This window comes from Plecotus auritus, assembly GCF_963455305.1.
Source record: "Plecotus auritus genome assembly, chromosome: 5".
In the NCBI taxonomy this organism is placed as follows: domain Eukaryota; kingdom Metazoa; phylum Chordata; class Mammalia; order Chiroptera; family Vespertilionidae; genus Plecotus; species Plecotus auritus.
This window is the reverse complement of record NC_137776.1, coordinates 111124125-111268303: the sequence shown is the minus strand read 5'-3', so window position 1 is coordinate 111268303 and position 144179 is coordinate 111124125. Positions and strand designations below refer to the sequence as shown.

Here is a 144179-nt window from a genome sequence, read left to right as displayed (position 1 = left end):
TTGGCTCAGTGCGTGCGAGAGCCCCTGAGGAGTAGGAAGCGAAGGAGAAGCTCTCCCAGTTTCTGCTCTGCCCTCGGCTCGCTGGGCGCACAGCTGGCTCTCGATGGGCAACTTGCTTTCTAGGTTTCGTCCTTTAATCCGCCGCCGCCGCTGGGCCTTGCCTGGTGCCCGCTGCCCCGTGGCTTTCCCGGTGCGCAGGGACGATGCCCCGCTTGGCCGCGCCCACCCCGCGGCTTCTGCACCTGCCCTGGGCCCTGAGCACCGGCTCCTCCCCCGGGGCCCTGCACCTGCAGCATCTGGCTGTCACACAGCCGGGAGAAGGCCGTGTCCTCTCCCCCAGACCAGGCGCTCCCCTCTGGGGTTCCTCTCCCTGGTGAGGTGGAAGGACCCCCCAAGGAAGCCCAGGCTGTGTTTCCGTAACCCCAGGACAGTCTACATCCCTCCTCCAAGGGGCAGACTTGCTCTCCCCGGGCAGGAAGTCAAGGCTGTGAAGCCGAGACCAGCGAGCACCATCCCACTTCCTTGCCCAAAGGACATGGAGGTAAAGGTCCAAGAAGAGTCCCCAAAAGGGAGGGCACAGAACCAAGACCATCAGGTACAGAGGAAGGGACAGGGTGACCAGGACAGCCCCTACAGCGCTGGGGACCCCCCACTCACATCTAGGACCCTGGAGATCACGGGTGTCCTCCCTTCCGGCAAGAGCAATCCTGGGCCTCTGGACCTCAGTGCCCAGCACCCACAAGGCAGCTTGAGCGAGAGCGCCCCGCTGTCTCCCAGGCACTGCTCCTGCGAAGGCCAGGTGGTCGCCAGCTCAGGCAGCCCTGCGGGAGATGCCCCGCCTGCTCTGCAGCCAACCCCAAGCCCAGGCTGCTTCCTGCAGCCACAGAGACCCGCAGAGGGAGTGCTGCGGGGAGACCACCCGCCCAGTGACCCCACGACACTACCTTTGTGCGAGGAGATGGAGGTTCAAAAGCCATCAAGGAGCAATCCTCCCCCGACCTCTGCCGCCAGGAAGTCCTGCAAGAGGACCAGGTCCCTGCCTCTCCAGCTCCCGCTGCCCCCCCTGCGGTGGGATCGAGGGGAGCTGCCCCCGCCTCCCAAGTTGCCCTGCCTTGCAGCAGACAGAATCCTGGGCGCTGACACAGAGGCCAGGGCTGCCTGCAGTGCCACTGAGTCTGCCCCTGCTTCCTCCCCTCCTGGCTCAGCGATGGCAGACCCCCTGCCCCTGGCCACTCACACTGGGCAGGTCGCTGCTCCCATCACAGCCGGGGGCAATGAAGGTTTCACCTCTCAGCCGACCTCGGATGATGAGGACATTGAAATGGACACCACTCCCCCTTGCTATGCTTGCACAATCACAACTTACCCTGACTCCAGCCTGAGATTCCTGCCATCTTACCAAATCCAATACAGTGTGGAGCGCAGGGACCCTGCAGTCCCCCCACCGGCCCACCTGCACTGAAGGACTGCTGCCCTCCTCAGGCCATCCCACTGGCCCCAACCACCGCTCAGCCCACCTGAGGGACTCCTCCTGGTCCCAGAAGGGACCCTCTCTCCCCAGCGCTCCTGTTAGCACTGAACCACACACTATGGCGTTGCCACGGAGATGCTAGACACTGGGAGCAGCAGTTCAGTTTGCGGTACACCGGCAGGCCCACCTGTGGTTATGGGTCCTGCGGCTCCATGGATTGTGGGAGCCCTGGGGTCAGTATGCCCACCCCAGGCCCCACTCATCCCCAGCATCCAGAGCATCCACGTTAGAGATGGACTGAGGAAGGCACACAGCACTGCTTCTACATCTCCCTTTGGCCATAGACCAGGGACCCATCTGGCCGCAGCCTGGCTGCTGACGAGGAGGAGCAGGCATCACCCAGTGCGTGCATACACTGCTGGTTCCACCTGAAATCCGATCCCTGGAGCCCACCTGTGATTACACAGGCGGTGTGGAGATGGGGAGGGTACCCCAGTCCCAGATGGAGGCGCTAGTGTTGACACTAACCATCAGTGCACCTGCGGCCTGTCTGGACATGGAAAACCTCCTGCACTTGCAGCAGCCACCACCGTGGAGAATGAAGGTATGTTCCGAGACACGTCTGTCTCCACCTTTCCTCAGACCACGGGGGCTTTCCTGGCTGCACGGCCTCCATTCTCCATGCAGGTCCCACTTGTAGCTGCACTTTCTTTCCAAGCCCCGGGAACCACCTGTGCAGAATGTAGGTGATGCTATGGGAGGGTCCAACATCCCTCCCCTGATGGGAGGACCTGCTATTCCCACTTGCCATCAGTACAACTGGGGCCCGCCTGGCCCGCACACAGGTGGTGCCCTCACGGGGAAATGTCTCACCTGTGACGAGAGGCCACCGTGTCACCACATGCCATCAGATCACTTGCAGCCCAGCTATCCAGTGAAGGGGACAGCACACACTGCAATGACTGGATAGGCTTAGGGGCCCCCCTTCACACTGAGTCCTTGGGCACCCCCGGACCCAAACAGCAGTGCTCTGGGGGAGAGCACCAGACACTTTTACAGAGAAATGTCTGCTCTCAGTCAAACAGCTGCCTCCATCCCCCAAGGTAGGGGGCCCCCTCTCACTTTGGAGGAGCCAGGACTGTGTGTGGAGGCGCCTGCTCAGAGCAATGGTGCCTGTGCTCAGGCAGAGCAAACGCCAGCTTTGCAGTTGGGGCATCTGCCCAGGGATTCGTAAGAGCCACCAACCAATTCTATCTCAAATCTCAGCAAATTAGGACACCTTCCTCCGCAATCTGTGTAACCATGGACTTTGCTCCGCTGGGAAGAGGCTTAGCCCCTTCAGGTGAAACTTAACCTGCTGGTGCTACATCAAGTCAGAGGGCCACACTTCAGGGGTCTGTGTGTTTGGGGCAGGCGGTGTTTGAGGGTGAGGGACAAATGAGCCCAGTTGAGAACTACCTGCAACTTAAATCCCTTCAATAGCCTACCAGAAGTTCAAACCCCTTGTTCTGGCATGTGAATCCTCAAAATCTGCTCGCCCTACCCCCTCCTCTCCCCTCCCTGCCTTGCATTTTCTGTATCAGCACATAGAACTTCCTGCTGTGTCCCCAAACAGCCATTCTGTGCTCATGCTCTTCTCTCCTTCTAGATCCCTCTGGCCCTGACTTCCTTCCCCACCTTCAATATGATATTCCATGCCCATCATTTAAGACTTTTCTCAGATAGCTTGTCATTCAAAAGTCTTCGTTGTCTCTTGTCCCATCTGGATTAGGTAAAACTCTTTTATGTCCTTGGAATACCCCGTGCACATCTCTGCCATCATACTTATCAGATTGTATTATAATTCCCAGTGGATACGTCTTGGGTTCTCACTAGAACATGAGGTCGTTGATGATGGATGCTGTTTTATTCATCTTTGAATCTTTTGCAACAGATTTATCTTCTATCTCACACTAGGCACTTCATTAAATAGTTGATGAATGTATGAACAAATGAATAAATGAAAGCTGCATTCATTGGAATCAAGTTTTTATGGAATCCAGAGATAATACAAAATATAAACTTCCCAGTTGAATCAATGGATTTATGGTATCTTCCCACAGCTTTTTCTTTTTTTTTAAATATATTTTTATTGATTTCAGAGAGGAAGGGAGAGGGAGAGAGAGATAGAAACATCAATAATGAGAGAGAATCATTGATCAGCTGCCTCCTGCTCGCCCCCCACCTGGAATCGAGCCTGCAACTCAAACATGTGCCCTGACAGGGAATTGAAACATGACCTTCTGGTCCACGCCATCCCAACTTTTCTTAGTCCTTGCATGTGAGCAGTAGCACGCACGGACGAGATCTGATTTAAGAAACAATCCCGTAATAAGTGCATACGGAAAGGAGGAACTGGTGGTTCCATATGGGGATTAAACCAGAATCTTTGGTCTTATGGGCAGCATGCTCTTTAACCAAAGCAATAAAACAATACTGTAGGAAATTTTATCACAAGTCCTATCACAGATAGAAAGATATAAGGTGATATCTGTGTCTCAGACTTCAACTCTGAATGTCTGGTCCTTTTATCAAAAGTAGGAAACAGAGCCAAGAGTCAGCCCCATATCAATAATAAGTGTGTGGACAGGAAACCTTGGGGACATACGCGATGGTGGTGTGACTGTCAGAAAACCCGCATTACCTCTTGTGCCATTGCTTCCTTCCTGTGAGAGCCTGGCTCCTCAGTTATTGGAGAAGGGGGACGTTGAGAGCACAGGGGAGTTCACAGGGACTCTGTGGCACGCTCAGAGCCATTCTACAACAGGGTCCTTTCCTCAAACCACGGAGTCACTTCCAGGGCTTTTTCGGTTCTGTATTTGCTATATCATCGGTGACAGCCCGCCTGCAGCAACAAAGTAAAGAATCTCACTCTGCTTCCCTCTCATGGTTCCACAGGTAGTTTCCTGCCTTTCCGTGAGGTTACTTAACAGCAAACACTACAGAAACGTCCTGCAGTTCATCCACCTGCATTGCCTTCAGTCTGAACCCTGACTCTTCAATCACAGCGGACTCATTTGAATCACACAAATTTAAAGGTCATGACATTAATCACAGAGTTACCTAATCTCTGAGCCTTTTCCTCCTTTTTAGAAGGGGTGGCCTGTCATGGGGTGGACTTTCAGATGTGGTTTTCCGATTTGATTAGTAAATATTTGATACCAAGCTACAGCACAAATGCTAGTTTAGCCAGAGAAAAGTTTAAGACTTGGTCTTGCAACATTTTATATATTTTAATGACCTTTAAATAAAGCATAGCTATTCTTAGCACTGCTTGGGTGCTGGCTACAGAAGATCCAGTGACATAAGGTTATGAGAGATGGTTCGTGGTTTCAGGTCGGGTGCAGCACAGAGCAGTGTTGGTTTAGAGGATTATTAATTCTGTGGAACAGGTGAGCGGGCATTCACTTCACTGTAAGCCAAATCTTTATATATTTTTTCTTAATGTTAAACAATAAAATCTGGTAGGTTTTGTGACCGTAAAAAATGGGATGAGGAGGGGATGAAAGAGATAGTTCAAGGATGTGCTGGTGATTATGTTTTTATGAATAAGACTCTGAGCAGATGGAAATGAAACCACATCATTTAATGACAGAGAGGAGAGAAGGTCTGAAGGGGGCAACCCACATGGAGAGTGCTAGGGAAGTCTGCACTATCATCTGCACACCTTTCAATCTGGAGCCCTGGGGGGCTAAGACTCAGTGCCTTATAATACAGTGAGGCTTTCTGTTGATTTGGAAAAGTATGATGGCTAAAGAAAGCTGTATTGATCTCTACACTTGAAGTGGTTGTTCTGTTACGGTAGACAGTCAGGGAGCATGGGGAAGTCTCCCCCATCGGCCAATGTGACAGGGGGAGATTCTTACACTGTGCATTGCAAAAGCTAGAAAGATGAATGAGAGAGGGCCCCAGGGCACCAAAAGCTCGAAAGATAATTGGATAGAAAAAAGCCCTCCCATTCCTAACCCTATGAGACCCACAGGATTGAGCAGGAACGGGGAATGGTCTTTGAGACAGAAGTCCACCCTTCTCACAGCACATGGCACCTGAATAAACCTCTTTCCTTTTGCACCAACATCTGTCTCAGGAGTTTGGCTTTCCTTGGGGCAGGCAGCTGAACTTGCATTTTGGTTTTAGTTCGATAGGCCTCTTTTTATAGTGTCTCATATTAAAACCCAGAATCTAAATCTAGGCATAGTTGTTCTATGAATTGGTTCAAAGATGTGTTCATTTTTCCTACAATTGTACATATTTTAATGTAATGGAGTGACTCTAATATAACATTAAGCTTTTGCATGGTAATTTATGAAACTAACTCCTTACCCTTTCCTTTTTTTGGGAGCATTAAATCAAGAAAATTGGAGAAATAAATAGCCAACATGTTATAGCCTCAAACAATCACCTATCAACATGGATGAAGATCTTGCACAAGTAAATGTGAATCAGAAGAAACTTAAATTTCAGAGTTGGGATAAAACACCTTTGGAAAAACACATTCATTCATAACACTGGTTGGAAAACAGGTAAAATATCTGCATTTTGTTTGGAACTTTAATAGGTTTATTGGACCTAGAGTATGTCTAGATTACTTTCATATGTTTTTCCTTTGAATAATGTACTACAAACTAGATAGAAACTTGATGCAAAAGAAACCAAATAGAACATAGAAAATTGGAAGTTTAGACATTTTGAAAATGTGTACAAAAAATAAAATGACTAAAGTTGTAACATCGTGTTCTCCAATAATATAACAATAATGATGCCTCCACTAGAAGATGTGATAAATATAATGTAATATATAGTTAATGTAATCTAATGATTCCATCACTAGTTAATCACTTATTCAATCAGGATTTTCTTTTCTTGGGCATTATACTTTGATCTTGTCTGCCCAACCTCATATTATATTCAGTAATTGGATATGAAAAAAGCAATAGACTATAGTTAAATTTTAAGAAAAGAGAGTACTAGCTCTTGAATATAAAAGTTGAAAATTACTGTATATACATGATCCTTAGGAAGCACTCTCCAAGTGTTTTGCCTTGAGACTATCTTTAAAAAAAAACATGCAAAATATAACACTATAAAAAATCTAATAAGTGATAAATAAAATAGTTTTTAAAAATGAACAGCTTTGCCTTTCTAATATGTTTTAAACAAAATTGTATGTATATCAGTAAGTTAGGTAAAAACAAATATACCCATGGGGAAAAGATTGGAAAACATATTAAAAATTATAGTAGTAGCTATGTTGAGGTGGTTTATTATTAATGAATATTTCTCTATTTTCCATATTGGGTAATACAATTATTTGAATGTGGCAATTTAGATTTAAATCCCATTAGGGTAGGAATTTTTCTACATCACTGCCTGATACATATTTAATACCCAATAAATATGTGTTGAATGAAAAATTAAGACATTTATTACATTATAATATATTCATTACATTCATTAAAGTATATTGTCCCAATCTTGACATTTCCAGTCCCGGCTTTGGAGGCTGTACCAGGCAGCAAGGCGTGTCCTCTGTGCAGTTCTCAGTGGAGGGAGGTCAGCACTTGGCCTGCAGAGGTTCACCTCTGAGCTCACTGCTGCCTTATGCAGTGCAGTGAGGCCTCGAGCAGGTTACTTTCTGTGACTCAATCTCCTCATCCAAACAATAGGTATAATGATGCCTCCTTCCTAGGACTGTGTGAGGATCAAATGTTTCATACATGAAATCTCTTAGTGTAATGCATGCCATATTGTGATAAATAAGTGTTGACCATTACTACCGGTAGTATTGTTAGTGTGTTGTTGTTGTTGTTGTTGTTGTTATTTTTATTATTAGTGGAAGTTTATATCTCTAGTTGTCTGGCCAGTATGTTGTTTTCAGCCTCTAATGCCCATAGTGGTTTCTGCCTCATGCAACAAAAACCATTTAAATCTGATTGAGAGAGATTAAAATCTTGCATTAGGCTCTCAAGAGAATCACTAATCTCGAGATGACTCTTGAAATACAGATAATATCTGCCTTGGAACTCAAATTAGGAGAATTTAAGAATCTGAAAGTTGTCTCTCAGGGTTCAAACATGAGAGGGCTAAAACCCCTTCAAAATGGGTTTCCACCTGCCTTGCCACAGCCTGGGGCAGAGGTTCTGAGCTCTACGAAGCCTGGGGTGACGTGTGGAGGGGTAAGGGGGTGGGGGGCGGGAGCAGCAGCCTGATAAGGAGTAGAAATGAGCTGAAAGTAAGAGGGTGGGGGGCACTCCCACGAGAAGACTTTTCTTCTCTCCACTCTGGTCCTTCTCCCTCACTCTGTCCCCTCACTGTCATCTCAGGCCTTTGGGAAGCAGAGCTCTGGGGAACCAAACGACAGGGCAGGGGCGCTGGCTGTCTTCTGCTATGATGGCCCCACAGCATCTAAGGTCCTTGGGTCACTTTACATTTGTGGCAGGAAGGTACATTAAGTATGCTAGTATTGTGCGGTCACAATTTCAGCTACCAAATTGGCAACTTATTTTTAAAAATTATCAAATAAATGATTTTCTTAATGTACCTTTAAGAAAAGAAAATTTAGCCCTAACCAGTTTGGCTCAGTGGATAGAGTGTCAGCCTGCTGACTGAAGGGTCCCAGGTTCAATTCCAGTCAAGGGCATGTACCTTGGTTGTGAGCACATCCCCAGTAGGGGGTGTGCAGGAGGCAGCTGATCAATGTTTCTTTCTCATTGATATTTCTAACTCTATCCTTCTCCCTTCCTCTCTGTAAAAAATCAATAAAATATTTTTTAAAATAGAAAATTTAGTTGAAATCTATAATTCTGATTTTTAGAAATTTAGATGCAATTTTATTGCCTGAGTGTGTTTTCAGTGGAAATTAATTTCACTGACTACGGTCTCAGTGCAGGAGTTTCAGAAATGGTGTTCAAAGCAAACAAGAAAACCTTTCACTGGAGAAAATGAACTTCATCATCTGATGAACCAGAACATTGTTTAGAAGGACAAAACTCCACTTGAGATAAGTCACAAGTTCCACTGGTTACTACTTCATTTTATAAATCACTGAGCTTTTATTTAGCATATAATTTTATCAATTTGTTATCAAATGTTATAATTTATACACTTATTTTTGTTTACTTTATTAATATCTGCCTTTCTCATTTACTAAGCTTAGTAGCACCCAAATTTAAATGTTCACTTACTGGTAACCGAGAATGCTACACTACAGATGATCAATAAATGTTGATGAAAAAAATGAATGAATGAAATTTTTTCCGTATCCCAGTAGGAAAAAAGGGGGGCAGGATTTTTATCAATATACTAGAGAATGAAAGAAATAAAAAATATGAGAAAAATTCTCAGCTTGAAATTTTTCAAAATAAATATCTATATAATAAAAGCCTAAGCGACCCTTAAGGCAGAATGACCGGTCGCTATGATGCACACTGATCACCAGGGGCTCATGGCTGGCAAGCACAGCAACAGTGACGGGAGCCTCTCCCACCTCCGCTGTAGCGCTAAGGAGCAGCGAGCCAAGCGGTAAGGAGCAGTGAGCAGGCAGGCGGTAAGGAGCGAGGGTCCCAGACTGCAATAGGGCGCAGGCCGGGCTGAGGGACCTCCCCCACCTAGTGCACAAATGTCATGCACCAGGCCTCTAATAATAAATAATGAGAGTGGGGTGAAATAAACACTTTCAAACATTTCTGGAGAGAGTATAAGATGATAGACTTTCGGGGAAGCAGTTTGCTTATTTTTATCAAGAATTTTAAATATTTCATTCTCAGTACCCACCATTTTAATTTGTAACAATTTAGTCCAAAACATAATTAAAGACATGCTGAAAAATGTGGAAAGATTTATTTACATTAATATTAAGTTGAAACAAAAGGAAATGACTAGATATAGTATGGACTATTATATATCTTATAAAATTAATGTTTTTGAATGATTTACATAAAATGGTTCAACATTAGTCATTAATGCTTCTTAATTTTTTAAAGATATGAATGGTTTAAAAAATATGAAATAGTATACATGATATTATAATTTCAACTTTATAAAACTAATTAGAGACTGAGAGTACAGAGTTGAGTCAAATGGACCAGGTTTGAATAGTGACTCTGCCATTTAGTTGTGAGTTAAAGACATGACATTGGCCCTGGCTGGTTTGGCTCAGTGGACATCAACCTGCAGACTGAAGGGTCCTGGATTCGATTCTGGTCAAGGGCACATGCCCAGGTTGTGGACTCGATCCCCAGAGGGGGGCATGCAGGAGGCAGTATGATTCTCTCTCATCGTTGATGTTTCTATCTCTCTCGCTCTCTCCCCCTTCCTTTCTGAAATCAATAAAAACATATATATTTTAAAAAGACATGATATTGTACAAATTATTTAATTTACTTAAGTTTCCATTTTTCTTATGTAAAATTGACATAATATTAGTAGCACCTGCTTATGAAGTTATTATGAGGATTAAATGAGAGAATAAGTTATTACTAAGATAAAAATATTGAGGGAAATCAAGAAAACATTAACAATGATGTTTCTCTTTGTGTTGGCATACAGTTGACTTTCTCCTTTAAAATTCTCATATTTTCTAAATCACCTATATTGAAACTATTCTTTTATAATCCAAAATAGATATTGATAATAAAAAAAATGTCCCCTTAAAAGACTAAATTTTTTAATGTGGGTGAGCACATTCATACTTATAGCTTATACTTTATTTTTTAATATATTAAGTATCCTTAAAGAAAACACATGTATCACATTTTGTTTGTCAAGGAAATAAAAGTCAGTTCATTAAGCACATAACATTCTCACTTCTGAGAGTTTAGCTCTCTCACAATATCACTAATGTAGAACAAAGATGAAAATCAAGAAAAACCCTGACAACCACATAAGCCCTGAACCAGCAAAATAAATGGCAGAGAATCTGCACTAAACCTCGTACATTTTCTTATTTAAAAGGCCCTCAGTCTTCTCTCAGTGCCTTTGTCTGTCTGTCGTTTGTCTGTGTAAACTCTCTCCGTGTCATTCTGCCAGCAGGGGCCTGAGGGGCACCCTCCACTTGCTCCTTTTTTCTGGTCTTCGCATTCTGCAGTCAGGTTTCCCCAGGCTGTCCCCAGATGATGTGGGAGGTCAGAGGGAAATTCAAACCACCTTTGTCTCTTACTTGGCTTACGGAATGTTTCTGAACTGGTCTCCTCCTCTCTAGTCTTCATGTCTTCCACGTCCCCCCTCGTCCTTCCTCCCCTCTCCATACCTGTCAGCTGAAATGCATCAAGACTTGCCATTGCTCCGGAGACCAAACTGCAGGCAGGGACTGCCTCCCAGACCTTCCTGGTGTGGTCCCGCCTGCTTCTCCAGCTTCATCTCTGCTCGCTGTCACACACGCTCAGCTGAAATCACAGCACACACTCCTTCCCGTTGTCTACGTTTCTCACATTTGCTTGCTCATTGGCCTTTCCCAAGATGAACCTCTGACTTGAACACACACTCATCTCTGCCTTCTCACCTGTGAGCTTTTTTTTTTTTTAATAAATCTTTATTGTTCAGATTATTACAGGTGTTCCTCTTTTTTTCCCCCCATAGCTCCCCTCCACCTGATTCCCTACCCCACCCCATGCCCTTACCCCCCACCACTGTCTTCATCCATAGGTATAAGATTTTTGTCCAATCTCTTCCCCCACCCCTCACACCCCCTTCCCCCTGAGAATTGTCAGTCCACTCCCTTTCTATGTCCCTGATTCTATTATATTCCCCAGTCCATTCTGTTCTTCAGATTTTTTTATTCACTTGATTTTTAGATTCACTTGTTGGTAGGTATGTATTTGATATCATTTTGTTGTTCATAATTTTTATTGTTACCTTTTTCTTCTTCTTCCTCTTCTTAAAGAATACCCTTTAGCATTTCATGTAATCCTGGTTTGGTGGTGATGAATTCCTTTAGCTTTTTCTTGTCTGTGAAGCTCTTTATCTGACCTTCAACTCTGAATGATAGCTTTGCTGGGTAGAGTAATCTTGGTTGTAGGTTCTTGCTCTTCATCACTTTGAATATTTCTTGCCACTCCCTTCTGGCCTGCATAGTTTCTGCCAAGAAATCAGCTGACAGTCGTATGGGTGCTTCCTTGTAGGTAACTAACCATTTTTCTCTTGCTGCTTTCAAGATTCTCTCTTTGTCTTTTGCCCTTGGCATTTGAATTATGATGTGTCTTGGTGTGGTCCTCTTTGGATTCCTCTTGTATGGGGTTCTGTGCGCTTCCTGAACGTGTAAGTCTATTTCTTTCACCAGGTAGGGAAAGTTTTCTGTCATTATTTCTTCTAATAGGTTTTCAATATTTTGCTCTCTCTATTCTTCTGGCACCCCCATAATTCTGATGTTGGTACGCTTAAAGTTGTCCCAGAGGCTCCTTACACTATCTTCATATTTTTGGATTCTTTTTTCTTTTTGTTTTTCTGGTTGGGTGTTTTTGTTTCCTCATATTTCAGATCTTTGGTTTGATTCTTGGGGTACGTTGATCTACAGTTGAGTTTCTGTATATTCTTTATTTTAGACAGTGTATGCTTAATTTCTGACTGGTCCTTTTCCATTTTTTTGGCATTCTCATTAAGATCCTTAAAGGTCTCACTAAGTTCCTCAAAGGTTTTTAGAAGATTCTTGAGTAACCTTATAAATGTGGTTCTGAACTCTATGTCATCCAGTAGTTTGCTTTCCTCCATTTCTTTCATTCGTGACATGTTTCTTTGTCTCCGCATTTTGGCTGCTTCCCTGTGTTGATGGAGTGGCTTTGTGTGGTAGGTGACCTATAGGGGCCAGTAGCTCAGCCTCCCCAATCACCTGAGGTGGATGCTCTTGGTACACCCTTTTGTGGGCTGAGTGCTAAGTCTTGGTGTAGTTAAGCCTTGATTGCTGTTGGTACACTGGGAGGAATTGACCTCCAGGCCAATTGGCTGTGAGGACCCGCTGTGTCTATAATGGAAGAACTGCTGCACTGGAGACACGCTTTTGGTGCAGAACTTGTTTCAGTGGGGCTTTGGTGCTCACTGAGTCTGCCTCTTGATGTGTCACTTATGGATGTGAGGAGTTGAAATCTGGTGTCTCACACTGACCACTAGGTACACTGGCTTCTGGATCTCCAATGGGGTGCAGGTCAGCTACTGTCTGAGGCCACCCAACAGTCGCTACAGCAAGAACTACAGTTTTCTCCTCTTTGCTTGGGGTTTGGAGGTTTTGGAGCTGTCTGACCTGGGCTGCAATTTGCTAGGTTAAGCTGCATTAGGGCAGGCCATTCATATGCTAAAGCTGCTGCTTGGAGCTTGGGTGAGTTTGTAGGTAGTGCGGTGCGGGGTCTCAGGGGGTCACTAGGCTAAGGCATGGCAAACAGCGATGGCTGCTCTGCGTCTCTGACCGCTTCCCCGTGTCCCGCACCCCAGCGCAGTAAACAATTATTCCTGCATGCAGCTCTGCAAGCAAGCCACCCTCACTTTCCGACCCGATGGCAGACAGTCCAGCTTCTCCCCGTAGGAGTTTGGGTCCCCCGCAGCTCCCCAGAAACTGGATTTCAGAGTAATCGGGGGCTTGTCTCCCTTCGGGTTGAAAAAAGCAACGCCTGCCACCAGCCCAGATCGTGCACCTCCGTACCTCAGCTTTTCAGCACTTGTGCACGTCTCAATGCTCTTTTCTCTTTCCTTCTAGTTGTAGAACTTCCACTCAGCCAGCTTTCCCATGGTTCTGAGTGATAGACGTTTTGTCTTTTAGTTGTCGTTTTGAAATTGTTGTACGAGGCAGCAATTTAGGTGTTTACCTATGCCGCCATTTTGGATCCTCCCTCACCTGTGAGCTTTTAAGCTGCTCATCCTTTGGGGCTCAGCTTAAACATCTTCTTTGAGAGGCTTTGCTGATCACCCAAGGCAGGAGCCACTGACTGCCATCCACTGCTTCACACCTGCTCTTCCTCGGATCACAGCCCTGGCTGCACATTAGTCTCTCAGAGGCTGTCTGCTCTCCCCTTAATTATACTCCTAAACTAGCTGAGCTACTTCATTTCCAAGCACAATGTGAGGAGCACCAATTATAGGTGAGAGTAAAAGCCGTTATTGACAGATATACAGACTAAAGTAGAAATGAACAAGCTTGAGAAGAGACAACATAAGGAACTGAAAAGTCTTGGTATGTTTTAGATAGAAGCAAAGTCCTTAAACGTTTCACTATTGATAGAGTGCAGTACAATGTCCAAAAACAGTAACTCAGAGAGAGGCAAAAAGAGTCAAGTCAAAAAGAACTATATTTGAAATACCAACAAAATAGTTGAAATAACATTTGATCGATTATTACATTTGATAATTGCTCTAGGAAATTATAATTACTTCAGTGTCACCTGGTAATCTCAAAGTGGTCATTTCTGCTCTAGGTGTGTGTCACGTGTTTCCTTCTTCATTGCAGGATGGTACATGATAGTAAATGCAGTTGCGTATACATGTAATTGATAAAATATTTTTAAAATATGCAGTATATAGAATTAAACAGTTTGATGAATTCTTCAGATAGAATTGATTGAACTGGTAAATTACTTTACTGTCTTTGCCGACTTTTGTGCAGCCTTTGTGTGTAATAAAGCTAACGTTGTTACATTGATAGATGCAAATCTACTGCTTTGATGTGGACCAATGTTCAAGGTTTAAGGAAGCAGTTAAAGGAAAAGGGAAGATAAGAGCTTACCCGTTCCATTTGAGGTAATCATTACAAATAGATTAAACACCAACTTCATTCTTTTTTTAAACACATGAAGTATTGATGTGAAATATCGAAACAAGCTTTGGAACAAATAGAAGAGCTCACAAGTAGAATGGTAACTGGTGGTCGTTTCCGAAGGGAACAAACCCTTGGCTGGGAAGCAGAAAGGGACTCTTGCATTTGTTTGCTGGGCACCTCACTTCCAGCTGGAGCAAACCCTTCTGAGTGCACCCATTTGCCCATTGTATCTGCCAAGCGTCACAATGACATGGCAGTGACTGTGAATTAGGACATTTCAAACGTACTTGTCTTGGTGCAAAATTTTAAAAATTTAATAAGTGATCATTTGGAGGGCATTACTTTTGAATGATTAAAGTGGAAATCACTAATCTTTACATTTCATTGAACAGTTAATTGAATATATTACCCCATTTTTAAAATGTCATTCTTCTTTAACAGGTTGGAATAGAAGAAAATTTGGATTACAAAGCAATCAATGATGGAGTCGGGAATGTTAGTCACTTTGGTAAGCAAGCTATTTGTAGAAATGTCCTTCCAGGTTTGGATGCATATGAATTATTACAATATTACAAAAATCAGTTGTTCCAAAAGAAGAAAGGAGCGACCTCTCAATTTTCACACTTGATGATTGATACATTGCACACAAAAGAACAACTTATCCATTATTTTTGTCTATAATTCCATATACTAGCAATACATGTCCCAACTCCTATTAGGCAAGATATAAAGGCTGTTCTTCATAGGTTCCTCCTGAAAGGCAAAAGTCAGAGATATTAAGAACATTTTTTGCTGAATACACCCAAATATTTTCATCTCTTCTGGATTGAATTAACAGTGGTCAAGAGCCCAATGAGAGTGAATGCTGCCTTTGAAAGACGACCTCGAGGTGCACCTTGGGTCCAGTCACCCATTCTTCCCCTCTGGGCCCTCTTCCCTCTGGTGTGATGGAGCTTCACCCCTGCCAGCTTCTGAGCAGTTGGAGTGGTGAGATGCACGTCTCAGGGCCCTGTCCATTTTTCCTCCAGATGGCCCATCGTCCTTGCTCTGCTCATGTCCGTCTAACTGCCTATCACACGCCCCCTCACTGGGGGCGGTGCTTCCTCAGAGCTACTGGTGCCACGTAATGCCCTCCCTGAGGACATGGATTCCCTGGGAGTGTTGTTCTGTCTGGATCCTGGCTTCTCCCTAGGAAGCAGTGCTAACAATCTCTTTCACTGGCTGGGGACACATCCTAGTCTGCCCTCCGTTCCCCACCTGTCTTCTGTCTCCCTGCCCTGCTTCTTCTGCACCAACTTCCTCCCTCCTCTTTTACCCAAAATAAAGTCCTCCGTGCCCAGCAGCTCACTCACTAGATACCTCATGTTTCAATGTGCTCAGCAAGGACACCTAAGGCTGCACAGGTGTCAAGTGGTAGGACCAGAATGTAGAGCCTAGTCTGTCCACCAAGTTTGTTCCCCTGTACTGGAGATTCCTATTAGTTATATGTTTCAGAACACACATGATGAACATGTCTTACTTTTATTTGAAAGATTGTTAAATATGATCTGTTTGAACTAAATTTGTTAAGTTCTCCTAACGTTAATCGTTTTTCTATTTTGGGAGTTCTTGGATTCCATCTATTTCAGAGTCTAGAAAAAAACAACAACAACACCTAATGCCCAATAGACTGAAGGCTTCCCCATGTGGGCCCCAGACAGTGCTGCTGGGAACCCGGAGGGTTGAAGACATGGTTGTCCTTCGACAGTGACTCTGGAACTGCAGTCCAACTGCTAAATCCTGCCCCATATTCTCCATAGAATGTGAATCACCCAAAACAGCACTTCTCAACCCTCAGCCAGATTATAAATCTGTCTCACTATCATGTGGGCTGATTGCGCATTTTCTATGTTTCTCTCCAGGAGACAAACCCATTTCTCTTTCCTTCCCTCACCCCTACTTTCCTTCTCTTCCTTCTTCCATCCCTACTCTGCGCGGGCATTGTCCTGTCCATGGTGTGGTGAGAGGGAGGGAATGTGGCAGCCATGCAAAGGTGGTGCATTAATATTCCCCAAGCAGAGCCCGTAAAATAGGGAACTGTGATTGAACTTTCTCAAATTGGGAGGAAGAGCCACACCTTGTTATAGAGTGGGAATTTTTGAGCATGCTTTCTACTACCATTCCAGAGAGGCCATGGACTATACCCCAGATAGAGTTGTCAGTGCTGACATCAGGCCAGGCATTGAGATACAGTCTCATGGCCCCTTCCCAGCACGTAGGCCTTCTTTCATAGAACACTGTCAGCTTTCTGAAGAACAGTATGACTCTGTGAATAACATGGTCGTCAATGGCATGACTCTGACATTGCTTGGGAAAAACTGTTTTGTCTTAAATTGCCTGCTCTGCAAAAACAGGATGTGGTTAATGTGCTTAAAAGTGGTCCTGCACAAAGGGTCGGGGCTGCTCTCTGGACTCCCTGTGTGGAGAAAGGCAGAGCAGTCACCAGCCAGCTGGCCGGCTGGCCAGCCGGCTAATAAAGGCTCCCTAAATTTTAATTTGGTCTGGACTCCAGTGGTCGTTCACTCACGTTCGCTCCACAACAACCTCAGATAGCATCATCGGTGACTCTGAAATGGGAATTCTCATTAGCATGACTTGTGGTGCTTTCTCACTCACAAATGCAGCCAGGAATGTCTATATTGAAAAGTCCTCACAGGCGGTGTTAATGTAGCTCCGTCTTAAGTCTCGTTGTCCTGAGTAATAAGAGTTGATTTTAAGTATTTAGTTTTAAGTATTCTTCACTAGGTTGGCCCTGGTGTGGCCTTTATCTCTCGTCCTCTCAACCTCCTGTTCTTTCCTCCTCCTATACCAACCTCCTATGGGAGGGGGATCTGATTGATTGGTTAACCACCAATATATATGTTCAAATGAATAGCGATTGAATGAATGAATGATTGTTCACAAATAGAGCAACTTTGGCTCAGATGTGATTCTCTCTTGTATTAACAATAGTGACCTGATTCAGATGAAACATATTTTTGCAAACCCAAAAGAACTGCAGCTTAATCCAATTTTCTCTTGTGACAGTGGTGTAATTGAGAAGCACTATTGCAACTGAAAAGTCTTGTGATATGCAAGACAGAAACTTAGGACATGCATGTAAATAAAAAACCAAGACAAGGTACGAAATAGTTAACACCTTCATAAGAGAGACTAGATGAGTGCTACTGAGGCTCAGGGACAGGAAGAATAGATTGCATATTGGGGTGAGGGAAGGAGAAATAAAAAACTATCTTCTGATTCTTTCTTTTCTTATTTCCCCTTTAATTTTTCCCCAATTTCAAAGAAATTCTCTATTATAGCATCCCTATTCAGATCTCCCTTCTGCTTCTTTCTTTTTCCTTTTCCCCCTGGCCTCTAGCTTCTCTGGTGCCATTTCCTCTCCACCTCATTTAGCATCGGATCAATTCTGGCTCCTTCCTCAGTTATCACTCTCCACATCCACATTTCCACAGAACACTTGTAGATACAATTTGTCTTCAAAGAAAAAGGAAACATTATAGCAATTGATTATTAAGAAGATTATTTCATCACACATTTTTCAGCTGTGAAAAACATAAATCTGAAAATAGAAAATATTTGCATATTAAAATAAATATTTTTCTCAGTTTCAGAGAGCTTGAATTTGTGTCTGAATTTTGGCACGCTCATCTTGACCTTGGAGGAAAGAAAGACATACTTCTAGAAGTTACTAATTAATCCATGAAACCAAATAGCAGTAGAATTTTTTAATGGATTAAAACTAGATTTAGGTTGTACATATGCAACACTATCAATTTGACCACATAGATTTTTATTTCTAACATCCAGTGTTAAATTCAGCCTGGAAGCAGTTATTGATTTATTAATAATTTATTAACAACACCTTTTCTTCCTTCAAAACTTTCTGTATTGCAGAACAATTAATATTCAATAATTTAACTCTTAAATGGAAATTTTCTTTTTAACCTTTCTAGACATGTTCATTCTTCATAGAATTTAGAGCTGTGGTAGACTATTAAGATCATCTATGTTAGGGTTTTTGGCCTGTGACATGGGCTGTGAAAGAAGTGACAACTGAGAGAAGAGATAGATGCAGAGAGAGAGTTTATTTTTACTTTCCCAAAGGGAAAGGGCTGGTGCATTGCTAACCAATCCAAGGACAAGCAGTAAACAGCTGCTCCCCCTCTTAAAGCCTGAGCAGCTGTGGCAGGTGACCAGGAAGAGAGGGGGATTTCAGGGCTGAAATTCAGCAGACATCAGGGGGTTGTCTTTGAAAAGTTTGCTTTTTTTAGGCGACAGTCCAGGCAGATGTCCTAAGGAGGTGTCTTATCAGTATTTTTCCAAAGCCTGAAAAACATGCATAGAGTCACAGTTATGAAGAATTCAAAAAAGTCTTGTTTAAAGAGAAGTGGGGAAGGGAACTTTCTATTAACTGTTCCTGAGTTGTAAAAATAGCAGGGGGTGGAGGATGCAAGAATGTAGCCTTGAGAGTAACTTGTCTTGGGGTTTGAACAGAGGGGCTGTTTGAATCAGAGGTGCTAACAATCTTGGGGTTTAATTACAGGTGCTTCTCATAATTGTGGAAGGTCACAGCAAAGAAAAAGAAAGGCCCTTCTCTCCTAATAATCTATTTCCGTCATTTCATTTCATAATGAGTAAAGTGGAGTTCAAAAGGACTGAAATCTTGCAAAGGCTTCAACCAACTTGGGGCTTTCAACCCTGGCTGCATGTTGGAATCAGCTGGGGCACTTTTCAAAAATGCAGATGCTCCAGTCCCCACTAGAGATTTGAATTTAAATGGTGAGTGTGGGGCCTGTGACATTGGTATATATTTCAAAGCTCCCCAGATGATGCGAATAAGGGGTGAGTTAGATGCTCTACATTGTGCCACCTCACCTACACTAGATTAAATAGACTTCGGGGACTATTTCTTAATGACCTAAATCACTCACTGGAGCAGAAGACATGAGCAGGGCTGGGTAATTAGGAGGGTAGGGGACAGAGTTATACACAGATCTTGCTGGGAAACAGATTGCTGCCCACAGGAGTAAAGGCTGGCATACAAATAGCTAAATGACCAAGGCAGTGCTACTGGGAAGATGCAAAAACAAAAATGGGACTATTCAAGGAGACAGGGAAGTCAGATTGTTTCAGGATCCTAAGGTCAGATAAAGCACTTAGGAAACCTCGTGCAATAGGCGTTCCTTCCCCTGGCTGCCGGCACTGGTTTTCCTCCAGCACTCGGGACCCAGGCCCCAGCGGAGCCAAGTCTGGAGCCTTCAGCCTGCAGCCTTCAGCAGAGCCAAGCCTTCAGTCTTCAGTCTTTGCTCTGTGCCTGCATATGCAAATTAACCCACCATCTTTGTTGGGTTAATTTGCATACTCACTCCTGATTAGCTGGTGGGCATAGTGAAGGTATGGTCAATTTACATGTTTGTCTATTATTTGGTAAGATCATCCAGAATATATTTTTCACTCCTTGTCTTGCCTTTTTATTCTCTTAACTAGTAGCCCTGTGCACGAATCCTCCAAGTGCCAGTAGCTCGCCAGTAGCTCGCTGCTGCCCTCCAGTAGCTCTCTGCCTGCTGCCCCGCCCTCCTATAGCTCCACCCCCCAACCCCCCTCATAACTTACTGCCCTGCCCCCTCCTTAGCTTTCTGCTGCCCGCTTGTAGCTTGCTGCCCCACCCTCCTGCTGATCCATGATCCAGTTGTTATGTAGTCAGTCATTACGCTTCACAGTGTAACAACCATTTGCATACTACATCTTTATTATATAGCATAGTGACTATTGATGAATATATCTTGATTGTCACATATTAAAATTTATCATATATCCTTTATGAACAATACTATTTGTGTGCCATTTTAGAAATCTTAACCTACCATAAAGTTATAACAATAATTTTCTGTTTTCCTCTAAAAGTTTTTTTAAAGAAACAAAGATGGCGGCATAGGTAAGCACCTAAACTGCTGCCTCGCACAACAATTTCAAAACTACAACTAAAAGACAGAACGGACACCATCCAGAATCACAGGAAAGCTGGCTGAGTGAAAATTCTACAACTAGAAGGAAAGAGAAAAGCTCACAGAGAATTGGAGGTACAGCAAAGGGTCTTTGTGCGCGCAGAGGGAAGGGCGGCTGAGAGCCTGGCTGACTTTCTCTGGCGGAAGGGGGAAGGAAGCCCCCGACCGCACTGAACCCCAGTTCTGACCGCACTGAACCCCAGTCCCGGGCGAGACCCCATGGACCCAGGCTCATACAGGGGGCGTCTGGACTGTCAGGTGGAGAGAAAGGCACCCGGAAACTTGGAGACCCGGGGGAGACCTGGGGAGCCCCGGCGGGCAGGGGTCTGGAGACACGCGCGCCAGTGTGCACAAAGGCTGCGGAGGTTGCCACAGGCTTTCCCTAGCAGAAGGAAGTCGGAAGCACCTGACTGCACTGAACCCCAGTTCTGACTGCACTGAACCCCAGTTCCAGGCGAGCCCCTGGGGACCCACGCTCTTGTGGGGGGAGTCTGGACTCTCGGGCGGAGACTCGGGAGCCGGGGAAGGCAGAGGTCTGGAGGCGCGCACACGCAAGGGCAAGGCTGACGGGAAGCCAAGACTGTCTGCTCTGCCCTGAGACTCCACCCCATCCAAGCTGAGCACAGAGGCTTTTGCAATTTGGCAAGTCTAATCCTGTAAGGCTGTCTCCAGCACCGAACTTCTCCCAGCATAGACACAGCTGATCCTCACAGCCAACTGGCCTAGAGGTCAATTCCTCCCAGTGATACCAACAACAATCAAGACTTAACTACAGGAGGAGAAACCAAGATGGCGGCATAGGTAAGCACCTAAACTGCTGCCTCGCACAACAATTTCAAAACTACAACTAAAAGACAGAACGGACACCATCCAGAACCACAGGAAAGCTGGCTGAGTGAAAATTCTACAACTAGAAGGAAATAGAAAAGCTCACAGAGAATTGGAGGTACAGCAAAGGGTCTTTGTGCGCGCAGAGAGGAAGGGCGGCTGAGAGCCTGGCTGACTTTCTCTGGCGGAAGGGGGAAGGAAGCCCCCGACCGCACTGAACCTCAGTTCTGACTGCACTGAACCCCAGTTCTGGGCGAGCCTCTGGGGACCCACGCTCTTACGGGGGGAGTCTGGACTCTTGGGCGGAGACCCAGGAGCCGGGGAAGGCAGAGGTCTGAAGACACGCGCGTGCCAGTGCGCACAAAGGAAGCGGAGGTTGTCACAGGCTTTCCCTAGTGAAAGGGAGTCAGAGGCTCCTGACTGCACTGAGCCCCAGTTCTGACTGCACTGAACCCCAGTTCCAGGCGAGCCCCTGGGGACCCACGCTCTTGTGGGGGGAGTCTGGACTCTCGGGCGGAGACTCGGGAGCTGGGGAAGGCAGAGGTCTACGAGTGGGCGCAAAGGCAAGGCTGACGGGAAGCCAAGACTGTCTGCTCCGCCCTGAGACTCCACCCCATCCAAGCTGAGCACAGAGGCTATTGCAATTTGGCAAGTCTAATCCTATAAGGCTGTCTCCAGCATAGACACAGCTGATCCTTACAGCCAACTGGCCTGGAGGTCAATTCCTCCCAGTGATACCAACAACAATCAAGACTTCATTACAACAAGGCTGTACACACAGTCCACAAAGGGGTGCACCAAGAGTGTCCACCTCAGGTTAACTGGGGAGGCCAACCCACTGGGCCATATAGGAAACTAGCACACAAATTTACCCTACCAACTCAGGGAAGCAGTGAAAATGCGGCGTCAAAGAAACAGATCACAAACGAAAGAAATGGAGGAAAACAAACGACTGGATATAGAATTCAAAACCACGGTTATAAGGCTTTTCAAGAATATCCTAGAAAAGGCCGATAAATATAACGAGACCCTCAAAGATATGAAAAAGGACCAACTAGAAATTAAACATACACTGACTGAAATAAAAATATTATACAGAGACCCAAAAACAGACTAGAGGACCACAAGAATCAAGTCAAAGAATTGAAATACAAAGAAGCAAAAAACACTCAACTGAAAAAGCAAAAAGCAAAAAAAAAAATCCAAAAAGTTGAAGATAGTGAAAGAAGACTCTGGGACAACTTCAAGCGTACCAACATCAGAATTATGGAGGTGCCAGAAGAAGAGAGAGAGCAAGATACTGAAAACCTATTTGAAGAAATAATGACCTAAAACTTCCCCCACCTGGTGAAAGAAATAGACTTACAAGTCCAGGAAGCGCACAGAACCCCAAACAAAAGGAATCCAAAGAGGACCACACCAAGACACATCATAATTAAAATGCCAAGAGCAAAAGACAAAGAGAGAATCTTAAAAGCAGCAAGAGGAAAACAGTTAATTACCTACAAGGGAGCACCCATACGATTGTCAGCTGATTTCTCAACAGAAACTATGCAGGCCAGATGGGAGTGGCAAGAAATTTTCCAAGTGATGAATAGCAAGAACGTACAACCAAGATTACTCTACCCAGCAAAGCTATCATTCAGAATTGAAGGGCGATAAAGAGCTTCACAGATAAGAAAAAGCTAAAGGAGTTCATCACCACCAAACCAGTATTATATGAAATGTTGAAAGGTATTCTTAAAGAAGAGGAAGAAGAAAAAAGTAAAGATAAAAATTATGAACAACAAATACATATCTATCAACAAGTGAACCTAAAAATCAAGTGAATTAAAAACTGAGGAACAGAATAATCTGGTGAATATAATAGAATCAGGGGCATAGAAAGGGAGTGGACTGATAATTCTCAGGGGGAAAGGGGTATGGAGGGGTTCAGGAAGAGACTGGACAAAAATCATATACCTATGGATGAGGACAGTGCGGGGGAGGTAAGGGCATAAGGTGGGGTGGGAACCGGGTGGAGGGGAGCTATAGGGGGAAAAAGGAGAAACAATTGTAATAATCTGAATAAAGATTTACTTAAAAAAATGAACCCTAAAAACAAAAACAAAAATAAAATAAAATGCTTCTACAGAAAAAAAAGAGAACTAGATGAAGCAGTGTGGCAAAACTGAGAGTTGTTGAATCCAGGTGAAGGATATTTTTTATACTATCTTTTCTAAAGGTAATTTAGAAAAGATAATAATTTCACTTATTTAAAAATTTTCATAATAAAAAAGGTAGTGAAGACAAAAAAAAAGTTTTTTTTAATTCTATTCACACTTAGAGCTATAATCTATTTAGAAGTTGTCCATGCAATGTATTTAGAACTGATTTGATGTGAAGAAGGGAATCAAGATGTACTTTTTTCCCATAAAGACATTCAATCAAGGCAGCACTGTTTATTGAAAATGTTGTTCATTCCATCCACAGAGTAATTTTTTATGTCATAAATCAAGTGACCATGTATATAGGTCTAGATTCTCTGTTCTCTCCAATGTTCCATTTGTTTTCTTTTCCATAAAGACCTCACTACCATGCCCTGGCCAGTGCTGCTCAGTGTTTGAGCATCATCCCAGGCACTGAGCGGTCTCTAGGTTAATCCCAGGTTGCCTGGGTTGTGAGCTTGATCCCCAGTAGGGTGCGTGCAGGAGGCAGCCAATAAACATTTTTCTCTCTCCCTCTCTCTCTAAAAATCAATAAAATCATATAAAAATATCTCACTATTATGATTTCTATAACTTTATATAATAGGTTTTCCTATCTAGTACTGAAAGTTTACCAGCTTTGTATTGTTCAAGGGTATCTTAACTTTTCTCTGTGGAGTTTTTTCAATTACAGTTGACATTAAAATATTAGTTTCAGCTGTATACCATGGTGGTTACACATTTATATAACTTAAGAAGTGATCCCCTTGATAAGTCTAGTTCATACCCAACTGGCACCATACATATTACTGACTATATTCACTATTCTGTACTTTATATCTCCATGACTATCCTGTAACTGCCAATGTATACTTCTTAATCCCTTCACCTAAATTGTTTTGTGTTTCCTATTAAATTTTAAAATCAGCACGTTAGTTCAGTTCACACACAAGTATACATACATACATACACACACACACACACCTGAGACATCAATTAAGATTTAGTGACTCCATAAATTAATTTGGAGAAAATCAACACCTTCATAATATTAAACCTTCCTACTCATGAACATGTTATTCCTCATTATTTGAAAGTTTTATCGAATTCTCTCAAGAAAGTTTTGTAATTTTAAATATAGATGTTGTACACATTGTTAGATTTACTTGTTCGATTTTTTGTTGCTATTATAAGTTATATTGCCTTAAAATTACTTTCTATTGTGTGATACTGTTATATGAAAACAGAATAAATTTTTGTATGTAGGTCACGTGTGCAGTGACTTTACTGAATACACTTATTAATTCTAATAATCTATAATTTTTTCTTGTTTTTTTTAAACAGAACATGATTATATTTAATATATAACTTCAGTATACCATAAAGCACCACTGTAAAATAATAATAAACATGGTATTTAATTTGCAAGGCATGAGAAATGATTAACATCTTTAGTCATAAACAAGTTCTTAGAAACCAGTAACAGAGACACAATAATGCAAAGAAACTGGAAAAAATAAAATGAAATATTGCAAATGATGATAAGCATCAAGCATATATGATGATTGCACTGAGCAGTGACGAAGAATAATTTCACTGCAATATCACACGCCTTAGCCCAAGCAATTCCAATTAATTGACATTTTTTCAACAAATTAGTTGAGCAAATTCAAAAGGAGTGATATAAAAGCACGCTTAATGCAGAGAAAATATGTAGCCAGTATAAGCACCCTAAAACACCACTTGCCTTTCAATTTATCAGCACAACCCCAAAGGGTGTGCACAGAATCTATTGGTAGTAGATGATAGCGTAGGGAGTACAGTCACTAAGACTGTGGTAAGTACATATGGGGCCTGGTGAGTACCTGAAATTGAGGGAACACTTTGCAGCACACCTGAAACTAACACAAAACAATATTGAATGTAAACTAATCGAAAAGTAAAAAGAGACATAACACTGGGAGATGGGGATTAAAATTAAAAGGAAAGCAAAGGTACATAAAGTAACATGGCTATGTTGTCTAAAAGCTAAGAAAGATTATTTTTAATGAATACATTTTAAATCTACCCTACGATAAGTAAAATCAGAAATATGTGGGAGCCCTGGAGGAAGGCCTCACAATGGCACGTCCCAGGCTTCTCGGTGTTACCGTCGCCAGCACCCCGTCTCCTGGGATGCAGTCCAGCAGCAGCAATGGAGACAGTCAGCATGCTGCTCACGGTCCTCTCCATGCCACCCTTTAGGTCGCCTTGGAACATGAGCTTCCTCACTCCTGTGTTCCACATCGGCAGGGCGTCTCCGTGGCAACACACAAAGGAGGCCTCTCCACGCCTTCCTGAAGACGGGCCTTGGGTAAGATGGTGGCAGGAGCGGTGGCAGGTGTTCCTGTTCAGTCATCACAATCACATCGCCAAGAGGTTGTCATTTTTTCAATATTTTACAGGCACAATCATATTATTTGCAAATTGTGATGTTATCATTTATTCCTATCGAGTCTTTTTTTCTTTATCTGACTTTATTGCATTGGTACTGTCTTCCAGTTCAATGTTAGAAGCAGTGTTAGCAGGACATCCTTGGTTCACTCTTGACCTCTACGGGAAAATTCAAGAACTCATTCTTAAATATGATGTTGACTATGGGCTTTTAGAGGTGATCACCAGAATAAGATTTTAGGGGTTTTTCCCACTAACTGGTACTGACTGTTATCAAATCAGTTTTTTGTATTTGGTCATGTGTTTGCTGAGTATTTTTCATCTGCAAATACTCTCTCTAGCATCTTGCTGTTGTAAAGATGAAACATCTAACACTATGTAATGATATCTGTAAAAAGTTAGGAGTATGCCAGTTTTATTGCCCTTTTTAAAATATATCTAAAACATTCTTAACATGTCAATTCTGCTGAAATACATGACAAAGCAGAGGTCTCTGTTTATGGAAGTTTTGAGCAGCTGAGTTCCAGAGCTGGCCTTCCAGCTGACACGCATGTTACTACTTTTAGGGAAACAGGCTGAACCTCCTGCCAAACTCCACTGACAAGTGTGACACTTACGATGGCTCATTGACCTCGCCTCCCTGCATGGCCACGGCCACCTGGATTGTTCTTCAAGCTACAGTTATCCTCTCTGAAAGCCAGGTCATCTCGGAAATGCCAACAAATGAAGTAACTTGAAGGAATCTAAAAAGAATGATTTTCTAAGCTTTACTACAGAATATGCTTTAAAGTATTTACTGATGCCCTTGAAGCAGGAATGTTAAATTATCTTTCTTTTAGTTGGCTGTTTCTGCGAAGTTATTACAATGCAACTGTGGGGAGCCTAATCAAGGCCAATTTGAGTGTGAGGGCCCTGTTCAGAGGACCCAGATGCTCAAGGCAAATTTGCAATATGCAGGTGCAAAAGCAAGGACACAGAGATTGTACTGTATGCACTGCACAGGCGTGCCTTTCTATAACCCAAATATTGATGTCACTATTTGGTAAGAAGCCTCTTTTGTCTAAGTTGGTATAAAGATGTGTTGTTGACCATCTGGTGTGTGTCTTCTTGGTGTGGCGCCTGTGTTTGTACTGTATCAGCAAGGCGGCTACCTTGTAAGGCTACTTTGAAGAACTGCTTTGTCTGATGTCTCCTTGTTAGCAATGACCACTGGCTCCTACAATAAAGACTCTCTTATATGCCTGCAACTGCCTATATCTTCTCTGTCTAATATCCGGCGTCCACGGGGGGACAGCCCCTCACTGAGAAGGACCTGTGTTCCCATAGCAACAGTCTGTTTACATCATGCTGATGGACTACTTACAAAATAATTTTTGAGAACAGGAGAACCAGTTTTCTAGGCAGGTGATTTCCTCTTATACTGGAAAGGAAGAGACTCATGAAGCAGGTATGTATTGAAATACCATTTTTCTACAACTCACAGCTTCAATGTTGTAGGAGATAAGTATGGTACAGTGGGAAACATAAAGACAAACATGTTTAGAAATATTTTTATTATTAGCTTTGTAGCTGTACACAAACTATTTAACGTCTCTAACTCTCAGTTACCACAGTCATAAAATAGCCATTTAAAAATTTTGTTCTTCCCACATGAACAACTCTATTTTGTGGATGAGAAACACTGAAATTCAGTAGGGAAGCGAGTTCTCTGAAACACAGTAATAGATGGCAAAGCCACATACACACCTCCAAGTTCATGCTATGGAACTCGCCTGTGCTCAGAGCTGTAAGAGAGAAATGAATAAGCGACCGAGGTGTACGGAGCTTGGAGAGATCACGTCTGGTTGGGGTGATCAGGGAGCTTCAACGAGAGAACCACATTTGAGCTGAGCCCTGACATGTGATTTGGGTTATAAATTATTTGTCTGTGTACACTGCAAACACAGATAATTTGCAAATTGAAGGAAATTCTTAAGTGTCCCCCCATTGAGATTGGAAAGAGAGGTGCAGTGGCATCATATCCTAGGACCGTCCTATTGCTGGAGCCCATCCCCTGAGTGTGCTCCTGTCTGCGCATGTCTGTGCATTTAATTCACCACGGGATTCCCATGAGGTTAGAGTCATTTCAAATTCCCAGTCAATCCTGGGTAAGCAAACTGTGTGCCTTAGTGCTCATCTTGTTGTACAAAAACGTGGGAAGAATCTTTTAAATCTGTGTTTATACTGTTGGAAACATTCCCCCTCCTGTGTGGAAGGGAAGACCTCAGCAATTGTCAGGGGAAGGGTCTTATTCCCTCCCCTGACTGGGTGACACTTCTCTTTCTCCCCTAGTCCTCTCCTCCTCCTCCTCCTCCTCCTCCTCCTCCTCCTCCCCATCTTCCTCCTCCTCCTCTTCTTCCTCCCCCTTTTCCTCCTCCCCCTCGTCCTCTTCCTCCCCTCCTCCCCCTCTTCCTCCTCCCCCTCTTCCTCCTCCTCTTCCTCCTCCTCATCCCCCTCCTCCCCCCTCCTCCTCATTCCCCTCCCCCTCCTCCCCTTCCTCCTCCTCCTCTTCCTCCTTCTCCTTCTCCTTCCTCCTGTTCCTCTTCCTCCTCCCCCTCTCCCCTCCTCCTCCTTCCCCTCCCCCTCCTCCTCCTTCCCCTCCCCCTCCTCCTCTTCCTCCTCCTCCTCCTCTTCCTCCTTCTCCTCCTCCTTCCCCCTGTTCCTCTTCCTCCTCCTTATCCCCCTCCTCCCCCTCCCCCCTCCTCCTCCTTCCCCTCCCCCTCCTTGCCTTCCTCCTCCTCCTCCTCTTCCTCCTTCTCCTCCTCCTTCCCCCTCTTCCTCCTCCTGTTCCTCCTCCCCCTCTTCCTCCTCTTCCTCTTCCTCTCCCTCCTCCTCCTCCTCCCTCTCCCCAGTTCCATCTTTTTCTTCTCTTCTCCTCCTCTTGCTTTTCCACGTCTTTGATCATTCGAGTGGCGGTTATCAGCTCCTGGCACTGCCAAGTGGCCTGGCAGAGCCAGCGGTAAGCCAGGGGTCTTCCTGTTTGTGTCACTGAGGACACTGTCTGAAATATACATCACCCGATTTCCTGACATTCATGGAAAACCCCACAAAATCCTGGGCAGGGAAACGCAGAGCAGCCCACGTGGGCATGTCCATGACATACCAGACCCCTGCAGGGCCCTACCTGAAAGCAGTTAAAAACCCTCCCGCTGATGACCTAAGAATAAATGAATGGTGGCCCAGGAACTTCTAGGCTGAGACCAAGTTTCAGGTCCAAGCAATTGCTAGTACAGTGGTACCTGCTATAATGAAATCTTTTTTTCTAAGCACCCAGAAATCTAGAATTTACCTTGGCAGGGACGCAGGGAGGATGTTTGGTGGCACCTGGGAAAGGGGTGGATAGAGGCAGCATTCGGGGGAGAACTGACCATGTACCATAGCTGCTCAAGTCGGTGCCACATGGATCTGTGTGTGAAACACGCTGGCAGCAGTAACCACCTGGGTCAGATCCACACGGGGTGGACCTGCAGGCTCAGCAAAGAAGGGAAAATCCCGAGTGTTAAATAGTCACCAAGGAATCCTGCTTCCACTTAAAGACAACATATCTATTCAGACTCCAGTTCAATTTTATTCCCAGTTTGACCTGTAAAAAGGGAATAAAAATAGTATCTGCTTATATGAGATTTTTGCAAGGAAAAAAATGACATCGCATCTTTAAGGTGCTCAGCATTCGTACTTGGCACATTACGTTAAATCAATGGTGACTATTTGTTACATTTGATTAGAAACACAGCCATGGGGCTAGGACTTGAGAATTCCCTACAAAAGTGAAAGTGAACGCAGCTTCCCGAATGAATTCCGAGGGTCACATCCTGCTGCCTTCTGTTCCTAGTCCCCATGGAGATCTGCCCTTGCCAGTGTCTATGTGCCTATTACATGTGTGCATGCGTGTGTGTGTGTGTGTGTGTGTGTGTGTTTCCTCCCACACCTCGCCCCCATCCCAGACAGAGGAGGTAGGAGGAAGGGAGGGAGGATCACTGTGGGAGGGGGGCTGTGGTTATGATTCGAGTTGGGTGGAGGGAGGGGCTGTATTATCTGAACCCGTTCCCTCATATTATTAGCACCAAGAACTGCTACAAAGAACAGAGGATGTGGTGTCTCTCCACTACCTATGGAATATGAAGTACAGCTCCTGCTGGGAGGGTGGGGCCATTTCTGGGCTTAGCTGTGTGTTCAAGAGAATCACATGTCTTTGGAATTTTTGTTTATTTATTTATTTTTAGAACACAGGGAGGGATTCAAGTTCTATGGGATGCTAGGTTTTTTCTTTGGCTTTGGAAAGGATAAGTATTATGGGCTTTGGCCTACTGTTGTCTCCTTTTAAACAAAAACTATGGAAATAACCAATAATCAGAAAGAGCTCACACCATCTTTACTAAAATGTGGATCATCGCTGTTGGCCCTCACCATCGGCACAGTCCTTTGCTGTGCGCAGCCCTTTCTCTCCCTGCCCCTCCTCCCTAAAGCCTTCTTAGGTGGACTCCTTGATGTTTGTTCTTTGGTCTGCTGTGTTGTGAGTTGCACTATAAATTTCCACCTTGGGTAGCAAGTATTTGTGTGCTCCCAGGTTTGGACAAACCTTCCCCTTCTATATGGTAGGTCTGATTTAGAGGTTGCAGTCTGATATAACCACAACGTATTCCACGCTAATTTCGCTAAAAGCTAGCAGTAGTTGGTAGAACATTTCTGGAAGGTGTGAAATCAATATTTGTTAATCCTCACTGGAGGATATTTTCCATTGATTTTTTAGAGAGAGTGAAAGAGAGAGGGGGGAGGAAGAAGAGAAGGAGAGAGAGAGGAAGGAAGGGAAAGAGAGAAAGATTGATGTGAGAGAGACACATGGATTCGTTGTCTTCCCCCACCGGCCCCCACCGCAGTCCAGGATTCAACCTGCAACCCAGGTACGTTCCCTTGACCAGGAATTGAACCCAGTCCTGGGGCCGAGCTCTAACCATGAAACTACACCTTCCAGGGCAGTCCCTATATTTTGGTGCCATCCTTAAACATAAAAACTAAGGTTTGGCATTCAACTGATCCAGAAAATTATCATCTGAGAGAAATGACATTTGACTAGCAAATATACATAGCCATATGAAGAGGGACTGAGTACTGTACTGATGGGGAAAATGAGACATTTTTGGGGGGCTAGCAATCTGAATCTGTACCAGTAACCTACTGTACATTCTTATTAGCCTGTAGTCTAGCCACTGCCCCTTTAATTGTCTGGTCCTGCAAGACCTTGTTACTCCCATTTTAGAAAGGCCATAAGCCATCCCCAGACGGAGTTATCAGTGCTGGTGCCAGGCCAGGCCTTTAGTTGTGGTCTCAAGGTCCCAGCACAGTGGTCAGCAAACTGCAGCTCATGAGCCGCATGTGGCTCGTGAGCCGCGGTTTGCCTCTCTGTTGACTAATGAGTTTGCCGACCACTAGGATAGGGGCTTAATCACAAGGAACAACAACAGCCTGTAATTATTGGAATCGAGAGTCTAGGTCAGTGGTCGGCAAACTCATTAGTCAACAGAGCGGCAAACCGCAGCCTCGCGAGCCACAGTTTGCCGACCACTGTCCCAGCACATGGGGCTCTTTAAGTACTTGCAAAGGGGACTGGAAACCCCTTATTTGGGAGACAAAGGGCTAGAAAGATATAAAAAGGGAAGGCTTCCTTCATGTTTTTGCTCAGGATTTGGAGAGAAACAGTCTCCCCTGAGTCCTGTGCCAGTACATGTGAAATGTCTGGAAATAAATGGGTTTTTCCTGTGCCTCCGGTACTCCTGCATATTTTTCAGTCGCCTGGTAAATTCTGTAACAGTATGATATTTATGCTTTAAAAATCTATATAAAATTTATAGTGAGACCCTTGTAAACATTTCATGATTGAAAAAAAATGAGTGGAATTTTGCAATCTGGAAAAGCAGAAAGCTGGTTGAGACAGGTCCAGGTTTAATATAATAGGACAGTGATTTTCAACCTTTTCCACATCATGGCACACATAAACTAATTACTAAAATTCTATGGCACAAAAAGAAACATATTTTTTGCCGATCAGACCAAAAAAAAAAAATAGGTAGTTTGATTCATTCACACCGGATGGCGACTGTTGTGTTGGCTGCTGTCATTTTATCTATTTGACAATCTAAAGGAAAAGAGGTCAGTGCCCTGACTAAACAGTCAGGTGTTGGTTGTTTTGGAAATTCTTGCGGCACCACCAGGGTGCCTGCTGTGGACACTGGTTGACAACCTCTGTAATCAAAGGGTGTGCTATGGGAGAAACCCTGGGAAAGGGACAGCATGCTTGGAGCAACAAAATGGTCAGAGGGGGTGAGGCTGGGGTCCCAGGTGGGTCAGGGGGTGGTTTATGGCTGTGATTTTTAAGCCTCTGACACCTGTGGTGAAGGAACATGTTTTGTTTTGTTTTCTTCAATTTCCAATCTGCTGAGACCAATACTTTTATAAAATCCAACAACAATGTATTACTAGAAAAATAGTCGTGTTATATAAAGGTCTGTAAATGCTAACTTTCGATTTCTTTTTTTTTTTATTAATTGAATTTATTGGGATGACATTGGTTTGCAAAACCATACAGCATTCAAGTGTACAATTCAATGAAACATCACCTGCTCACTGTATCGTGAGCCATCGCCCCAAGCAACCTCTATTTCCATCCACCAGACTCCTGCAGCCACTGTGGAAAACAGTACAGAGTTTCCTCAAAAAGTTAAAAAGCAGGGAACTGCTTTTTGACCCAGCGATCCCACTTCTGGGCATAGATCCTAAGAATCCTGAAACACTAATTCAAAAGAATGTGTGCACCCCTATGTTCATTGCAGCATTATTTACAATAGCCAAGATCAGGAAGCAGCCCAAGTGCCCATCAGCAGATGAGTGGGTAAAGACGCTGTGGTACATGGGACACTACATGGCCATACGTTTTGTGCAGCACAGATGGACCTGAACAGTATTATGCTAAGTGGAAGAAGCCAGTCAGAGAAAGACAAATAACGTTCCATTTCTGTACATATCTCATCTCGCACCAGGGAAAAGCAGTTCCCTGACGGACAACAGGCTGCCCAGCACTCCGAGGAGCACTTGTTAGGGAATGGCAGAGCTGGCCCTCGAAAGAGGTTGGAGCTAGACTGCCAGGAATCTTGTGCATGATTAAAGAATTCCAAACTTTATGCTCTCAAAACTGCCATAAATTATCTTCCTGAATTTACTTGCACTGCAGGTTAACTCACTTAAGACTTCTGTGCTGCCCTGACCGGTTTGGCTCAGTGGATAGAGCATCGGCCTGCGGACTGAAAGGTCCCAGGTTCGATTCCGGTCAAGGGCATGTACCTTGGTTGCGGGCACATCCCCAGTAGGAGGTGTGCAGAAGGCAGCTGATCGATGTTTCTCTCTCATCGATGTTTCTAACTCTCTATCCCTCTCCCTTCCTCTCTGTAAAAAATCAATAAAATATATTTTTTAAAAAAAAGACTTCTGTGCTGAACAGTTGTTTGATAAAACATATATCTAACAACCTATTTGGGCTTTGCAGATATGGATTAGTTTCCCATCAGTTGCCTGGAATTTTTTTTCTTTTAAATACATAACCTGGTTTGTGGAAATTTGGGTTTGTTTGGATAAGGGAACACTTTATATCATCCCGGTTTCCCCTCCTTGTTTCTCTGTCTTGTATCTGCTATCATCTGAGTAGGTTGGGTTTTACATCAGATTTCTTAGGGACCAGAACTGACCTGTGAGCCCCTGCCTTTTGTTGTCCTGAGCTCTTATGACCTCCTTCCAAGCACCAGGTTTCAAGATGCTGCACGTATGGGGGACCAGATTGGGCCTGCTGGGGCTTCCCCTCTGCAGAGCTTCACCCCAAACCTGTGATGGCCCTGAGGCGGGAGGATGTGAATGCCTGGGTGCCTGGGCGAGGAGGGCACCTTGGGCTCAGGCACATCAAAGGGATCCCACCCTGGGATACAGCCTTCCAACTGGAGGGCATTCACCATAAGTTAAACATTTCCAATTTTTAAAATATGTGGGAATAAAATGACCCTGTGAGTGAAAATTAAGGAGCATCTGAGTGAGAATAAAATGTCTGTGAGAGTCATTTAAATACCACAGGGCAATATTCCTTTACTTTGGTTATAATGAGACTAGAGGCCTGGTGCACGAAATTTGTCCACTTGTGGAGGGGGGACTCTCTCAGCCCGGCCTGCGCCCTCTTGCAGTCTGGGAGTCCCGCGATCAATCGCCCCACAGAAGGAAGCCCTGCCCACCCACCGCAGTGCCACTGGCCAGGTAGCCTGGGTCTCCCTCTGCAAGGCAATCAATTGTGGGACTCCGAAATTGATCGCCCAAAGAGGTAGGCCCCGCCCACCCAGCCAAGGGTCCGCCATCGATCAGCCCGCAGAGGCCTGCTGGTTGGTGGCCTGGGCCTCCCTTTTTGGGGTGATTGTGGGGGCCCCCTGACCAATCACATCGCACCCACCTTGGCTGGCCTGGCGCCAGTGCATATCATAGTGTGGTCGTCCAGATGGTTGTTCTGCTGTTTGGCCGTTGGGTTGACTTGCATGTTACGCTTTTATTATTATAGATTGCTAGTTGGAATCCTTACCTGAGTCCAGAATTCAACCAGTAAGTATTCTTTTCATCCCATTCCATGCTGTCTCTGACCAAGGGGTGCAGGGGCTGCTTTTAGAAGGAGATGACATCCCTCAGTCATTCTCTCCTGTCCTTCATAGTGGCCTTCGTTAAGGGCCTGAGGAGACCCGGCCACTAAGGACACCCTGTCTTTGTCTCCTGGGACCTGCCTCTGGAAGTGCTGCACTGAGTAGGGTGTGCTCGTGAGAGTTTGCCTTGCCAGCCCCGTGTGAAGCCTTTGCATTCATCACTCCCTCTACCTTCACAATAATCTTACGATGTAGGCTTGACTCCTATCTTCATCTGAAAGGTACATGTTTCCTTTCCCTGAACCATTTGGAAATATGTGGCAGACATCATGACACTTTACTCCTCAATGCTCAGTATGCATTTCAGTATCATTTTCCTGAATAACCATCATATCATTTTCACACTGAGAAATTAATAATTCTATCATATCATCTCACATAGTCCATTTCAAATTCCCCATTGTCCCAAATCACTTTTATAGCCTTTTATTTTAACTGAAGCTTAAGCTGGAAATCAATAATAGAAAAATATCAAGAAATTAGTAAACATTTGAAAATTCAAATAACCCATAGGTCAAAGAGACATTAAAAATATTTTGAACTGAAATGAAAGGGAAAATAAAACGTATCAAAATGTTTGTACATTAATTATTATTTCAATACTAGAGGCCCAGCACATGAAAATCGTGCATGGGTACGGTCCCTAGGCCTGGCCTGTGATCCTCAGCTGCCGGCAGCTGGCCCTGCCCCCTGCTGCCACCCACCCCTGGTTCCCTGCTTGCCATTGGGCGATGGAAGCCTGATGGCCGGGGAAGGGACCAAAAGAAGTGAGACAAGGTGGGACTTCTGTCAGCTCACTGGAAAGTCAGAGAAAGGGGGGGCCTTGGGAGGGTCAGTGTGCCTCATAGTGACTGGTGGAGTGGTTGTTCTGGTTGTTCCGTCATTAGGGTCAATTTACATATTACCCTTTTATTATATAGATCTCTATTCCCAGCCTTTAAAACCCCCAAGACCAAGAACCCAGCAGGTGCTCTCCCTTTCCCTCCCCCAAGGGTATGTATCTCCTAAACGCTAAGGGTCCCCATGAGACTTGCCACCAGGGAAGTAATGAGCAGCAGTAGCTCATTCAGAGCTCACCCTGTGAACCTGTCCCAAGGCCCCCCCTTTCTCTGACTCTCCAGTGAGCTGACAGAAGTCCCACCTTGTCTCACTTCTTTTTTTTTTTTTAAATAGATTTTTATTAATTTCAGAGAGGAAGGGAGAGGGAGAGAGAAACATCAATGATGAGAGAGAATTATTGATTGGCTGCCTCCTGCATGCCCCCTACTGGAGATCAAGCCTGCAACCCTGGCATGTGCCCTTGACCAGAATCAAACCCAGGACCTTTCAGTCTACAGGCCAATGCTCTATCCACCAAGCCAAACCAGCTAGGGTTGCTCACTTCTTTGTCATAACATTTCCTGGGAGCCAAAGAAGCTCCCCTAGGGCAGTGGTCGGCAAACTCATTAGTCAACAGAGCCAAATATCAACAGTACAACGATTGAAATTTCTTTTGAGAGCCAAATTTTTTTTTAATTTAAACTTCTTCTAACGCCACTTCTTCAAAATAGACTCACACAGGCTGTGGTATTTTGTGGAAGAGCCACACTCAAGGGGCCAAAGAGCCGCATGTGGCTCGCGAGCCGCAGTTTGCCGACCATGGCCCTAGGGTCTCCCCTATTGCTCCTTCTATCCTAGGCCCTTCCTTGTTTCACTGTTCCCAGCTTTAATACATGTCCTCTCAAAATCACCTGGACTTGAGGTTGTGAAATCTTTCCTGCACGAAATCAACAGCCAGCCCAAGGCAGACCAGTCCAGACCTGGTCCCCTTTCCGGTAACAATAACTTTTATGCTTAGCTTGGTCTTAGCTTGAGTAGGCACTCATATGCCAACCTGCAATTAAGAAAACTAAGCTCTAAGAGAAGAACATTGCCTAGGCCCTACATCTAGAAAGTGTGGGGGCTGGGACTAAACCCTGCCACAGTCCTACCTGAGGCTCTTCCCCCTACCCCTCAGGTTTACTCCGATCATCTGCCTAGCGGACAGCTCAAGAGCCTGGGAGGGGAGGGAGGCAGCTGGCCAGGGAGTTGCTAGTCTGAGTGATACCAGGGGTGCAGAACCTTGGTAAGCCTGCCTTCTAGAGGCATATTCCAAAGCGTTTCCTACTAAATACCAATTCCCTAAAGACCTTTCTCCTGGTGAGGACAAATTTCCTGCAGAGAATATAAAAAATAAAAGGAAAGAGAGAAAGCAAGAGACAGCACCTTCAGTTCTTGTGCCTCTGCAGGAAGCTTGGGAATGCCAAGGTCTCACTTTAGAGAAAGAACATCCCATAATGGGGGAAGAGGGAGAGAAGGAGACATATGCAATACTTTAAACAATGAAGAATTTTTTAAAAAGTAGAACACCTGAGCACCTTAGTGCAGGCGTATGGTACGTGGTTGGTGAAGTGTCTTCTCTCTAGTCCCCACCACGATCTGGTACATATAAGGGCCAATCAATACTTGTGAATCCATTCCAGTGTGGATTGCACACGTCGAAAGGTGTTTTAGAGGCAGAAAGACCTAGTCAGAGGAGAAACCTCGCCCTTGAGGTCAGCTTTCAGCCTTCACTCTGCTACACCTGACCCAGACGGCAGCTGGCCCCTCCACACAGCCCCGCCCACCTCCCTTCTAGCGCCGGAAAGTCCAGAACATCCTCTCAGGAACAGAAACACCAGTTACCCCCACTCAGTTGAGACTGTCATCAGGGGAAGGAAAAAAGGGGTGGGGTGCCCTGAGATTGTAGGTTAGAACATTGTGTACAGATCAACACCCAAGTGGTTTGGATCAAGACCTGTGGTGCTACTGTAGACCCAATTTTAGACTCTTGGGGCTGAGGCAGGGGCCAGGGAGCCTCCCCAGGCCTCACCTGACAAAGGAGGACAGGCAAATAGATGTGGTTGCACCCGGAGGCGGCTGCATCGTCACACAGCAGTCCTGACAGCTGGTGGATGCACAGCCTTTCTTCACAGTGGCAGGTAGCAAAGAAGGTGAAATGTGATTGACAGATCATTTCTGCCAATAGCCAGTGCTCAGCTCCTGTTTTTTCTTAAATGAGACTGTGCATGGGGAACATAAGCTTCCCCATGTTTGTCTCTGACTTACACCAGATCCTTGTGCATAAATCGGGTAAAGCTCACTCTGCTTCTCTGTAACCTCAGAAAATATGGTCTCTCAAGTGAATGGAAGAGGAATCACCATCAGGCCTCCTGCCAAGCAGACAGCTTCGGAGCTGGCATGCTCCCCACCCTCTCCCATCTGCCCCCTTCTCTAGGTGTTGGACAGCTCCCCTTCCCCCACAGACTGGCCCTGCAGAGAGTAAATGCGTTTCATTCATTGTCTACATCTCTCCTCAGACCTGTTCATTTCCAGCCAGGGTTTGTATCAGGCCCTGCAGGGGGCATGGGGAGAAGAGGCTTGGTTTTCAGGGAAACTGCCCAGCAGCAGGCAGCTCAGCATTCAGAGAGAAGCCACAGGTGGCCGGACACAGGGAGAGGTGGAAGACCTGGTCACGGAGCACTGCGAAGGCAGGGCGAGAGCAGTGGCCACCGCACACAGAGGGAGGACCATTGGAGATGCACAGAATGTCACGTTTTATTAATGGCCCGATACAGTTTCACACAGCCACCCTCCCCCCTGGACCCCCACCCCTTCCTCCAAGGGTTTACAGAGCATTATAAGTGGTCCATATTTACAAGTCAATAAAAGGCAGGACAGACAGATTTTTAAAACACCTTTTCTCCCATCTAAGAAAAGCCCTTAGGTCTTCTGCCCTGAGAGATGCCTGTGAGAGCGTTCCATACCAGTCCACAAGTCTCCTTCCCCCATACAGTCCACAAGTCCCCCCCATACAGTCCACAAGTCTCCCCCCCCATACAGTCAAGTTCCCCCCCATACAGTCCACAAGTTCCCCCCATACAGTCAAGTCCCCCCCATACAGTCCACAAGTTCCCCCCATACAGTCCACAAGTTCCCCCCATACAGTCCACAAGTCCCCCCGATACAGTCCACAAGTCCCCCCGATACAGTCCACAAGTTCCCCCCATACAGTCCACAAGTCTCCCCCTCCATACAGTCCACAAGTCTCCCCCTCCATACAGTCCACAAGTCTCCCCCCTCCATACAGTCCACAAGTCTCCCCCCTCCCGCTGTTCAGTATTAAATGCGCAGAGCAGAGGAACCACAGCTGATTTCCTGTCTCTGGTAACCTCACTAGGCCCATTTCCACTGATTGCTGCCGTGGCAGCTTCAAGTGCTCCTCCTCCAGCTGCAGAGGGTGGGGGCAGGGTGCCCCAGGGCCTCCCACTAAGGTCCTGACTCCAAGGGAGGGATGGAAACTACTCCACATGCCCAGCAGGCACCTCCTCTGCCTTGATATGAAGACGGAGAGGACTTGAATTAGCAAGATCCAGCTAGTGTTCCTGGGCTGGAGCGGGTGGGGGCAGGGGTGACTGCTCCAGGGCCCTAGGGTGCTGGGACAGTGGCTCCAGAGCAGGCAGAAGCTGCCAGTCCCCCAATGGCTGCCACTCAGAGGGAGAAGGCTGCCCCCACTCGTGTAGGGCCCAGCCCCCTTGTGCCATGAGTGGCCTGAGGTCCCCCAGATGAATCCCTATGCCACCAGCCTCCACCTGTGAGAAGGGCTGTTGGAGGGGAGCAGGAAGTAGATCCAGGGCTGCAAGGCTGAAGCCCGAGGACAGAGAGTGATGGAAGCTTCCGGGCTTCCCCAGTGCCCTAGCTGGAGTCTCCAGGTCACAAGAGGCCACATTCATGCTCAGGACACCAGCATGCTCTGAGATTGCTTGGCTAGTAAAACCCCCCACCCCCCAGGAGAATTGGCCGGCATAGCTCTGGAGAGTTCTGTTGGAGTTACATCTGAGGAGAAGGCCCTGGAGGCCAGAGCAGTGGTGAGGGGCGTAGAATCCACCCTGATGGGGTCCTGGGGCCGCAGCAGCTGCCTTCCCACGGGGCCTCCTCTGGAAGTTCTTTCGTTTCCGAGCTCTCCGATTCTGAAACCAGACCTGGGGGTGGGGGTGGGGTGGAGAGAGGGAGAGAAAGAGAGAAGATATTTTCTAAGCCCAGTACCAAAATTATCACCAAGTAGCCTGTGATCTGAGATTAAACAGTTGTCAAATAAAAGTTCCACTAGAGCTTAAAAGTAAAATCCTTGGCTAATTCAAACCCTTCTCAGTGTGGCCTAACCTACCTTCCAGACACATCTCCCCAAGAGTGCTCACCTTGCACCCAGGTGTTGAGTGATCACACTTGTACATCTGCACAAACACATGGGTACATGCCAGCACTGGCCCCCACTCCCTGCCCTCGAAATAGCCTCCTTCCAACTCTGGACTAGCTGCTAAGTATGCTCCCCAAACCAATACACAGGTTACCTTCTAGCCGGTAACATCAGTGTCCCCAGCACTCCAGAGCCCCACAGCCTCCCTGCGGATCTGGGGCTTCCATCCCGACCTGCTGGGCCCAGCAGCCAGCAGGGTACTGGATGCTAGTTTATCACCAGAGTCAATCCTGCTTTCCTCCCTCAGCACCTTTGCAAACCTGCTTTTCCAGCAGCAAACTTTGCCAGTCCCTCTGGGCCTAATAGCTCCTGCCTCCCAGGTGCCTCCCAGCTGAGCCAGTCAACTTCAGCGTTTCTTATCCTGGTTCAAGGAGCTGTGAGTCGGGCCCACACACCATTACTGAACTTGCAAGGCCAGCTCTTTTGCCTGGTCTTGAAGTCGTAACTACCTCTCAGGTTGTGATGAAGTCCTGACAGGCTGCCTGCCCCTCCCTGGGTCCGGTTCCCTGGCCACCTGGTAAGAGCCCACTGCAGGCTTTCGAGTCTCTAACTCAAATATCACAGGCTGTGGATTATCTCTGGTGTCCCAGTTCACTTTGGAAAGTTTGGAGTTGGGGGAAGGCACTGTCGGAAAAATATGGACACTCATTTGTAAAAATTTAGTTCAGGTTACCGCTGCTTCCAAAAATAGGAAGCCCCAAGGCCTGCACCGTCCAAGTTTATCTTTCTGCATGTACTGGGTGCTGCTGGTAACCCTTTCCCTCTCTGGACTGCTTAATTATTTCTGGGGTTGCATAAAGTTTTTTAAAAGTAAAATTCTTAACAGAGCACCTGACACTCAGCAAACCCTCCATAAATGCTCATTCCTTCTCATCAGGTACCTCGAAAGGGGCTGCGTAGGAAATGGTGGGATGGGGTCCTGGGGATCAGGTGCGCTGCGACACAGGAGAAACACCTGCCGGGATTTTAGAACCACCTGGCCCAGGTGGAACGCCAGGTGTTAATACTGTAAAGCTCTCCAGGTAAGAACAACACTCGGTCCAGGTCAGTGGTCGGCAAACTCATTAGTCAACAGAGCCAAATATCAACAGTACAACGATTGAAATTTCTTTTGAGAGCCAAATTTTTTTTTAATTTAAACTTCTTCTAACGCCACTTCTTCAAAATAGACTCACACAGGCTGTGGTATTTTGTGGAAGAGCCACACTCAAGGGACCAAAGAGCCGCATGTGGCTCTCGAGCCGCGGTTTGCTGACCACTTGTCCAGGCCAAGGGTGGGTATAGGGCAGGGGGCCAGCATGCTGCAGTCATCTGAGGTTTAAAAACTTCTACAGGCCCACTCCCAGAGATTCTAAATCTAAGTAAAGTATTGGGGTGGGGCCCTGATAGTTCCAGTTTGGAAAGCACTCGGGACAGCGATTTCAATCCTGGTTACACATTAGTCACCTGGGGCTTCCCAGACAACCTACGGATATTCTGGGCTCCACATTTCATTTCAGGCAGGGCTTCTCAAACTCATCCTGTCTGGTTCCTGGAGGCCGAACCCAGTCCACTCTTTCACCCATTGCCCCCAGGATTACAGTGGTGGGCAGGGGTTGAGACCCAGAGGACCAAATGATCCAGAACCCCTGGGATCCCTGACTGCCTTTTGGGGACCCCGGTGAGGTTAAAACCAGTTTCTTGACAAAACCACACTCAGATGTGATCAGCCTTTGCCCTTTGCACTCCCAGAGGCCGACACCTAGAGCAGCTGACACTCCAGTCTCCACTGCCATTCCTCTCACTACATACATTTTCTGGCTGTGAAAATATGGTTACTTTTCTTAAACAGGTTAACATGTCATGTTTTATTATGGTTATTTAAAAAGTAGTATAGATCCAGAGACATTGAAGCATGCAACAGGCTGGCGAAATTCAGGGGTGTGGGATTAACTAAAGAATTTATATGCATATGCAACTCCCATGGACACAGACAAGAGGGTGGGGAAGGCCTGGGAAGGGGGCAGGAGTGGGGTCAATGGGGGGAAAAGGGTGATAAACTATAAAACTTACAACAATAAAGATAAATTTTTAAAAATTAGTGAATAGCTTTAAATTTCTCAGTTTCAATTTCTAACATGGTAAATGTGACAGATATAACCCAGTTAGATTTTACCCCTAGCCAGAGCTGTGATCTAAGCTACTAACCTCTCTGATCTTTATTTTGCCACCCCCGTGACTGAGATTAATGCCTACCTCAGAAGGGCATTGAAAGGATTAATTCGGGTGTTTGTTTAAAGCTTGCGTTTTAAACAGGCTCTCCCTCCCTTCACGGAGCACAAATTGACACTTTACCTGGATTCTTGGCTCAGGAATCTGGATTCGCTTGGCTAGTTCTTCTCTCACAGTGACATCCAGGTATGGCTCCTTTTCAAAGGCCTCGATAAGAACCTTGAGTTGGTTTTTGTTGTATTTGGTCCTCTTGGGCCTCGGGCCTCCTTGGGGCCCTGGGACAGACACACACACAGCAGAAGAGACATCAGTCTCTGGCCTCACATTTAGATCTACTAAGACTTGCTCCCTGTCTAGGGCAGCCTGGAGCAGCAGCTTACCACACCAGGCAGAGGTCTCTGGGCCCTCCTGAGATTCTGCCTCGGGAGCCCTGTACTCTACAGAACCTGCTCCCAAGTCGGCCTCAGTGCCCAACAATCGTGGTGGGGGCGGGCAGGGGAGGGGGGAGGCGTGCCATATAAACTATGATCACAACTGATGTGCACCTCCGGCATAGCTGGTCTGCCAAACCTCCACTTGTACTAGGAACCAAAGTCCACCAAAAACCAGATCCCCAAAACCAGAACATGAGGAATTTCCATGTGGGAAAAAAACTAATAGGGGGATTTCTATACACTAACATTTGTACTTTCTCTTGTGACCTGGGCAAGCTCCCCAGACCTCAATGTTAGCTTTGGGCCCCTTGAGTCCATCAGAGCTGGGCTCACCATGACTTGTTGATTCAGTTCAAAATGGAATTTCTCAATGGAGAAAAGTGGGCAACATAGGAGGCCCAGGCAAGCCAGGTTTCCCCTCCCCCAGCCCTCCGCTGAGCTCCCAGAGGCTGCAGAGTGGAAGTTTCCACACCTTGACAAATCACCGCAGCCCCTACCTGGGCGCCTACTGCCACCCTGCGCACCTTCTCTCGGGCAGCCTTTTAGGGTGCTTAGCCTCCCCCTTTCCAAGTGTCAATGCCAAATGTCACAGTGAACTTCAAACCACTCCTCGTCGGACCCGCCCTTCTGAACCCACAAGGCGTCGCCCAGAGAGACCACCCGGCTCCCCACCACCCCCAGCCCCGCAGCCTCCTCAAAAACTTACCTCTGGAGAACATGTCGGGGCTGGGCTCAGCTCACCCACCAGCCAGGACCCAGGTGAGAACTGCCTTCCTCCCAGGAGGACTCTGGTAGGAAGTACAGCACCCGCCCAGTTAAGCCCCTTTAAAGCGCTCTGTAAGACCGCCCCCCCCCCCCCCCACCCCTAATAATAAATAGGGGCAGGATGCTCAGCGCGCAGGCTTATGCTCTCTCTGCTCTGGCCTCGCCCAGCTGCGGAGAGGTGAACGCACCTGGGTGGGTGGGGCTCAGCTGCAGGACCCATTGTGAAGGTGTAGATCACACACCGTCACCCACGAGGAAGGCCAGACCTGAATTACTGACCCAGTTACTGTCCAGGGCAGCAAATTCCTCAACAGCAGAGGTGGGCTGAAACTCAACTTTCTTACTGAGCGACTGTGGGACCCCCTGCTATTTCCTCGTGGTACCCTCCACAAAATGAATTTATAGGAAGCAGCTGCATATAGAAGATGGTGAGTCAAGATTTAGGATTAGGTTTATGCGGTATATCAGAGCCTCCTCCTAACTCTGGATAGTCTGATCAAGCCTCAGGGTTTTTAGTAGCGAGTAAACCCACGTAAGTAAAAAGAACACTGGATTGAGAATTGCCCGGGGGTTCCGGAGAGGAAGGAGTAATAACCACAGGGTGGGAAGCTGCTATCAATTTTCTCACTTTGGAGATTATCAGGGCAGGACATTATTTACAATCACATTTTTTAAAAATTTAAATATGGTTGGTAGACAATGTATTAGTTTCAGGTATACAATACAGTGACTCAACATTTATATGCCCTACGATGTGACCACATCGTGAGGTATATAAGTCAAGTACCCGTCTGTCACCTTGTAAATTTACCACATTATTACTGACTATAATCCCCTTAGCCTTTTTTCACCCATCCTCCCCACCAGAAGGGTCTGGCAACCATCAGTCTGAGCTCTGTTTCTATTGAGTTTTTGTTTTGTTTTGTTTGTTACTTTGTTGTGTGTGTGTGTGTGTGTGTGTGTGTGTGTGTGTGTGTGTGTTTTGTTTTGTTTTAGATTCCACATATAAGTGAAACCATTGGTATTTGTTTTTCTCTGACTTAGTTTACTGAGCGTAATACCCTCTAGGTCCATCCATGTTGTCATAAATGGCAGGATTTCATTCTTTTTTATTGCTGAGTAATAGTTCATTGTATATATCTACCACATCTTTTTTATCCAGTCACTTATTGATGGATACCTAATTGGCTTTCATATCTTGGCTATCTATCTATAATAATAAAAGCATAATATGCAAATCGACCAAACAGCCAAACAGCGAATGACCATCTAGACGACTACGCTGTGACACCCACTGGCACCAAACCAGCCAATGCGATTGGTCGTGGGGCCCTGCCATTGCCCCATGATTACCCCACAGAGGGAGGCCCAGGCGACCCTCTGCAGGGCAATCAATCAGGGGGCTCCGCGATTGCCCCAAAGAGGGAGGCCCAGGCCACTGACCAGCAGGCTGCAGCTGGTGGGCAGGGCCTCCCTCTGCGGGGCGATCAATTGCAGGGCTCCCAGACTGCGAGAGGGTGCAGGCCGGGCTGAGGGACCTCTCCCCTCCATTGTGCAAATTTCATGCACGGGGCCTCTAGTATATATGTAAAAGGCTAAGCTACTGGCCAACCAGCTAGTAGGTATGACACGCACTGACCACCAGGGGGCAGATGCTCAACACAGGAGCTTCTGAGCAACAGCAACTTTGTAGAGTGCCCTCTTGCACTCCGGGACCCCTCAGGGGATGTCAGACTGCCGGTTTAGACCCGATCCCTGCAGGCAAGGCCAAGGGACCCCACCTGCCAGAGGGACCCCACTCAGACACCCTTCCAGCCCCGGCACTGCCCCAGGTGCGGCCGGCCAGGGAGGGACCATGGGAGGTTGGATGCAGGGCATGTGCAGCCCATCTCACCCAGTCCTGCCCTGCCGGCCACCTTCTAATTAATTTCCTTTCAATGTGCACTAATCCATGCCCCGGGCCTCTAGTTGCAAATAATGCTGCAATGAACAAAGGGATGTAGATATCTTTTCAAATTAGTGTTTTCATTTATTTTGTACTAGTGGCCTGGTGCACGAAATTTGTGCACATTAAAAGGGAATTAATTAGAGGAAATAATTTAATATTGCTATTTGCCCTTGAAGTGTCAGAGATGAAAGAAAATTAGTAAAATGTATATGAAAACCTTCCTCCTGTCAGAGTCTGGGGCACACCATGGGACCCAGAGTCAAGTCCCCGCCTACCCACATGCACCTCAAAACCACATGATACCCAGACCCAGCCGGCCCCCACCCCCATTGGGCTAGATCCAGACCTGGCCAGTCCCACCCTTGCCAAGCCCTGCTGGGCAGGGGATGTAGCCTCAGGTCCCTGGCCTGGCTCCAGGATGGGGGACATGGCCTGAGGTCCCCCAGCCCAGACCGGGGCGGGGGGGCGTGCCTTGAGGTCCCCCATCAAGGCCTGCGGGGGGGGGGGGTGGTGTGCAGCCTCAGATCCCCTGTCAAGCCCTGCTGGGAAGGGGGCGTGGCCTGAGTTCCCCCGACCTAGCACTGGGGATGCACCTTGAGGTCCCCCATCAATCCTCGCTGGGTGGGGAGCACAGCCTGAGGTCCCCTGTCAAGCCCCGTCAGGCAGGGGGGTGGTGCAGCCTCAGGTCCCCTGACCTGGTGCTGGGGGAGGGGGTGCGGCCTAAGGTCCCCTGGCCTGGTGCCAGGGTCGGGGGCATGGCCTGAGTTCCCCCGACCCAGCACTGGGGGTGCACCTTGAGGTCCTCTGTCAAGCCCCGCTGGGTGGGGGGCACGGCCTGAGGTCCCCCGTCAAGCCCTGCTGGGCGGGGGGTGGGGTCTGAGGTCCCCCGGCCTGGTGCCAGGGTGAGGGGCACGGCCTGAAGTCCCCTGTCAAGCCCCACCTGGTGGGGGGCATGGCCTGAGGTCCCCCAGCCTGGTGCTGGGGCAGGGGGAGCAGCTTGAGATCCCCTAGCCCAGCATCAGGATGGGAAGCGCACCTTGAGGTCCCCCTTCAAGCCCCACCGGGCAGGGGGCATGGCTTCAGGTCCCCTGGCCTGGCGCCAGGGCGGGGAGCATGGCCTGAGGTTCCCCAGACTGACGCCAGGGCAGGGGGTGTGGCCTGAGGTCCCCTGTCAAGCCCTGCCGGGTGGGGGGTGCAGCCTGAGGTCCCCTGTGAAGCCCTAAGGGGGTGGGATAGGGCATAGCCTCAGGTCCCTGCTGATTGCTCGTTAAGGCTCCTTATGGGAACTTGGCTTCAGCTGTGGGTGCAGCCATCTTTGTGACGGAGTGATGGTCAATTAGCATATTCCCTCTTTATTAGATAGGATAAATGCCCAGAAGTAGAATTTCTGGGTCATAATGTAGATCTATTTCAGCAATATTTTTTGGAGAATTTCCATATTTTTTATTTTATTTTTAATATATTTTTATAGATTTCAGAGAAGGGAGAGGAAGAGCTAGAAACATCAATGATGAGAGAGAATTGTCAATTGGCTGCCTCCTGCATGCCCCCACTGGGGATTGAGCCTGAAACCCAGTCATATGCCCTGACTGGGAATTGAACTGTGACCTTCTGGTTCATAGGTCAATGCTCAACCATTGAGCCATACCAGCCTGGCTCTCATGTGGTTTTGACTTGCATTTTCTTATTTTCTTGATGATTGGTGATGTTGAGCATCTTTTTGAGGCAGGATAGTAAGAAGCTGGGAAAATTACTTGGCAAGTGAAATGGGGAAACTGAGACAGGTGGCTGATTCAAACTGGCCCATCCAGCACCCTGACTCACCTGCCTCCTTTTCCCTTGCATGACCACTCCCTAAGTATTAGACCTCAGAACAATGAGGTTCTGGTGAGCATCAAATAATCTTAGGAACAAAGTCTCAGGTCTGTTGACCACAGAGACAGAGTTTTAGTCAAACTAGAGATAACAGCCTGGCATGTGTTCTCAGTGGTTAGAGCATTGGCCTGGGCATTGAAGGGTCTTGGGGGTGATTCCCAGTCAGGGGCAGGTACCTATCTGGGTTGCAGGTTTGATCCCTCACCCTCTTTAGGGCACATAGGGAGGCAACCAATAGATGTCTCTCTCTCATCTCTCCTTCTCTCTCTCTATCTCTATCTCTCCTCCCTCCATCCCTTCCATTCCCTCTCTACAAAATAAATAAATAAATAAATAAATGGGAAAAATATCCTCTGTGAGGATTAACAACAACAAAAACAACAATAACAAACTAGATGTAACATCTAGGTTTCAATGTTTTGGCACCAGATCCAGAAAAGCAGCAAAACCAGATGAAGCAATGAGATGACTCACATCAGAACCAGATACAACGATCAATGACCCCCCTATCCTAGTTCCAACCAGTCAGCAGAAATCACAACCCTAACCCTATATGATCATTTTGATGAATCTGCATATTCAAAGGCACCCTGAAAAACTGATGAATATTCTACTGAGATCCTCCCCAGAGACTTCCCCTAAAATTCCCACCTTTAGAAAATAGATAAAAACCCTTAAGGCAAAGGACCCAGTGTTCACTCTCTTTCTAGAGCATGCCTGAGCCTTTCCCCCCTTCTTTCCTAAGGCACATATCTTTGCTTTCTTTCTCCAAAGGACCTTCTTTTGCCTTGGTAACTTGTTTCCTGAGTCCACATAGCCCAGTTGGCTCACTTCTCCCTCTGTGACTTGCTTTCTAAAAGGCTAAATAAACTTCTTCTGATAGAGTTCTTGTCTGTGAATTCTTTCTTTGCCAAACTCAAGAACCGAGGTCTAACACCACAGCTAACATTTTCAAGTGTCTATTGGCCATCTGTATGTTGCCTTTGGAGAAATGTCTCTTCATGTCATCTATCCATTTTTTTTAAAAAAATCAGATTGTTTACTTTTTTGTTACTGAGTTGTATGAGTTCCTTATATATTTTGGACATCAACCCTTTATTGGATATACATTTGCAAATATATTCTCCCATTCAGTAGATTGTCTTTCTTGGGCTTCATTAAACTAAAAAGCTTCTGTACAGCAAAGGAAACCATTAACAACCTCATTTTAGTGACATCAAATGATCCCTTTAAAGATAGAGTTCTGTTTTCTTTTGGCTGTATAAATTTGTAAATTAAATGTTACCTCATGAAAACAAAGAAAGAAAAAGAAATTATTTCCATCAAAGTATGTGCTGAACTGAAAGATTTAAATATCAAAAGCCTTGACAAGATAAAGGGGTTGAAGAGTAGAGTGGGAACTATTCATGAAAGCTGCTGAGAAGACAAACTTAAAATGCCAATATTATGCCTTCCTGATAGTCTCAAGTTATGCCATTTTGGCACAAAAGCCCATGATACAAAAACTAGATTTAATTCTTTTAAAAAAATATATATTTTATTGATTTTTTTACCGAGAGGAGGGGAGAGGGATAGAGAGTTAGAAACATTGATGAGAGAGAAACATCAATCAGCTGCCTCCTGCACACCTCCTACTGGAGATGTGCCTGCAACCAAGGTACATGCCCTTGACTGGAATCAAACCTGAGACCTTTCAGTCTGAAGGCCGAGGCTCTATCCACTGAGCCAAACCAGTTAGGGCTAGATTTAATTCTTGTCTTAATTGCCTTTTCAACCTCTCTCAGAAACATAATCTTAATCAACCTGTCTGGAATGTTCTAGTCAACACCAAGGAGATAATCTGTCACATGGTCCCTCTACATCCCCATTTTAATTTTGTTTTATTGCTTTCATTATGAAAATTGCAGAGGAAAATATACAATACAAATGAAGTCAAAAGCCAACAATAATCCCACACAGGTTTAAAAAATGATATAAAATTAGAATAAAACATCACTCCCTTTCCCACAGTCCCCAATACCTGTTCCTTCAATTGTAAACCCAGGGGTAACCATTTATATTTTTCTTCCAAAATTTATATTATCTGTTACAGAGTTTATCAGTAAGAAAAATAACTCAGGATCTTCAGTAGGGAAACCAAGATGGTGGCATAGGTAAGCACCTAAACTGCTGCCACGCACAACAATTTCAAAACTACAACTAAAAGACAGAACGGACATCATCCAGAACCACAGGAAGGCTGGCTGAGTGGAAATTCTACAACTAGAAGGAAAGAGAAAAGCTCAGGGAGAATAAGAGGAGCAGCAAAGGGCTGAGGTACGGAGACACGCGCGCAGAGAGGAAGGGCGGCTGAGTGCCTGGCTGACTTTCTCTGGCGGGAGGGGCAAGGAAGCCCCCGACTGCACTGAACCCCAGTTCCAACTGCACTGAACCCCAGTTCCGGGCGAGCCCCTGGGGACCCACGCTCTTAAAGGGGGAATCTGGACTGTCAAGCGGAAACACAGGGGAGCCTCGGAAAGTAGAGGTCTGGAGGCCCACGCACAAGGGCAGAGCTGACGGGAAGCCGAGACTGTCTGCTCCGCCCTGAGACTCTGCCCCATCCAAGCTGATCACAGAGGCTTTTGCAATTTTGCAAGTCTAATCCTATAAGGCTGTCTCCAGCACCGAACTTCTCCCAGCATAGACACAGCTGATTCTCACAGCCAACTGGCCTGGAGGTCAATTCCTCCCAGTGATACCAACAACAATCAAGACTTAACTGCAACAAGGCTGTACACACAGTCCACAAAGGGGTGCACCAAGAGTATCCACCTCAGGTTAACTGGGGAGGCCAACCCACTGGGCCATATAGGAAACCTAGCACACAGAGCTACCCTACCAACTCAGGGAAGCAACCAAAATGCAGAGGCAAAGAAACAGATCCAAACAAAAGAAATGGAGGAAAACAAACGACTGGATATAGAATCCAAAACCACGGTTATAAGGCTTTTCAAGAATATCCTAGAAAAGGCCGATAAATTTAGCGAGACCCTCGAAGATATGAAAAAGGACCAACTAGAAATTAAACATACACTCAAACGGAAAAGCAAAAAGAAAAAAGCATCCAAAAAGTTGAAGATAGTGTAAGAAGCCTCTGGGACAACTTCAAGCGTACCAACATCAGAATTATGGGGGTGCCAGAAGGAGAGAGCAAGATACTGAAAACCTATTTGAAGAAATAATGACAGAAAACTTACCCCACCTGGTGAAAGAAATAGACTTACAAGTCCAGGAAGCCCACAGAACCCCAAACAAAAGGAATCCAAAGAGGACCACACCAAGACACATCATAATTAAAATGCCAAGAGCAAAAGACAAAGAGAAAATATTAAAAGCAGCAAGAGAAAAACAGTTAGTTACCTACAAGGGAGCACCCATACGATTGTCAGCTGATTTCTCAACAGAAACTATGCAGGCCAGATGGGAGTGGCAAGAAATTTTCCAAGTGATGAATAGCAAGAACCTACAACCAAGATTACTCTACCCAGCAAAGCTATCATTCAGAATTGAAGGGCAGATAAAGAGCTTTACAGATAAGAAAAAGCTAAAGGAGTTCAACACCACCAAACCAGTATTATATGAAATGCTAAAAGGTATTCTTTAAGAAGGGGAAGAAGAAGAAAAAGGTAAAGATAAAATTTATGAACAACAAATACATATCTATCAACAAGTGAATCTAAAAATCAAGTGAATTAAAAATATGAGGAACAGAATAAACTGGTGAATATAATAGAATCAGGGGCATAGAAAGGGAGTGGACTGATAATTCTCAGGGGGAAAGGAGTATGGGGGGTGTAGGAAGAGACTGGACAAAAATCGTACACCTATGGATGAGGACAGTGTTGGGGAGGTAAGGGCAGTGGGTGGGGTGGGAACCGGGTGGAGGGGAGCTATGGGGGGACAAAGGAGAAACAATTGTAATAATCTGAACAATAAAGATTTATTAAATTAAAAAAAAGAAAAATAACTCAGTATGATGACATTTTCCTAAGTAATATAAACATACATGAATGAAGAAGGGGCTCTGTAATAAATCTGACAAGCTCAGTGACTGAAAATAACCTACAGGGTATTCTGATCATGAATTTCTAACTGGGCATGTCATGGTGAGTAATCATGCAGGCTTTAAGCAAGCTGTATTCATTGTCTTGTGCATCTAGTGTAACACACCTTTAGAATGTTAGTAGCAATCTTCTTTTGCAGACCCCTTCCAGACAGTAACCAGCCTCAATGGAGCAAATAATCTTGTTAACTATCTATAATCCAGTTACAGGATTTCCAGCCTGGCTTTCTCCTGCCTTCATGCCATCTTCTTCAGTTCTCTCCTTAATTCCAAATGTATGAAAAGAACCACAAAACTGTAATCGCTGGCACATTTGAGATCTTGCTTCCTGGCATGTCATCAGTTTTGCTCAAATAAACACTTAGAAAAATTGGTTTTGCCCTGGTCATTATGGCGTAGTTGGTTGGAATGTCAGCTCACACACAGAAAGTTGTGGGTTCAATTCCCCATCAGGCACATACCTATGTTGTATGTTTGGTCCCTGGTTGGGATATGTACAAGAGGCAAGCAATTGATGTGACTCTTTCACATTGGATATTTCTCTCTCTGTGTCTTTCTCTCTCCCTTCCTTTCTCTAAAATGGGGTCTCTATGCCTGGCCGGCATGGCTCAGTGGTTGAGCATCGATCTATGAACTAGGAGGTCATAGTTCAATTCCTGGTCAGGGCACATGTCCAGGTTTTGGGCTCAATCTACAGTGTGGGGCATGCAGGAGGCAGCCGATCAATGATTCTTTCTCATCATTGATGTTTCTATCTCTCTCTCCCTCTCCGAAATCAATAAAAATATATTAAAATAAACAAATAAAATAAAATGGGGTCCCTAGTGGTTTTCATTGCCTTCAAATGTCATCAGAAGTTTGCTTCTGTCTCAACATTGCCATCAAATCTGTTAAGAAAAACAAAATTCAATTGAGTAAAATTGAACATCTAATTGGCTTTATTAAATAACTAGAGGCCCAGTACATGAATTCGTGCACAGGTGGGGTCCCTTGGGGTGGCCTACAGAGATCGGGCCCCAGCTCGCGCCCCCAGCCTTGCAGTCCTGCAGCCCTACCTGGCACCCTGCTTTGGCCTGGCGCCGCCCCCTCACCTGTTCCACCATCCCACCTGCAGGGCGATCGATCGGGGCCAGGCCCCCCCACCCCCTGCCACTGTAGGATCACTGTCTTCAGGGTGATCGGCCCCTCACTCGGTCCCCCATCAGGGCCGGCAGCACCTCCACTGCCGCTCCATGTTCCACACTGCCTCCTGGTGGTCAGCGCATGATATAGAGAGTGCTCAAACTCCCAGTCAGGGTCGAACTCCTGGTCGAAAGGCCGCCCAAGGGGACAATTTGCATATTAGCCTTTTATTATATAGTATTATCTCTTCTTTCTTGTATTTCTACACTTAAGATATTATAAAAATGTATGGATGCTAAATCTATTAGACTGCAACATGTGTTTTCTCTCTTGGACATCATTTCCAGCGAAGATGCACATATAATGGCTGCAAAAATTCAGTTGTATGAGTTTACTCTGTTTTAGTTCACCCTGCCTCCACTAAAGGGTGTATACATTTTCTTTTCAATATTTTGGAGCTACACCCCATCCAAGCCACTGAACTTGAAAGTTGTCTGAGAAAGTGAATATACATAAAAATTGTAGGGTTCCACAGAACTCCCTATGATTAGAAGAGACCTACCAGTTCTGGAGAGAACTCACTGTTGAGTACTGGTCAGGATGTTTCACACATTATTCCACTGAATTCTCCCAGCATCTTTGTTAGATGGAAAGCATTCATTGATATAGGTGATAAGGTATAAAGGGAATCCCTTGCCATCCTATATAATAAAGATGTAATATGCAAATTGTTGTTACACCATGAAGCATAATGACCGACCATGTAACAATGGGATCGAGGATCAGCAGGAGGGTGGGGCATCGAGCTACAAGCGGGCGGCAGAGAGCTACAGGTGGGGGCAGGGCAGCAAGCTATGAGGGAGGGGGAGGGGGAGGGGGCAGGGGGAGCTACAGGAGGGCGGGGCAGCAGGCAGAGAGCTATTGGAGGGCGGCAGCGAGCTACTGGCAAGCTACTGGCGCACAGATTCATGTGCAGGGCTACTAGTATTCATTTAATAAGAGGAGGAGAGGGAGGAAAGCGATATAAAGTAAGTGAAAATAAAGTCCAGAGATGAGTTGTCTATTGACAATACTGCTGAAGGACAAGAAGGTATTGGATGAGTCTTAGGCTCCTGAACTGATCATGTCACTGGGACCCAATCACGTCAGTGGAGCCAGAGAGGAACAGATAAGCAAAGAAATTTCTGACTACATGTAGCTGGAGGCTGAGTGAAAGAAGGCAGAGGCCTAATGCTGAAGTATTTTTATGTTGACTCCTCTGCCATGACTTCTGTCCAGGGATTCAGATTTGCACCAGGGCATGAGGTTTGCTATTCACTCACATTCCTTCACGTTCACACAGACCACCTCTGTCAGAAAGAACCCCTGGACACTGGCTGTGCTGGCTAAAGAAAGGAGCCTACCTACTGAACACCTGTCCCCAGTTGTTAGCTGACACCTAAGTTAATTGAGCAGAGATTTCAGAGACCACACATTAAAAAAAACACAGACATTGCACAATCAGATCGGGAAATACACTAAACAAACAAGCAAACAACAAATCCTGAAGATGGAAGATAATCTGATTTCTAGAGTTGGCCAAAAATATATTTGGTTTCTTATCTGGCCTCTACTAACATCAAACGGGGTGAATATCTTTGTGTGAACATAAAGACCTTCTTCTGAAATTATTAAAAGAGTGGAATTTCTGAAGAATTAGTAAATTATACGGCTCAAAACTCAAAGAATACAAAAAGGCCCAGTGAAAAGTCTGCCTCCCACCCTGTCCCCAAAGCTTCTAGTCCTACCAGGTAACTACAATCATAAAAACTTGGTATCTTTACAAATATCTTGGAAGGTATGAACACACATTTATTTTTTATATATGCTTTTTTATTTTTATATATTTTTATTGATTTCAGAGAGGAAGGGAGAGGGAGAGAGAGATAGAAACACCAATGATGAGAGAGAATCATTGATTGGCTGCCTCCTGCATGCTCCCCACTGCAGCCCCGGGCATATGCCTTGACCAGAATTGAACCTGGGACCCTTTATTCCACAGGCTGATTCTCTATCCACTGAGCCAAACTGGCTAGGGCTATATATGCTTTTATTTATATTCTTTTCTCCTTTTCTTTGACACAGCTAGTGGCATGCTATGCTGTTTTGCACCTTGCCTTTTTACCTTAATATAGTTTAGAAATCTTCCCATTACTGTACCTTAAAAGTTTCCTCATTTTTAAAGTTGCTTAATATTACATTTGATAGGTGTATCACAATTTAGTCAGTCTCTTATTGATGCACATTTGTGATGTTTCCAATATTTTGCTATTCAGGCAATGCTTCATTTAATAATTTTGCACACGTCATTTCACATATGTGATATATATCTATTGGGGGAATTTCTAGAAGTGGGCTTACACTCCCACCAGCAATGTAGGACTGCTTCTGTTTTCCCATAGCCTGGCCAGGCTGTTAGATCTGGAATCTTTGGCCATCAGATAGGTGAAAAGTTATACATTATTTTACATTTATCTTGTGTGTGAGATTGAGCATCTTTTTAGAAGTTTAAGAGCTACTTCTGTTGTGTGTGTGTTTTTGTCAACATCCTTTGATGACACGCATTTCTTAAAATCATTCAAGTTGCAAATTCCTTCAAATGTTTTCTCATGAGAAGCCCCTTAGTCATAGATTTTCTGAGTCACAGTTGGCACTTTTTTTTCTTTTTTTGGAGTTTGCACTTTTCAAAAGTTATCTCTATATGTTGCCATTTGACCTTCCAGAAGGGAGGCCTCATTGAGGGTCCCTCTACCACTCAGCCCTGGTCCCTCTCCCTTCTCCGTCATTGCTGGGAGTCTCCTAACCCTCGCGGCCCCGCCCTATCGGCCCCGAGGCCCCGCCCTATCGGCCCCGAGGCCCCGCCCTTCAGGCCCCGCGGCCCCGCCCTTCAGCCCGAGGCCCCGCCCTTCAGGCCCCGCCGCCCCGCCCTCCGGCGTGCCTTGCGTGTCTCCTGACGTGTCTCCCAGCGGCGCGGGTTGGGGTCTGTTGTGTTTCTTCCTCCGCGCTCGGGTGCTGGCGTAGTCCGCTCTGGGGTGACTGCCACCAAATGAAGCGCCCTGCGGCGTGGTGGCAGGGGCCTCGGGGAAAGCACAGAGGAGGCCCGCGCGCCGTCCCCAGCTGCACTTGGCCGCCGGCCCATGACGCTTGGAGGCCGCCCAGTCGCTAGGCAGCCCGGTCCGGGCACAGGAGGAAGGCGGACGATGGACCAGTACTGCATTCTGGGCCGCATCGGGGAGGGCGCACACGGCATTGTGTTCAAGGCCAAGCACATAGAGGTGAGCTGGGCCCGCGGGGGCCCATTCATTTCTCTCTGTGAGGTGTACCTGTTTTCCGAACCGAGGCTTGGGCCATTGCGCCGGCCTGCCTGTCTCTCTCCTCTCGCCGTGTGTGCTCATCACTTTAACCCCTTTAAGGGGTGGGGGTGGAGGCGTCCAGACTGTGGCTAGCTGCATCCCACAAGTGTCCCCTAGGAGCGTGCTGTGGATGCTTCTGAACTGTTTGATTTCCCTCCAAGACGGGATGGGGGCACTTTCCATGCTCACTAGGGCCTCAGGCCTCTGCGTCCCACCCAGAGGGCGCGTTTCTCATCCCCTCGCCAACCTTTCCCAGGGGGAACGGGGTGGCAGTGTCTGCATTCCGTCCTGCACAGACTGGAGAGATCGTTGCCCTCAAGAAGGTGGCCCTGCGGCGGCTGGAGGATGGCATCCCCAACCAGGCCCTGCGGGAGATCAAGGCCCTGCAGGAGATCGAGGACAATCAGTATGTGAGTGAGGCTGGGGTCCGGGGCACCTCCTCCCACCCTCCTCTACTCACTCCCACTCTGGGGGACCTACACCCACTCTACTGGCTCATATGCTCCCCCCCCCCCCCCCCCCCCCCGCGCTCACTTACTTCCTTTCTTGTCCACGTATTCACTCTTACTTACCAAGTTACTTCATTCCTCACTCATTCACTTTCTTGTTCATCCACTTATTTCTTTCTGTACTCCCATCCATTCACTAACTTATGCCTTATTTCTCAAAACTGTTTAGTGATTTCTAGTAGTAATGATAATTGCCACCTATTGAACTCCTGTTATGTTCTGCAGGCTGGGTTAACTGCTTGACCTCCATTGTCCTTCTGAGTTTTCTGGCTACTCTGCCAGGGAGGTTCCAGGATCTACCTCTCTCAGACCAGGGGAGCAGGGCCAGCCACCAGCATATGGGTGCTCAGTTTGTCTGTGGAGGCTTTGGACCAGGTCTGATTGAGGAGTCTGGATGTTTTAACTTTGGGGCCTTTTGTAGGCCCTACCCGGTGCTGGGCACTGGCAACACGGGAAAAACTGGCCCTCACCGAGCTCTTGAGAAGTTAGGTGTGGTAAGGGAGATGGACAGAAGCTACAGGGCCCAGCTGGTGTGGTTTGTGCTGTGACAGGACTGGGAGTGTCTGTGGGCACATAAAGAGGGACATCTTATATTCCAGCCTCATTCTCTTTGGCTCTCTCTCTTGTCCATGTCAGGAGTAGAGAATGTGCTCAACTTCCTGGGGAGTGACAAGGATGGGTCGGCCTTGGATAAGCGATACTCTGATTTGTTCCTTAATCTCTGAAGCTATTCGTGATATATTGGGTGACAAAGGCATGCTTTAAAACTATTTGTCATCCCGGGTTTGTATGAAAACATTATGTGTGTATGTGAATGTGTGTCTGTATGCCGTATCTATTGTAAAGTCTGGGGGAATATACTCTAAGGTTGATTATAGTAGGTAGGATTTTCCTTTTGTTGTTTTTAAAAAAGTAATTTTGGCCTTAGCCGGTTTGGCTCAGAGCGTCAGCCTGCAGAGTGAAAGGTCCCAGGTTCCATTCCAGTCAAGGGTACATGCCTGGGTTGTGGGCTCGATCCCCAGTAGGGGCCTTGCAGGAGGCAGCCGATCAATGATCCTCTCTCATCGTTGATGTTTCTCTCTCTCTCTCTCTCTCCCTTTTTCTCTGATATTAATAAAAATATATTTAAAAAATTATTTTAAAAAGTAATTTTGTGTATTATCTGAATGTATGTGTGTGTTTCACTCTGTACTAGTAAAATGACTATGTACTCACCTCAAAATCAGAAAAATAGCAGTAAGGCCACTCTCGTTTTTTGAGGAGAGTAACAGGGCTTGCTGACAGTACCTGTGTGGCCATCAGGAGGCTGGTGACGAGGCCCTGCATCCTGTGATCAGCAGGCCTGAGGTTCTATCTTTAAAACACTCCAGATTTCACCCTGGCCCAGGCCACTGTCACCTTTCACCAGAACAACTACAACAGCCTTCCCACTGCTGCCCCTGCCCCACAGTCAGAAACATGTAGATGAAGTTGTCCGTTCCCAGTGGCTTGTCTTCACACTGAAAGCAGTCACCATCTGCGCCCACCCCCCTCCAGCCTCTCTTTTCATTTATTCAACATAGCTTCCTAAGTGTCACTCCTGTGACAAGCACCATTTAGGCTTTGGGGCAGAAGAGAGCAGAGAGCCTTCCCCATGTACATGTCCCTTCCTCCAGCCTCCTCTCTGTTCTTGCCTCAGCGTTTTGTGTTTGCTGTCTGCTGCCCAGAGCTCCTGTCTAGCACCCTGTGTAATCAACCCCACCCCATTCTTTCTCTTCTGTCCTCATTAGAACCATTTGTCAGTAGTCTGTTCCCCTGTGCTGTAAGCTTCTTAAGGTCCCCTTTTCTTGCTCATTCCTGTGCAGCCCAACTCCTGTGACCTGTGGGCCCTTGGTACATATGACGTGTCTCCAGCTGTCACAGTTCTGGGGAGTAGTGATCGCCTTTGCTTGGTGCTGGGATTTAATGGCCCTAGAGGAAACCAGAGGAGGCTTGAATTCCTGTGTGTGTGTGTGTGTGTGTGTGTGTGTTGATTTTCCAGTTTGTGGGCTGGGTGGGGGAACCAGATGTTGCCCTAAGTGGCCTTACATCTCCTTTTCCCTGAGTGTGAGTGGAGTGTTAGAGTGGGGGCCTGTTTTCTCTCAGGAGACAGGAACAACAAGAGGGCACCCAGCTCCTTGGTCCCAGTCAGATCTTACGTCACCTCCTCTGTCTGCCCTGTCCTCTGCTGTGGCAAGGACTGGGGGTTCCACAGGGAGTCTGAGCCATATGAGTCTGGGGGCTGACAGGATGCCCTGCCTGCAGGTGGTGCAGCTGAAGGCTGTATTCCCGCATGGGGCAGGCTTTGTGCTGGCCTTCGAGTTCATGCTGTCAGATCTGGCTGAGGTGGTGCGCCACACCCAGAGGCCGCTTGCCCAGGCACAGGTCAAGAGTTACCTGCAGATGCTGCTTAAAGGTGTCTCCTTCTGCCATGCCAACAACATCGTGCATCGGGTCAGTCCCAGCATGGGCTGGGGTGGGGCCTGAGGGCCGGTTGGATTGGGGCTGGACCAGGCCTTGGAGAAGACAAGGCCAGAGAGGGGGAGTGGGGGGTGGGGCCTGTGGGTAAGCAGAGTGCTCTCTGCTTACCCACAGGCCTGTATGGTCCTGCAGGGGGTGGGGACTTGGGCTGACCCAGGTGCTCAGCCTGCCAAGCCCCAAGGTCCTCCTGGGGCACTAGAAGAACTGATGCTTCCTTTGGTGCTCTCAGGACCTGAAACCAGCCAACCTGCTCATTAGCGCCTCAGGCCAGCTCAAGATAGCGGACTTTGGCCTGGCCCGGGTCTTTTCCCCAGATGGCAGCCGCCTCTATACGCACCAGGTGGCCACCAGGTAGGGAGGGCTGGTTCCCAGGCAGCACCTAGCAATGCTCCCCCTGGGAAAAGATGCTTCTGGGCCTCTCTAGACATTGCTCATGAGGCTGGTATGGGGACCAGGGTGACCTTCTGGGGCAGCCTTCCGTCAGACTGGTGACTTGGCTGTGACCACTTACCCTTCTCTTGCAGGTGGTACCGAGCCCCCGAGCTCCTGTATGGTGCCCGCCAGTATGACCAGGGGGTCGACCTGTGGTGAGACTATGGGCTAGGCAAGGGGGAATGTTGGTCGAGGAGTCACATTTTCCTCCTGGGCATTGGGATCTCTAAGCTGCTTAGGGGTATTTTCCTGCTGTGAGCTCTAGGTTGCCTTGGGCTATCTTCCCCAGTTAGGGTATCTCTGAGGAGTTTGGGATCAGTGTTCCTCTCCAGGACATTTTGGAGCTGGATGGGGATTGGGTGGGATCAGAGTGGTTGTCCCAGTGGGAAGTTTCCTGAGGTGTGGCGCATCTAGCTATTGTGCAGGGGACTAGAGCCCAGAATGCAACGGCCCTGAGCGATCCCAAGGCCTGGGTCCTTGGGTAGTAAGGCTCTGAGACTTTGCTTGAGACAGAATGGTGTATACATGCCTAAGAGTTTGAGATTTGGTGGCTATGTGGAGGTCTGCCGCAGAATGTGAGGAGGTGGCTGTGTGTCCCAGAGTGGGGAGCTCTGGGAAGTTGCAGAACTGTTGAGTGGTTATTGTGTGTTGTAGATTTGAGGTGGAGAGATGCTTGGAGAGGGGGCTATGCTCTGTGTTCTAGGCAGGAGCTCTTTGATTGTTTGGGGCTCCGTCTTGGCTGTGAGCCCTCTAGGCTACTTTGTGCATGCGTCGAGAGGTAGGTGCTGGTGTGAGGAGACGTGTGTCCATGGTGGGGAGTGATGGAGCTGGTATGAGTAGGCCTGTGTTTATGGTGTGAGACAGTGGAGCTGGTGTGGGGAGACCGGTGCCCTTGGTGTGAGTCTGTGAGCTGTTTGGCTTCTGTATCTGCAGGGCCGTGGGCTGCATACTGGGGGAGCTGTTGAACGGGTCCCCGCTTTTCCCAGGGGAGAACGACATCGAACAGCTTTGCTGTGTACTTCGCATCTTGGGCACCCCTAGCCCTCAAATCTGGCCGGTTTGCAGGGGCCCTCAGTGGGGAAGCGAGGCGGGAGGTGCCCTTCATTCCCCCTAGTAACTGGTGACTCCCCTCTCCTGTACTTTCTCTCTTTTGGCCCCATGCCGCCCTAAAATCCCAGACCACTGTCCTGGCCCAGCTTGGGAGAACCCCCTCCCTGCTGTCCCATCCTGCCTGCCCCTAGTACCTGCAATTCTCTCCAAGTTGGGGGTGGAGCAGGTTCTGGAAAGGGTGGAGGCACGAGGGACGGAAGGACTGAGGACTGAGTGAGTGAGTGTGTGCGATGGGGTGAGAGTGGGACACATGGATGGGGCAGCAGCCAGTAGCCTGAGCAGGTGGGCGACAGCGAGCGAGAACTGACAGAGGGAGCTGGTGGGCAGTGCTGGCCCTGAGGTGCCCCATTCTCCTCAGGAGATCACGGAGCTGCCCGACTACAACAAGATCTCCTTTGAGGAGCAGGCGCCTGTGCCCCTAGGAGAGGTGCTGCCAGACGCCTCTCCCCAGGCCTTGGACCTGCTGGGGCAGTTCCTCCTCTACCCTCCACACCAGCGCATTGCAGCCTCTCAGGTAGGGTGACCCATGGCCCTGACCCTCCTCACTCATGCTCATGTGACTCAGGAGGTCAAGGTCCCTTAGAACGTGTAATGGGGGCTCGGAGCCACCGAGCCTCTCTTGAGCAGACCCCGGAGGGGCTGTGGGCAGGACAGGGTGGCCCATTGGAAGGGCATGCCCACCTCACAGAGACAGCACCTCCGGTTACTGGTGACTCACTTACTCATGCCTTCATTCCTTCAGCAAGTATTTACTCAGCATTGGCATATTCCAGACAATGTCCTGGGACTTGGTCCAGAGCGAACAAGTGGTCATGGCCCCATCCCTGTGGGGTCTCTGCCTTGTGGTGAGGCAGGGCACCCAGGCACTGGGAGTCAGGCTTCCTAGAGGATAGGTTAAGGCACAGGAGTTGTTTCCTCATGAGAGATGATGAGGCCCGGAGAGGAGGACCGAGCAGGACGGGTTGTTGCAAGGAGGCAGGGAAGGAAGGGGGGACCATGGGCCAACGGCATCAGGTTCTCTGTGGCTTGTACCACTCCCCTCCCCACCCTTGGCACTAGCAGTGTGTGTTCATGCATGCGCCTGGTGAGTACCATGTCCACAGTGTCTTCAGAGCATCCTGAGACCAACTTAGCACTTCTCAGCCCCAGTCTAAACCCTTCCCCATTGTTCCCAGAATCTCCTCCTGCCCATTCAGTGTCTCCTCCCACCTGGCAGAGGGTGTGACCTTGTCCAGACAGGCCAGCACACCCTCTGCAGGGCCCTCCTGTTGTAGCTCCCTCAGAGGAGAGCCCAGGTCCTAGTGGCACACAGGAATCACAGGCTTGGGGCTGTTATCTCTGTGACTGCCTGTGACTGGCCCCCAAGGCCCACCCAGGGCCTTCCAACGTCCATGACTTCCATGTGGACTGGCCCCTCGAGGAGTTGCTGTTGAACCCAGCCCCACTCTGCCACCAGGGCTCCCTCCATGTCCTAGGGTCTGTGCACTTCTATCCCTGGGATTCACTTACTCATCTCTCTTGTCTTTGTTCAAGTGCCACCTCCCAGGGGCCTCCTCTCACCACTGCAGGCCTGCACCTCTTCAGCACTAGTCATTTGACACACTGACTATCTTACTTCTCTGTGTTGTTTATTGTCCCCCACTCCCGGCACGTGGAGGTCTGTGCACTGCTGCACCCCTAGCCTCTGGAGCCATGTTCAGTCAGCACTCAGAAGTGAGTCAGATGAGCAAGTGAAGGAATGAGCCCTGCAGGGCAGCACTTGTCTCCCCTGGCTCAGGGAAATGAGCTGAGGCTGGGACAGAGAAGGGATTGGTTTCTATATGCTGTTCCTTCTTGTCACCCCCAGGCCCTCCTGCACCAATACTTCTTTACAGCTCCCCTGCCTGCCCACCCTTCGGAGCTGCCAATTCCCCAGCGCCCAGGGGGACTGGCCCCCAAGGCCCACCCAGGGCCTTCCAACGTCCATGACTTCCATGTGGACCGGCCCCTCGAGGAGTTGCTGTTGAACCCAGAACTGATTCGGCCCTTCATCCCGGAGAGTTGAGATGCTGGACCAGGCCCCACCGGCCTGTGTTCCAGAGCCTCTTGTTCTTCTGCTCCAGTCTGACTCAACTCATGGCCACACTACGACCACACTGGGCTCACTCCTTACCTGGTCCTGTCCCAGCCAGGCAATGAGGATGTCCAGCCCCAGCAGAGACGGAGGCCCAAGGCTGTGTGCTGCTGACATACCATCAGAAAGGGGCAGTGCGCCCACTACCACACTGGCCATGGTGCTGCTGCTCCAGGCACGGTCTTTCTGGCCAGGGCAGCTCCTGGTAGAGCCTTCTGTGAGCACAGAGTAAGATGTCCTCAATTCAGAAACCCAAGTGGGAAGGGAGGTTTGGTTTGCTTTTGTTCTCAAGGATGTTAAACACTACTTCATTTTTGAGATTTATTATAAAAAACACCAAGGAGTTCTGCCTGGTATCTGCCTTTCTTCCATTCCTATCAAGGGAAGTGGCCGAGGTGGCATCATCTCCTGGTCTTCGCTTCTCTGTGGTCGCTGGGAAAGTGACCCCATTCATGGCTACTCTAATCTTGGGGTATTCTTAGGGGCTTTATATGATGGAGCTTCCATTTGGAGGTGACATGGCAGAAGTCCAGGCCCAAATATGGTTCAGGTTGTGAACCAAACACCTTAAATCTGGATTACAGACATCACCTTTGGAGAAGGGTGAGCCAGAATCAGTTGTGCCTTCTTCTTCCTTAGAGAAGAAGGAGGCAGGCATTCCTGAAATTCACTTGTTAATTTAATAAATCACAATACAATTCCATCTGGCTCTTGTTTTTCTTATTTAATAATTTGATAAGACAGTTGTAAAATATATATGGAAATATAAGTGTTGAAAGGAAGCAGAAATGAGAAGAAGAATAATGAAAGGGATTACCTATTAGATACCAAGACTTATCATAGGGCTGTAATAATTGAGACAGTGGTGTTGGTTCAAGGATAGATAAAAACAGGCAGATTAGAGAAATTTATTCTTAGTAATCTTTTATTCTTAAAACTAGAGGCCCGGTGCATGAAAATCCATGCACTGGGGGGTTGTGGGGGGAGGTCCCTCAGCCTAGCCTGCCCCTCTCACAGTCCAGGAGCCCTCAGGGGATGTCCTACTGATGCTTAGGCCCGCTCCCCGCAGTCTGGCCTCCCTCTGCAGTCTGGCCTCCCTCTGAGGGAGGCAACCAGGTTGATCAGGGGAAGGCACCGCTCCCATCACCCCGTTGCCGCTGCCGCTGCCAGCCACTGCAGCTGCCTGCCCTCGGCCCTAGCAGCTGCTGCAGCTTTTTTAGGAAGGACGTCTGGAAGGATGTTATGCTGTCTGTTCTAATTAGCATATTATGCTTTTATTATAGACTAGAGGCCCAGTGCACGAAATTCGTGCACAGGGAGAGGGGTCCCCTCAGCCCGGTCTGCACCCTCTCTAATCCGGGACCCCTCAGGGCATGTCTGACTGCTGGTTTAGGCCCGATCCCCAGGATTGGGCCTAAACCAGCAGTCGGAAATCCCTCTCACAATCCAGGACCACTGGCTCCTAACCACTTGCCTGCCTGCTTGCCTGATCGCTCCTAACTGCCCCTCGTGCCAGCCTGATCACTGCTAACTACCCCTCTTGTCAGCCTGGTCGCCCCAAACTGCCCCCCCTGCCAGCCTGGTTGCCCCTCACTGCCCTCCCTGCCGGCCTGGTTGTCCCCAGTGGCCCCCCTGCTGGCCTGGTTGCCCCCAACTGCCCCCCCTGCCGGCCTAGTCACCCCACGCAGCCTGCTGTTCAGTCATTTGGTTGTCCCTCACTAAACCTCCTGCCAGCCTGGTCGCCCCACGCAGTCTGCTGTTCAGTCATTTGGTCATCCCTCAGTAACCCCCCTGCTGGCCTGGTCGCCCCCAACTGCCCCCCCACTGGCCTGGTTGCTCCCAACTGCCCCCCCTGCTGACCTGGTCACCCCTCACTGCCCCCCTCTGCTGGCCTGATCAACCCCTGCTGGCCTAGTCGGCCCTCACTGCCCCCCTGCTGGCCTGGTCGCCCCATGCAGCCTGTTGTTCAGTCGTTTGGTTGTCCCTCACTAACCCCCCTGTTGGAAGCTGCCCATTGTCTTCACTAGCAGAGAGGTGTGGACTAGGAGCCGAGAACGCTGGTGAACCTTGAGCCCTGGCAAAGGTCAGAGCTATGCACCAACTGTTTAGTCGAGACAATGGTAGCTGAAGCAATTTCCTGACCAGATGGTCATGTAAATCCTTACTGATAAGATAGTCTGTCTATTACTGGGATTGCCTGCCTAAGGGCTATCTGTGTATCTTAAATTGAATAAAAGATAGCAAGGCCTGAGCACAAGTAGAGTCCTTCCTGTTGCTTTGGGCTCCCGCCTGGCCCCCCAATTTCCAAATTATTATTTCTTGTCTCATCTCTGTCATTTGCGTGCGTCCCTTCTCCAGAGCCCAAATCCTGAACCATGCGGGACGTGGGTCATCACACCCCCCTGCCAGCCTGGTCGCCCCACGCAGCCTGCTGTTCGGTTGTTACTGTGAGGGCATCCTGACCAATTTGCATATTACCCTTTTATTAGTATAGATATTCATTCTGTGTCCCATGTGAATAAACTTCTGTAAGCACTGAGGACAGAGGTGACTAACACTGCCACAGTCACTGTTTTTAGAGGGAATGTAAAACACAAACTCCAGTTGTTGCTTTCTGGAGGAGAAAGTGACCATCTCATATGTCTTTAAAGATGTTTTCAGTATCTGGCCTCTGCCTGTTTTCTCCAGCCACATCTGTGTCAGAATGTCTAGCTCAATTTCTGGTAACTCTCATCTCCACATAAATGAGGACTTATACCCATACCCTTGACCATTGACCCTCAAGCAGCCCCACTCACATAAGACCCTAAACCTTAACCCACCCTGACCTTGACCTTAACTCTGTCCTGACCCTTATTCATCACCCTGACTGACATATACACTCACCCTCACCCAATTCATTGTCAGACCCTTACCCACCTAAACCTGACCTTGGCCGAAACCGGTTTGGCTCAGTGGATAGAGCGTCAGCCTGCGGACTGAGGGGTCCCGGGTTCGATTCCGGTCAAGGGCATGTACATTGGTTGCGGGCACATCCCCAGTGGGGGGTGTGCAGGAGGCAGCTGGTCGATGTTTCTCTCTCATCGATGTTTCTGGCTCTCTATCCCTCTCCCTTCCTCTCTGTGAAATATCAATAAAATGTTTTAAAAAAAAAAAAAAAACCTGACCTTGATCTTAGCATTGACTGTGACCCTCACCATAACTCTCACCCCACTTTACATAGAACTTAACCTTTTTCATGAACTTCCCATCACTCTCACAATAACACTGACCCTCTCTAATTGGCATTCATACTTTCATGCTCATCATGACCCTGATTCTGATGCTTAACATGGCTGTCATACTTATCCTGACCTTGACTTACCTTTGACAATGACTATTTGTTACACTGGTCATAACTCAACACTATCATGAATGAGACTCTTACTACACTTAATCTGATTGTGACTCTCAACTTCACTCTATCCCTACCCCTAGACTGAATTCTCACCTTAACAAGGACCATCATAGTCATCTACTCTAACTATAGAACCTGACCTTGAACCACTCACACTGAAACTAGTCTGCACTTCAAAACTTACCAGCACCCTGATCCTACATTGACATTAACCCAAACCTTAATTTCACCCTGACCTTGATCCTCATCCTAACACTGACCTTAGAGCAGAACCTGGATTCACACTTGGCTGTGAACCTGATGTGAAATCAAACTTGACCATCATTATGATGACCATCATCTTCAGCGTGGTCAATGCCCACATCTTGACCCATCCTTGACCTTAAACCTGACAATAACTGGTAGGTGGAATAATGCTCAACCCTCAAAGATGTCCATGTTCTAACCTATGAAAATGTTGCCTTACATAGCAAAAGGGCTTTGCAGATGTGATTAAGCATACAGACCTTGACAAGGGAAGAGTATCTTAGATTATCCAGGTGGGTGTATATGCAAGAGAGAGGTGAAGGTAGGAGGTCTGAACTCCAGCAGCAATAAAAAACAAACCCCACATTGACTTAATTGACCTTGACAATGAACATCATGCTCACCCTGAACTGACTATCCTAACGTTGATCTGGACCCATAACCTGACACTGACCCTAAATATCCTGAATATCAGCCTCACCCTGACCTTGATACCAAATCCTAGACAGAATTGGACATTCACTGTCAACCCAAGTGCAACTCTCAATCTTACCTCATCCTGACAATAACCACCTGACCTCCATCCTCTCACTGATCCTCTAATGGACACTCAACCTGACCCTGGTCCTGACCTTGATCATGACTCTCACATTGATTTTGAACTTAAACACCCTGGCCCTAAAATTTCCCTTACACTGATCGTGACCATGAACCTGATTCTGACACCTCTTTATCATCCAGATCCTTAACCTGATACAGAATTTTACCCTGAACTAGACATTCACCCTCACTCTGATTCTGACCCTTATTACTCTGCCCTCATCTTACATTCATCCTGACTGTGACTCTGACCTGCTCTGACCTTGAACTTGATCATGACCTTACACTAACTGATCTGACGTGTCCAGGGCCAGGTCCAAGTCTAGAGTGAAGTTTAGGGTCAGGGCCCAAGGCAAGGGTGAGGACCAGGTTAGGGACCATGGTAAGGAAGGCATGAGGTTTAGTTAGGGCTAGGCAGCCGTGGGCAAACTACGGCCCGGGGGCCGGATCCGGCCCGTTCGGCTGTTCTATCCGGCCCACGGAGCAGAAAGAGCGGAGGGTTCTCTTGCTCTCCCCTCCGCTCCTTTACTTTGAATTTATATTAGTTCACACAAACACTCCATCCATGCTTTTGTTCCGGCCCTCCAGTCCAGTTTAAGAACCCATTGTGGCCCTCTAGTCAAAAAGTTTGCCCCTGCCGAAACCGGTTTGGCTCAGTGGATAGAGCATCGGCCTGCGGACTGAAGGGTCCCGGGTTCGATTCCGGTCAAGGGCATGTACCTTGGTTGCGGGCACATCCCCAGTGGGAGGTGTGCAGGAGGCAGCTGATCGATGTTTCTCTCTCATCGATGTTTCTAGCTCTCTATCCCTCTCCCTTCCTCTCTGTAAAATATCAATAAAATATATTAAAAAAAAAAAAAAGTTTGCCCACCCCTCGGCTAGGGTCTGGGCAAGTGCCAGCGCCAACGTAAGAGGGCGGCTGAGGGTCATTGTGAAAGTAAGGGTCAGGGCCAGGATGAAGTTCAGGGTGAGGGTGTCAGGATCAGGTTTAGGTGAAGGAACGAGGGGCTAAGGGTGGAACAGGGGGCTAATAAGGACTAGGGTGATGAGCAGGGCAAGGTTGAGGATAGGGGCACATGGCAGGACCAGGGCCAGGGTGAAGGCCAGGTATGAACCAGGTGAGAGGTCCAAGTCAAAGGTTAGGTTTAGAGGGGAGGGGTGAGGTTGAGGTGGAGGACTGGACACACATATTGGTAAGGGGTGGGACCACGGCGCAGGGCCAGCACCACAGCGAGGGGTCCAGAGTTGCGGGTTCGGGGCCACTGTAAGGTCCAGGGAAGGTCAGGACGAGGGTGGATGTCACTAGAAGGGGTTGGGCGAGGGTCTGGGGAGTGTCAGGATAAAGGTCAGGGCAAAGGCGAGATCCAAGGGTGAAGTCAGAGGCAGATCCCAGGCCAGGGAGAGGCGGCGTTAGTTCGGCCACAGCACAGCGGAAGGAGCGGCCGAGGAGCGGCCGAGGAGCGGCGGACGGGTCCGGGATTGGCTTAATGAGGCGCATGCGCGGCTAACAGGGCGGGTTCTGCCCGGGGCAGGAACGCAGAGGCGGGCCGGGCGGGGATTGGCCCGCGGGGCGGAAGCGCGGAGGAAGCGGGGCGGTCCTGGAACTGCGGAAGCGATGGGGCCGCAGCTGGGCATACACGAGCTGCTGCACGTCTTCTCCTTCCTGGAGGCCCGAGACCTGCTCCGTGCTGCCCAGGTGGACAAGGTAGCGCACCCGGGCTGGGGACAGGGCCACTGAGTGCCCAAGGCGGCCCTTCTCTGTCCCGTTTCCCCGTCCGGGTTGGGGCTTTCGGCGGCTTGAATCTGTGACCGGCAGAGGGCGCTCTCGGCCCGTAAGGTGGCTGCTGCCGCGGCCGCTGAAAAGGTCGCTCGGAAAGGCCCCCTCCCTGCCTACAGACCGCCAGCGCGTTTCCATCTGGATTTACTCCAGAGATTAGGGAGCGGTTTTCTTTCTGGAATATTCTGGAATTTTCCTCACTGGCTCTGCCTGAAAAGCCACGCCCCTAGCCCCTCCTCTAGGGGGCGACCTCGTCCTGTTTCTTCGAGCCCTGGAGCCCCGCACAATGCTTGGCTGTGCTCAATTCCCATTGAGTGCGTTAGTCTCGCCTGGGCTTCATCGCTGGTGACTCCTGCACTCAGCTCTTCCTTCCTGGGACTCGGCACAACTAGAAGCGCTTGTTTGTAGGGTGATAACTGCTTCCCCGTTACTCGTTCCTAAGAACAGGGATTTTGTCTTTTACATCACAGACTCTTGGTGGTGGTGGTGAGACTGGACCTGGATTTGGCAACCTCCGTGCTTGAGTTCTGGCTAGGAAAGAATTCACAGCCAAGACTCAAACTATAAGAGAACATTTATTTACAAAATCACAGAGATAGAATAAGTAATTAGTAGGTAGAGGCAAAGGAAGGGCCCTTGAAGCTTTGAAGTGAGGAAGGTAAAGGTGACACCTGGGGGGCCGGGGAAAGGGAAAGAAAGGCTCAGATGTGCTCCCTGGAGGGAGTGTGCACTGGGTCCTCCTTCTTAAGGTTTTAAGCGTGGAGGTGTTAGGGGAGATTCCAGGGGAATAACTCAGTGGAATAGTCTGCAGCTTTTCATGTGTGTCCTTTCAGGGTCAGGGTCTCCACTGATTGGTTGGCACCAGGGCAGGTGATCATTATGCAGTGCAGCTGGTCCTGAGGTCAGCCCTGGTGTTGCTTATCTGGTTTTGCTGCTTTTCTGGGCCTGGAGCTGAAATATAGCTGAGGCCTAGATGTTGTCTCCAGGGAGGAAAAGTTAGGGGCAGGGATCTAAACGAAGTGCCCAGAGATATGAAAGATCAGGGGGTTCAAACCACATGACCAATGAAATGCTAGGGGAGGAAAAGTCACCCTGGGGATGAGGGCCCACCCTACAATTGTCAGTTGCTACGACCTTCTATACCTGGTCCTTAGTCCTTGCTCTGCTCATGTCTGTCTAACTGCCTATCACACTCTCAATAAGTATTTGTTGAGTACATTTTAAAATAATTTATTATTTTTACAAAAAGATTAATAAACAGATCATTACCTGAGTCCTGTAATTATAATTTTAAATGTGTCAAGTAAAATAGTGGCTTTTCATCCCCATGTTTACCACTAAGGTGAGTATCTCAGTGAATGCGTTATTCAAGGACATCCAAGTGGTCCCACACAGGGATGGAACTGGATCCCTGGCTGCTTCCACAGCAGCAGGCTAGGGATGACAAAGAGGCAGAGTTTGAAAGGGATATGCCTTAGACCAGTGGTCGGCAAACTGCGGCTCCTGAGCCACATGCGGCTCTTTGGCCGCTTGAGTGTGGCTCTTCCACAAAATACCACGTGCGGGCGCTCACATACAGTGCGATTGAAACTTCATGGCCCATGCGCAGAAGTCGGTTTTCGCCTCTCAAAAGAAATTTCAATCATTGTACTGTTGATATTTGGCTCTGTTGACTAATGAGTTTGCTTACTACTGCCTTAGAGTCTTTTTATAGCATGAACGTTCTAAGTTATAGATTCCCTGTTAGGTAAAGTGAGGTAGTAATCCCTGCCTCAGGGTGTACAGTTAAGGCCAGGGTCAGAGGGATCCTTAAAGGTGGATAGGAGAAACAAGATCTCAGTAGTGTTTTGAACTGGGAACTATAGAAAAGGGAAATGGATAAATTTTCTTGGCTGGTTTGACTTTGTAAAATATAAACGTTACATTCCTACCTGCCAAAAAGACTACTTTAATCCTCACCCGAGGATATGTTTTTATTGATTTTAGAGAGAGGAAGGGGAAGAGAGAGAGAAACATCAATGTAAGAGAAACATTGGTTATCTCCCATATGTGCCCCCATCTGGAATTGAACCCGCAACTGGATAGGGCCCAAAAGACTTCTTAAGGGCTGAGAAACTTTGATTTAGGTGAGCGAGAGCTGTAGAAATGGGAACCTGGGCTCAGATAGGACAGCCATTGTGTCTTCCAGGGCTTGGAACGCTACGTTTCTGGGATAGGACCCTCAGTGGGACTGGGCCACAGAAATCTCCACAGTAGTTCCCAGTGAAGCTGTATAGGCTCCAGAATCCAGGGTGGCAGAGGCCAGAGAGTTCCAGAATGCAGGTGTGGGCCTTCCACATGCCACCTGAGCCTCTTCCAGATGCTTCTGCCGAGGGCAGTTTGTAGACCAGGGCCCATATAGAGGCCTCCCCTTGGCAGCTGTTCCATTCCACCATCTTGGCATCTTGGACATCCCTGGGGCCAGTGCTTTAATTTACTCCATCGCAGCAACCTTCTTATAACCTGTGCCCTCATTTCCAATCCTTCCTTCTCACAGCAGCCAGAGTGATTTTCCTAAAACACAGTTTGACGCACCACTCCTCCATTCACAATTCTCAAGTAGCTTCACACTGTTTTTGCCATTATGACTTCCAAGAATTGGTGTAAGCCAGTCTCCAGCTCCTTTCCCCAGAACTTTATGTTCTAATTAAGGCAAATTACTCACTGTCTCTCACTCGTCTGAATCTTTGCACAGGTGGTTCTGTCTCTCCCTGGAATGCTTCAGCCATTCTCTTAAAGTGCAATGACCCATCCTTTGGGACTTGATCAGTAATCATTTCTGCATCCCTTGGCTGCATTGATTTGGTCATTCTCTCCTTTCTCACTTTTTTGGTGGTGGTTTTTATTTCAATACTAGAGGCCGGGTGCATGAAATTCATGCAGGGGGTGGGGGGGTTGTCCCTCAGCCCAGCCTGCACCCACTCCAATCTGGGACATTCTTCTCACAATCCGGGACTGCTGGTTCCTAACCACTCACGTGACTGCCTGCCTGATTGCCCCTAACCACTTCTGCCTGCCAGCCTGATTGTCCCCTAACCCCTCCCCTGCTGGCCTGATTGCCCACAATTGCCCTCCCTTGCTGGCCTGGTCACCCCCAGCTGCCCTCCCCTACAGGCCTGGTCGCCCCCAGCTGCCCTCCCCTGCAGGCCTGGTTGCCTCCAGCTGCCCTCCCCTGCAGGTCTGGTCGCCCCCAACTGCCCTCCCCTGCAGGCCTGGTCGCTCCCAACTGCCCTCCCCTGCTGGCTTGTTTGCCCCCAACTGCCCTCCTCCACAGCTGCCCTCCCCTGCAGGCCTGGTCGCCCCCAACTGCCCTCCCCTGCTGGCCATCTTGTGGTGGTCATCTTGTGACGATGTGGGGGTGGCCATCTTGTGACAGCGTGGGGGCAGCCATCTTGGGACAACATGGGGGTCACCATCTTGTGATGACATGAGGGCATAGTGGGAGGGTGTGAGGGCCACCTAGGCTTTTATTAGTATAGATGTCCCAGGAGGAGTTTTCATGAGTGCAGGCACTGGGTCTGATTTAGCTTTTCCCTCCATAGGGCCTGGCAGGCTAAGTGCTAACTGCATGGTGACTGAACAGCTCTCCTTTTCTCTCTTCTCTTGTTATAGGTCTGGAATGAGGTTTCAGGCACCAAGGAATTGTGGAGGTGAGTGAATGAAAGAAGAGCCAAATGTGGTTGGGACAGTGTCTGAAAAGGGGAGATGGGTATATAATGTTCACCTGTTAAAATGGGTAAGAACCCAACCCTAGTCTTTGTTCTCATCTCTGCTGATAAGCTGGGGCAGGAATTTCCATTTGAGTGACATAACTAAGTACATTTCGGTCAGCAGCTCACAAAACTTACACTGGGTAAGTTTTGAGTACTCACTATGTTTCTGGCTCTATTGAGTATACAAGAAGTGATAGCCCCTACCAGCATGAAACTGCTCTCTGATTGGGGCAGAAGACTCTTTTCTTTATAATGTTCTGAAATATAAGATATTTTATTAATTGAGTTGGAGGTTGATAGAAGGCAGGGGTACGAAACTCAGGGGAAGAAATACACAGCAAATGAACACAACTGGTTGATGATAGACAAATCAACAGAAAACTAAACCACTTTTATTTTCATTCATCTCTGATATGACAACATAGCTATATAGGCATGTGTGATATTAGAACTTAAATAAAATGCAAAAAATTAAAGTTGAAAATAAATATTTTAATCTTTAAATTATTAAATTTTTCTTTCCTATTCATTTCTCCTTTAGAACCTGACATCTTTTCTTTTGCCCCAAGATGTAAGTGTCAGATCTTCTACCTCTTGCTGAATGTAGGACAGACTATATCCTTGCCTGTCAATTAGGAGTTGTGCTTACTTTTAATGACTCGTGGTGGAAAATAGCTGTTCACACATGAAGGCGCTTCCAACATGGAGGGAACCTTTGCTTGATTGTTTTTATTTTTAGGATAACTTTTCATTGAGGTATTTTATAATTCTGCAATGCCAGTCTTACCGTATTTAGTTTTCAATATCATATAGCATTGTTATTTTTGTTGCCTTTCATTTACTTTTTATTGCTGATATTAGAAAAATGATGTCAATCTCTTTAGTCACTTTTGTAGTAAGAGAACTTTTAGTGGATTCCAGTCTTTATCTCAACAATTGGAGATATAACATTTAGTTCTGGAAATTGATAGATCTGTAGGTAAGTAGACAATATTATGTCTTCGATGTGATTCTCAAAGACATTGCATCAGTAGGAATAAGTGAATTGACTTGTGGATTAGTGCAACTATTTGTAGAAGCCCTTGCAGAACAATGTTCACCTGTTAAAATGGGTTGACTCCCAACCCTAAACCCTAGTCTTTTTTTCCATCTTTGCTGATAAGCTGGAATAGGAATTTCCATTTGAGTGAAATAACTAAATATATTTCGGTCAGCAGTTCAAAAAAACCTAAAAAACCTCATCAGCAGCTCATCCCCTGACCTCCACATATATGTCACATGCTACCATGTCGTGCTTCCAGTTCCTCATGTAGGTTGTCAGCTGTCTGCTTGCCAAGTCACAGGCGGGATTTTGGTTCATTACTATTTCATAGTGTTTGGTGCTAACCTTTTTTATTTTAAAGCATAAAGTTATTTCTTGGGATGTTATTGTTTTATGTTAAAAAAAGCACTGGGTTTATGTTTCTGGGGCTGGGACAACAGCATTACAGGAGCATTATCATATGCATGTGTCATTTCTGGTGTTGTGCCTATAAAATTTCTTATGGACACAGTGGATAAATGTGGTTAACTGGTTATATGTTTTGAATCTGTACTTCATAATTCACATTGAAAGTGCTTCAAATGACTTAAATACTTCAGGACCTTTAAAATTCTGCCATTTCTTCAACACACTAAGTGTTAGTTTTTTAGGTATAAGTAAAATTGCAAATATTTGATTTTGTTTAAGGTACATAATTTCTGTTGTGTATTTTTTTTCCACTTGCTACATCATTTTATTCAGAGGCACATCATATACTTTAATTATATTCACACTTTAACCTTGTTTACAGCCTTTTTTTGTTGTCAAATCATTTTATTTTCTCATTGCTCCTGAATATTGGCCATGGGTCCTTCTTACGGTTTGATGTATAATGGCCTTAACTATGTAGAAATAGACTTCACTTCCACAAAGAAATGTGTCATCTTTCCTTTTTCTTAAACACATTATCTTCTTGGTCTAGCTTTTCTTTTCACATTGTTTAGATTGAGATATGGATACAAAAAATTTCTCTCAGCTCCTATTTCAATTAAAAGAAAATCAACATTTAAGAATGGTGATATGAGGCAGTTGACACTGGGCCTTAGAGTCCAGGAGATAAAACAGATGTTGAAGACTATGGTGGAGCTAAGAGCTCATTCTTGTCCAAAGGTTACAGCTCAGTGTGGCTCCAGATAAATTTTGCCAGGTGGGAATTTGAGTTCAGTATCACTAGAGCTGCTTTTACCTGATTTTTATGTGAAATCTTCAGATTTTTAAGTGTCAGAAGCTAGTTTATATAGGCTATTTCAGTGCAGGGAAAACAATATAATCTGGGGTTCAATTTTGCCCACAATCTGCCAGTATGCTACTTCTGGTACAGGAACCAGAGTCAGTAAGCACAAGAAAACCTTTTTTTTTTTAAAAAAAAAAATATATTTAATTGATTTTTTACAGAGAAGAAGGGAGAAGGATAGAGAGTTAGAAACATCGATGAGAGAGAAACATCGATCAGCTGCCTCCTGCACGCCCCCTACTGGGGATGTGCCCTCAACCAAGGTACATGCCCTTGACTGGAATTGAACCTGGGACCCTTCAGTCCACAGGCCGATGCTCTATCCACTGAGCAAAACAGGTTAGGGCACAAGAAAACCTTTATCTAACACAGACCTTCTAACACACTAGTGCCTCACACAGAGCCTGGCGTGTACTATGTGGTCATGACTATACAGGCTGTGATGGATAGGAATTTTCTCTGCTAGCCCAGCTAGTGTGGTTCAGTGGTTGAGCATCAACCCATGAACCAAGAGATCACTGGTTTGATTCCTGGTCAGGGCATATGCCCTGACTGCAGGCTTGATCCCCAGTAGGGGGCATGCAGGAGGCAGCTCATTGATGTTTCTGTATCTCTCACCCTCTCTCTCTAAAATCAATTAAAAAAAAAAAGAAATTATTTCTGCTGTATTTGCTTAGGCCATGGGCTGTGAGCCAGCTATTTCCTACCTGACCATGTTCTTCTCTTCTGTGAGATGTGAGCCCTGCACTGCCACATTAGCTCTGGTAACTGGAAATGCTGAAAGCCTTTGTCCCACAAGCCTCCCTAACCTTCTTTCAGCCAGATGTCCATTTCCCTTGTGTTCAGCTCCCATGGCACCATAAGCTACCCCTTCTGAAACTTAGCATTTCTCCCCTCAATTTTAGTTTTGCTTATCCTCCTCCTAACCACCAGCTGAGAGTGCCCCTAGGGCAAGAGCTATGTCTGACAGACTAGATGCCCACAGACTGCATGGGGATTCAGTATTCTCTGCAGTGTGGATGAGCTAGTATTTCATCATCAACAATCTTAGGACAGTGGTCACCTATAAGTTAAGAATGCAGACTCTTGGAAAATGGTGGATTAATGACCTCTGAAATGTTCTCCATAAAGCCAATGGGAAAACTGACCCAAATTGTCAAAATCAACTTTTACATAACTCTGGAAATTAACCAGAGACTTATAATAGTCTGGGAAGTGTTTATTCAAGAAAAAATGGCTCAATCTCAGTAAGAACAGCAAGCTTTCACTTACCCTATTCCCATAACCCCCTCCAACTCTGTGTTAATCTTGAATACCAATCACAGTGAAACCAGGAGCCTGGAACTCATTGAGGGAAAGAATGGATTAGCAGCCGTGGGCAAACTATGGCCCGCCGGCCGGATCCGGCCCATTCGGCTGTTCTATCCGGCCCGCGGAGCCGAAAGAGCGGAGGGTTCTCTTCCTCTCCCCTCCGCTCCTTTACTTTGAATTTATATTAGTTCACACAAACACTCCATCCATGCTTTTGTTCTGGCCCTCCGGTCCAGTTTAAGAACCCATTGTGGCCCTCGAGTCAAAAAGTTTGCCCATCCCTGGATTAGAGCCTCATTATTTGACCTATCTGGTGTTTCTTGGAAGACCTTGTAGGCTCTCTTTATTTTGCCTGACTTGACATTCACCCAGTTGAAAAGCCTTTACCTTGGTGTATTTGTCAAAAACACTTACAGACAGTTGGTTAACATTGTGGCTGTCAGAGCTGATGTATGACAGTTAGAAGTAATAGGCTAACCAAAAAACCTAAAACGAAAAGTTGAGAATGTGATGTCCTTAGAGGTTTTGGAAAACTCAGACATATTCCTAGAAATCTAGGTCTTGTGCACAAGCAGGGCTTTGCGCTAACTCAGTGAAGACCTAACTAAGGCTCTAAATTCACACCTCTGGCTGACCTTGAGATTCTTTGAAGGAAGTGAAGGATAAGGCAGAGCAGTCAATTGTCCGGTTGTGTGTTGAATGTATGCCCCGACATACACACAGAGCCTTTGGCAATGACTGGGAGACTTAGTGGTTCTAACCAGGGGTGGGGAACCTTTTTTTCTGCTAAGGGCCATTTGGATATTTATAACATCATCCTTGGGCCATACAAAATTATCAAGTTAAAAATTAGCATGCTATATTTAGTCAAACATTTAATTAGCTCACCTCGAATGCCTGGGCAGGGCCAAGCCAAATGACTTCATAGGCCTTATACAACCCTCGGGCCAGACATTCCCCACCCCTGTTCTAGACGCTTAGAAAATCTCTGTCCAATCATTAGTGAGCAGTAATTTAACTGAGCAGAGACTTAAGTGACCAGATGTAACAAAGAATATAGACTTTGCAGAATTAGTTAAGAAACATCACTAAACAAACAATAATAACAAACAGCATAAACAACACACCTGGAGGAAGGAGAATCAGATTTATAGAGTTCCATAATACGTATGCCATTTAAAATCTTCAGTTTTCAACAAAAGTTAAAAGTCATGCAAAGAAATAAAGTATGGCTAACATGCAGGAAACAAAGCACACAACAGAAACTGTCCCCGAGGAAGCCCAGACATTGGACCTACTGTGTTTCCCCGAAAATAAGACATCCTCCGAAAATAAGACCTACTTACATGTTTCCTTCTGAGTGAAATATAAGGCACCCCCCAAAAATAAGGCCCCCAGGCTCTGTTTCAGAATGAAAATTAATTTACCGTAAACTGGTCGCTAGGGCCGCCCCGACTGGCATCTAGCAACCAGTGACGTTACACGGAGTCCTGACGTCACTGCTGTGTGGAGGCGGAGCGGAGGTCGGAGTGAGCGGTGAGCGCGGGGCGGGAGAGAGGAGGAGACTTTCGCAGATGCGTGTAGAAGAACAGGAGGATTAGAGCAACGGGACGCAGTGAAGGTGGTGAGTGCTGGTCTGTCTCTGGTGACACTACCTGATGCTCGCAGCTGCCTTCATGATGACTGAAGGTTCTCAGTCAGTGGCAGACCCTGCTCCAGCCCAGATCCAGGCCCCAGCAAGCCCAGTGACAGTCCCCAGGGGGTAAATGTCTGATAAAGGGGTAGGGGGGATGTCTGGTGAAGGTGTTCAGTGGCACAGGGGTGGGGGGAGGGGGATCACTTAAAATGACACAGGGGGATCAGAGCGGGCAATCCAAATGACACAGGAGGATCAAAAGGGGTTACTAAAATGGTAATCCCCCCTCTGATTCTCCTGTGCCATTTTGATTCCCCCCTCTGATACCCCCTGTGTCATTTTGAGTGATCCCCCTCCCCCCACCTTGATACCCCAATTCCTTTTTTTTAACCCCTAGAAATGAGCGCAAAAAGAAAAAGCTACTCCGTGGAGTACAAGAAAGGAATCGTGGAAGACTCTTGGGGCCAAAATCTTACTGCTTTCTGCAAAGAGAAGATGTTGAGTATCCGATTGGTCCGAAAATGGCGAGCAGAGTATGGTAACCTCATTGAACAAGTGGACAAGGGAAATGCTAAAAAGCGCAAGTGTGGATCAGGTCGGCAACCATTATTTTCCGAGCTGGAAGACCTGATCTGTGAATGGGTTGTTGACAGGAGAGCAAAGGCTTTGGTTGTGAATAGGGCTCAGATTCAAGAATTTGCCCTTGCAATGGCACCACAGTTTGACATAGCCCCCGAAGACTTCAAAGCATCACAACACTGGCTGGATAATTTCCTTCAGCGAAGTGAACTGTCTTTAAGAAGATCTACAACATTGTTTAGGTTGGAAGATACTCAAGTTATTAAGCGAGCACTTGCATTCAAGTCCTTTATTGATGATGCTGACTTCTCTAAATACAATCTTTCCAACATGATTGCTATGGATGAAACTGCAGTGTTTATGGGCCAATCATCTCAAACAACAATTGAACAGCGGGGTGCCTCCTTAGCGTACATTCCCTCCACTGCTTACGAAAGTGCACGTGTTTCCTGTATTTTGGCAATTCGTCTGGATGGCACTAAAATCCCACCTTTAATCATTTCTAAGGGCAAGAAGGAAAAGATTGAATGTGTTTTGGGCGTTTTTATTCTTGAAACTGAAAAAGCCTGGGCCACACAAGCAGTTATAAGGAAGTGGGTCGATTTAATGCTGCCGCTTGTTATTTGAGGGAGCCAAAGAGGTCTGCTAGTCTGGGATGCAGCCAGCACTCACCGCGCTAAAGACATGAAGACGTTTCTTCACGAAAGAAAAATAGATCAGATAATGATTCCCGCAGGAATGACGGCCTATCTCCAGACTCTTGGTATTGCAATAAACAAGCCATTCAAAGACAATTTGCGCATGGAAATTAATGACTACATTGAAAATAGAATGGAGAGAAATCAGCGTGGAAACTTTGTGAAACCTAAACTGCAAGAAGTTGTGACTTGGGTGAAGAATTCATGGGAGAAAATCACTGACAGTTGCATTGCAAATGCACTGCGAGCAGGCTACCTTGACAAGAAGTAGTCATTTAAAGACAGTGCTATTGCTAAACATGAGAGATTTGGTCCACTGATTCTGAAAGAAATGGAGTCACAAGAAATTCACCAGGAAATTCAGGAATTGGATTGTTATGATGATGTTCCAGAAGATGATGACATGATTGTCATTGAATAAATGAGTAAATTCTTGATACTGTAGGATTCACAGTTTGTCTGGTTTGTGTTGACAACTACCATACTACCGTACCGTATACAGGTAATAAATTTCCTTTATTTTCATTTAACAATAAATGTATACTGTATTCTTCTTCATGGAAAAAATAAGACATCCCCTGAAAATAAGACCTAGCGTGTCTTTGGGGGCAAAAATTAATATAAGACACTGTCTTATTTTCGGGGAAACACGGTAGTACACAAAGACTTTATAAATCAGCTAACTTAAGTACAGTTGACTTGGCTTTTTTTTTTTTTCCATATTCAATCTTTATTGTTGAAAGTATTACATATGACCCTTTTTTCCCCCCATTGACCCCTTCTAGCCTGACCCTGCCCCCACCCCAGGCCTTCACCACTCTATTGTCTGTGTCCATGGGTTATGCATATATGCATACAAATTCTTTGGTGGTTCTCTGCCCACCCACCCTCTTCCACCTTCCTTCTGGGATTCCACAGTCTGTTCTATGCTTCTGTGTCTCTGGATCTATTTTTTCATCAGTTTATTTTGTTCATTAGATTCCAGTATGAGTGAGATCATGTGGTACTTGTCTTTCTCTGACTGGCTTATTTCGCTTAGCATAATACTCTCCAGGTCCCTCCAAGGTGTCTCAAAGGGTAAGAGATCCTTCTTTTTTTACTGCTGCATAATATTCCATGGTATTAATGTACTACAGCTTTTTTATCCACTCATATACTGATGGGCACTTGGGCTGCTCCCAGATCTTAGCTATTGTAAATTGTGCTGCTATGAACATAGGGGTGCATATCTTTCTGATTGGTGTTTCTGTTTTCTTAGGATATATTTCTAGAAGTGGGATTACTGGGTCAAATGGCAGTCCCATTTTTAATTTTTTGAGGAAACTCTATACTGTTTTCCATAATGGCTGCACCAGTCTGCATTCCCACCAGCAGTGTACTAAGGTTCATTTTTCTCCACATCCTCACCAGCCAGCACTTGTCATTTGTTTTGTTGATGGCAGCCATTCTGACAGGTGTGAGGTGCTACCTCATTGTTGTTTTAATTTGCATCTCTCTGATGAACAGTGACTTTGAGGATTTTTTCATATGCCTCTTGGCCATCTGTATGTCTACTTTGGAGAAGTGTCTGTTTCGGTTCTTTGCCCATTTTAAAATTGGGTTGTTAGTCTTCCTTTTGTTGAATTGTATGAACTCCTTATATATTTTGGATATTAACCCTTTATCACATATACCATTGCCAAATACGTTCTCCTATACAGAGGGTTCCCTTTTTATATTGTTGATGGTTTCTTTTGCTGTGCAGAAGCTTTTTATTTTGATGTATTCCCATTTGTTTATTTTCTCCTTAGTTTCCTTTGCCTTAGGAGATGTATCAGTAAACATATTGCTACGAGAGATGTCTGAGTTTTTTTTAATTTTCTTTTTTCTTTTTATTTTTTTTCTTCATTGATTAAGATATTACATATGTGTCCTTATTCCCCCATTGCCCCCCCTACTCATGTCCTCACCCCCCTAGTGTCTGTGTCCATTGGTTATGCTTATATGCATGCATACAAGTTTTTTGGTTGATCTCTCCCCTTTCCCCCAACCCTCTCCTGCCTTTCGTCTGAGGTTTGACAGTCTGATTGATGTTTCTCTGTCTCTGGATCTATTTTTGTTCATCAGTTTATGTTGTTCATTATATTCCACAAATGAGTGCGATCATGTGATATTTATCTTTCTCTGACTTATTTCACTTAGCATAATGCTCTCCAGGTCCATCCATGCTGTTGCAAATGGTAGGAGTTCCTTCCTTCTTACAGCAGTGTAGTATTCCATTGTGTAGATGTACCACAGTTTTCTAATCCACTCATCTGCTGATGGGCACTTAGGCTGTTTCCAAATTTTAGCTATTGTAAATTGTGCTGCTATGAACATAGGGGTACATATATCCTTTCTGATTCGTGTTTCTAGTTTCTTGGGATATAGTCCTAGAAGTGGGATCACTGGGTCAAATGGGAGTTCCATTTTCAGTTTTATGAGGAAGAGATGTCTGAGATTTTGCTGCCTATAGTGTCTGCTAATATTTTTATGGTTTCATATCTTACATTTAAGTCTTTTACCTATTTTGAGTTTATTCTTGTGTATGGTATAAGTTAGTGACCTAGTTTCATTTTCTTACATGTATCTGTCCAATTTTCCCAACACCATTTATTGAAGAGACTATCTTGACTCCATTGTATGTTCTCACCTCCTTTGACAAATATTAATTGCGTGTAATAGCTTGGGTTGATTTCTGGGATCTTTGTTCTGTTCCATTGGTCTGTATGCATGTTCTTGTGCCAGTACCAGGCTGTCTTAATTAGAGTGGCTTTGTAGTATAACTTGATGTCTGGTATTTTGATCCCTCCAACTTTGTTCTTTCTTAAGATTGCTTCAGCTGTTTGGGGTCTTTTTTGGTTCCATATAAATTTTTGGAGTGTCTGTTCTTCTAATATTCCATGGTATAAATGTAACAGATTCCAGCCTCTCGTTGGATCGATCCCTTTAGTATTATGCAGTGACCTCTGTTGTTTCTTGTGATGGCCTTCATTTTGAAGTCTATTTAGTTTTGCTACTCCAGCTTTTTCTTTCTACTTGCATGGAAATTTTTTTTTTCCATCCTTCACTCTGATCCTGTGTGAGTCTTTTGTTCTGAGGTGTGTCTCTTGTAGACAGCATATATTTGGGTCATATTTATGTATCCATTCAGCTACCCCTGTCTCATTTGATGGAAACATTTACTCCATTTATGTTTTTTTATTGTTGTTAATCCTCACCTGAGGATATCTTTCCATTAGTTTTTAGGGAGAGTGGAAGAGAGAGGGAAAGACAGAAACATTTACGTGAGAGAAACATAGATTGGTTGCCTCCTGCACAAACCTGTAACCAAGGTACGTTCCCTTGACTGGAATCGAACCCGGGACTCTTTGGTCCACAGGCCAACGCTCTATCCACTGAGCCAAACTGGCTAGGGCTACTCCATTTACTTTTAAGGTTATTATTGATAGGTACTTATTTATTGCCATTTTCATTCTTTATGCCTATGTTTCTCTCTCCCTCTCTCTATTTCTTCTCGTTATAGCAGTTCCTCTAGCATTTCTTGTAATGCTGGCTTGGTGGAGATAAACTCCTGTAGCCTTTTTTTTTTTTTTGGCCTGGGAAATCTTTATCTCATCATCTATTTTGAATTATAGCCTTGCTCGTTATAGTAATCTTGGTTTCAGATCCTTGTTTTTCATTGCCTTGAATACTTCATGCCATTCCCTTCTGGCCTGTAGAGTTTCAGAAACCAGCTGACAGCCTTATGGGAGCTCCTCTGTAGGTAAATTGCTTTTCTCTTGTTGCCTTCATGATTCTCTCCTTGTCTTTATTTATTTATTTATTTTTATTTTTATTTTTTAAATAAATCTTTATTGTTCAGATTATTACAGTTGTTCCTCTTTTTTCCCCCCATAGCTCCCTTCCACCCGGTTCCCACCCCACCCCATGCTCTTACCGTCTCCCCCCTCCCCCACTGTCCTCATCCATAGCTGTATGATTTTTGTCCAATCTCTTCCCGTACCCCCCACACCCCTTTTCCCCCCGGAGGATTGTCAGTACACTCCCTTTTTATGCCCCTGATTCTATTATATTCTCCACTTTATTCTGGTCATCAGGTTTTTTATTCACTTGATTCACTTGTTGATAGATATGTATTTGTTGTTCATAATTTTTATCTTTACCTTTTTCTTCTTCTTCCTCTTCTTAAAGAATACTTTTAGTATTTCATATAATACTGGTTTGGTGGTGATGAACTCCTTTAGCTTTTTCTTATCTGTGAAGCTCTTTATCTGACTTTCAATTCTGAATGATAGCTTTGCTGGGTAGAGTAATCTTGATTGTAGGTTCTTGCTATTCATCACTTTGAATATTTCTTGCCACTTCCTTCTAGTCTGCATAGTTTCTGTTGAGAAATCAGCTGACAGTCCTATGGGTGCTCCCTTGTAGGTAACTAACTTTTTTCTCTTGCTGCTTTTAATATTCTCTCTTTGTCTTTTGCTCTTAGCATTTTAATTATGATGTGTCTTGGTGTGGTCCTCTTTGGATTCCTCATGTGCCCTTGGCTGGAATCGAACCTGGGACCCTTCAGTCCATAGGCTGACGTTCTATCCACTGAGCCAAGCCAGCTAGGGCTTTGCCGCCATTTTTAATCCAATACTTGACTCTTGAAAAATGTGGGGGTTGGGAATACCAAACCCCTGCACAGTTGAAAATCCATGTATAACTCTTGAATTACCCCAAACTTAACTACTAATAGCCTACTGTTGACCAGAAGCCTTATCAATAACATAAATAGTTGATTAACATATTTTGTACATTATATATACTAAATATTGCTATATTATTATAATAAAGTAAGCTAGAGAAAAGAAAATAATAAGATATAAGGAATAGAAACTACATTAATAGTACTGTACATGTTTATTGAAAAAAAAATCTGCTTATAGCCCTGGCCGACGTGGCTCAGTTGGTTGAGCATCGCCTGTACACCAAAAGGTCACCAGTATTTTTTCCCAGTTGGGGCACATACCTGGATATGTGTTTGATCCCTGGTCAGGGCTTGAATATTAGTGTTTTTCTATTTCTCTCCCTCTTCCTTCCTTTCTCTCTAAAATCAATAAAAATATATTTAAAAATCTGCTTATAGGTGGATCTGTGCAGTTCAAACCCATGTTGTTCAAGGGTCAGTGGTATGCCCAAAGAACTACAGGAAAGTAGCGGGACAATATCTTATTCAATAGAGAATATCAATAAAGAGAAATTATAAAAAATAACTAAATAGAAATTACAGAGTAGATAAGTACAAAAATACAAATTAAAAATTCAAGAGCAGATTGGAGCAGGCAGAAGAATCAGTGAACTTGAAGTTAGGTCAATTGATATTATCCAGTCTGAGGAAGAGAATGAATGTAAAGGTGAAAAAAAAGATAGATACTGCCCAAGAGACCTGTGGCAGACTATCAAGTGTGCCCACAATGCATAATAGGAGTTCAAGAATGATAGGAGAAAGGAAAAAGGAAGTATTTAAAGAAGTAATGGCTTAAAACTTCCCAAATTTGATGAACAATGTTAATTTAGACATCTGAAAGCTCAATGAACTGCAAGTAGGATAAACTCAGAGTTTCACATTGAGACACATAATCAAACCTGAAAGCCAAAATCAGTGAAACTTGAAAGCATCAAGAGAGAACAATTCATCATGTATAAGGGACCCCCAATGAGATTAACAGTTGACTTCTCATAAAAAACACAATAGAGCCCAGAGGCAGTGAGATTACAAATTGAACAAAAAAGACTGTCACGCAGAATTCTGTATCTAGCAAAATGAAGGAGAATATTAAGACATTCCCAGATTTAACAAAAGCTCAGAGAGTTTGTCGCTGTTAAACTTGCCCTACAAGAAATACTAAAGGGAGTGTTTCAGGTTGAGGACATTAGACAGGAACTTGAATTCACATGAAGAAATACAGAGCACCATAAAGTGACTACACATGGGCATACATAAAAGGCAGTGTAAATTTATTTATTTATTTTTTTAATATATTTTATTGATTTTTTACAGAGAGGAAGGGAGAGGGATAGAGAGCCAGAAACATCGATGAGAGAGACATCAATCAGCTGCCTCCTGCACACCCCCCACTGGGGATGTGCCCGCAACCAAGGCACATGCCCCCGACCGGAATCGAACCCGGGACCACCCGGGACCCCCCAGTCCGCAGGCCGACGCTCTATCCACTGAGCCAAACCAGTCAGGGCAAATTTATTTTTTATAACTGTTTCTCCTATGTGAGGTAAAAGACTGCATAAACCAATAGCTGTAAATTCCTTTTGGGTACATGATGTATAAAGATGTAATTTGTATGATAATTACAGCATGAATGAGGGGGCAAGAAATGGAGCTATACCAGAGCAAAGTTTTTGAATACTATTGAAATTCAGTAATTATTAAAACTAGATTGTCATAAATTAGTTTTGCAACGTAAATAAAATGTGAATTTTATTTGCTCTGGTCAGTGTCACTCAGTAATTAAAGTGTCGGCCCAAGCACCGAAGGGTCGTGGGTTCGATTCCCGGTCAAGGGCACGTGCCTGGGTTGCAGGTTCGATCCCCAGCACTGGTTGGGATGCATGTGGGAAGCAACTAATTGATGTGTCTCTCTCACATCGGTGTTTTGTCTGTCTGTCCTCTCTCTCTTTCTCCCCCTTCCTCCCTTCCACTCTCTCTAAAAATCAATGGGAAAAGTATCCTCAGGTAAGGATTAACAAAAAGAAAAAAAATAATTTTGTTTAAAGTATTAAAAAAAGATAAATATCTTAATAGTAATTTCCAAAAACTATGAACTCAAAAAACTATGGTGTGAGAAACAACAGGGAATTAAAATAGGACACTAAAAATATTTAATATAAAAGAAGTCAGTGATAGAGTATGAGAAGGAAAAATGCATAGAAATGTAGAAATAAGTAAATGACATGTAAATACTATCTTGTTAGTAGTTACATTGAATGTATATGGATTAAATACTCCAATAAAAAGCCAGATATTGGCAGAAGGGATTAATACTTTATTCTGTCTATAATAGACACAGTTTAGATTCATAGGCTCAGGTTGAAAATAAAAGAATGGAAACAGATATACTATGCAAACAGTTACCAAAAAAGAGTTGGAATGGCCAAGCTGATATCAGACAAAATAGACTTTAAGACAAAAAGTACAGGTTAATCCATCAAGGTCTAAAATTTATAAACAGCCCAACTGGCGTTGCTCAGAGTTGAGCGTTGACCCATGAACCAGGAGGTCAAGATTCAGTTTCTAGTCAGGGTTCATGCCCGGATTGTGGGCTTCATCTCCAGTGTGGGGTGTGCAGGAGGCAGCCAATCAATGATTCTCATCATTGCTGTTTCTATCTCTCTCTCTCCCATCCTCTCAGAAATCAATAAAAAATAAGATTTATAAACATATATGCACCTACTAACAGCATCAAAATACATGAAGGGCTGACAGAATTGAAGAGAAAGATAGACAGTAGTAAGAGTTAGATACTTCAAAATATGCAGAGCCTTGGAATGGTTATGGCTGCATAACCCTAGGTAAGTGTTTACCTCTGTCCGCCCCTCTGTCCTCGTGCAGAATGGCAATCAGGACCTACTTCACAGAGTTGTTCTGCCGATCGACTGGATACACACAAAGCACTATACCTCACAATGGTACGCACTCACTGTTATCTCATCATTTCCCCCTTTAACAGTAGAGGAAATGTGGTCTACACAGGCATAGTGAGGTGTTCAGTCTAATAGGTGGTGAAGCCGGGGATTAAAGCCTGGCCCGTTGGTACCACAGTACTTTCTGATGACTGTTCTGTCCTGCCTGGGACTGTGGTCTGTTTTCAGGCAGTTGTGTCTGAGACGCTGGTCCTCCTGTAAAGACTCCCAGGTGACACGGGGCACACAGACATGGAAACAGTACTATCTCTGCCGATCCGAGCTGGACTTCCGAGTGGAATCTGGGCGGCCAGAGAAGGACTTCGTCTGCAAAGCCCTTGCCGGGCACAAAGGTATGGTGTTGGGAGTGTGGTAGCTGCATGCTTTCCCATCACTCATTCTCCCTGGTCCGGTCTGCTAGCATTTTATGTTTCAGCCAGTGAGTTGGAAAATGCCTCTTGACGGGTACGTTCCATGCTGGGTTCAACATCTGTGATAAGTCATTGACAGTCACTGTAACCCTGTGAGAAGGGGTCATTGCATCTATTTCATAGTTATGGGGCTGGTAGGTTGTGGGCAGTCCTGCGCATGAAACCCAAGTTGTAAGTCTAAAGGCCTAGCCCTTTCTGTCCACTGCTGTCTCCCAATCCGCGCCTTGTTGTGCTGCTGAGACAGAAAGGGGAGTGATTGTCTTGCCTGCCCTTCACCAGGTTGTTCACACTCCAGGCAGGAGTGTCCATTTGAGGCAAGTCTGTTCTCTTTCAGGAGAGATAGCTAAGCTGGCCTACGTCTCACCCAACGAGTACTGCTTTGACAGGCGGGAGAAGTCTGTGGTGTGCACCGCGTCCTCAGATGGCACTGTGCGTGCCTGGTGTCTACGTGAGGTGAGTGGCCTGGAGGGGGCCAGGATGAGTACTGAGTGTCTTCATTCTCATTTAGCCATCACAGGCGACTTCTGAGGTGAGGAGTGGAAGCCCCATTGTACAGATGAGAAATCTGAGCGGCAGGAGGCTCAGATGCCATGCCAGGTCATGCTTGAAACTGGAGTCTGAGTGATCACAAATGACCTGCTTCTAACTTCCTCTGCACAGGGTTGTTTGCACAGTGGGGGGTGCTGCTGTGCTCAGTGCTGTGACTTCCACGTGGAAGCTGAGGCTGGCCCCCTGGGCGGTTGAGCCCAGGGAACTGCAGCTTTTAGTCACCCCCAGTGCAAGCTTAGTGTTAAAACCCTGAAACTTGATTAGTATTTCACACGTTGCTGGTGCTCTTAGTTTAAAAGCTTTTCTTTCTCATTTGATTCTCACAGCAGCTGAGCAGACTACTTGGCATTATTATCATCCTAATTTTATACAAGTATAGACTGAGCCTGGGAGAGGGGGTGTCTCTGAGTTTGTGGTTCCCTGCAAATTCAGGGTTCTGCCTGGCCACACATGGATGTAACCCAGCCTCTTATAACGGGGTCCTTTCCTGGATAACTGTAGTTACTTCACATTTCCAGAATCCCTAGACAGGCAGTAGCACCCTAGTACCACATGGTGAGGTGTGTGCTTATCTCTCTGTGGCTCGGTTCTGCTGGAAGTGACAGGTTCCTTGCACTTGAACATAGTGCACAGAGTGGAGGGCGGTCTCTTGGAGCCTCTACCTAACTCCCCACAGATCATTCCTCTGGCCCGTGAAGAGAGCACACTGGCTCTCAGCGACCTTGACCGTGACTTGGGCCTTCCTTTTCAGTCTGCATGAGTAGCTGGCTAGTGGGAGTTGCATTCTCGTACCCCTGTGCCAGCCTTGGGTCACCGCTATGCCCAGACTGTACATTAGAAACTGTAAGAGAGAACAGTTGTGAGGTGTGTTTCTTTGGTGATGGCAGGTGGTGCTTTTGAAATGGCCCACTGAGATCTGAGGCCACTGGTGGCTGTTGATGTGTGAGCGAGTCTCTGAGAGTCCTAACACCAGCCCAGGATTCCAGATGGCTGCAGGATTCCAGACCAGGTCCTGAAGGGACTCCAGGAACCTGGTGGGACTTGAAAAGGAAAATCAGAGAGGGTGTGGGGAGGGGGACAGGAGGGCTAGAGCAGTTTTGGAATGAGTTATAGTTGTCATTTTTTTTTTTTTTTTGCTTTTGAATATATTCTTTCTGATGGTATTTGGGATTCTTAGGATAAACTCCTAGCAGTGGGATCACTGAGTCAAATGGCAGCTCCATGTTTAATTTTTTGAGGAAACTCCACATTGTTTTCTATACTGGTTGTACCTGTCTGCATTCCCACCAGCGGTGTACTAGGGTTCCTTGTTCTCCACATCCTCGCCAGCACTTGTTGTTTGTTGATTTATTGATGGCAGTCATTCTGACAGGTGTGAGATGGTACCTCAATGCTGTTTTAATTTTCAACTCTCTGATGATTAGTGATATTGAGCACTTATTCATATGTCTCCAGGACTTTTGTATATCCTCTTTAGAGAAGTGTTTATTTAGATCCTCTGCCCACTTTTTAATTTGATTGTTGGTTTTCCTTTTGTTGAGTTGTATGAGTACTTTATATATATGTTTGGGGTTTTTTGTTTTTTTTTGGCGATTAACCTCTTACCAGGTGTATCGTTGGAAAAATGTTCTCCCATACAGTGGATTTTCTTTTCAATTTGAAGCAGCTTTCTTTTGCTGTGCAGAGAAGCTTTTTAGTTTGATATAGTCCCATTAGTTTGATATAGTACCATTTGTTTATTTTTTTCCTTTGTTTCTCTTGCCGCACAAGATGTATCTGTGAAAATTTTGCTACATGAGATTTCTGATATTTTGTTGCCTATGTTTTCTTCTAGGATTTTTATGGTTTCCCAACTTATATTTAAGTCTTTAATCCATTTTGAGTTTATTCTTGTGTATGGTGTAAGTTGGTGGTCTAGTCATTCTTATGCCTGTACCTGTCCAATTTTCCTAACACCATTTATAGAAGAGACTGTCTTTACCCCATTGTCAAATATTAATTGAGCATAATTGCTTGGATTGATTTCTGGGTTCTCTGTTCTGTTCCATTGATCTATATGCCTGTTCTTGTGCCAACACTATACTGTTTTGATTACAGTGGCTTTGTAATATAACTTGAAATCTGGTATTGTGATTCCTCCAACTTTGTTCTTTCTCAAGATTACTGCAGCTATTTGGGGTCTTTTTTGATCCCATATAAGTTTTTATTTTTTTTATTATTTTTTTTTAATATATTTTATTGATGTTTTACAGAGAGAAAGAGAGAGGGACAGAGAGTTTAAAACATCGATGAGAGAGAAACATCAATCAGCTGCCTCCTGCACGCCCCCCACTGGGGATGTGCCCGCAACCCAGGTACATGCCCCTGACCAGAATCGAACCTGGACCCTTCAGTCCACAGGCCGACGCTCTATCCACTGAGCCAAACCAGTCAGGGCCCATATAAGTTTTTAAAGAATTTGTTCTAGTGCTGTGAAGTATGCTGTTGGTATTTTAATAGGGATTGCATTGAATCTATAGATTGATTTGGGTGGTATGGACATTTTAATGATTTTGATTCTACCAGTCTATTAACATGGTGTATTCTTCCACTTGTTTTTATCTTCTTCTATCTCTTTTTTCAGCATCCTATAGTTTTCTGAGCATAGTTCTGTTGCCTCCTTGGTTAAGTTTATTCCTAAGTATCTTAATTTTTTTTGTTCAAATGATACATGGGATTGTTTTAGTTTCTCTTTCAGAAAATTCATTATTGGTGTATAAAAAAGCCATTGATTTTTGGGTGTTGATTTTGTATCCTGCTATATTGCCAAATTCATCTATTAGATCTAGTAGGGTTTTTTTTTTGGTGGAGTCGTTAGGGTTTTCTATGTACAATATCATGCCATCTGCGAATAATGACAGTTTTACTTCCTCCTTTCCAATATGGTTGCCTTTTATTTCTTCTTATCTGATCACCATGGCTAGGACTTCCAGTACTGTGTTGAATAAGAGTGGTAAAAGTGGACGTCCCTGTCTTATTCCTGTTCTTAGGGGGAATGCTTTTAGTTTTGCCCATTGAGTATAATTTTCACTGTCAGTTTGTCATATATGGCCTTTATAATGTTGAGGTATGAACCCTCTATTCCAACTTTGCTGAGAGTTTTTATCAAAAATGGGTGTTGGATTTTGTTGAATGTTTTTTCTGTGTCTATTGATATGATTGTGTGATTTTTGTCTTTCAACTTGTTTATGTATTGTATCACATTTAATGATTTGTGAATATTGTACAGGCTTGCATCCCTAGAATAAATCCCTCTTGGTCATGTGTATGATCTTTTTAATATATTGCTGGACCCGATTTGCTAATATTTTATTGAGAATTTTAGCATCTATGTTCATCGGGGTATTGGCCTGTAATTCTCTTTCTTTGTAGTGTCTTTACCTGGTTTTGGGATTAGGGTAATGCTGGCTTCATAAAAAGAGCTTGGAAGTGTTCCTTCTTCTTGGACTTTTTGGAATAGTTTGAGGAGTATAGGTGATAGTTCTTCTTTGAATGTTTGGTAAAACCTCCCTGTGAAGAATTCCAGACCCAGGCTTTTATGCTGGGAGTTTTTTGATTACTGCTTCTGTTTCATCAGTTGTTATTGGCCTATTCAGGTTTTGTGATTCTTCCTGATTCAGTTTTGAGAGACTGTATTTTTCTAGGAATTTGCCCATTTCATACACATTGTCCAATTTGTTGGCATATAGTTGTTCATAGTATTTTGTAACAATCCTTTGTATGTCTGTGTTGTCAGTGGTTACTTCTTCACTTTCGTTTCTGTTTTTATTTATTTGGGTCCTCTCTCTTTGTTTCTTGATGAGTCTGGTTAAAGCTTTATCAATGTTGTTTATTTTTTGAAAGAACCAGTTCATGGTTTCATTGATCTTTTGTATTTTTTTTAGTCTCTGTTATTTATTTCTGCTCTGATCTTTATTTCCTTCCTTCTGCTTACTCTGGGCTTTTCTTGTTGTTCTGTTTCTAATTCTTTTAGTTGTAGTGTCTGATTGTTTATTAGCACTTTTTCTTGTTTATTGAGGTAGGCCTGTAATACTATGAACTCGCCTCTCAGAACTGCTTTTGCTGTGTCCCATAGATTTTGGGTTTTTGGGTGTTCAAATTCATTTATTTCCAGGAAGTTTTTTATTTTTTATTTCATTGGTAACCCATTTATTGTTTAAAAACATATATTTAGTCTCTATGTGTTTGAATGTTTTTTAGTGTTTTATATTGTGGTTGATTTCTAATTTCATGCCACTGTGATTCAGGAAGATGTTTGATATGATTTCAGTTCTCTTGAACTTGTAGAGACTTATTTTGTGTCCTAACATGTGGTCTGTCTTTGAGAATGACCCATGTGCACTTGAGAAGAATGCATATTCTTCTGTTTGGGGGTGGAATGTTCTGTAAATGTCAGTTAAATCCATCTGATGTAGTGTGTTGTTTAAAGTCACTGTTTCCTTGTGTGTTTCTTTGTCTGAAAGATCTAGCCAGTGATGTCAATAGAGTGTTAAAATCCCCTACTATGACTGTATTGTTGTTGATCTCTCCCCTAAAGTTCGCCAAGAGCTTTTTTTATATATTTAGGTGATCCTATATTGGGTGCATAAATGTTTACTAGGGTTATTATTTCTTGATGGATAGATCCCTTTAGTATTATGTAATGGGCTTTTTTGGTCTATTGTTAAGGCTATTGCTTTAAAGTTTATTTTCTCAGATATAAGTATTGCTACCCCTGCTCTTTTTTTTTTTTCATTTCCATCTGCATGGAATATTTTTTTCCATCCCTTCACTTTTATCCTGAGAGTCTTTTGAGGTGCATCTCTTGTAGATAGCATATATGTCATTCATGTTTTCTTATCTGTTGCTCTATTACCTATGTCTCCTTTTGATTGGAGCATCTGATCCATTTACATTTAAGGTTATTATTGATAGGTACTTATTCATTGCCATTTTTATTCTTTATGCCTATGTTTCCCTCTATATATGTTTTTTCTTATTACAGTAGTGCCTTTAACATTTCCTGCAGTGCTGGTTTGGTGATAATAAACTCCTTTAGCCTTTTTTTTTTTTTGTCTGAAATTCTCTTTATTTCTCCATCTGTTTTGAATGATAACCTTCCTGGATAGAGTAGTCTTGATTTTAGAGCCTTTCTTTTCATTACTTTGAATACTTCATGCCATTCCCTTCTAGCCTGTAGTGTTTCTGTTGAGAAATCAGCTGATAGCCTTATGGGAGCCCCCTTGTAGGGCATTTACTCTCTCTCTCTCATGGTCCTGAAGATTCTCTTTTTGTCCTTAACGTTTGCCATTTTAATTATGATGTGTCTTGGAGTGGGTCTCTTTTGATTCCTCCTGATTGGTACCATCCGTGTTTCATGAGCATGTGTGACTTTTTCCTTCCCCAGCTTAGGGGAATTTTCTGTCATTATTTCTTCCAATAGGTTCTCTATCCTTTGCTCACTCTCTTCTCCCTATGGGTACACTATGATCTGAATGTTGTTTTGTTTCATGTTGCCCCAAAGTTTCCTTAAACTGTCCCCATGCTTTTAGAAAGTATTTTTTTCTCTTTTTCTTAAAATATTTGTTGTTGAGAGTATTATATATATCCCCCCGCATTGTCCCCTTCCCCCCAGTTCCCTCCTTGCCCCAGGCCTTCACCACCCTATTATCTGTGTCCATAGGTAATGCATATATGCATATACATTCTTTGGTTAATCTCTTCCTGCCCCCCTTTCCCCTTCTGAGATTTGTCAGTTTGTCCCATGTTTCCATTCATCTGGTTCTATTTTATTCATCATTTTATTTTGTTCATTAGATTTCTAGTTCATTTATTTGATTTCTAGCTTCAACTGTTTTTTTTTTCTTTTTTTGTCTTTTTGATTTCTAGCTTCAATTGTTGATAGATATGTATTTATTGCCATTTTATTCACTTTTTTATGATCATTCTTCTTCTCCTCCTTCTCCTCCTCCTCCTCCCTTCATCTTCCTTCTTCTTCCTCTTCCTTTTCCGATTCCTCTTCTTAAGGAATGCCCTTCAGCATTTCATCTAATACTAGTTTGTGGTGATGAACACCTTTAGCTTTTTCTTGTCTGAGAAGATCTTTATCTGCCCTTCAATTCTAAGTAATAGCTTTGCTGCATAAAGTAATCTTGTTTGTAGGTCCTCGCTATTCATTACCTTGAATATTTGTTGCCACTCCCTTCTGGCCTACAAAGTTCCTGTTCAGAAATCAACTGACAGTCTTATGGGCGCTCCCTTGTAGGTAACTGAATGCTTTTCTTTTTTTTTTCTTTTCTTTTTTTAAAATATTTTTTTATTGTTTAAAATATTACATATACTAGTACATATATCTCCTTTTTTTTCCCCATTGACCTTCCCCCAGCCTCCCCTAACCCCTGTCGCATGCCCTCATCCCACCCCCCCAGTGTCCTGTGTCCGTTGGTGTGCTTATATGCATGCATACAAGTCCTTTGGTTGATCTATTTCCCTCCCTCCCCAACACTCCCCAGCCTTCCCGCTGTAATTTGACAGTCTGTTCGGTGCTTTATTGCCTCTGTATCTATCTTTTTATTCATCAGGTTATAATGTTCTTTATTTTCCATAAATGAGTGAGATCATGTGGTATTTTTCGTTCATTGCCTGGCTTATTTCACTTAACATAATTCTCTCCAGGTCCATCCATGCTGCTGCAAATGGTAAGAATTCCTTCTTTTTTAATGCAGCATAGTATTTCCATTGTGTAGATGTACCATAGTTTTCTATTCCACTCATCTGCTGATGGGCATTTAGGCTGTTTCCAAATCTTAGCTATGGTGAATTGTGCTGCTATGAACATAGGGGTGCATATATCCTTTCTGATTGGTGTTTCTAGTTTTTGGGATATAATCCTAGAAGTGAGTGGGATTACTGGATCAAATGGGAGCTCCATTTTTAGTTTTTTGAGGAAACTCCATACTGTTTTCCACAGTGGCTGCACCAGTCTGCATTCCCACCAGCAGTGCACGAGGGTTCCTTTTTCTCCACATCCTCTACAGCACTTGTCGTTTGTTGATTTGTTGATGGTGGCCATTCTGACAGGTGTGAGATGGTACCGCATTGTTGTTTTGATTTGCATCTTTCGGATGATTAGTGACTTTGAGCATGTTTACATATGTCTCTTGGCCTTACTTCTGTCTTCTTTCGAAAAGATTCTATTTAGGTCCGTTGCCCATTTTTTTATTGGATCATTTATGTTCCTTTTATTAAGTTGTATAAGTTCCCTGTAGATGTTGGAGATTAAACCTTTATCAGTGATAACGTTTGCCAATATGTTCTCCCATACAGTGGGCTTTCTTGTTGTTTTGTTGAAGGTTTCTAATGCTGTGCAAAAACTTTTTATTTTGATGTAGTCCCATTTGTTTATTTTCTCTTTAGCTTCCATTGCCCTAGGAGCAGTATCGGTGAAGAAATTGCTTCAGCATATGTCTGAGATTTCTCTGCCTGTGGGTTCTTCTAGTATTTTTATGGTTTCCCATCTTATGTTTAAGTCCTGTATCCACTTTGAGTTAATTTTTGTGTATGGTGTAAGTTGGTGGTCTAGTTTCATTTTTTTGCATGTATCTGTCCAATTTTCCCAACACCATTTATTGAAGAGACTGTCTTGACTCCATTGTATGTTCATGCCTCCTTTGTCAAATATTAATTGAGCATAGTGGTTTAGGTCGATATATGGATTCTCTATTCTATTCCATTGGTGTATATTTCTGTTCTTGTGCCAGTACCAGGCTGTTTTGAGAACAGTGGCTTTGTAGTACAGCTTGAAATCTGGTATTGAGATCCCTCCTACTTTGTTCTTCTTTCTCAGGATTGCTGTGGCTATTTGGGGTCTTTTTTTATCCCAGATGAATTTTTGGAGAGTTCTTTCTAGGTCTGTGAAATATGCCGTTGGTATTTTAATGGGGAGTGCATTGAATATATAGATTGCTTTGGGTAGTATGGACATTTTAATGATGTTGATTCTACCAATTCATGAACATGGGATGTTCTTCCATCTGTTTACGTCTCTCTTTCTGTAAGTTCACTATTGGTGTATAGAAATGCCATAGATTTCTTTTCGTTAATTTTGTATCTTGCTACATTGCCGAATTCATTTATTAAGTCTATTAGTTTTTTGATGGAGTCTTTTGGGTTTTTTATGTACAATATCATGTCATCTACAAATAAGTATAGCTTTACTTCTCCTTTTCCAATTTGGATGCCATTTATTCCTTCTTCTTGACTAATTGCAATGGCTAATACTTCCAGTACTATGTCGAACAGGAATGGTGAGAGTGGGCATCCCTGTCTTGTTCCTGTTCTTAGGGGAAATGGTTTTAGTTTTTGTCCATTGAGTATGATGTTAGCTGTGGATTTATCATATATAGCTTTTATTATGTTGAGGTATGATCATTTTATTCCAACCTTGTTGAGAGTTTTTATCAAGAAAGGGTGTTGGATTTTGTCAAATGCTTTTCCTACATCAATTGATATGACTATGTGATTTTTTCCCCTCAATTTGTTTATGTGATGTATCACGTTTCTTGATTTGCGGATATTGTACCATCCTTGCATCCCTGGGATAAATCCTACTTGGTCATGGTGTATGATCTTTCTGATGTACTGCTGGATTCGATTTGCTAGAATTTTGCTGAGGATTTTGGCATCTATGTTCATGAGGGATATTGGCCTGTAATTCTCTTCCATTGTGTTGTCTTTATCTGGTTTTGGTATTAGGGTGATGCTGGCTTCATAGAATGAGCTTGGAAGTGTTATTTCCTCTTGAATTTTTTGGAATAGTCTGAGGAGGATAGGTTTTAGTTCTTCCTGAATGTTTGGTAAAACTCCCCTGTGAAGCCGTCTGGCCCCGGGCTTTTGTTTGCTGGAAGCTTTTTGATGACTGCTTCAATTTCTTACATAGTTATTGGCCTATTGAGATATTTAGATTCTTCCTGATTGAATTTTGGAAGGTTATATTTTTCTAGGAATATGTCCATTTCCTCCAGGTTGTCCAGTTTGTTGGAATAGAGTTGTTTATAGTATTTTTTAACAATCCTTTGTATTTCGGTGGGGTCTGTTGTTATTTCTCCTCTTTCATTTCTGATTTTGTTTATTTGGGTCCTCTCTTTGCTTCTTGGTGAGGCTGGCTAGAGGTTCATCAATCTTGTTTATCCTTTCAGAGAACCAGCTCTTGGTTTCGTTGATCTTTTGTATTGTTTCTTTGGTCTCAATGTCGTTTATCCCTGCTCTGATCTTTATTATTTCCTTCCTTCTGCTTACACTGGGCTTTTCTTGTAGCTCTCTTTCTAACTCTTTGTGTTGTAGGGTTAGGTAATTTATTACCATTGTTTCTTGTTTTTTGCAGTAGGCTTGTAGAGCTATGAACTTCCCTCTCAAGACTGCTTTCGCTGTGTCCCATAGATTTTGGATTGTTGTGTTTTCATTGTCATTTGTTGCCATGGTGTTTTTCATTTCTTCTTTGATCTCTCTGGTAACCCAGTCATTGTTTAATAGCATGCTGTTTAGTCTCCATATGTTTGATTTTTTTGGATTGTTTTTATTGTTGATTTCCAGTTTTATGCCACTGTGATCTGAGAAGATGCTTGATATGATGTCTATCTTCTTAAATTTGAGGAGACTTTGCCTATGACCCAACATATGGTCTATCTTTGAAAATGACCCATGTTCACTTAAAAAGAATGTATATTCTGTGGCTTTGGGGTAAAATGTTCTGAAGATGCCAATTCCATCTGGTCTAGTGAGTCATTTAGGATTGATGTTTCCTTGCTGATTATTTGTTTAGAGGATTTGTCCTATGGTGATAGTGGGGTACTAAAGTCAACTACTATGATTGTATTCCTGTCAATCTCTCCCTTGATATCCTCTTGGAGTTTTTTTATGTATTTCAGTGCTCCTGTATTGGGTGCATATATGTTTACCTGAGTTATTTCTTCTTGTTGGATTGCTCCCTTTAGTATTATGTAGTGGCCTTCCTTATCTCTTGTTATGTCCTTCACTTTGAGATCTAATTTGTCAGATATAAGTATAGCTACCCCAGCTTTTTTTTTCATTTCCATTCGCCTGAAAAACCTTTTTCCATCCTTTCACCCTCAGTCTGTGTCCGTCTTTTTTTCTGAGGTGGGATTCTTGTAGACAGCAGATATATGGGTCGTGTTTTCTTATCCAATCCCTTACCTTATGTCTTTTGATTGGGGCATTTAATCCATTTACATTTAAAGTTATTGATAGGTGCTTATTTGTCGCCATTTTTATTCTTTACCCCTGTGTTCCTTCTTCACTTCCTATTTCTTTTTTTTATATAAGACCCTTTAGCATTTCTTGCATTGCTGGTGTCGTGGTAATAAATTCCCTTAGTCCTCTTTTGTCTGTGAAGCTCCTGATTTTACCTTCAATTTTGATTGATAGCCTTGCTGGGTACAGCATTCTTGGATTCAGACCCTTCCTTTGCATGACTGTATATTTCCTTCCATTCCCTTCTGGCCTGATGAGTTTCTGTTGAGAAATCAGTCGCTAGTCTGATGGGGGTTCCTTTGTAGGTAACTTTCTGTCTCTCTCTGGCCCCTTTTAAGATTTTTACTTTGTTGTTGGTGTTTGCCAGTTTAATTATAATGTGCCTTGGCATCGGTCTTTTGGGGTTCATTTTGCTTGGGACTCTGTGAGTTTCTTGGATTTGTGTGTTTTTTCTTCCCTATATCAGGGAATTTTTTTGTCATTATTTCTTCAAACAGGTTTTCTATTCCTTGCTCAGTTTCCTCTCCTTGTGGAGCCCCTATTATGCGGATGTTGCTTTGTTTTGTGTTTTCCCAAAGTTCCCTTAGGCTCTCCTCCTGTTTTTTAATTTTTTTTTCTAGAAGCTGCTCTACTTGTGTGTTTTTTCCTACCTTGTCTTCTAGCTCACTGATGCGGTCCTCAGCTTCTTCTAGTCTACTCTTGATGCTTTCTATTGAGTTCTTTACAGCAGCGATGTCATTTTTCATTTCTTCCTGGTTCTTCTTCATTTCCTCTTGGTTCTCACTCATATTGTCGAATTTGTCTTCCTTTCTTTTCATCCACCTTATGACCATTTCTCTGAATTCTTTCTCTGGCAGGTTGCTTTCCTCCATTTTGTTTACTTCCTTTTCCGGTGATGCCTGCTTTTCTTTCATAAGCGGGCTGTTTCTTTGTCTCCCCATGGTCTCTCTTCTCCAGGTGTCTGTTTATGTAGTTCTCTCTCTCCTGCATTGATTTAAAGGCACAAAATACAACACAACCAGGTACTGACCAGAAATGTATTCACGATATTAATAACCCCAAATAAAGGTGACCACCAGAGAAAGGCAAATTAGAGGATAGGAGAGAAAGAAGAAGAGAAAAAAAAGAAGAAAAGGAGTGTAAAAATGAAATTGGGAAAAGGAAAGGAAAAGTAAGAGAGAAAAGAAAGAGAATATGAAAGAAGAGGGGAACAAACTATATATATGGGGAGAAAACTCCAAGAACAGTCACTAATCCCAACACATGCCAGCAATAAGTACCTGGAGATGAATGCAAACTACAAACAACAACTAATATCAAGCGAGGCAAGGGAAGACAGAAGCAAAAAACAAACAAAAACAAAACAAAACAAAAAAAAAAAGTGAAACAATCTCCCAAACAAGCATAAAAAAATCGATATAATCAACAATCAAGCAAACAACTACAAAAGGACAGAGAGAAAAACAATTTTTGGATAGTGAAGACAGAGAAGAGAGAGGTATGTATGGACTTGGAGCAGGGGATTGGAAATTAGATATATAAGTAGGGTGAAATTTTAACAGTGGGTAAAAAGAAAGAATAGGTTTAATCTAAAGCAGGAAAAGGGTAAGAGAAACAGGACAACAAAAGGAGAAAAGTTAGGAAGAGGGTGATGGCATAAAGGTAAAGTTGAGATAGAGTAAAATGATGCTAAAGGGAAGATGACAATAGAATGTATAACACTAATCCCAAAGTAAAATAAAGAGAAAATAAAATACTTTTTTTTAAAAAAGGTAAAATAGTAGTAGTAATAATACTGATTGAAAATAAAAATGTAATAATTAAAACGGTAAAATCAAGTGAGGAAAAAAGAAAAAAATAGTTTAAGTAAAAGATGAAAAAACAAATAAATAAAAATGTGCAGTAGTGAAGGTCATTCACTTCCTCTACTGTTCTGTTTGGCACGCCTGTTTCCTAATCTGGACAGTATTGCAGTTCCCTGTGTTCCACTGCTCCTGAGTGTTGTAAGCCAGTCCTGATTTTTAAGCAGGCAGTGTGTCTTAATTTCTTATATTCCTTTATTTGTGTTTACACAAGAGTCAGTTTGTGATTCAACCCTGGGTGGCAGTGTTTCTGGATTGACCTCCAGGTCTATAGGTCCTCTCTAGCCAGTGCTTAGATCCTGCTTTCCCTGTGGCATTTGTGGGAGTGGGTTGCCCTAGAGCTGGTTCTCTGATGGTTATTCCCCGCTCTGATCCCCAGGTTCCAGAAAAACAACTTTCCACTGCAGTCTCTTAGGGTGTCCCCAATTGGGTGATCCTATGTATTGGGTTTAGTAATCAGAAGCAAGGATTTAAAGGAAAAAGAAAAAACAAAAAGGAAAAAGAGCCAGCGTATGTGTGCGAACTCCGGGACTGCGCGCAAGTCTGTGCAGTCTTTTTTCCCCCTTGGTTTCTAAGGAACCGGCGCACTTTTAAAATTTTTAGGCTGTCCTTTTGTGTCAGATCAAAATGGGTTGCTTTTAAGAGTTCCTTTCTGTTAGCAGCTCTGAGGACCCCCTTCCACATTCATGGATCATGCCAGCCCCAACAGCCATGGATTTTTCTAGGCTCAGACTTCCCCAGGTCCTCCAGCTCCCGCAGTGCATGCGTTTCTCTCTCATGCCGGACCAGAGACCTCACCTTATCCCAGGCAAAATCTGACCTTTTCGTGGTGGAGTGTAGAGCTCCTCTGAATCCGCGTGTTTGCGCCAATTGGGGACCGGTGTTCTGGGGTTCGCAGCTGTTCTGTGGGTGCCGTAGTTGTAGATTTTCAGGCTTCTGATAACATCCACTTTCCCCTTCAAGATGGCGCAGTCTCTGCGTCCGAGCTGGACGCTCCAGGCAGGAACCCAGCAGCAGTGGGGGCTGCCCGGTCAGGGGAGCCCTGTTCAGCAGTCCCCCACTGTCTCCTGGAGTATAGCTTTCCCTCAATTCACCAACAAACACTCCCTGTGTGACCCTCAGCTGTTCTTTCTATCTGCTCCGGGACAAGGCTCGGGACACATCTTTCTATTCCACCGCCATTTTTTCCTCCTGCAACTAAGCCCTCGGTAACTGAATGCTTTTCTCTTGCTGCTTTTAAGATTCTCTCTTTGTCTTTAACCCTTGACATTTTAATTATGATGTGTCTTGGTGTGGGCCTCTTTGGGTTCCTCTTATAAGGGACTCTCTGTGCTTCCTGGACTTGCAAGTGTATTTCTTTCACCAGGTAGGGGAATTTTCTGTCATTATTTCTTCAAGTAGGTTTTCAATATCTTCCTCTCTCTTCTCTCTCCGGCACTCCCATAATGCGAATGTTGGTACATTTGTTGTCACAGAGGCTTCTTAACCTATCTTCATATTTTTTTGTTCCTTTTTCTTTTAAAAAAAATATATTTTATTGATTTTTTACAGAGAGGAAGTGAGAGGGATAGAGAGTTAGAAACATCCATGAGAGAGAAACATCGATCAGCTGCCTCCTGCACACTCCCCACTGGGGATGTGCCCGCAATCAAGATACATGCCCTTGACCGGAATCAAACCTGGGACCCTTCAGTCCTCGGGCCAACGCTCTATCCACTGAGCCAAACTGGTTAGAGCTATTCCTTTTTCTTTTTGCTTGCCTGATTGGGTGTTTTTGCTTCCTCATATTCCAGATCATTGACTTGATCCTCAGAATCCTCTACTCTATAGTTGAATCCCTGTAAATGATTCTTTATTTCAGTTAGTGTATGCTTAATTTCTGACTGGTCCTTTTTCATGTCTTTGGAATTCTCACTAAGATCCTTGAAATTCTTACTAAGTCCCTTGAAATTCTCATGAAGATCCTTGAGTATCTTTATAACCATTGTTTTGAACTCGGTATCTAGTAGTTTGCTTGGTTTCATTTCATTACTTCTTTTTCTGGATATTTTATTCTTTCATTTGTGACATATTTCTTTTTCTCTACCTACTAGAGGCCCGGTGCATGAAATTTGTGCACGTGTGTGTGTGTGTGTGTGTGTGTGTGTCCCTCAACCCAGCCTGCACCCTCTCCAATCTGGGACCCCTCAAGGGATATCTGACTGCAGTCGGACATCCCTCTCACAATCCAGGACTGCTGGCTCCCAACCGCTCGCCTGCCTGCCTGATTGCCCCTAAGCGCTTCTGCCTGCCAGCCTGATCACCCTCTAAGCACTCCCCTGCCAGCCTGATCGACACCTAACTGCTCCCCTGCTGGCCCAATCGCCCCTAACTGCCCTCCCTTGCCAGCCTGGTTGCCCCTAACTGCCCTGCCCTGCCAGCCTGGTTGCTCCCAACTGCCCTCCCCTGCAGGCCTGGTTGCCCCCAACTGCCCTCCCCTGCAGGCCTGGTTGCCCTTAACTTCCCTCCCTTGCCAGCCTGGTCACCCCTAACTGCCCTCCCCTGCCGGCCCAATTGCCCCTAACTGCCCTCCCCTGCCGACCTGGTCACCCCTAACTGCCCTCCCCTGCTGGCCTGGTCCCCCCTCCCGCAACTGCCTTCCCCTGCAGGCCTGATAACCCACAACTGCCCTCCCCTATAGGCCATCTTGTGTGTTGGAGTGATGGTCAATTTGCATATTACCTCTTTATTATATAGGATTGACTGCTTCCATGTATTTGTTTCTATGTATTAGGTAGAGCTGCTATATCGCCTGGAATTGGTAGAGTGGCTTTGTATGGTAGGTGCCCTGTAGGGCCCAGTTTTATTTATTTATTTATTTATTTTTATTTTGGTCTTGAGTTATAGAAGTTCCTTGCATATTTTGGAAATTAACCCTTTATCTGATATTTTGTAAATATTTTCTCCCATTCAGTATATTGCCTTTTTATTCTGTTCATTGTTTCCTTTGCTGTGCAGATCTCTTTTGAATTTGATATTTGCTTTTAGAATCTGATAAATAATACCTAATATATAATTGTCCTGTGTTACTTAGAGATTATTTAAAAATCAGGAATGGCTGCTGAAATTTGAAAACAGGTACCAGTACTTTTAGGGCATTTGTTGATTATTCCCTATGGTTCCCCAGTTTTAATGTGAATATACAATAAATCATTTGAACTGCCTTTGCATATCTATAACCAACCCTAATAGAGCATAATATATGTATTGCTGGGGCTCTGAATAATAATACTTAAACATTTTAAATCTCTATTCGTAAGTTATATTTGTCTTTATTTTGTTTTGTTGCTAGTTTTACAGAATGCATCAGAGAACTTCCTAACATTTTTTTTATAGTAAAAGGAATGTTATAGGAGTTACACATTTCTTAAGAGATGGATTGAGTCATTTGTGAAGTAACCAGGCCTTTCGTCTCTGCCTTTTCTGTTTCCTCTGTAACTCCTCTTCTCTCCAGGTTTTTGCTAGGTGTAGCGGTTAATAATGTGATTTTTTTTTTCAATAGATGGAGTTACACATATGTTGATATATATGCGATTTGATATGTATGCTATTTTGTTATATTGACAACAAACTTCATATGTCAAATTTGCTGAAGGTGTTAACATCATAGATATTTTTACACTTAAAAATGTCGAATTTCATGTCAAAAAAAGAGCATTTATGGAAAGTTATAATTCATTATTTTGAAGAAAAGTGCTGTTGAATACTTCGGGAAGCTTATGGTGAACATGCTCCATCTCAAGATACTTGTGAACGCTGATTTAAATGCTTTAAAAGTGATGATTTCGATGTGAAAGACAAAGAATGTCCACGTCAACCAAAAAAGTTTGAAGACCAACAATTACAAGCATTATTGGATGAAGATGCATGTCAAATTCAAAAACAACTTGCAGAAAGATTATACGTTGCTCAGTAAACAATTTCCGATCGTTTACAAGCAATGGGAAAGATTTTAAAGGAAGGAAAATGGGTGCTACATCAACTGAACGAAAGACAAATGGAAAACTGAAACGTCACCAGTAAAATGTTGCTTCAACGTCATGAAAGAAAGTATTTTTTGCATCAAATTGTGACTGGCCATGAAAAGTGGATTTATTTTGAGAATCCCAAATGCACAAAATCATGGGTTGATCCAGGTCAACCATCAACATTGCAAGGCCAAATCTCTTCAGAAAGAAGACAGTGCTCTGCATTTGGTGGGATCAGGAAGGTGTGGTGTATTATGAGCTTCTAAAACCAGATGCAACCGTTAATACTGATTGCTGCCAATAACAAATAATCAATTTGAACCTTGCTTTGATTGTGAAATGACCAGAATGTTCCAGAAGACACGGCAAAGTAATTTTTCTTCATGATGACGCACCATCACACACTTCAAAACCAGTTAAAAACACACTAAAAGATCTTGCCTGGGAAGTATTAACCCACCCGCCTTATTCACCAGACCTTGCTCCTTGAGATTACCACTTGTTTCGATCGATGGCATATGCACTTTCTGAGCAGCACTTCAAAACATACGAAGAAGTGGAAAATTGGGTCTCTGAATGGTTTGCCTCAAAACAAGAAAAGTTCTATTGGGATGGTATCCACAAATTACCTGAAAGATGGGGAAATGTGGACATTATTTTGGATAATGTTTCTCTTGAAATTACCGTGTTTTCTTTGATTACAAAGTCCGCATTATTAACTGGTACACCTAGTACTTATTCTTTAGTAAAGTTGAATCACTATATTTTGCTAGAAAACTATTTCTTCTAAATCTTCAAGTTTAGTGCCTTAACACTGCCTATTGCTAGACATGATGTTTTCATCTCATTTCTGGCTATGGTAGTGTCCTTCCTCATTCTCACTGTGGATGAGTCCTTTTATGTAGAACCACTGGGTACTATATAAGTTTTGTCATCATTTTTCCATCATTTATATACCATCTTTTGGAACTATGTTCAGGAATACATTTTTAAAATATTTTTTTACTTGGAAATGTTATGACAATCTTTTTTAAAAAAAATTAAATGCATGGTAACATGTCACCTCATGGATTAGTGACAGGTCAGGATGCTACTAACATTGCAGCATTACCCAGATTAAAGGTCAAAGATTTGAAAGGCTTGTTAAAAAAACAAACAAACAAACAAAGAAAAAACACAGTCAATCGTGCCACTCCTATTTCCCCACCCCAGAGGAAATGATGTTCCCAAATAAGGGATAATGATTTTGCTTTTCTCCTTCTGCCTCCATACAGAGTAACCTTGCTGCCCCCAAAATAATGGCATATATTTTTTATCTATACTAATAAAAGGGTAATATGCTAATTAGACCAGGTCGACTGGACATCTTCCGGTCGTCCTGCCTTCCTTCCAGACAAAGTCACGGTGGTGGGGCAGAGGCAGTTAGGGGCAATCAGGCCGGCAGGGGAGAGCAGTTAGGGGCAGTGAGGGGTGATCAAGCCAGCAGGGAGGGCAGTTAGGGACGATCAGGCTGGCAGGCAGAAGGGTTAGGGGTGATCAGGCCAACAGGTAGGTGAGCAGTTAGGAGCCAGTGATTCCGGATTGTGAGAGGGATGTCCAACTGCTTGTTTAGAACACTCCCCGAGGGGTCCCGGATTGGAGAGGATGCAGGCCGGGCTGAGGGACACCCCCCCCCCCCAAATGCACGAATTTCGTGCACTGGGCCTCTAGTATTATAATTATGTGCCGGGGCTGACTAGCAGACCCTGATCAACGGATGAATGATTACTCTGACACACATTTCTGTGAAAAAGAGGGCTAAGGGACTGCCTGGCAATAGGAACCAGACAGCCTCTTCAGGCTTTTATTGTAATAGCAGTTTGAGATAAAGTTTAACTTTTAGATACAATCCATAGGGTAAGCATTCTTGGGAGGACACATGCGTCTGCAGTGTCCTTTAAGCAAGGACACCTAAAGATTAAGCATAAAGATTCCAGTAAACACCCGAGGGTCTACATGTACACAGACTTGTTTGGAAAGGTCAAGGAACAATTATGGGCGATCACCTTCAGCCAACTCCCCTAGGGAATTCAGATAAATAGGGGTGGCCACCTTCAGCTAACTCCCCTAGGTCGAAATTTCCTCCTTACAGACTTTCCAACCAAGTCTTCCGTGCTCCCCCACAATTATGTCAATGCTTTTCACAGGCAAGCCTTGAGGTAGCTAACATTTTGCTTTTCCTTAAGTTAGTAATTAGTCTTTTAAATTTTTTTCTTAGTTTTCTATGTACTCACAATATTTGTCTCCATGTTTTATTTGCTGTTCCCTGGAGAATTCTAGGGTTTGAGTTTGTCTTTTTCTAGCATTGAAGTATCTGGTACCACCAGCAACTTCCGACTGCCCCCAGCCCCACACCTCTCATTTTTGGACCACATCAGGTGGAGTCAGGGTCCCCAGGCCATCACTGGTCGGCATCTTTCTGCCCTGTTCCGCTGGCCACTGCTTCCCATTCTGAAATAGGAAGGGGAGTTTAACTGCTCCTTCGCCCATTTCCTGCCACTAACCACTGGTAAACACCCTGTGTCTTCCAAAGCTCACCCTCAGTCCGTCTACAGGCCGAGTTCTGTCCCACTGATGGCATGTTAGCTAAGCAACAGAAATCAACTGTTGATTTATTGGCCTGTGGGGAAGAAAGAAACTAGTGGAAGAATACTGAGATATCAGGTGTGGGAAAAGAGATGGAGACCATGATTCAGAGATAACATAATAAAAAAAGGATCAGAATAACCCCAAATTAGAAAGAAACCTTGTGTGTGAGCTCTGGGAGACTCAGGAACAGTGGCTAGTGGGTTGGTTCTCAGATGCCATCTTAATGTACCATGGGCCCTCTGGCACTTGGGCTCTTGACCTCTCCAATCCAGTTCTCAGAATCCCGGGAAGAGACCATGGAATTGACCCAGCTTGGGCCACTGGTTTTCCTCTGGGCCTGGGCCTGGGCCTGGGCCAGGGCTGGCCTGTGGTGGTTCTGCTGGGTTCACTGTAGGGAAGTGGGTGTTCCGGCCAGGGCAGCTTCAGATATGCAACACAAACCATTCATATCCACAAGCCCAATTAGCTTTTCAGTGAAACTCTGAGTGAGATGCTCCGTGTGGAGGCTCTGTGTGCAGCCATTTGTGGCCAGGTCCCAGCCAGGTGTGTAGTGTTGGATCCCGCCTCCCTGCCTAGCCTTTCTCAGCTGAGCTGTAGGTCACCACTGGAAGTGCAGCAGACATATTGGCCAGTGTGCATGCAGGACCCCACCCTGGGTCCACTTGGGGATGCCACCCAGTCCCCCCAAAGTCTCTACACACCCACACTCGGCCACCTCCGTGGTATTCCCTGCCCTGCTGTCTGTTAGTCTCGTGAGGATGGGGATAGGGTCCTTTCACCTGCATGTCCCAGTGTGTGCTGGTTGAGGGATGAATGAAAAGAATGTGTGTTTATGAAATAAACTGCTCTATATAAGTTCTTATATTAATCTTATTGTTTCCCAGGGCATGGAGATCTGGTCTAGCCCTCTACAGCCTGCTGCTCTGGTGAATTTGGTGACTTACCCTCAGCTGCAGCTGGTTGTCACTGTGGATGCACAGGGACTCATCAAAGTGTGGGAAGCAGAGAGCGGGTGTGAGTCAGCCTCCTTCTGCCTGCCTACACACTCGTCTGCATTGGAGGCCTCTGACCATCCAGAGGGCCCCTTCCTGCTGGTGAGTGATCCGGCTCTCAGGAGCCTCTGTGGGTGCTAGCTGTCTCCCAGCCAAGGGCACAAAAAAAGTTGGAGTGCAGGGTCACGGAGAGTTGGAGCATTGGGTGGATTATCAGGTGTTGCAACCTGGCAGTAAGGCTGGGCTGAGAGTAAAGTCTTCACACCTGCTGCAGCTCAGCACTCCTATCACCGGGTCGGAGTAAACGGAAGTCCTTTCTGGAAAAGGATACCAGTACCCCAGGCCTCACATTATTTCTCTTTTCAGACATAGCATCCATCACACACTTAAAGCTAACTAGCGGATAAGAATAGTACCAACTAGCCCTGGCCAGGTGGCTCAGTTGGTTGGAGTGTCGTCCCATACACCAAAAGGTGGTGGGTTCCATTCCTGGTCAGGGGACATACCTGGGTTGTGAGTTCAATCCCCAGTTGGGTCTAGTACAGGAGGCAAACTGATCAATGTTTCTCTCTTTCTCCCTTTCTCTTTCTGTAAAACCAATAAAAACATACCCTTGGGCAGGGATTAAAAAAAAAAAAGAATGGTACCAACTAGAACTGGCAGGTTAAACAGTAGACAATTTGAGAGAGCCACAGGGGCTTCGGATAGTGTGGTTATTTGACACAGACAATAAGACACCAATGGTTGCTATGATCAGAGAGGCGAATTTCAGCAGACAACTTAAAGCTATAAAAAATGACATAGACACAGACCACAGCATGGTGATTACCAGTGGGAACGGGTTGTAGTGGGAGGTGGAATAGGATAAAGGAGGGATAAATGGTGATGGAAGGAGACTTGACTTTGGATAGTGAACACACAATACAATATACAAATAATGTATCACAGAATTTACCCCTGAAACCTATATAATTTTATTAACCAATGTTATCCCAATAAATTCAATAAAAATTTTAAAAAGCTATAAAAAATGATTTAGAAAATAATCAGAACAGGAAAACTGAAAAGCAAAGGTCAAGAGATCAGTGAATGGACTTGATGGAGGGTGGACAGTGGAACCACACAGAGAGATTGGGGAGGATGGATGGAGCTGTGGGCACTGGCAAGTTCTACTTCTTAGCTTAAGTAGTGACATGAATATTTTCTTTGTAATAATTAATTGAGCTCTACGTTTGCTTTGTGCATTTTGCCATATATATGTTATATACATCAATTAAAAAGTTAGAATACGGAAGGAAATTAGTGAGCTGAAAGATAACAATGGTCTGGAACAGAACCGGGATAGCAAGAGTGTAAATGCGGAAGAGAGGGTAAGAGACATGGACAAGCTTCTGAGACATTGTGGACACAATCACCCGTGGCTCTTGTGTAAAGGCAGCTTCTGATTCTGTGGGTCCCTGGGGATGCCCGAGATGCTGACTTTTTAACGGGCTTCTTGGGAATATTGGGACTGCCAGTTCTTTTGAGTAGCAAGACCATAAGGATCTATGAAAAAACCTAGTACTTGAAATCCCCGGAGTAGGTGAGGCACCCAATATTTTATATCAATAAAAATACGTTTAAAAAATGTAAAAGTCTTGATGCTGAAGGATAGCCTGACTGGGCACCAGATCCCTGCTCACACTTCTCTTGAATTTTGTGAAACTATTATTTCACTGTTTATGTTTCTGTTGAAAAGTCTACAGGTACCTGACTTCACTTGTTAGAAACTTGGATATTTAAACTCAAAGGCCTTAAAGATATTTTGAAATATTTAAAGTCTAGTGGTTTCATTGTGATATGTCTATAGTGATCATCCTGGGTCACCCTTTCAATATATAGATTCAGGGTTTTTTATTTCTAGAAAGTTTCACTATATATGAATTTTAGTTATTAATCTGTTAATGAAGCGTTCCTCTGTAGGAACTTAAGTCATGTTTATTAGACCTTCTTGCCTATCTTCTTAGATACTTTCCGATTCATTTTAGCCTTTCATTCTACCTTTGTTCTCTTACCTGTTTTCTTTCTCCTCTTCTAGTGCCCTTATTTGTTCAGAGAATGTTTTCTCTCTTAGGTTTATTATCTTCATTTTTTCCCCTTAATCCTCACCCGAGGATATTTTTCCATTGACTTTTTAGAGAGAGTGGAAGAGAAGGGAAGAGACAGAGAGAAAGAAACATCGATGTGAGAGAGACACATCAATTGGTTGCCTCCTGCATACACCCCGACTGGGGCCGGGTACCAAGCCTGCAACCGAAGTACATACCTTTGACTGGAACCCGGGACCCTTCAGTCCACAGGCCAACACTTCATCCACTGAGCCAAACTGACTGGGCTATTATCTTCATTTGTGAAGTAACTTTTTCTTTCTTTTTTCCTAATGTTTTTATTGATTTTTTTAGAGAGAGAGAGAAGGGAGAGAGAAACATCTATGTCAGAGAAAAACATTTATTGGTTGCTTCTTGTATGGCACCCCGACCAGGAACCGAACACGCAACCTGGGCATTTGCCCTGACCGGGAATCAAACTGGCGATCTTTTGGTGCACAGGGCCATACTGGCGAGGGCGAGATAACTTTTTCATCAGTATCTTTCCTGAATTAATTTCTCTTATTTAGTATCTTGTGTTTTTGTTTTTTTATCTGTTTCCATTCTGAGTGTTGAATTTCTGATTCCAGATGTCCCTTCATATGCTTTTATTGTGATATTTAACTCCTGTCCATGTGGCTACAGATCTCTGGTTCCTGGTGGAATAGTTTTACCAGCTTAAATGTATTGCTTCTCACTTACTTTTTCTTTTCATGACCTTGTTGGTTGCCGTTTTCTATGCATTGTGAAATGTTTGTGTTTTCTTGGCCATTAGGAACAAGTGTTTTCAGGAACAGGAAGTCCAGATTGTGTTCCAGGTGCAAATGTCTGTGAAAAATGTTCTTTCAAAACAGTAGGTGATGGACAGGCCATTCAAGAAATGAAGCCCTTGACCATTAAGAGAGAGAAGCTAAGCTACTCCCATATCACTCCATCTGTGGAAATACATTTAAAATAATTAAAACTAAATTAAAAGGCACTTAGCCCTAGCTGATTTGGCTCAGTGGATAGAGCATCGCCCTGTGGACTGAAGGGTTCCGGGTTCGATTCCAGTCAAGGGCACATGCCCAGTTGTGGGAATCGATCCCCAGGAAGGGGGTGTGCGCCAGCCTATCAGTGATTCTCTCTCATCATTGATGTTTCTATCTCTCTCTCCCTCTTCCTTCCTCTCTGAAATAAATAAAAATATGTTAAAAAAAATGTAAAAGGCAGTTATAAAATTACCTGAGGGATAACTAAGTGGTTTTTAAAATCAATTTGGGATATGCCTGGCCTTGCTAGGCAAGACAAAACCTGGAATTGAAAAAATACACAGATTTACCTAAAAAATTAAAAACATCTGAACTATAGAGCATTATAAAATTAAGACATAAAAAATCAGGAGAAAACACTATCTTATTTAAAAAATCATTAATATCATATTATTTGAAGCATAGAGATCTAGTAGAAAAATAGGTGAAGACATGAATGGTCAACTCATAGAAAAAAGTACAAGTGGCCAATAATGTGTAAAGGTGTGAAACCCAACTCATAATCCAGAAAGTAGCATCACAACAAGGCTTTTGGCCTACTGGATGAGAAAACATAAAAAAATTGGTATTATAATAAGTTTGATGAAAAATAAATATTTTGATACATGGCAAATAAGGATATAGATTGAACACTTTTAATAAAGCTTGCTTTTTTTCCTGTTAGAAGTTTTAAATCTGATACTCTTTGGACCTAACAATTCCAGTTCTAGGGACCTCTCAGGAGGAAATATTGGCATTGTCGCACAAAGATCCTTCATGGTAATGGAATTTGTAAACAACCTAAATTTCCATCATAATGGATGAAGTAAAAAGTCCTGGAAAAAAAGTCCTCTGATGAGAAAAGATTTCCAAAGAGTATTTGGAAACAGAAAAGACGGGGCAGGCTGCAGCATAGCATGTGAGCATGAGGGATAGCAAGGGCTTCTATGTGGAGGGAGGAGAGGGCTTGCTCTCATATTGTTTGAGTAATTCATTACTTTTGACTTAATAAGTGGCATTTCACCTCAGCGAGGAAGGAGTTATGTGGCCACCTGTTCCTTGGGCGAGGACAGGAGGACGCAGGTGGTCACCGCACTTCGCGTTGCAGGCGGCTTGTGCCGATGGAATGCTCTACACGCTGACGGTGCCCGGGCTGCAGCTGCTGTCCAGGGTGAGCATGTCCCCGAACCAGCCCGCCAGCCTGCTCTGCTCTCCTGACTGCCAGTGGGTGTTCATATTGGCCCAGGACTCAGACCTGAGCCCCAAGGTCAGTGCTGCTGTGTCCCTTGTCCCAAGGGCAGGCTTTGTGTGCACAGGTAGTGGGTTCTGTGCCGGTCTTGCACATGCATCTGGGAGGGCGGCTTCTCGCACAGGACCATGTCTGTGGCCACTCAGGGCCCCCAGCTGGGCAGTGGTGGTGCCGGCCTCTTCCCGGAGCCACTGCTCTCTCCAGGCTGCTGTGTTGCCCACAGGTTGGAAGGGGTTCGTTGCTTGGCTAGAGAGGACTGCGTTCTGAAGGGGCTTGGGGCCTTAGGGACATCTCAGTGGAGTGTCATAAGACTTTCAGCGGCTTGAGAACAGAGCTTCCATGAGAGTGAGGATGCTGGCAGTGTGGGACAGCATCGTTACCTGGACAGGGCACAGCATGCCTGCCTCGTGGCCAGCCCATGGCACTGAGGACCACCACCAGCACCAGAGCCCTGGGACCCAGGGAGCGTCCTGGTGATTTATGCGCTCAGAGACGTCCAGCCTGAGTGCCAGGAACCGACCTGGAAAATTAGGGCAGAGTTGGAGACCACTGGAGAAGGTCTGAGCCATGCTGGCGGATGGATGAGGCAGGCCAGGAAGAGAACAAGGACAGGCAGGGCAATCAGGTGGCAGTGCCAGGACCTGGTAGCCAGGGGCGGTGAGAGGTCTGGACGGGGCCGTGGAGGAGAGAGGCTTCAGGAAGGGGGCAAGCGGGGGGCAGTGGTCACAGGAGTGGGACCCCTTGACAAAGCAGTCCTCAGGACTGACAAGAAGTGTTTGGAACCAGACTGCCTATAAGTAGGAAGGGAACCTGGAGGCAGACACTGGAGGCAAAAGTGAGACAGTGATGTGCAGCTGCTCCACAGCAGAAGAGCCGTTTACTGGATTCACTCACCTGCCCTCATTGGGACTCGTGGACCTAGACCTCTTCCGTGGCCAGACGTGGGCTGGGCTTAACCTCGTTCCCTGGTCTGAGCCATGTGGAAAGGAGGGTCTGCAAGTGGCACAGCCGCTCCATGACACCAGTAAGGTCACGGTGGGTGTGAGTCCCTGAGCAGAGCCGGGGTCGGAGACGTCTTCCGTCATCGCACTGAGATCGGTGGTGGTGTCCCCAGGTGTTCCACTCGCAGTCCCTGCTGTGTCCACTGGAAGACGAGCCTCCTGTCTCCACTGCTCTCCCCATCGGGCTGACTTCCAGAGCCTGCTGGGCCCCCGATGAGGCAGCCAGGCTGGTGGTGATGCACAGAGATGACAACAGCGTGCAGTGGGTGGTCACCACCTACGAGCTAGGGGCTAAGAAGTGCAGGGATGCAATGAACATTCTGGGTAAGGATCCCATATCAGGACTGTGGGTCTGCATGGCACCAACATTGCATAGGATGCTTCAAGCGCAGATTCCTCGTGTTTTCTTTGGGACACTTTTTCTTTTCTCGCAGTGAATACAGTGACCCAACAAATGTTTCCTTGTTTGTGATGTTACATACTAGGTGAGTGTTCGAGCACCTGCTTTGTGTCAGGCCCTCTATGTAGCCCTGAATTCAGATATTAACTGCTGTCAGCTTACAGTCTGCCCTCTCCTACCTTACTTTCCTGCTTCCCTTCGTCCCTGCTACTTTTCCCACTGTATTGAAGGCATGTTTTCAGCACCAAGTGCAGGCAAAGATGAATAAAAGCCACAACTATTTCTTCCCCAAGGAGCTCCTAGACCAGTAGGAAAATAAGACCCACAGCCTTCTCCTTCCCTGTCTCCTAAACCCCACACTGCTCTAGACAGGCCTTCCCTCTGGTCCTTAGCATTTTTTCTTTGGTATTATATTCATGTGTTTTCATGTCATCATTTGACCTTAATTTTTATTCTGAGCTTCCTGGCAGCCAAGGAAAAAGGGAAAACGGGATATGTAATAAATAATCCCTTGTCTGATACGTGAAAGCACACGAGTTTTTCAAAAGAGGTAATTTTTTCTTCATGGTGCTAAACTCCATCAGGAAGTGATCCAGTTGATTTTTTTAAAAACAAGGAATGCTATACGGTGTAAAAGACTATGTCTTCAACGATAGTTTTTGGCAGATGTTGTAAATGTCTTAGTTCTCATGTGGTCCTTTTTCATATCACCCTGTCGTAGATGAGGAAGGGTAGAAGGAAGGGTGTTCATTCTCCCCATTCTCTGCATGGTGCTGTGTGCCAGGTCCTGTCACGTCCACCTGCACCATGTCCCCTGTACGTTAGGCACCGGATTCAGTGCGGTGGAGCCAGGGAATGGGAGGCTGAGGGAGTAAACGCGGTTCAGCCATGAATGCTGCTGTCGCTGTGAAGCCTTGCTCTTTTCAATGTACCGCATCATCTTAGGTGAGGCACGCCTGTCCCACACTCCAGCTGCTATCAAGAAATGACAATCGGTGTGTTTTTATTTCAAAAAGTACAACAGGTCACAAGTTTCATCCTGCCAGACACCATGATGCCGCCTCACCTCATGAAGGGGCACGGCTCCCAAGTGGTCCTGCTGGTGTCAGGGTCTGAGCTGGTGCTCTTCACCATACACGGCCTGCGGCTGGCAGCCTTCCAGGACCATCAGAAGCCCATCACGTCCCTGTATGTGGTGAGTGCAGCACCATCCGGCCCGAATCGAGGAACCCTACCCCCGGAGCCCACATCCCGCCTCATGTAGCTTTTCATTTCAAGGACCAGAGCCGAGTCATCACCTCTTCTTTCGACCTCTCCTTGCGAGTCTACTTGTGGAAAAAGGAGAATAAATTTCCTGTCCTCAAGAGCTGCTGTTACTTGCTTGGGGGCTCCCACCGCTGGGCCAGGTAATTGCATCTGATTCCTCCTTTACCTGTAAGATGGCCTCTCCTGGCCTCCCCACAGTACCTTTTTTTAAAAATAATTTTTTATTTTTATTGTCTAAAGTTTTATGTATATCTCCCTTTTCCCCACTTGACCCCCTGCCCCAGCCATTCCCACCCCGGCCAAGCCCTCACTCCCCCCGCTCCCGCCAGTGTCTGTGTCCATTGGTTATGTAAATATGCATGCATACAAGTCCTTTGGTTGCTCTCTAACCCCCCCCATCTCCCCTGCCATTTGTCTCTGGATCTATTTTTGTTCATCAACTTATGTTGATCGTTATATCCCACATATGAGTGAGATCATGTGATATTTATCTTTCTCCGACTGGCTTATTTCACTTAGCATAATGCTCTACAGTTCCATCCATGCTGTTGCAAATGGTAAAAGTTCCTTCTTTTCTATAGCAGCGTAGTATTCCATTGTGTAGATGTAGCATAGTTTTCTAATCCACTCATCTGCTGATGGGCACTTAGGCTGTTTCCAAATCTTAGTTATTGTAAATTGTGGTGCTATGAACATAGGGGTGCATATATCTCCCACAGTACCTTTTTAAGGATTTTCTTGGAAAGAATGTGACTGGGACTTGGAGTCCTAGCCTAGCCTACCCCTCACTACTTGGGGACCCAACGAAAGGCACTGGTCAGAATCTCTTTCCTCCTCTTAAAAAAAGATGTTCTGCATCCTCTACCCAGTCTCCTTTAATGTATAAAACCACCACCCACAGCTGGCATCACCCACATTGCCCAGATGCAGTGGGGGTGCAAAGGTGTGGTTATTTTACCCAAAGTCCCACAGGAATGCCCAGTGAGGTTTGGGGTGGGGCCTGACAGCCCTGCAGCCCAGTCTTATCCTTCCTTCATAACCCACACAATTCTGAATTCATTACCAGACCCTGGTGTGTGTAGGGGGGGTGTCCATGGGGGCAAGACTGTGAAAGTCTGAAAGTGCAGTTTTGCATCATGCTTTCAGGTTAATAGTTTGGAACCACTTACGAGCTTTCTTGCCAGAGTGCTATAAAGAGGACAGGGCTTCCAGAGTTCATATTCCATCTGGGATAGTTGTCAGTTTCTTGTCAGGAGATAGGTAGTAAATTCAACCTCCTGTGACAAACATCTCACAGCTATTTATTTATTTATTTTTAAATTTTATTTTATTTTTCTCCATCACCATTTATTCCCCTATACCCTCTTCCACCTCCACCCAGCCCTCTGCCCCCTACAATCACCACACTGTTGTCTGTGCCCATGAAACATCTTATAATCTTAAATGAACAATTACAATGCCCCAAACCAAATATTTACAAAATTTACAGATTTCTGTAACAAAACTACATATTTTTTGAATTGTAAATCAGTAGTTGTTTGAAGACATTAGAGGAAATTCCTAAGACAGGAGAATCTTAGTTCTTTTTAGTAAATAAATACAATTTTCTGGGAAGATTAAGAATTAGTAGAGAGTCAACTTAAATTTTAGGAGCATTGGTCTGTAGGTAGTTTTTAACCCTCTCAACTTTCTAAACAAAATGTAAGGCCAACTCAGTGCTCTGCATTCTGAAAAGCACTGGCATCAATAACTACTTCACTCAGAATTCCTCATTAAATTCCTTGGAAGTTGGAGGTCTGGGCTGAACCAAAGTGTTTGGGAGCCCTGCCGTTCCATGTCCCCATTGGCAGGTGGTGAAGTACTGTACTTTTGCTAGTTCACACTGGGATACATTTGTGCCTAGGTTCCCCTGTACTTGGGAGAGGCGTCATGGCCTCGCTCTGCTGTGTCTGCTTTTGACCCGAGGCCAGCCTGTGTGAAGTAAGCCCCTCTGTCAGTAATAACGATTGTCTCCGTCCAGGGGCAGGGATACCGTCCCTCTCTGGGGAGTTGCATGCTAACGCCTGTGCTTGTTGCCTTGTTCAGGTCAGCCTTTGGGGGCTTGTGCTTAGCTTTCGGCTTCACAAATGCGCTGTTTCTTTCTTTTTTATTTGTGTCTTTACGGAATTCTCTGTTGCATTCTTTACTGCAATACTGAGTAGTTAGAACATCCTCTCACTGACATAATACTGTTCTCAACTTAGCAAGTAGCACTTCTAGAAACTTCTTTATAAGTCTTTTTAAACACTGCACTGTGTGCATCACAAAGCTACATACATCCATTCACTGTAATGCACTGCTCTCGTCATGGTAAACAAGTAGAAACTTCGGAATCTTCCATTTCACATGTGCTTTTATTTTTTTTATTTTCATTTCATTTTATTTTATTTATTAAGGAGTTACATATGTGTCCTTCTTCCTACATTACCCCTCCATCCCCCCCACTCATGCCCTCACCCCCCTGTTGTCTGTGTCCATTGGTTAGGCCCATATGCATGCATACAAGTTCTTTGGTTGATCTCTCCCCCTTACCCCCACCCTCCCCTACCTTCCCTCCGAGGTTTGATGGTCTGATCGATGTTTCTCTGTCTCTGGAACTGTTTTTGTTCATCAGTTTATGTTGTTCATTATATTCCACAAATGAGTGAGATCATGTGATATTTATCTTTCTCTGACTGGCTTATTTCACTTAGCATAATGCTCTCCAGTTCCATCCATGTTGTTGCAAATGGTAGGAATTCCTTCTTTTTTAGCGCAGAGTAGTATTCCATTCTGTAGATGTACCACAGTTTTTTAACCCACTCATCCGCTGATGGGCACTTAGGCTGTTTCCAAATCTTAGCTATGGTGAATTGTGCTGCTATGAACATAGGGGTGCATATATCCTTTCTGATTGATGTTTCTAGCTTCTTGGGATATATTCCTAGAAGTGGTATTACTGGGTCAAAAGGGAGTTCCATTTTTAGTTTTTTGAGGAAACTCCATACTGTTCTCTACAGTGGCTGCACCAATCTGCATTCCCACCAGCAGTGCACCAGGGTTCCTTTTTCTCCGCATCCTCGCCAACACTTGTCGTTTATTGATTTGTTGATGATAGCAATTCTGACAGGTGTGAGATGGTACCGCATTGTCGTTTTGATTTGCATCTCTCGGATAATTAGTGACTTTGAGCATGTTTTCATGTGTTTCTTGGCCTTCCTTCTGTCTTCTTTCAAAAAGATTCTATTTAGGTTCGTTGCCCATTTTTTTATTGGATCATTTATCTTCCTTTTGTTAAGTTGTATGAGTTCCCTGTAAATGTTGGATATTAAACCCTTATCAGTGATAACATTGGCAAATATGTTTTCCCATGTAGTGGTCTTTCTTGTTGATTTGTTGATGGTTTCTTTTGCTGTGCAGAAGCTTTTTATTTTGATGTATTCCCATTTGCTTATTTTCTCTTTAGCTTCCATTGCCCTAGGAGCAGTATCGGTGAAGAAATTGCTTCGGCATATGTCTGAGATTTCGCTGCCTGTGGATTCCTCTAGTATTTTTATGGTTTCCCGTCTTATGTTTAAGTCCTTTATCCATTTTGAGTTTATTTTTGTGTATGGTGTAAGTTGGTGGTCTAGTTTCGTTTTTTTGCATGTATCTGTCCAATTTTCCCAACACCATTTATTGAAGAGACTGTCTTGACTCCATTGTATGTTCATGCCTCCTTTGTCGAATATTAATTGGGCATAGTAGTTTGGGTCGATTTGTGGTTCTCTATTCTATTCCGTTGATCTATATGTCTGTTCTTGTGCCAGTATCAGGCTGTTTTGAGAACAGTGGCCTTGTAGTACAGCTTGAAATATGGTATTGAGATCCCCCCTACTTTGTTCTTCTTTCTTAGGATTGCTGCAGCTCTTCGGGGTCTTTTTTTATTCCAGATGAATTTTTGGAGAGTTCTTTCTAGGTCTGCGAAATATGCCGTTGGTATTTTAATGGTGAGTGCATTGAATCTATAGATTGCTTTGGGTAGAATGGACATTTTGATGATGTTGATTCTACCAATCCATGAACACGGTATGTTCTTCCATCTGTTTATATCTTCCTCTATCTCTTTTTTCAGTGTCCTGTAGTTTTTTGCATATAGGTCTTTTACCTCTTTAGTTAAGTTTATTCCTAGGTATCTTAATTTTTTTGGTATGATGGTAAATGGGATTGCTTTTTTAGTCTCTCTTTCTGTAAGTTCACTATTGGTGTATAGAAATGCCATAGATTTCTTGGCGTTAATTTTGTATCCTGCTACCTTGCTGAATTCATTTATTAAGTCTAATAATTTTTTGATGGAGTCTTTAGGGTTTTCTATGTACAGTATCATGTCGTCTGCGAATAAGGACAGTTTTACTTCTTCTTTTCCAATTTGGATGCCTTTTATTCCTTCTTCTTGTCTGATAGCAACTTTTCAGTTTCCTAAAAGATTGTTGTCTCTGAATACGAATTCTGATTCTCCAAAGAAAATGTGTATTAGACATAAATTTACCAGCAACCCAGCAGCATGCCCTTAGGACCAACACAAGAGAAACAGACATAAGTCTACACAAAGACGTTAGAGGAAGGTTCATATGTACCTAAGGAAATAAATTCATCTACACCCAGACTTTATGTGAATCTTCACATCTACTCAAGAGAAATAGACATACATCATACAAAGACTTGCACGGGAATGTTCTGAGCAGCTTTACTCAACCCAAAAAGTGCAGACAGTGCAAATGGCAGCTGGTATGAATAAATCCACTGTGGTACATCCATACAGGGGAATAAGAAGGAATGCTATAAGAAGGAATGTGCATTGACATACACTTAAGATGGGTGAAATGCAGAAACATTGTGCTACACGAAAGAAGCCAGATGTATAAGATAGTACTGTATGATTCCATTTATATAACATCCATGAGAGGCAAGTCTGTAGGAACAGAAGATAAATTAGTGGCTGCCTGGGGCTGAGAGTAGGATAGGATTTACTGCAGATAGGTACAACATCTTTTTCTAAATTTATTTTAAATTTTTATTTTTATTTATTTATTTTTTAATCCTCATCTGAGAATGTTTTTTTTTCCCATTGATTTTTTTTTTTTTTTTTTTTTAGAGAGAGTGGAAGCTGAGGGGGAAAGACAGAGGGAGAGAAACATCGATGTGAGAGAGACAAATCAATTAGTTGTTCCTGCATGTGCCCCGACTAGGGTTGGGGATCAAGCCTGCAACTGAGGAACATGCCCTTGATCAAAATCGAACCTACCCTTTAGACTGCAGGCCGATGCTCTAGCCACTGAGAAAATGGGCTAGGGCACAACAGATCTTTTTGGAGGGATGGAAATGTTCTAAAACTGTATCATGGTGATGGTTGCCCCACTGCAAATTTACTAAAAATCAATTGAAGAACAAAAGACTTAAAGAGGAGGAATGATGATTCTAAAAAGGGAAAGCAGATGCAAATTCAACCTTCTTTGCCCCAAAATCACAGTGATCACTGGCTGGCTGACGGATCAGGGAGCAGCTTTCCCCTGCTCAGCCGCTGAATAGACCAGCCAATGCTGCAGTTTTCTGAGAGTCTGGAAACTGCTACATTCCACTCTTGATATTAATTTCTAAGTTGAGTAGAACTTTAGTTGCTACTTAAAGAAACTTAGTAAGTCAGTATGGACTGGAAGGTAAAGGTATTTCATGAAGGCCAGAGCAGCAGTATTCCAGAAGCAGTCTATAGCTCACAGTTGGGCTTCTGTAGGAAACACAAGAAAGTCCTTCTCTAATTTTGTTTTTGCTTAGTTTGGTTTGGTTTATACCTGCTTCATTTTTCTCTCATGCCTCAGAGCAGCACATTGTACGTTTGTCTAGGCAGACACAAGTAACATTACAGAGAACGGTGGCCTCATTAGCTGCTGTGTTCATATCTTCACTGAGACTGATCAGGAACTGATGGTTCTAAATGCTGGGGAAACGACTCAGACCTGCCAATATTAGATCAGGAGAAGTTTCCAGAATAGTCAGGATCACTGTGATTCAGGTACCTACTCCCAGGAGGGTCCAAAGCTGATATTCCCACTGCAGAAGTGATAGTATTTGCTAATTGTTACAAATGAATGTAGGTCCTCAAATGTGGCTGGGTGGAGGAGGTATGAGGATGTGTGTGAAGGCCCTATTGCCTATATATTTGTCCTTGTCTCAAGTTAACATGCAGCATGTCCTTCCCTTCACAGTGGATTTACCCAGGTGGAAAGTGACAGCATGAGCATTGTGAGCGTGGAAGCCAGAAACACTGGCACGAGTATTCTAAGGTCATACTACTTCCAACTGCAACGAGACCAAGGTAACTGCATTGGTTAAAGATCATCTCACTTTGGTGAATAGCTTGTGTATATACAGACTAAAATGATCTTTTAATTAACATTGGGAAAGGAAGTAATTTTCAAATGCCTTCGAGGGGTGGGCACTGCTATTTGAGTTTACGTAAATCATCACAGCAAGCCGATAAAACAGGAATGATTCTCTTTGTTTTTCAGACAAGGAACAGGAAACGTAACAGGAGAGTCCTTAACCTGTTGTTGGCCCAGGTTCCAGCTGCCTAGCAATCTGCCCAGTGCTATTCAGATAGTAAGTGTCAGAAAGGAGAGAATGCCCAATGCGGGACTAGAAAGCCCATGCTTAAAGAGCTGGGGGTGTAACAGAATCATTTTTGTTGTTCAAATATGTAAGTAAATGTATTTTATCTTCTTATTCTTGTGCAATGTGCTTTAGACACATTAATAAATAGTTCTTGCTATCATGTAGATGAGTTTCATGGCACTGCATCATATAATTGTAGGGAGACTTTTGTATTTTTTGACAGTGTTGCCCCTGGACTTGGCCCACCCAGAAGCCCTGACTGATGTAGTGGCATATCTTTCAGAGTTCTTAAATTGTAAGCAAGAGGATCAGCAAGCTGATGGGTTTCTGTGAGCCTTCCTCAAATCCTTTCATTAACTCCTGATGTAGCCCAAGATATTCTGTATTAAGTGGATATAAAACATTAAAATATTCTCTCTAGCAATTGACCACAAGTGAAATCTTTACAAGTTCTAAAATAGTAATTGCTGATTATTATTCAACTAGAGGCCCAGTGCACGAAATTCGTGCACGGGGGTGTCCCTCAGCCCAGCCTGCACCCTCTCCAATCTGGGACCCCTTGATGGATGTCCGGCTGCCCGTTTAGGCCTGATCCTGATAGGATCGGACCTAAACGGGCAGCCGGACATCCCTCTCACAATCCAGGACTGCTGGTTCCCAACTGCTCGCCTGCCTGCCTTCCTGATTGCCCCTAACCACTTCTGCCTGCCAGCCTGATCACCCCCTAACCACTCCCCTGCCAGCCTGATTGATGCCTAACTGCTCTCCTGCCAGCCTGATAGCCCCTAACTGCCCTCCCCTGCAGGCCATCTTGTGGTAACATGGGGGCAGCCATCTTGTGTGTTGGAGTGATGGTCAATCTGCATATTACTCTTTTATTAGATAGGATAATTCCTTTTTTAAAAAAAGAGTGCCTTTGATACATACACACAGAAGATAGAAAACATTTTAAGATAGATGGATTAAGTAGAAATAAAATCTCAATGAAATAAGGGCAGAAGATAATTTTCTTGATAAAGGAAATCTAAAGGAAACAGCAATCATGCTTAATAATTAGAAACATTTCCACTGACGTTAGGAACAATATAAGGGTGACATCACCACCATAATTAAGTATTACCTTGGATGTGCTAATAAATAATACTTTTTTAAAACAAAACTGAGTTCTAATAATATTAGAGGTATATTAACCATCATTTCTAAAAAAATACTATCTTTAGAAACCTAAGAAAATAATTAGAATTAGTAAAGCAAAATTCCTCATGATTGGTGAATTAGTTATGTACATATTAAAATTAGTGTATCAACAATTAGAAAATACAGTAGGAAAAGTATCGCATCACAGTAACAGCAGAAATTATATCTTGAAATGATCTTTTTTTTTAAATCCTCACCCGAGGATATTTTTCCCATTGATTTTTTTTCTTTTTTTTTTAAGGGAAGGATGGCGGGGGAGAGAGAGAGAGAAACATCAATGTAAGAAAGATACATTGATTGGTTGCCTCCCACATGTGCCCTGACTGGGGCTGGGGAACAAACCTGCAACCTAGGAATCAAACCTGCCACCCTTCAGTCCACAGACCAACACTCTAACCACTGAGCTATGCCAGCCAGGGCATCTTGAAATTATTTTATTTTATTTTATTTTATTTTATTTTATTGCTTAAAGTATTACAAAGAGTAGTACATATGTCTCCTTTTTTTCCCCATTGACCTTCCCCCGGTCTCCCCTACCCCCCAGAGTCTTGCGTCCATTGGTTATGCTTATATGCAAGCATACAAGTCCTTCAGTTTATCTCTTACCTCCCCCGCCCCAACTCTCCCCAGCCTTCCCGCTGTAGTTTGACAGTCTATTCAATGCTGCTCTGCCTCTGTATCTATTTTTGTTCAACAGTTTATAATGTTGTTTATTATCCATACTAGAGGCCTGGTGCACGAAATTTGTGCACAGGGCGGTAGAGAATGTTGAGTCCCTCAGCCCAGCCTGCACTCTCTCCAATCTGGGACATCCCTCTCACAATCCAGGACTGCTGGCTCCCAACCACTTGCCTGCCTGATTGCCCCTAACCACTTTTGCCTGCCAGCCTGATCACCCCCTAATCACTCCCCTGCCAGCCTGATTGACGCCTAACTGCTCCCCTGCCAGCCCAATTTCCCCTAACTGCCCTCCCCTGCTGGCTTGGTCACCCCCAACTGCCCTCCCCTGCAGGCCTGGGTCCCCCTCAACTGTCCTCCCATGCAGGCCTGGTCTCCCCCAATTGCCCTCCTCTGCCGGCCCATTCACCCCTAACTGCTCTCCCCTACAGGCCTGATCGCCCCCAACTGCCCTCCCTTGCAAGCCTTGTCCCTTACAACTGCCCTGCCCTGCTGGCCTGATCACCCACAACTGCCCTCCCATGCCGGCCATCTTGTGGTGGCCATCTTGTGTCTACATGGGGGCGGCTATCTTGTGTGTTGGAGTGATGGTCAATTAGCATATTCCTTATTATATAGGAAATGAATGAGATCATGTGGTATTTTTCTTTCATTGACTGGCTTATTTCAGTTAGCATAATGCTCTCCAGTTCCATCCATGCTGTTGCAAATGGTAAGAATTCCTTCTTTTTTACCGCAGCGTAGTATTCCATTGTGTAGATGTACCACAGCTTTTTAATCCACTCATCTGCTGATGGGCATTTAGGCTGTTTCCAAATCTTAGCTATGGTAAATTGTGCTCCTATGAACATAGGGGTGCATATATCTTTTCTGATTGGTGTGTCTGGTTTCTTGGGATATATTCCTAGAAGTGGTATTACTGGGTCAAATGGGAGTTCCATTTTTAACTTTTTTAGGAAACTCCATACTGTTCTCCACAGTGGCTGCACCAGTCCGCATTCCCACCAGCAGTGCACCAGGGTTCCTTTTTCTCCGCATCCTCTCTAGCACTTGTCATTTGTTGATTTGTTGATGATTGCCATTCTGACAGGTGTGAGATGGTACCTCATTTTTATTTTTATTTGCATCTCTTGGATGATTAGTGACTTTGAGCATGTTTTCAAATGTCTCTTGGCTATCTGAATGTCCTCTTTCAAAAAGTGTCTATTTAGATCCTTTGCCCATTTTTTGATTGGGTTGTTTATCTTCCTTTTGTTAAGTTGTATGAGTTCCCTGTAAATGTTGGAGATTAAACCCTTATTGGAGATAACATTGGCAAATATGTTCTCCCATGTAGTGGGCTTTCTTGTTGTTTTGTTGATAGTTTCTTTTGCGTGCAGAAGCTTTTTATTTTTATGTAGTCCCATTTGTTTATTTTCTCTTTAGTTTCCATTGACCTAGGAGATTTATCAGTAAAGATACTGCTACGACAAATGTCTGCTATTTTGCTGCCTATGGCTTCTTCTAAGATTTTTATGGTTTCCCGTCTTATGTTTAACTCCTTTATCCATTTTGAATTTATTTTTGTGTAAGTTGGTGTTCTAATTTCATTTTCTTTGCGAGTATCTGTCCAGTTTTCCCAACACCATTTATTGAAGAGACTGTCTTGTCTCCATGGTATGCTCTTGCCTCCTTTGTCAAATATTAATTGAACATACTGGCCCTAACCACTTGTATGTCTGTTTCTAGGTTCTCTGTTCTGTTCCACTGGTCTATATGTCTGTTCTGGTGCCAGTACCAGGCAGTTTTGAGAACTGTGGCTTTGTAGTGTAGCTTGATATCTGGTATTGTGATCAATCCTACATTGTTCTTCTTTCTCAAGATTGCTGCAGCTATTTGGAGTCCTTTTTTATTTCAGATGAATTTTTGGAGAGTTTGTTCTAGGTCTTTGTAAGTGTGCCATTGGTATTTTTATGGGGATTGCATTGAATTTATAGATTGCTTTGGGTAGTATGGACATTTTAATGATGTTGATTCTACCAATCCACGAACATGGTATGTTCTTCCATGTGTTTATGTCTTCTTCTATCTCTTTTTTTCAATGCCCAGTAGTTTTCCGAGTACAGGTATTTTACGTCCTTGGTTAAGTTTATTCCTAGGTATCTTAATTTTTTTGGTGCAATGGTAAATGGGATTGTATTTTTCGCTTCTCTTTCTGTGAGTTCATTATTGGCATATAAAAAGGCCATAGATTTCTAGGTGTTAATTTTGTATCCTGCTACTTTGCAAAATTCACTTATTATGTCCAGTAGTTTTTTGATGGAGTCTTTGGGGTTTTCTATGTGTAGTATTGTGTCATCTGCGAATAAGGACAGTTTTACTTCTTCTTTTCCAATTTGGATGCCTTTTACTTCTTCTTGTCTAATCGCTATGGCTAGCACTTCCAGTACTATATTGATCAGGAGTGGTGAAAGTGGGCAACCCTGTCTTGTTCCCGTTCTTAGGGGAAATGAGTTTAGTTTTTGCCCATTGAGTATGATGTTGGCTGTAAGTTTGTCATATAAGGCTTTTATTATGTTGAGGTATGATCCCTCTATTCCCATTTTGCTGAGCATTTTTATCAGAAAGGGGTATTGGACTTTGTCAAATGCCTTTTCTGCATCAATTGATATGATTATGTGATTTTTGTCTCAGTTTGTTTATGTGATGTATCACATTTATTGCTTTGGGGATATTGTACCATTCTTGCATCTCTGGAATAAATCCCACTTGGTCATGGTGTATGATCTCTCTAATGTAATGCTGAATTCAATTTGCTAGAATTTTATTAAGGATTTTAGCATCTATATTCATCAAGGATTTTGGCCTGTAGTTCTCTTTTTTGTGTGATACCTTTATCTGGTTTTGGAATTAGGGTAATGCTGGCTTCATAGAAAGAGCTTGTAAGTGTGCCTTCCTCTTGAATTTTTTGAAATAGTCTGAAGAAGATAGGTTTTAGTTCTTCTTTGAATGCTTGGTAGAACTCCCCTGTAAAGCTGTCAGGACGAGGGCTTTTGTTTGCTGGAAGATATTTTATCGCTGCTTCAATTTCTTTGGTAGTTATCAGCCTATTAAGGTTTTTTTATTCTTCTTGATTGAGTTTTGGGAGTTTGTATTTTTCTAAGAATATGTCCATTTCATCTAGGTTGTCCATTTTGTTGGAATAGAGTTGTAAATAGTATTTTTTTCATAATCGTTTGTATTTCTGTGGGATCAGTTGTTACTTCGCTTCTTTCATTTCTGATTTTATTTGGGTCCTCTCTCTTTGCTTCTTGCTGAACCTGGCTAGAGGTTCATCAATCTTGTTTATCTTTTCAAAGAACCAGCTCTTGGTTTTGTTGATCTTTTGTATTGTATTTTTGGTGTCTATGTCATTTATCTCCACTCTGATTTTTATTATTTCCTATCTTTTGCTTATGCTGGGCTTTTCTCGTTGCTCTCTTTCTAACTCTTTGAGTTATAGGGTTACATAATTACCATCTTTTCTTGTTTTTTTGTTTTTTGTTTTTTTTTATATAGGCCTGCAGAGCTATGAACTTCCCTTTCAAGACTGCTTCCGCTGTGTCCCATAGATTTTGGATTGTTGTGTTTTCATTGTCGTTTATTGCCATGATGCTTTTTATTTCTTCTTTGATTTCTTTGGTAACCCATTGTTTAAAAGCATGCTATTTAGCCTCCAGGTGTTTGATTTTTTTTATTGTTTTTATTGTAGTTGATTTCTAGTTTTATGCCATTGTGATCTGAGAAGATACTTGATATGATTTCTATCTTCTTGAATTTGAAGAGACTTTGCCTGTGTCCCAACATATGGTCTACCTTTGAAAATGACCCATGTGCACTTGAGAAGAATGTATATTCTGTGGCTTTGGGGTGAAATGTTCTGAAGATGTCAATCAATTCTATCTGATCTAGTGAGTCATTTAGGATTGCTGTTTCTTTGCTGATTTTTTGTTTAGAGGATTTGTCCAGTGGTGTTAATCGTGTATTAAAGTCCCCTACTATGACTGTATTGCTGTCAATGTCTACCTTGATATCCTCCAGAAGTTCTTTTTATGTATTTGGGTGCTCCTGTATTGGGTGCATATATATTTACCAGAGTTATTTCTTGTTGGATTGCTCCCTTTTGATTTATGAAGTGGCCTTCCTTATCTATTGTTGTGGCCTTCACTTTGAGGTCTAATATGTCATATATAAGTATTGCTACCCCAGCTATTTTTTCATTTCCATTCACCTGAAAAACCTTTTCCATCCCTTTACCATCAGTCTGTGTGAGTCCTTTGTTCTAAGGTGGCTTTCCTGTAGACAGCAGATATATGGGTCATGTTTTCTTATCCACTCAGCTACTCTATTTCTGTTGATTGATGCATTTAATCCATTTACATTTAAAGTTATTATTGATAGGTACTTATTTGTTGCCATTTTCATTCTTTATGCCTGTGTTCCTTCTTCCCTTTGTATTTCTTCTTTTTACATCAGACCCTTTAGCATCTTGCATTGCTTGTTTGGTGGTAATAAACTCCCTTAGTCCTTTTTTGTCTGTGAAGCTCCTGATTTCACCCTCAGTTTTGAATGATAGCCTTGCTGGGTACAGTATTCTTGGATTCAGACCCTTGCTTTGCATGACTTTGTATATTTCATTCCATTCCCTCTGGCCTGATATGTTTCTATTGAGAAATCAGTCGCTAGTCTGTTGGGGGATCCTTTGTAGGTAAGTTTCTGTCCCTCTCTGGCAGCCTTTAAGATTATTACTTTGTCGTTGGCGTTTGCCAATTTAATTACAATGTGTCTTGGTGTCGATCTGTTGGAGTCATATTGTTTGGGACACTATGAGCTTCTTGACTTGTGTGAGTTTTTTCTTCCCGATATCTGGGAAGTTTTCTGTCATTATTTCTTCAAACAGGTTTTCTATTCCTTGCTCAGTTTCCTCTCCTTCTGGCACCCCTATTATGTGGATGTTTTTTTGTTTCGTGTTGGCTCTCCTCTGTTTTTTAATGTTTTTTTTCTAGATGCTGCTCTGCTTGTGTATTTTTTCCTACCTTGTCTTCTAGCTCACTGATGTGGTCCTCTGCTTCTTTAGTCTACTGCTGATGCTTTCTATTGAGTTCTTTATTGCAGCGATGTCATTTTTCATTTCTTCTTGGTTCTTCTTCATTTCCTCTTGGTTCTTACACATTTTGTTGAATTTGTCTTCCATCCTTTTCAGTGACCTTATGATCATTTCTCTGAATTCTTTCTCTGTCATATTGCTTGCCTCCATTCATTTACTTTCTTTTCTGTTGATTTCTCCTTTTCTTTTATCTGCAGGCTGTTTCTTTGTCTCCCCATGATTGCTCTTCTCTGGGTGTCTGATTATGTAGCTGTCTCTCTCCTGCATTGACTTAAAGGCACAAAATACAACACAACAAGACACAATGCACAGGGCACCAAACACAAATGTATTCACAATACTTATACACCTAAATTTAGGTGACCACAAAAGTAAAGAGAACTATGGAATAGAGAAGAGTGCAAAAATGACATTGAGAAAAGGAAAAAATGTAAGAGAGAAAAGAGAGAGAGAAAAAAAAAGAAGGTGAATGATATGTATATGGGGAGAAAACTCCAATAAAACAACCACTAATCAAAAAAATGCAAACAACAAATACCCAAAGATGAATGCAAACTGCAAAGAACAACTAATCCAAAAATTGCAAACAACAAACCTCCAAACAACAAACACCCAGATGAATATGAGGAGGCAGAGCTTATTTCCAGGTGGTAAGGTCAAGGAATTGAATGAATGGGGAAATAGCCACAATTCAGTATAGAGGAGATAGAAAGAGAATGGGTGTATAAGAAGAAAAGTAAAAAACTAAATACAAAAAAAAAGAAAAAAAATATATATGTATTGAAATATATATATAAAAGAAAATTTATATATATATATGTATAATTTTCCTCCTTTAATCTATCTATATATTTGTTTACTATTGGTAAAGGAGGATAGAAAGTAGATAGGCCTGAGTTGGTGATTGGAATTAGTTAAGCTATTAGTAGAAGAAGAGAACAAGCGGGGAGAGGAAAAACAGAATTAAAAACAAACAAACTAAACAAAAAACAAATGAAAAAACTAATCAATAAACAACAAGAAGATAGAGAAAGGCAAAAAAAAAGAAAAAGAATTTGGATAGTGAAGAAAAGTAAGAGAAAAGCATGTATGGGTTTGGAGCAGGGGAGAGGAAATTAGATGTATGAGTAAGATCAATTTTTAAAAGGGAGTAAAAAGAAAGGGTAGAGAAAAACTAAAGCAGGAACTGGGTAAGAGAAACAGGATAAAAAAGGGGAAAAGTGATGAAGAGAGTGTTGGCATTAAGGAAAAATAGAGATAGAGTAAAATAATGCTAAAAGGAAAATCAAAATAGAATGTATAACACTAAGCCCAAAATAAAATAAAATAAAATAAAATAAAATAAAATAAAATAAAATAAAGAAAAAATAACATAAAATAAAACTTCTAAAAAAGGGTAAAATAATAGTATTAATAGTAATAGTTAAAAATAAAAATATAATAAAAAATAAGGTAAAATCGAGAGAGAAAAAATTAGTTTCTTAAGAGATAAAAAATAAAAATGTGAAGTAGTGAATGTCGTTCACTTCCTCCACTGTTTTGCTTGGCACATCTTTTTCTTGCAGGTAGTCGGCATAGTATTCAAGTTCCCTGGTGTCGTAAGCCACAACCCTATTTTCAAGCAGGTGGGATCTCTCTGCTCTCTGGTTCTCAGTCTGTTTTTAGTTGTATTTACACACAAGAGTCAATTTCTGCTATAGCCCCTGGGTGGCAGTGTTTCTGTCTTAATATCCTGGGCTAAAAGGCCTCTCTACTCTGGCTCTGCATGCAATTCTGTGTGCGACTCTGCACAGTCGGTACAGTACTTCAGGCTGCCTTTCTGGGTCCAGTCCAGCTGTGGGTTAATATCTAGAATCCCCTTCTGCCAGCAGCCCTGTGGACCCCCTTCCACATTCGAGGGCTACACTGATCCCAACAACTGTGAATTTGGTGGGGGGCAGTCTTTCTCTGAGGCTCTAGTTCCCACTGAACGCATTTCTCCCTCCAGCCTGGATCCCAAATCTCACCTTTCTCTAGGCAATGCCACCTGTGTTTAATTCAGCTGTTCCGGGTGGGTGCTCTTTGATCCAGCTGTTCCTTATGCTCTGTGAGAAAGCGCAGGGCCCGTCTGCAAAATCGCGCTGTTTGTCTCCCCCTGAGCAGACCTACCAGGCTCCCGTGGTCAGGGAGATTGGAGTTCTGGCATTGGTGGATTCGCAGTTGAGGTAACTGGTCCCTGGGCATTTCAGTTGTAAGGGCCTGGGTGAGATCTCCCTGGTTGAAGGTAAGGTTGGGGTTCCGATCACAGTCTCCGATCACAGTCTCCTCTTCAAGATGGCACAGCCTCTGTGGCAGAGCTGGCCGCTTCAGGAGAGATTTCAGCCTCAGTAGAGGCTGTCCAGTTGGGGGCCGGTCCACCAGTCCCCAACAGTCCCTTAGAGTATAGCTGTCCCTCACTCACAAATACTGACATGCCCTGCACGTCCATGCACTCTCCTTTTGTTCTCTCACTCTCTCACTATCTAGCAGCCTGCCATCTTGTCGGCAGCCATTTTGGATCTCTTGAAATTATCTTTAACAAAAAACTTTATGGAGAAAACACACGAAGCTTTTCTAAAGAATATATAGGTGGAGTTACTATTGTAAAGGGGCTGTAAATTGAAAGCAATACCAATAAAGTTGAAACAGTTTTACTAGTAAAATAGAATGTGAAAAATGATTATAAAATGTATATGTACTCATCACCAAGACTTCTGAACTTCTGCGAGGCAGGTACTACATACCAAGCTTAGATAAGATAATTAAAAGCATAGTCACTAGAAGTACTATCTGTGCACAGGTAAATGCTAAGCAAGGTAAGAGGGTCCCCCTGGAAATTCGGGCCCTAGGGAAATTCTCCAGGAGAGCATTGGGAGGTGTATTTCACAGAGATTAAGCCACCAGTGTCAGGGTACAAGTACCTGCTAGTTCTTATAGACACCTTCTCGGGTTGGGTTGAAGCATACCCAACTAGGACAGAAACTGCCTCTATAGTAGTCAAGAAATTACTCCAGGAGATTATACCTAGATTCGGGCTGCCAGTAGTCATAGGATCAGATAACGGCCCCACCTTTGTAGCCAAGGTATCTCAAAGTATAGCTCAAGCCTTAGGCATAAATTAGAAACTCCATTGTGCATACCAGCCACAAAGTTCAGGACAGGCATGAGCAGGACTCTAAAAAGTACTTTAACTAAATTTGTCCTAGAAACCGGTGAAAACTGGACCAGCCTCCTGCCCTTCGCCTTCTTATGGGCCAGGTGTACCCTCTACCGGGAGGAGTTCCCCCCTTTTGAGATCATGTATAGTAGACCTCCCCCCATCCTTCCCAGGGTCAGGGAGAAACTGAAAGCTGGAATTCATAACCATTCCCTTGCTCAAGTCCTTACAGGCTCTACAGTATACCCAGAGAGCCACTCATAAGCTTGTTTGAAACACACTGCCAGTGCCCACCATGGACCCTGTACATCCCTTCCAGCCTGGGGACTCGGTATGGGTAAAGAAGTTCACTGGCCAAGGACTCACCCCAACCTGAAAGGGACGCTACACTGTTATCCTGAGCACGCCCACTGCTGTTGAAGTAGATGGCGTCCAGACCTGGCTACACTACTCCCAGCTCCTGCACCAGGAAACGGCCTGGATCCTGGCAACCAGCAGCCTCACCCGTGAGATCCCTAGCCTGGGCTCCACCAGGCCAGGAGGAGACTCAATGCCTGCAGGAGGGGAACTGGACTTCAGTGAGGACAGTACTAATGGGGACCGTGGTACTAGGGGCCTTGGTAACTTTAAGAACATTTTTGCTAGCCAGTGAGAAAGTCCAGGGCCAAGTAAGGCTAGATGTGCTAGGGGACGGGAGAGCAGGAACAGAACCGAGAATGCCCTTAAAAGAAGTGGAGTGAGTAAATAGAAAACTAATTGTGCCGAGCAGGCAGTTTAGAAAAATTAATGCAGTCAAACTACTTGAAGTTAGGGGGCAGTACAATCCCCTAACTAATAAGGATGAGTCCAGGATTTGACTCATGCACATAAAACCAGTGGGGAATGAAGCATGGTAGCACCCATCTCAGGTAGAAACTGCTGTTTGGCTTCTGTACTTATTTGTTTGCTAAAACAATAGAAAGTTATTTTGATTTCCTGAACTTACGTATGCTATCCCAATACTCCATTGATGATGGTTTGAATATCCCATTGATGTGATCTCACTGGTCATCAAAGCACATTCTTCTGGGAACCAGGACAGCTCAATTATCCTAAATTGTCTCAGTAGCTACAAATAATGCATTCCGGTTGACTCAGTGGTCCCAGAATCAGGACAGCACAATTATTCTAAATTGCCCCGGTGGTCCCAGATAATGTTTCTGTTGATTCAGTGATTCATAGATACTTTAGATAACTAACTTGCTCAATTTCGCTTCTGTAACTGAACCAGGTTCCTCATTCCAGGCCCAAAGATGTAATCGATACCTTTGTGATATTCTGCCAATATAAGCCAGATGTGGCAAGCTGTTCAGGGCTGCGAGGTCTGGAGCGCTTTTGCTCCCTCGTATGCCACCGGCTTTTAATAAATGACTCCATAATTTGACTTCTTGAGGTGTCCTTGTAAGATGGGGGCACACTACAACATTAAAGGGCCAATGCGCAAAAGTGCCGAGAACCAATTCCAGCATGTAATAATTACAAGAGTTCCATCAAAAGGTTGATGGGACTTGGGGGGCTAAACAAGGGTGAGCCACATACGTAATTTACCTGTTGGAAACAGCTAAGGCACTCCCCCAAACCTGAATGGGATTGTTAGCTGCCAGACAGCTCAGGGCATTTTATTGCTTCCTGTTGGCCAAACACCTGAACAGCTGTAGGCTATTCCCCAAACTGACAATGATTTTGTAAACCCTTTGAAACCTTACCCTTTGAAGTGTATATTTCCACCTTGCCTTAGGACAAATTGTGTTCAATAAAAGCACGGGGTCCTGAGACAAGGAGAGTCTTCAGTTCCCTTTAGCTGAAGCTCCTCTGACCCCCAATGCCTTCCAAAACTATCTTTCATCTTTGGACTCCTCCTTAATCATCTACGCGCAGCCCCTTTCTCCAGAATGCTGAACCCTTTGTAAGGCTGGGAAAAGAACCCCAGCACAAAAGTGTGTATGCAGCCACTCAACTTGGGTTCCAGCAAAGGGAGGGCAAAGTGGACTGGGGCTGTGTGAGCAGAAGCCAGCGTTGGGGGCACTGGGATTAGAGTTCAGAGGGCAGAAAACACAGTTTCCTGTACTGAGTCATTCCCTCATGCTGGGGAGAACATCTTACTCAGGCAGACCTTTGCTATCCAGGCAGTTTTTGCCTGGGGGGAAGACAGTTGCCCCACCCTATTGAAAAACCCTTTGTCCCATGGTGTGGAATTTCTGAGGCCCATTAAGAGACACAATAACAATTAGCCTCCAGGCAGAAGCAATTGCACCAACCTGTTGGAAAACATCTCACCCCACCTGTGGATGATTAACTGTGGTATCTTATGACTGAATACATTTAGACTGCAGGCAAGGTGGGTCTCTGGAGGCTTTGAGTCTTTGCCTTATCTAATTAGAAGCAGCTTTTGACCCTGTCCTGCACTAGAGGTTGGGAGGTGTAGCAGATCTACTAAATACATAGTCACAAACCCAAACAGGCAGCCAAAATGGGGAGTCAAAAAAACAATCCCAAAATGAAAGAAGAGAATTCTCCAGAAGAAGAGATAAAGGAAATGGAGATAAGATATGTATTGTACATAGAGTTAAGAAAAATGATGGCAAAGATGCTCAGCAGCATGAGAAAAGGCATAGTAACTATGAAGAATAACAGCACTAATAAAAAAACAGGATAGAAGGAATATACAGCACGTTAGAGGAAGCTAAGAATTAGATCAGTGATTTAGAAGGCAGGGAAGAGTCCAGCCGGTATGGCTCAGTGGTTGAGCATTGACTTATGGAGGTCATGGTTCAATTCCTGGTTAGGGCATGTGCCCGGGTTGCAGGGCGGGGAGCAAGCAGGATGCAGCCAAATAATCTCTCTCATTGTTCATGTTTTTTCTCTACCTCTCCCTCCCTTCTGAAATCAATAAAAATATTTTTTAATGAAAAATATCTTTTAATGAAATTGAGAAAAAATCACTCAATTAGAAAAATGAAAAGAAATAAAACAGGAGAAAAGCTTAAGGAAGCTGTAGGACATGAAATGTAACAATATTTGCATAATAGGTGAGCTAGGAGAGGAAAGTGAGCAAGGGATAGAGAACATGTTTCAAGAAATAATGGCAGAAAACTTCCCTAACCTTATTAAGGAAAAAGTCAAACAAGTGTAGGAGGCACAGGGAGTCCCAACCAAGAAGAATCCAAATAAGCCCATGCCCAAATAATCATTATTAAAATGCCAAAAATTAAAAGCAAAAGGAATTTTAAAGGGAGCAAAAAAAAAAAAGCAATTTGTTACCTACAAAGGAGCTCCTATAAGGTTGTCAGCTGATTTCTCATCAGAAACGCTATAGGCCAGAAGGTAATGGCACAAAGTATTCAAGGTAATGAAAAGCAAGAATCTGAAACCAAGACTACTATATCCAGCAAGACTATAATTCAAAATAGATGGTGAAATAAAACCTTCCCAGACAAAGAAAAAGGCTACAGGAGTTTATCACTACCAAACCTTACTGCAGGAAGTGCTAAAGGGACTGCTGTAACAAGAAGTAGTAGAAAGAGAAAAAAATAAGCATACAGAATTAAAATGGCAATAAATGAGTACCTACTAGTAATAACCTTAAATGAAAATGGATTAAATGGCTCCAATCAAAAGACATAGAGTAGCTGAATGGAACAACATGACCCAATTGTATGCTGTCTACAAGAGACCCACCTCAGAACAAAAGACTCACACAGTGTCAGAGTGAAGGGATGGAAAAAATTTTCCATGCAATTGGAAATGAAAAAAAACAAAACTGTAGTAGAAATACCCATATCTCACAAAATAGACTTCAAAATGAAGGTCATTACAAGAAACAAGAAATGTCACTACATAATACAAAAGGGACTGACTGCTGGTATATATATATATACTAGTGGCCCGGTGCACAAAATTCGTGCACATTAAAAGGGGGACCCAGAGTCAAGTCCCCGCCCACCCACATGCGCCTCAAAATCATGTGAGACCCAGACCCAGCCACCCCCACCCTTTGGGCTAGATCCAGACCCGGCCAGTCCCACCCTTGTCAAGCCCTGCCGGGCAGGGGGTGTAGCCTCAGGTACCCTGGCCTGGCACCAGGACAGGGGGCGTGGCCTAAGGTCCGCCAGATGGGGCGAGGGGCGTGCCTTGAGGTCCCCCATCAAGCCCCGCCAGGTGGGGGACACAGACTGAGATCCCCTGTCAAGCCCCGCTGGGTGGGGGCATGGCCTGAGGTCCCCCGACGAGTGGGGGTTGCGTGGCCTCAGGTCCCCTGGCCTGGCACCAGGGCGGGGGTCATGGCCTGAGGTCACTTGGCCTGGCGCCGGGGCAGGGGGCGAGGCCTGAGGTCCCCGTCAAGCCCAGCCAGGTGGGGGGGTACGGCCTGAGGTCCCCTGTCAAACCCTGTCAGGTGGGGGGCATGGCCTGAGGTCCCCTGTCAAGCCACACAGGGATGGAGGAGGGCATAGCCTCAGGTCCCTGCTGATTGCTCATTAAGGCTCCTTAAGGGAACTTGGCTTCAGCTGTGGGTGCAGCCATCTTTGTGATAAAGTGATAGTCAATTAGCATATCCCCTCTTTATTAGATACGATATATTCTAGAGGCCAGGTGCATGAAATTCATGCATGGGGGCGGGTCCCTCAGCCCAGCCTGCACCCTCTCCAATCTGGGACCCCTCGAGGGATCGGGCCTAAACCTGCAGTTGGACATGCCTCTTGCAATCTGGGACTGCTGGCTCCTAACTGCTTGCCTGCCTGCCTGCCTGATAACCCCTAACCACCTCTGCCTGCCTGATCGGCCCTAGCTGCTCCCCTGCTGGCCTGATCACCCCTAACTGCCTCTGCCTCAGCCCTGCACCTGAGACCCAGGATTCCCTCCTCCAGCTGGCTGCAGGCACCCGGGACCTGGGCTTCCCTCCCTCTGGCCAGCCGCAGGCACCCGGGACCATGGGCGGGTGGCTTTGCCTGGGCCACAGCCCCAGGTGCTCAGGACCCTGGGTGGGCAGCTTCTCCCTCTCCTGAGCTGCAGCTGCAGGCACCCGGGACCAGTGGTGGGCAGCTTCTCCCTCTCTCGGGCCACAGCCCCAGGCGCTGGTGCCCAGGACCACGGGACAGGCAACTTCTCCCTCTCCCGGGCCATAGCCACAGGTGTTGGCACCCGGGACCGCAGGGTGGGCAGCTTCTCCCTCTCCCGGGCTGCAGCCGCAGACACAGCTGCTGGTGCCTGGGACCGTGGGGCAGGTAGCTTTGCCTGGGCCCAGCTTTGTCAGGAAGGACATCTGGATGGTTGTCTGGAAGATGTCTGGTCTAATTAGCATATTACCCTTTTATTAGTATTTAGGGAGAGATTGACAACAATATAGCCATAGTAGAGTACTTTAACACCCCACTGACTTTACTGGATAGATCTTCCAGACAAAAAATTAACAAGGAAACAGTGACTCTAAAGGGCACACTGGAGCACATGGATTTAATTGACATTTATAAAACATTTAACCCCAAAGCTGCATTCTTCTCAAGTGCACATGGGTCATTCACAAAGATAGACCACATGCTAGGACACAAACCAAGTCTCTACAAGTTCAAGAAGATTGAAATAATATCAAACATCTTTTCAGATCACAATGGAATGAAATTAGAAATTAACTACAATAAAAACATCCAAAACATTCAAACACATTGAGGCTAAATAGCATGTTATTAACAATGAATGGGTTACCAATGAGATCAAGAAAGAAAGAAAAAAACTTCCTGGAAACAAATGAAAATGAATACACAACAACGCAAAATCTATGGGACACAACAAAAGCAACCCTGAGAGGGAAGTTCATAGCATGACAGGCCTACCTCAAAAAGCAAGAAAAAGTAATAATAAACTATTTAATCCTACAACTTAAAGAATTAAAAAGAACAAGAAAAGCCCAGAGTAAGTAAAAGGAAGGAAATAATAATTAGAGCAGAAATAAATGACATATAGTCAAAAAATATCAATACAGAAAAAAGAAATGAAACCAAGAGTTGGTTTTTTGAAAAGATAAACAAGATTGATGAACAAACTCATCAAGAAACAGAGAAAGAGCACCCAAAAAAATAAAATCAGAAACAAAAACAGTGAAGTAACAACTGACTCCACAGAAATACAAAGAATTGTATTAAAATACTATGAACAACTATATGCCTACAATCTGGACAATGTGGGTAAAATGGACAAATTCCTAGTAAAATACAATCTCCAAAAACTGAATCAGAAAACCCAAATAGGCCAATAACAACTGATGAAATAGGAGGAATAACAATTTTAAAAATCCTAGCAAACAAAAGCCCTGGTCCAGATGGCTTCACAGGGGAGTTTTACCAAACATTCAAAAAAGAACTAACACTGATACTCCTCAAACTATTTCAAAAAATTCAAGAGGAAGGAACACTTCCAAGCTCTTTTTATGAAGCCAGCATTATCCTAATTCCAAAACCAAATAAAGACCCTACAAAAAAAATTTTAAGCCAATATCTCTGATGAATGTAGATGCTAAAACCCTCAACAAAATATTAAGAAATTGGATCCAGCAATATATTAAAAAAGATCATACACCATGACCAAATGGGATTTGTTTCAGGGATGCAAGGCTAGTACAATATTCACAAATCAATAAACGTGATACAACACATAAACACATTGAAAGTCAAAAATCACACGATCATATCAATAGATGCAAAAAAAGCCTGGACAAAATCCAACATCCATTTTTTATAAACACGCTCAGCAAAGTGGGAATAGAGGGCTCATACTTGAACATTATAAAGGCCATATATGACAACCCTACAGCCAACATCATACTCAATGGGCAAAAGGTAAAACCATTTCCCTTAAGATCAGGAACAATACAGGGATATCCGCTTTTACCACTCTTATACAACATAGTACTGGAAGTCCTAGCCATAGCGATTAGACAAGAAGAAGAAATAAAAGGCATCCAAACTGGAAAAGAGGAAGTAAAACTCTAATTATTCACAGATGACATGATATTATACATAGAAAAACCCTAAAGACTCCATCAAAAAAACCACTAGATTTAATTAATGAATTTGGCAGTGGAGTAGGAAACAAAATCAACATCAAAAAATCAATGACTTTTTTATACATCAGTAATGAATTCTCAGAAAGAGAATACAAACAAACAATCCCATTTACCCTTGCAACAAAATAAATTAAGGTATTTAGGAATAAACTTAAGGAGGTGAAAGACTTGTACATGGAAAACTAGAAGATGTTGAAAAAAAGAGATCAAGGAAGATAAAAACAAGTGGAAGAACACACCATGTTCATGGATAGGAAGAAATGACAGCATTAAAAGTTCCATACTACTCAAAGCAATCTACAGATTCAGTGCAATCCCTATTAAAATACCAACAGCATATTTCACAGATCTAGAACAAACACTCCAAAAATTTATATGGAACAAAAAACGACCCCAAATAGCTGCAGAAATCTTGGGTAAGAACAACAAAGTTGGAGGAACCACAATACCAGATATTAAGTTATACTACAAAGCCACCATAATCTAAGCATCCTGATACTGCCACAAGAACAGGCATATAGATCAATGGAATAGAACGGAGAACCCAGAAATCGACCCAAGCCATTATGCTCCATTAATATTTGACAATGGAGTTGAGAATATACAATGGAGTCAAGACAATCTCTTCAATAAATGGTGTTGGGGAAACTGGACAGATATGTGCAAAAAAAAAAAAGAAAAGAAAAAATAGGAGGTGAAAGACTTGTACTCAGAAAACTACAAGATATTGAAAAAAGCCAACAAAATATACAAGAATAAAATCAATATGGATAAAAGACTTAAATGTATGTTGTGAAACCATAAAAATCCTAGAAGAAATCATAGACAGCAAAATCTCAAACATCTCTATAGCAATATGTTTATAGATACATCTCTTAGGCAGTGGTTGGCAAATGGTGATTCGCGAGCCACATGCAGCTCTTTGGCCCCTTGACTGTGGCTCTTCCACAAAATACCACGACCTGGGCGAGTCTATTTTGAAGAAGTGGTGTTAGAAGAAGTTTAAGTTTAAAAAATGTGGCTCTCAAAAGAAATTTCAATCGTTGTACTGTTGATATTTGGCTCTGTTGACTAATGAGTTTGCCAACCACTGTCCTAGGGCAAAGGAAACTAAGGAAAAAATAAACAAATGGACCTACATCAAAATAACAAGCTTCTGCACAGCAAAAGAAACCATCAACAAGATGAAAAGGGAAAGGAAGATGGCTGCCAACAGGAACGCAGGCTGCAAGATAGTTCTTTCGCAGGCTGAGAGAACCAAAGGAGAGTGTGTGGATGTACGGGGAGTGTCTGTGAGTGAGGGACAGGTATATTCCAAGGGACTGTTGGGGACTGCCGGACCAGGCTCCCCTGACCGGGCAGCCTCCACTGCTGCTGAAATCTCTCCCAAAGTGACCGGATCTGCTGCAGAGACTGCGCCATCTTGAAGGGGAGAGTGGCTGTGATTGGAAGCCTAACCTTACCTTCAATCGGGAAGAAACGGATACCTCCCGGGACCCCACAACCACAACAACCAGGGAACAGCAGCGAACCCACAAACACCAGGTCTCAAGCAGTGTGAATACGTGGACTGGGACAAGCTCTGCACCTCCTCACAGAAAGGACAGATTTCACTCAGAGAAAGGTGAGGTCTGCCATCCAGGCTGAAGGGAGAAACATGTGCAGTGGGATCTAGAGGTTCAGAGAAAGTCTGCGCCCCACAAAATCCGCAGGCATTGTGGCCCGCATATTCCATGAATGTGGAAGGGGTTCCACAGGGCTGCTGACAGAAGGGAACTCTAGAAATCAACCCATAGCTGGGCTGGGCACAAAAAGGCAGCCTGAAGCTTTACCAGTAAACTGGCTGCACTGTGCCAGGGGAAAGATGTGCACAGAGATGTGAGCAGAGTTGCACGCAGTGCTGGGGCGAAAAGGTCACAAGTTCACGCCCTTACTCTGGCTCTTTTTTCTCTTTAAATTCTTGCTTTTGATTACTAAGCCTAGTACATATGATCATCCAATTTAAAACACTCTCAGAGACTTCAGGGGAAAGTTATTTTTGTGGAACCTGGGGATCAGAGTGGGGAGAAACGATCAGAAAACCAGCTCTGAGGCAGTCCATACCCCCAAACCATTATTAAATACAGCAGGGAAAACAAATTCTAAATACTGGGTAGAGAGGACTTATAGCCCTGGATGTCAATACAGAAACACTGCCACCAGGGGTTGAATCACAAACTGACTCTTGTGTAAATACAACCACAGGCAGGCTGAGTAACAAAGAAATACTGCCTGCTTGAAAACAAGATTGTGGCTTATGACACAGAGGAGCTGTGGAACACAGGGAACTTCAATACTGTCCTGACTACCTGACAGGAAACAGGCGTGCCAAACAGAACAGTAGAGGAAGTGAATGACCTTCACTACTGCACATTTTTATTTTTTAACTTTTACTTAATAAACTAATTTTTTTCTCTTTTTTCTCACTTGATTTTACCTTTTTAATTATTATATTTTTATTTTTAATCAGTATTATTACTGCTACTATTTTACCTTTTTTATTCATTTTATTTTCTCTTTATTTTATTTTATTTTATTTTATTTTGGGATTACTGTTCTACATTCTATTTTCATTTTTCCTTTAGCATCATTTTACTCTATCTCAACTTTACCTTTATGCCAACACTCTCTTCCTCACTTTTCCCCTTTTGTTGTCCTGTTTCTCTTACCCAATTCCTGCTTTAGATTTTCCCTATTCCTTTTTACCCCATTAAAAATTCATCCTACTTATATATCTAATTTCTGATCCCCTGCTCCAAATCCATACACACTTCTCTCTTCTCTTTCTTCACTATCCAAATGTTTTTCTCTCTTTTCTTTCTTTTTTTTTTTTTGGTTTTATTGAGGTATTTTTTGTTTTATTTTGTTTTGTTTTGCCCTTCTTTCTCTCTGTCCTATTGTTGTTGTTAGTTTGATTGTTGATTGATTAGATTGTTTTGTTGTTTGTTTGTGTGATTGTTTCTCTCTCTCTCTTTTTGCTAATGTTTTTCCTCTCCTCACTTGTTATTAGTTGTTGTTTGTAGTTTGCATTCATATCTGGGTGTTAGTTGTTTGCATTTTTTTTGATTAGTTGTTGTTCTATTGAAGTTTTCACCCCATATAAATAGTTTTTCCACCTTCTTTTAAATTCTCGTTCTTTTCTCTATTACTTTTTTTCCTTTTCTCAATATCATTTTTGCACTCTTTTCTTTTTAATCCCCTAATTCTCTTTTCTCTGGTGGTCAACTTTATTTGGGGTTATTAGTATCGTGAATACCTTTGTGTTCAGTACCTGTGTGTTTTGCCTTGTTGTTTTGTATTTTGTGCCTTTAAGTCAATGCAGGAGAGTTGACATAACCAGACACCCAGAGAGGAGAGATCATGGGGAGACAAAAAAACAGCCCAGAGACGAAAGAAAAGGAGGTATCACCATTAAAGGAAATAAATGAAATGGAAGCAATATGTCATAGAAAGAATTCAGAGAAATGGTCATAAGATCACTGAAAAGGTTGGAAGACAAATTCAACAATATGTGTAAGAACCAAGAAGAAATGAAAAACAACATCACTGCAATAAAGAATTCAATAGAAAGCATCAACAGTAGACTAGAAGAAGTGGAGGACCCCATCAGTGACCTAGAAGACAAGGTAGGAAAAAATACCCAAGCAGAGCAGCATCTAGAAAAAAAGCTTAAAAAACAAGAGAGCCTATGGCAGCTGTGGGCAAACTACGGCCTGCGGGCCGGATCCGGCCCATTTGGATGTTCTATCCGGCCCGTGGAGCCGAAAGAGCAGAGGGTTCTCTTGCTCTCCTCTCCGCTCCTTTACTTTGAATTTATGTTAGTTCACACAAACACTCCATCCATGCTTTTGTTCTGGCCCTCCGGTCCAGTTTAAGAACCCATTGTGGCCCTCGAGTCAAAAAGTTTGCCCACCCCTGGCCTATGGGAACTTTGGGACACCACTAAATGAAACAACATCCGCATAATATGGTTTCCAGAAGGAGAGGAAACTGAGCAAGGAATAGAAAACCTGTTTGAAGAAATAATGACAGAAAACTTCCCTGATATCGGGAAGAAAAAACATAAGTCCAAGAAGCTCACAGAGTCCCAAACAAAATGAACCACAAAAGACCGACACCAAGGCACATTATAATTAAACTGGCAAACACCAATGACAAAGTAAGAATCTCAAAAGCGGCCAGAGAGAAACAGAAAGTTACCTACAAAGGATCCCTCATCAGACTAGTGACTGATTTCTCAGCAGAAATACATCAGGCCAGAAGGGAATTAAATAAAATATACAAAGTCATGCAAAGCAAGGGTCTGAATCCAAGAATACTGTACCCAGCAAGGCTATCAATAAAAGTTGAGGGTGAAATCAGGAGCTTCACAGACAAAAAGGGACTAAGAAAGAGTCCACCACCAAGCCAGCAATGCAAGAAATGATAAAGGGTCTGCTGTAAAAAGAAGAAATACGAAGGGAAGAAGGAACACAGGCATAAAAAATGAAAATGGTGTCAAACAAGTACCTATTAATAATAACTTTAAATGTAAATGGATTAAATGACCCAATCAAAAGACATAGGGTAGCTGAGTGGATAAGAAAACATAACCCATATATTTGCTGTCTACAGGAAACCCACATAGAAAGAAGGACTCACACAGACTGATGGTGAAGGTATGGAAAAAGGTATTTCAGACAAATGAAAATGTAAAAAAAGCTGGTGTAGCAATACTTATATCTGACCAATTAGATCTCAAAGTGAAGGACATAACAAGAGATAAGGAAGGCCACTTCATAATACTAAAGGGAGCAATCCAACAAGAAGATATAACTCTGGTAAACATTGATGCACCCAATACAGGATCACCTAAATACATTAAAAAAAAAAAAACTTCTGGAGGATATCAAAGGAGAGATTGACAGCAACACAGTCATAGTAGGGGACTTAATACACGACTAACACCACTGGACAAATCCTCTAAACAAAAAATCAGCAAAGAAACAGCAATCCTAAATGACTCACTAGATCAGATGGAATTGATTGACATCTTCAGAACATTTCACCCCAAAGCCACAGAATATACATTCTTCACAAATGCACATTGGTCATTTTCAAAGATCGACCATATGTTGGGACACAGGCAAAGTCTCTTCAAATTCAAGAAGATAGAAATCATATCAAGCATCTTCTCAGATCACAATGGCATAAAACTAGAAATCAACTTCAATAAAAACAATAAAAAAACCAAACATCTGGTGGCTAAATAGCATGCTTTTAAACAATGATTGGGTTACCAAAGAGATCAAAGAAGAAATAAAAAGCATCATGGCAACAAATGACAATGAAAACACAACAATCCAAAATCTATGGGACATAGTGAAAGCAGTCTTGAGAGGGAAGTTCATAGCTCTACAGGCCTACCTCAAAAAACAAGAAACAATGGTAATAAATCATCTAACCCTACAACTCAAAGAGTTAGAGAGCAATAAGAAAAGCCCAGCATAAGCAGAAGGAAGGAAATAATAAAGATCAGAGCAGAGATAAATTATAGAGACCAAAAATACAATACAAAAGATCAACAAAACCAAGAGCTGGTTCTTTGAAAGTATAAACAAGATTGATGAACCTCTAGCCAGGCTCACCAAGAAGCAGAGAGGACCCAAATAAACAAAATCATAAATGTAAGAGGCAAAGTAACAACTGATCCCACAGAAACACAAATGATTATGAAAAAATACTATGAATAATTCTATTCCAACAAAATGGACAACCTAGATGAAATGGACATATTCTTAGAAAATCACAAGCTCCCAAAACTCAACCAAGAAGAATAATAAAACCTGAATAGGCTGATAACTACACTACTGAAGAAATTGAAGCAGTCATCCAAAATCTTCCAGCAAACAAAAGCCCTGGTCCAGATGGCTTTAAAGAGGAGTTCTACCAAGCACTCAAAGAAGAACTAAAACCTGTCCTCCTCAGACTATTTCAAAAAATTCAAGAGGAAGGCACACTTCCAAGCTCTTTCTATGAAGCCAGCATTACCCTAATTCCAAAACCAGATAAAGACACCA

At 44.2% G+C, this 144179-nt stretch overlaps 2 protein-coding genes across 4 annotated transcripts; both read left to right on the top strand.

The window, feature by feature from the left end:
* Nucleotides 1-55250: 55250 nt before the first annotated feature.
* CDK20 (cyclin dependent kinase 20) lies at nucleotides 55251-63027 on the top strand. Its single transcript, XM_080668764.1, has 8 exons — nucleotides 55251-55584; nucleotides 55959-56072; nucleotides 58455-58643; nucleotides 58900-59021; nucleotides 59195-59257; nucleotides 60036-60159; nucleotides 60571-60726; nucleotides 62059-63027. Exons 1-8 carry the CDS (start codon nucleotides 55447-55449, stop codon nucleotides 62254-62256), a joined length of 1104 nt encoding a protein of 367 aa, XP_080524890.1. The 5' UTR covers nucleotides 55251-55446; the 3' UTR covers nucleotides 62257-63027.
* A 5103-nt stretch (nucleotides 63028-68130) lies between these two features.
* LOC308248628 (F-box/WD repeat-containing protein 12-like) lies at nucleotides 68131-121230 on the top strand. 3 transcript variants are annotated; one of them, XR_013960630.1, is made up of 12 exons: nucleotides 68131-68273; nucleotides 71997-72034; nucleotides 86526-86689; nucleotides 87102-87220; nucleotides 106985-107194; nucleotides 111337-111495; nucleotides 112592-112802; nucleotides 113895-114073; nucleotides 114157-114284; nucleotides 120405-120514; nucleotides 120708-120798; nucleotides 121034-121230. XR_013960630.1 is itself a non-coding variant. In XM_080668763.1 (12 exons), coding segments are annotated over exons 3-12 (1302 nt in total). In that variant the 5' UTR covers nucleotides 68225-68273; nucleotides 71997-72034; nucleotides 72639-72666; the 3' UTR covers nucleotides 120728-121230. The 3 variants fall into 3 exon arrangements, 2 of the variants coding, with proteins under 2 accessions (XP_080524888.1, XP_080524889.1); XM_080668763.1 differs by adding an exon at nucleotides 72639-72668 and having other exon boundaries at nucleotides 68225-68273; nucleotides 120708-121230; XM_080668762.1 differs by having other exon boundaries at nucleotides 120708-121230.
* Nucleotides 121231-144179: the final 22949 nt, after the last annotated feature.

Excerpts from the sequence above, each read along its gene's own strand:
- CDK20 (XM_080668764.1), top strand. The coding sequence starts at position 55,447 with ATGACGCTTGGAGGCCGCCCAGTCGCTAGGCAGCCCGGTCCGGGCACA. Across the intron at positions 58,644-58,899 it reads CCAACAACATCGTGCATCGG|GACCTGAAACCAGCCAACCT; the intron begins GTCAGTCCCAGC and ends TGGTGCTCTCAG. Across the intron at positions 60,727-62,058 it reads AGCGCATTGCAGCCTCTCAG|GCCCTCCTGCACCAATACTT; the intron begins GTAGGGTGACCC and ends TGTCACCCCCAG.
- LOC308248628 (XM_080668762.1), top strand. The coding sequence starts at position 68,184 with ATGGGGCCGCAGCTGGGCATACACGAGCTGCTGCACGTCTTCTCCTTC. Across the intron at positions 68,274-71,996 it reads GTGCTGCCCAGGTGGACAAG|GTCTGGAATGAGGTTTCAGG; the intron begins GTAGCGCACCCG and ends CTCTTGTTATAG. Across the intron at positions 107,195-111,336 it reads CAGAGGGCCCCTTCCTGCTG|GCGGCTTGTGCCGATGGAAT; the intron begins GTGAGTGATCCG and ends TTCGCGTTGCAG.